General features: G+C 42.7%; 3 protein-coding genes across 11 annotated transcripts; all 3 read left to right on the plus strand.

Annotated features, from left to right (window-relative positions):
• Positions 1-1,912: 1,912 nt before the first annotated feature.
• On the plus strand, positions 1,913-39,406 carry TCEA3 (transcription elongation factor A3). 2 transcript variants are annotated; one of them, XM_055139808.1, is made up of 11 exons: positions 1,913-2,098; positions 9,955-10,017; positions 10,582-10,687; positions 11,156-11,300; positions 16,919-16,981; positions 25,087-25,250; positions 25,409-25,464; positions 29,203-29,358; positions 33,472-33,618; positions 36,253-36,324; positions 39,195-39,406. In XM_055139808.1, exons 1-11 carry the CDS (start codon positions 2,030-2,032, stop codon positions 39,201-39,203), a joined length of 1,050 nt encoding a protein of 349 aa, XP_054995783.1. In that variant the 5' UTR covers positions 1,913-2,029; the 3' UTR covers positions 39,204-39,406. The 2 variants fall into 2 exon arrangements, with proteins under 2 accessions (XP_054995783.1, XP_054995784.1); XM_055139809.1 differs by having other exon boundaries at positions 11,177-11,300.
• Positions 39,407-50,455: 11,049 nt separating this feature from the next.
• On the plus strand, positions 50,456-61,405 carry ZNF436 (zinc finger protein 436). 6 transcript variants are annotated; one of them, XM_004603426.2, is made up of 4 exons: positions 50,456-50,876; positions 52,163-52,255; positions 53,048-53,174; positions 56,939-61,405. In XM_004603426.2, exons 2-4 carry the CDS (start codon positions 52,223-52,225, stop codon positions 58,189-58,191), a joined length of 1,413 nt encoding a protein of 470 aa, XP_004603483.2. In that variant the 5' UTR covers positions 50,456-50,876; positions 52,163-52,222; the 3' UTR covers positions 58,192-61,405. The 6 variants fall into 6 exon arrangements, with proteins under 6 accessions (XP_004603483.2, XP_054996416.1, XP_054996413.1 ...); XM_055140438.1 differs by lacking the exon at positions 50,456-50,876 and adding an exon at positions 51,525-51,548; XM_055140441.1 differs by lacking the exon at positions 52,163-52,255.
• An 11,001-nt stretch (positions 61,406-72,406) lies between these two features.
• Positions 72,407-112,953, plus strand: HNRNPR (heterogeneous nuclear ribonucleoprotein R). Of its 3 annotated transcripts, none has more exons than XM_004603420.3 (11): positions 72,408-72,540; positions 75,779-75,944; positions 78,152-78,270; positions 79,081-79,188; positions 82,548-82,661; positions 93,775-93,951; positions 96,149-96,284; positions 101,643-101,848; positions 108,195-108,344; positions 111,415-111,536; positions 111,667-112,953. In XM_004603420.3, the coding sequence occupies exons 2-11, from the start codon at positions 75,788-75,790 to the stop codon at positions 112,277-112,279; spliced, it is 1,902 nt and encodes a 633-aa protein (XP_004603477.1). In that variant the 5' UTR covers positions 72,408-72,540; positions 75,779-75,787; the 3' UTR covers positions 112,280-112,953. The 3 variants fall into 3 exon arrangements, with proteins under 3 accessions (XP_004603479.1, XP_004603477.1, XP_054994464.1); XM_055138489.1 differs by having other exon boundaries at positions 72,428-72,540; positions 75,776-75,944; XM_004603422.3 differs by lacking the exon at positions 75,779-75,944 and having other exon boundaries at positions 72,407-72,540.
• Positions 112,954-144,179: the final 31,226 nt, after the last annotated feature.

Below are 144,179 nucleotides of genomic sequence, written 5' to 3' on the forward strand. Positions count from 1 at the left end.
TTTTGAATGAATGAGAAACAAGCAAACAAACATGGCCCTTCCTCCCTTGGTCCCAGTTCATACCACAAGGTAAGAGTTTGTTGAATTCACACCATGTTGGCTCTGAGACCCAAGCTGGGATGGGTTTCTCTAAGGTTCTCTCAGGAAAGCCTGGAGAATTCACTGAATACTCCAAGTCACAGCTCCCCCCACTCCCCCTCCCCCCACTGGTGACCACTTTTCATGATTCCCCTTCAGGGAATTCTTCATCTACCAACCCCCAGCCCCAAACCCCAAACTACCACCACAGATTGTTCAGTTAAACCCTCTTGCTGAGGAAGGGTTACCTGATTTATAGAAATTGGTGGTTCCTTGGAGCTTGCCTTAGACACAGCCTACCCAGGTGCAAGCCCTAGTGCCATGATCCCTGACACCCTATATGGTCCTCTGAGCACAGCCAGGAGTAACCTTTAAACATGGAGCCAAGAGTAAGTTCTGAGTATAACTGGTTGTGTCCCCACAAAAAACAATGTTTTGGAGGAGTCCATACCTGATAGTGCTTACGGGTTACCCCTGTCTCTGTGCTCAGGAATTATTCCTGGCAGTGCTCAAAAAACTGTAGGGGATGCTGGGGGTTGAACCCAGGTCAACCACATGCAACACAAATTTCCTACCCACTGTTCTATCTCTCTGGCCCCTGTAGGGATAGAATTCTGTTTCCTCCCTCTACAGAGATGATCTTCCAAGCCCAGTTCCATTGGAGAGGCATATATGGTCTTACCCCAAGAATCCCCTCATGCATCTGGATGGGTATTTTCCAAGTTTTAGTTTAATTAAGTCTCTCCTGGGCTCTCAATACTCAGAATGAGGTCTTTAGGAGCTGCAGCCCCTATGGGCTTTGCAAGGACTTGTTAGAAATGCAAGATCTTAGGGGGCTGGAGAGATAGCACAGCGGGTAGGGCGTTTGCCTTGCACGCGACCAACCCGGGTTCAAATCCCAGCATCCCATATGGTCCCCTGAGCACCGCCAGGAGTAATTCCTGAGTGCAGAGCCAGGAGTAACCCCTGTGCATCGCCAGGTGTGACCCAAAAAGCAAAAAAAAAAAAAAAAAAATGCAAGATCTTAGAGCTGAGAGAGCTCAACTGAGTGCAAGCTTTGCATGTGGTAGGACTGGGTTCAATCCCTGGTACCCCTGCACTGTTGGGAGCAACCCCTAAGCACAGGGCAGGAAAGAGTCACCTCAGTGTGACCCGCCCCCCAAAAAAAGGGGGGGTAAAACAAAACAAACCGGACCAGAGAGACAGTACTGTGGAAGGTGCTTGCCTTATATGTGGCTGACTTGAGCTCGAGCCAACTTGAAATGGATCCTGAGCCCCATCAGGAGTGATGCCGGAGTGCAAAGCCAGGAGTGCAGAGCCTGAGCACCGCCCTGTGCAGACCCAAACAAAGAAGGAAAACTTAAGAAAAGAGAACAAACAGCAGCACAGCAACAAACAGGATCAAACTATGCTCTAGGGTTACAGATGCAAACAGAGGCACAGGGTAGGAAAGAGTTGGATTTAAGGATCAGGAGAGACAGACAGAAAGAGAGAGAGAGAGTGTCAGAGACAGAGAGAGACAGAGACAGAGCAGAGACAGGAGAGATTCGAGGTCACCAAGTTGGCTTCACTTGGACACAGGCACGGAGCGGAGCACGGTGGAACCGCAGAAACCCCGCGCTCCGGGGAGAAGCGCCCCGCTCCGAGGCCCCAGCAGGCGCCCTTCGCCAGGTCCAGCGCGCGCGCTCTGCCAGCCTCGTCGGTGCGCGGGGGCCGGGCAGGCCGGCCGGCCGGGGCAATCTTTGCCCGGGCGAGTCCTTGAAGTCTATATTTAGAGTGGCACCCCTCCCCCACGGCCGGGCGGCGGGCGGGCCGCGAGGGGTGTGCGGGGAGCCCCGCCCCGCCGGGCGAGTGTGTGTCGGTGGGGTGTGGGGCCCCAGCGAGCCGCGCGCCTCCGCCTCTCCGCCGCCTGCCCCGGCGCCCCGCGCCCCGTCGGGCGTCGCTGGCCAACATGGGTCCGGAAGAGGAGCTGCTGCGGATCGCCAAGAAGCTGGAGAAGATGGTGACCAGGAAGAACACGGTGAGGCTGCAGAGTTCGGGTCCCGGAGGCGCGGCGCAGTCCTGCTCCGGAGCGCCGGGGGCGCGTGCTGGCCCCGCGCCCGGGCGGCGCGTGCGGGACACCCAGGCCCGAGGGAGGCGCGGCCCGAGCCGGGCTCCCGGGCCCTCGGGGCTGGCCGGGTTGTGCACGGTGGGCGTGTGCACGACCCGGGGCGGGATTCGCGCTGGCTGGAAGCTCCGGCTCGTGCGCTTCGCTGTCGGGACGTGGAACGTTCAGGAGGGTCCCCGCGGGGAGCTTGGACGGGGCCGCGGGGAGCGAGTGAGGGAGAGACGAGGACCAGGGAAAAGTCTCTCGGAGCCCGCGACTCTCCGAGTGCGCAACGTCCGGGGAGCGCGGGGACGGCGGGGAGGGGACAGAGGGAGGACGAGGGGCACCAAATCCTGGGTGACTCGAGGAGAGGCGATGAAGTTGGACTGAAGAGGGCTGCTAAGCTGTCTAGTGGGGGACAGGAGCGGCAACCCCGCGGGCTGGGATGCCACGAGAGCGGTTGTTTGCAACTTTCCCTTTCCTTGGAGGAGGGTGAGGCCCCGGCAGGGCGGGCGGGGTGGAACAGGTGCGGGCAGCAGGGCGGGGTGAGGAGCCGCGGGAGGCCTGGACTGTGGGGGGAGACCCGGGTGGGGGTGCGGCGGCCTGTGGTCAAGAGAGAGGGCGGACGGGACCCGGATGCTGGGGTGCGTTGGGTTGATGGGTCCCGACTTGGGGCACCCAGAGCCAGGAACCCCAAGCTGCAGGCCCAGGTGAAGTTAATGTTTGACCCTCCCTGCGATCTTTGCCTCAGCCTGGCACCCGCTGGACTATCGAGCCAAAGAAGCTTGGCCTTGTGTCTGCGAGGGCTGGGCCTGGAGGAGAGGGAGGAAGGTAACTGGGGGTGTCCCCGCTCTTGGCTCTGGCCCAGGATCATCCTCCTGCCTCCTTTCATATACTTTCCGGAACAGCAGCTGCGTATCTAGCACTTTCTGTGTGTGACCTTAGGAGTTTGGGGATGGTAGGGAAACCCTGAGGGAGGTGTTGGAGCAGAAGAGATTGTAGGACTATCAGGAAGCGCTAGAGGGGACACTGGGCAGGAGTAAGGAGGCAGCGGCATGCAGTGGAGCCTGCGTGGCAGACATCACGTGCACCAAGTTGGCTTCTCTTGGGCACAGGCGTGGAGCATGGTGGAACCACCCCAGCGCGGAGATGCAGGAACCCCAAGCTGTGCCCTGAGGAAGAGGTCACAGTTGTGTAAAGCCCACAGAGATAGGTACCTCGTAAAACACAGAGCGTGTCAGACCTGCTTTACACAGCTAGAAGAGACAAGGAGAGGGCTCTCCCCTCTCCCCTCCCAGCCGCCCATCCCCATACCAGGGTCCTACAAAATTAGTGAGACAGCCTCGGTCTTGGGACACTTTCCTCACCAGGTGTGGCAGAGCCCAGCCCAGGTCTTCAGAGCTCAATTCCACCAGGTCGGGTTAGATAGTTTTACCCAATTCCCAGCCTGCTCCTTTGCTTAGCAAGGGTCAGGCTAGCGGTTTCTGGGGTGAGCGCAAAAACTGGGGAGACCAGAGAAAAGGAAGGCTGCTTGTTTGGGGAGGGAGATCTGGCTAAGGAGGGATGAACACCTCCCTCCTTTTGATGACCCATAACTCACTGTGGTGCTTCCTTCCCTGGACCCCAATTTTATCTTCTGCCAAATGGGGAGAGGAAATGAGTACCCCGGAGGTGGAAGCGTCTGGGAGTGCACAAAGCTCTGGGAGGGAAGAAGCAAGTTTCAGCACAGGGTCCGTGCAGCGGGGAGCCTCTCTGCAGCCACGTCTACGCCGGGCCCTTGGCAACTTCTGGGTGGGCACAGAGCTCTGGGCTTGCGGCCGAGAAAGGTGGGGCCTGCTCTGGAAGGGAATGTGGGTCCGCCCACTGGTGGTTTGGGAGAGAAGGACACACTTCCTTAATAAGACGGATACTCCACGTTGCAGCTGAGCCGGGTTTCCCTGCCAGTGGCTGGAGTCTCAGTAAGCCAGGGTTTCATTAAATGTTTTGAGCATTTCCCAGCCCAAGCAGCTCTAGACCTACAGTTCAGACACGCGATAAACAGAGCTGCATCGCCAGGCCATACCCAGTAGGTAAACAGTCAGCTACAAATAGCTGCATATGCCACACGGCTACAGACACTGAAATGACACGCACTCTGACGCCTGTAAGACAAACTCAGACCATTCTATTTACTGAAAGATTGAGATGACTCCACATAGGCACACACACATGTGTACACACACACACACACACACACACATTAGCAAACAGCCGTGCTGTTCAACATTCACGAGTAGACACTCTGTGCTTGGAACTGCATGCTCACAGCTCTGCACCTGGGCCAGAGAGACTGCTGGCTGGACCTTGTACAGAGACACACACCTTCACTGCTACAAACAAGTCTCATAGTGTTTCTCTACCACAACCCAATTAGAGCATGCGACACACAGCGGCACACCCTGAGAGGAGTGAGCTGTCAACAGCTTAACACTGATTGCTAAATAGTCAGGAATCTATTAAAGTCTCTCATTCTACACAGCCATTATTTAAATAATTTGATGCTACGCTTCCAATGAAAAGTTAAAAACATAATAGGACCAGGCGAGATAGCTCAAGGACTGAGTGCATGTTTTGCATGTGGGAGCTCAGGTTCTACTCCAGGTATCACACTGTATCCCGGGTACCACCAGGAGCACCGCCAACTATGGCCCCCAAATAGAACAAAACAAAAATGCAGGTCACACTAAAAAAGCATCACTTCCTAATTGTTTTTCTGTCCTCTGTAGCCTAGAGCAGTGCTTTCTTCATGGCCGCCTGTGAGCCCCCAACTTATTTCAAGGGGTCACAGGTGAAAATTACATCAATGGGAGGCCATAGAATGAGATTAGGAGGCCAACTGAAAGGATGAGAGACATGGCAAGAAAGGAAATAAAAGTCAAAGATGGTCTTAGTTGGAAAAAAGATTGAGCAACACAGTGGAGTATTTTGCCTTCCTCATTTGACTTTGGTTTTATTTTTATTTTATTTTATTTTACTTTTTTGCTTTTTGGGTCACACCCAGCAATGCACAGGGGTCACTCCTGGCTCATGCACTCAGGAATCACCCCTGGCGGTGCTCAGGGGACCATATGGGATGCTGGGATTTGAACCTGGGTCGGCCGCGTGCAAGGCAAATGCCCTACCTGCTGTGCTATCACTCCAGCCCCTCCTCATTTGACTTTGGCGTGGTGCCACCAGGTTCTTCCAATGTCCTCATTAGCTCAGTGGTCATATTTTGGGAGCTTGAATTTTGAATACACCATAAGAATTTTCCCCAGAAATTTTCAAACACTACAAATCCTCCATTTCCCCCCCTTGAGAACTGGTTGCTAAACACTGACCAATATAACACTTGCCGAGTCAAGACTTCATGACTGTACATATCCGGGCAGGTCTTGTATGTACCTAAACAGTTTGTATCGGGGTTCAAATCTAAGAGGGCTGAGTTTGAATCCTAGTAACTTTGGACACATCATTTAACCTGTTTCTGAGGTTTCTTTTCTGTAAAAATGGCAACCGTTGGTGGTTATGAGAATGACCCGAGGCTCTGGAAGTAAAATACCTAGAGAGAGCCCGGCACTTCAGATGCTTTCCTAAACCATTCACACTGAGCTGGACTCCCACAGGCTGACCTCACGCCCAGCCCCCTCTGAAAACCTGTGAGCTGAGTTCTCAGGGACACTGCAGCTGACCCAGGGCAGCCTTTGGGATTCGGTCCAGGGGGACTGGCTGGGCGGGTTTGGCAATGGGGCAGGACATGGGGCACACAGGACAGTCAGTTGTTTCTGGCGGTGGCGGCAGGAGGCCAGAGATGGCCGCATGAATGCTAAGGGAGGGCAAAGGCTAAAATGAATCAGGAGTGTTTTGGCAGTCAGCAAATTTTTTTGTGTGTGTGTATTGTTTTTTGGGGGAGGGCATACCCAGCAGTGTTCAGGGATTACTCTGGGATCTGTGCTCAAGGATCACATCTGGCAGTGATCAGGGAACCTTGTGGGATGCTGGGGATCACAGATTGGCCATGTGTAAGGCAAGCGCCCTACACACTATTCTGTCTCTTTGATCAAATCTCCATGCACTAGGAGATTACCTCAGGGCGCAAGAGAACTTTGGGGGGTGATGGCTGTATTGTGATCTTGGCTGTGGAGGCGGTTCAAACCTGTGTACCTAGGTCAGACCTCACCCAGCTGTGGGCTCTGCCATGGGTGGTCTGTCATATACCAGTTATGCGTCACTAAAGCTGTGGGAGGAAGACCCCTAGCACACATGCTGCCGAAACTCCCCTTGTAGCCAGGAAGCCACTTTTTTGGTGGGATATTTTTGTTATTGTTTTGGTTGGTTGGTTGATTTTGCCTTGTGGGCCTTATCCAGCAGGGCTTACTCCTGGCTCTGTGCTCACAGATCACTCCTGGTTGCCAGGGAGTGAACCCAGATCTATTCTGTGCAAGGCTATTCTATTCTATTCTCTTCTCTCTCCAATCCCCCACCCTTTTTGTTTGTTTTTGTTTGAGCGCCACACTGTGCTGAGGGCTTACTCTCTTTTTTCTTTTTTTATTTAATTAAAAATTTTTAATTAAAATTTTTTAATTAGGGGGCTGGAGCATAGCACAGCAGGTCGGGCGTTTGCCTTGCACGCGGCCGACCCGGATTCGATTCCCAGCATCCCATATGGTCCCCTGAGCACCGCCAGAAGTAATTCCTGAGTGCAGAGCTAGGAATAACCCCTGTGCATTGCCAGGTGTAACCCAAAAAGAAAAAGAAAATTTTTTTTGGGCTTTTTTTGGTCACACCCGGTGATGCACAGGGGTCACTCCTGGCTCATGCACTCAGGAATCACCCCTGGCGGTGCTCAGGGAACCATATGGGATGCTGGGATTCGAACCCGGGTCGGCCGCGTGCAAGGCAAACGCCCTACCTGCTGCGCTATCACTCCAGCCCCCGAAAAAAATTTTAACTAATTTCATAAAGTTGTTCACAATAATTTATTACATTCGCTATTTCCACACCAGTCCCACCACCATTACACCTTCCCACCACTATTATTTTGAAGTTTCCACCACCACTCAAGCTTACCCCACAGGCAGATGCAAGATAAGATAATTTATTTTGTACTGCTTGTTATAAATAGTAGAAGATGTCTATAAGGGTCTATCTCACAGTGATTCAACAAAAAAGCAAATATATATATAATGATATTTATATATAATTATATATATATATATATATATATATATATATAATGAGATACTGCGCCACCGCTTTTGCGGCTGTGCACTTCTTGGATTCTAAAAATTAAAATAATTGGGGTCCAGAGCCATCTCTGTAGTGAGATGTTCAGTTTTGAGATTCATTTGTGAGTCTCTGGATCACAGCCCTTATAACACTTAAATGGCACCCACAGGCAGTTTGTGGGCATGACAGCCAGGACCTCAGAAGTGCAGGGAGGTGGGAAGGGATGGCCCAGTCCTGACCCCTTGAGGCCTGACTTTTCAGGTCCTGACTTTTTCAATGGTCCCACGTACCTGGGTTTTTCAGCGGATTTATTCTCTTGTGTGGGGGGCCCAGGACGAGCCTGTGAAGATCAGCCATGAGGGTGGCTGTGATTGATTTCTGGAGGTTTCCAGCTGCCCGGGTTCATCTGGTGCAGGCAGAGTGAGAGGACACTTGCTCCCATCTGAGGTGCCTCTGTGAAATCGCCGTGGTGCACGGTCTGGAATGAGGGCTTAGTCTTAACTCTTTGCTCAGGGATCATTTCTGGCAGTGCTTGGGGCACCATTTGGGTTGCTGGGGATCCAACCCAGGCTGGCCACTGTCCTATTTCTTCAGCTCCTCCTGAGTTTTCAGATCTGCATCTCCTTGTCCTGGTCTCTCACCTCCTTCCACTTTCTGATCTCCTAGGGTACTCAGGGAGCACTGGTTTGCCCTGGGGTCTCAGGGCTTACACCCATCTCTTTGAGCAGAAGGAGAGTATCTGTCTACACAGAAGCTTGGACATGACTGGGGCTGGAGTGATAGCACAGTGAAGAGGGAGTTTGCCTTGCACGCGGCTGACCCGGGTTCGATTCCCAGCATCCCATATGGTCCCCTGGGCACCGTCAAGAGTGATTCCTGAGTGAAAAAAACAGGAGTAATCCTTGAGTATCGCCGGATGTGACCCAAAAAGGAAAAAAAAAAAAAAAAGAAGCTTGGACTTGAATGCTCTGAGCAGCTCCGGGTGGTCCCTACCCACAAGTCCCATCCACAGGTGAATGGATGAGCAACTTGTGCACACACACTAGAAATGGACTCAGCAGGACAAAGGACCCGTTCTAGGCAGCAACATGGGTATATCTCAAAATAATGACTCGGGGCCAAGGAAGCCAGATAGTAAAGCACATTTCAATTCTCTTTGCATAAAAATCCTTCAAAATGTGAACTCTCAGGGCCAGAGCGATAGTACAGCGATGGTACACCTGCCTTGTACACAGCCAACCCAGCTCCGGTCTCTGGCATCCCATATGGCCCCTCAGGCCCCGCCAGGAGTGCAGAGCCAGGAGTAAGTCCTGAGCATGCCGGGTGTGGCTCCCAAACAAACACAAAAATGCAAGCTCACAGCTGGGATATGGCTCGAGTAGGAGAGATGGCTTAAAACCCCAAGTTTATTTGCCAACACTGCATGGCCCCCTAAAGTACCTCCCTGAACACTTTGGGGTGACCCTGATGCCCCCCAAGCACTTCTGGATGTGGTCCCTGTTTTATACTTTTAAAAAGAGTAATAATAGGGGTTGGAGAGATAGCACAGCGGATAGGGCGTTTGCCTTGCACGCGGCCGACCCGGGTTCGATTCCCAGCATCCCATATGGTCCCCTGAACACCGCCAGGAGTGATTCCTGAATGCAAAGCCAGGAGTAGCCCCTGAGCATCGCCAGGTGTGACCCAAAAAGCAAAAAAACAAAAAACAACAAACAACAACAAAGACAGAGTAATAATAAAGGTAAGGTGGGGCCAGAGGAATAGTAGAATGGGTTTAGATGCTTGCCTTGCACGTGGCTGCGCCTGGTTTGATTCCTAGCACTGCATATGGTGCTCTGAGCCCCTCCAGGAATGATGCCTGAGCGCTGCTGGGTGTGGCCCTCGCCCCTATTTTTAAAAAATAAATTAATTAAATTAAGTTCAACTAGAATAAAAGAAAGCAGAACAGTAAGTGGTGGTCTGGGCCTGGGGCTGGGGGCTCAAGGAGAGGTGGGTTACCTCGGGGCACAAGGGAACTTTGGGGAGTGATGGTTGTGTTCTGATCTTGACTGTGGTGGCAGTTCAAACCTGTGTACTTAGGCCAGACCTCACCCAGCCATGGGCTCTGGCACGGACGGTCTGTCATATACCAGTTATGCGTCACTAAAGCTGTGGGAGGAAGACCCCTAGCACACATGCTGCAGACACGCCCCTTGGGAACGTGAGGGCTGCGCAGCACCCCTGCAGTAATCAGAAGCAGGGACGTCACTCATTGTAGAGGAAGAAACTGGGGTGGCAGGGCACACGGGTAGAAGGGGCGGCAGGAGGGGACACTCACACCGGGCGTCCTGGCCGTGGTCAGGCCTGTGGCCTGCTCAGAAGGGACAGGAAAGAGCTGGGGGTGGGGGCTGGGGGGAGAGGACAGCAGGCAGCAGACCCACGGTGCCCCCTCTGTCAGCCTGTATCCCATTGCGAACAGTGTCCTCCCTGCCTCCTATTGCCCTCTTTCCCCCGGGGGCCGCTGCGGAGCCCCCGGCCTCAGCCCTAACTCTGGCCTCCCACAGGAAGGGGCCCTTGACCTTCTGAAGAAGCTTCACAGCTGTCAGATGACCATCCAGCTACTCCAGGTGGGGTGTCCTTGGGGCATCGCAGGGAAGTGGGGGGCCTCTCTGAGGGAGGAGGGGAGGTCTGGATAAGGGGAGAGAACCCCATGGGTGGGATCTGGGAGAAGCTTTGGAGGTGGGGGGCCCCTGAGGTGCTCTGAGGCTGGGGCCTGAGATACTCCCCAACTCGGCGGGTCCCCCTGGGTCTGGGAGAAAGACTGACAGACTTACCATGATATTCCAATTCCCAGATCCTGGAGTGTGGAATCCAAGTGATCAGTGACCCAGAGAAAAGGAAATGCTGCCATGTTTAGATGCCCGCTGTGGTGTCCATGTCCTGCCCCCCCCAAAAAAAAATTTCTAAAGGTGCTTGGTTCAAAAATCAGCACAGCTCCGGAGTCCAGGAAGGGGGGCAGATCCATGGTTCAGTAAGATCAGGATTATCTCAGCCAGGAGTCAGAATTTGGGGTCTGGAAAAGCCGAGGCTAGTGGAAGGGGAAGGGTGAGCCAGGGGTGGTCCTACCAGGTGAAAGCGATCTGTCCCGTGCATCCTTGCCCAGACCAGCCCCTGACCCTCTCACTTTGCAGAAAACCAGGATTGGCGTTGCTGTGAACGGGGTCCGCAAGCACTGCTCAGACAAGGAGGTGGTGTCCTTGGCCAAAGTCCTCATCAAAAACTGGAAGCGGCTGCTGGGTGAGAGGAGGCAAGGTGGAGGGTGGGTTATGTTCTCCTCCTCGCATCTGCTGGGATTCCGCCCAGTTCAGAGCAGGGACTCGGGCATGTTTGTCGAATGACTTAATGACAGATGGCCCCTAGGCCGTGCTAGTGACTGTATAGAGAAGGGTGAGATTTGTAGACACGTGGGCGTGTCCATGTGCCTGTGTATTTATTTCTGTGCTTGTGTTTTTGTATATATAGCACATCTCTCTCTCTCTGTGTTGGTACGACTAGGACAATAGGTTTGCTGTGTCCTTCTGTTCCCTTGCGTGAGTGTGGGCTTGCACACAAAGGTACACATTCTGTATGCATCTGTGTGTTACAAGATGCTGACTGTCATTGTCCCTGCCCTTTGCTTCTTCCTCCCCCGATTCATACTGGGTTCTGTTGAGACAGAGCTGAGTTGAGGAACGAGGGCACCTCCCTTTTCTCCCCCACACCCAGACTCCCCTACATCCCCTAAAGGAGAAAAAGGAGAAGAAAGAGAAAAAGCAAAGAAGAAGGGTCAAGAACTTGAATGTCCAGATTGGAAGCCAGAGGCAGACCTTTCTTCAGCAAGGAAAAAACGAAAGGAAGAGCCAAAAGACAGGTAGGTTTCTGCGACTGACAGGGGTGGGGGGAGGGGGCAGGAAGGGCCACTTTTGCCTTGTCCTGGAGGGTGGCACCCGTTTATATATATAACTTCGTTTACACCCCAAAAGCAGAAGAGGTGGCCCTCTCAGTATCTCCTCTGGTCCTCTTTCTGGGAGCTTCTTTGGCTCAAGCCAAGAAACTCACAAGACCCACTGAGGTTCTGCCTGGTGCTGGTCTCACCTAGAAGCTTGCAGGGACCCAGCTGCAGCCAACCCTCTGTTGGTGGGAACAACTGACTTAGAATTCTCATGTCCTGAACCTTCTAACAGTCTGCAGTCTGCTCCTAGGGATGGAAAGAGAGTACAGTGGGTAGGGCACTAGGGCACTTGCCTTGCTGATGCAGGTTCAATCCCCGGCATTTCATATGGTTCCTCCAAACCCACCAAGAGTGATCCCTGAGTACAGAGCCAGGAGTAACCCTTGAGCACTGCCAGGTTAAGAAAAAAAAAATAAAAGACTGTTTCTAGGATCCCAGTCCAAGATCAGTGGTATAAGGGGCAGCCTAAAACCTGTGCTTTTCCACCCTGTCGTTGTAGTTCCTTCATAGCCTTCCTGTCTAGACGTAATTACCAATCAGGGCTCACTTTCACAGTAAGCAATAGTGCCTGTGACACAGTTGACATTTCTTCTACCTTTGTCAGGGCACTTGGGTGAATGTAACTTACTCGCCCAGAGAGAAGGAAAGGTGTTTTCCCTAGCCCTTTCTCTGACATTCCATTTAGTGATGACCCTGAGGATTGGGACTTTTTCAAGATCGCATGCATCTACTGAGCACAGGACCAGCATCTGTCTCCGCATTACGTCTGTTTCCCCTTGCCCATCATAGCCAGCATCCTCAAAATTACGTGACCTCTGATTGGGCCCAAGTGCCTAATGAGAGAAATAGACAAAGAGCTGTCAGGAGAGGCAGGTAGACAGCTGAGGGGATGGAGCCTGCGCTTACTCGAGCCCTTTGAACCGTGTCCCCAGCCCTCTACGTTCCTTTGCACCCAGTGTATCCTCTTCTAGAAACTCATTTTAGGGATTTCATCAGATTAAAGCATAAAGATGATATGTTCTGTGTGTCACACTTCTCCACTGTCACGTCAGAAATGCACCCCCACCAAGCTCTTCTAATTTAAACCTAAATATCTTTTATTTTCATTGTGTGCTGGAGTCATTCCCAGAGCTTCATCCATGCCAGGCATATGCTCTACCATTCCTATCCCTGTGCCTTATTTATTTATTTTTGAGATTTTTTTTTGTTTTTGTTTTGGGGTTTCACCTGGCAGTGCTCAGCAGCTACTCCTATCTTGGTGATCCTGGCAGTGCCTGGGGGACCATCCTTTGCTCAGGATCGAACCCATACCTCCTGCATGCAAAGTATGGACTCAGCATTTTGTGGGGGGGTATTATAATTTGGGGGGTATACCCAGCAGTGCTTGGTCCCACTCTCATAGCAGTGCTGGTGACCACGCCTAAACCTGGGGTCCCCATATACAGAGTGCATGCTCCAGCTCCTTGAGCCATCTCTGCAGCCCATGAGCCATTTTTATGATTTTAATGTTTTATTTCAGGCACTGGGCTGGAGCGATAGCACAGCGGGTAGGGCATTTGCCTTGTCTGCGGCCGACCCGGGTTTGATTCCTGCACCCCTCTCGGAGAGCTTGGAAAGCTACCGAGAGTATCTCACCCGCATGGCAGAGCCTGGCAAGCTACCCATGGTGTATTCGATATGCCAAAAACAGTAACAACAAGTCTCACAATGGAGACGTTACTGGTGCCTGCTCGAGCAATGGGATGACAGTGATACGTGATACAGTGATTTTAGGCACTGTGGTTTACGATACTGATAATGGTTTCTTGCACAAATCCTTCCAGCACCAGGCCCTCCACCAGTGTCCACTCCCCCCACTGCTGTCCCAGGTGCCCTCCCATCCTGTTCCCCACCACCACCCTGAGCCATTTAAGTGAATGTGTATTATAGACCTATGAAGCAGATACTCTGCAGACAACACTTGGAGCACTGACACTCTAAGAACCGTGACTCTCCTGCACCCAGAGGGAGGGAGTGATGTCCTCCCTGCATAGCTCCCATCTGGGGAGTGTAGAAATAGCTGTTAGTCCACACTTCTGAGGGTTCACAAGGTCAGAAAAGATCCCTTCAAGAGGCACTGCAGGATAGAAGCATAATAGGGAAATTTTATCCAAGTTTTAAAGAAGCTGACTAGGAGGCTGGGAGAATGGCTCAAAGGGGCTGCAGCAAATACTCTGCAGGAGGGAACTGAGTTCAGTCACAAACCCCACACTGGGAGTAGTCCTGAGCACTATTGAGTGTGGCCCCAAACCAACTGTTTTTTTTTTTGCTTACACCTGGCAATGCTCAGGGGTTACTCCTGGCCTCTGCACTCAGGAATTACTCCTGGTGGTGCTTGGGGGACCATATGGGATTCTGGGAATCGAACCCGGGTCAGCTGCCTGCAAGGCAAACTCCCTACCCGCTGTACTATCGCTCCAGCCCCAAAACCAAAAATTTTTAATGAAAGTAGTGGGGCCAGAGAGATAGTAGAGTGGGCCGGGTGCTTGCCTTGCATGCAGCCAAGCTGGGTTAGATCCCTGGCATTCTGTATCCCTGAGCACTGCCAGGAGTGATCCCCAAGTGCAAAGCCAATTGTAAGCCCTGAACCTCACTGGATGTGGCCCCAAAACTGGTAAAAACAATGAAAGAAGCTTGAGGGCTGGAGAAATAGTACAACAGGGAAGGCACTAGCATTGCACATGGCTGACCCGGGTTCTATCGTTGGCACCCTGTATGGTCCCTGAGCCCCACTAGTTGTGACCGTCCTAAAATATAAATAAATACATAAATCTGTATAATAAAGCATGATCCTATTTTTATAAATATTCAATAAGTACATTATGTATATGTAACAGAAAGCTGACAAGAAGGTTAGCGCTAGGACAGATTACTTCTGGGTGGTAGGATTGAAAGGGCATTTTTTATTTCTCTTTTTGAAAATTTATGTCACTGTTTTTTTTCTAATAAGTACAATTTTGAAATAGTAAAAAAGAAACTATTTTTAAAAGCAATGTCATCTGGGGCTGGAGTGATAGCACAGCGGGTAGGGCGTTTGCCTTGCACGTGGCCAACCCAGTTTCGATTCCCAGCATCCCATATGGTCCCCCGAGCACGGCCAGGGGTAATTCCTGAATGCAGAGCCAGAAGTGACCCCTGAGCATCGCTGGGTGTGACCCAAAAAGCTAAAAAAAAAAAAAAAACAAACAAACAACGTCATCTGTGTTGACTTGAGAAGTTTCATATTCCATAGTAAAAAGTTCTATTGTGTAGTATTTATTCTTTCAAATAATCCTGTCTTGCTTTGGAAATCATGACAAATGATTGTGCTTTTAAATAAATAAGGAGACCGGAGCAATAGGACAGTGGATAGGATACTTGCCTTGAACATGGCCTGCCCAGGTCTGACCCCCCAGCGCCTCATATGGTCTTCCCAGCACCACCAGGAGTGATCTCAGAGCACAGAGCTGTGAGTAAGCCATGAGCATCTCTGGGTGGGATGTAAAATTATATTTCAGGGCTGCAGTGATAGCACAGCGGGTAGGGCGTTTGCCTTGCACGCGGCCGACCCGGGTTCGATTCCCAGCATCCCATATGGTCCCCTGAGCACCGCCAGGGGTAATTCCTGAGTGCAGAGCCAGGAGTAACCCCTGTGCATTGCCAGGTGTGACCCAAAAAGCAAAAAAAAAAATAAATAAAATAAAATAAAATAAAATTATATTTCAAAGATGAGGAAATAAGAGGGGTCAGAAGATAGTACTGCAGTTAGAGTTACGCCTAGCATGCTCGAATCCTGGGTCCAATCCCTAGAGCACCCCTGAGCGTGGTCCCGAAGGCCCCCAGCACCACCACAAGGAGGCCTCAGTCATCCAGGGACCGCTGGGCCCACCTGAGTGGCAGAGCATCCTCAGCTCTGTATTGAAGTGCTGCGTAGCTGAGAGTCCTCGGTGGGTCCCTAGGCCTCACAGGCTCCGCCAGGGAGACCACATCCTGCCTCCAAGGAAAATAAAAGAAAATATGAAGAATTCTGAAATCTACTGTATAAACAATAGAGAATATAGACAACTAGCAAAATAACCACCTACATTCCTACTACCCCAAACAATCACTCTTTTTAAAAAAATTATTATCTTGTATTTGGGGGCTACAGGGGGTGTTAGACCACGACTGACAACACTCCAGCATTACTCCTATCTCTACACTAAGGAGTGACTCTTGGCAGCACGCAAGAAACCATATGGGATGCTAGGGATCAAACCTGGGTCGGCCGCATGCAAAGCAAGTGCCTTACCTACTGTACTGTCTCTAAACCCCAAAACAATCACTCTTAATATTGTTGTATATTCTTGCACTCTTAATACTGTGTTATATTCTTAATATTGTGGTGTAAATTTTATTTCAGCTCTCTTTGACTTACTTTTTTTGTTTGTTTGTTTGCTTTTCGGGTCATACCCAGCGATGCACAGGGGTTACTCTTGGCTCTACACTCAGGAATTACTCCTGGCGGTGCTGGGGGACCATATGGGATGCTGGGAATCGAACCTGGGTCAGCTGCGTGCAAGGCAAACGCCCTACCCCCTGTGCTATCGCTTCAGCCCCCACTCTTTGACTTACTTTTATAACTATCAATTTTGTAGTCTTAAAAACAATTTTTTGTTTGTTTTATGGACTACAACTGGCACTACTCAGGGCTTACTCCTGACTCTGCACTCAGGGACCACTCCTGGAAGGACTGGGGGACCATATAGAGTTCTGGGGATCGATCCCAGCTTGCATGCAGCGCAAGCTCCCTACCCACTGTACTATCTCTCTGGCCCCTCATTTGCCATTTTAATGGAGCTTCTCCATCTGCACAGCCCATGTGCTTTTCCTATTTTTCTCCTAAAACGGCCTCAGAGTAGGCTAAATCTAGTCTTCTCCATCTTCCCATGAGAAATTCAGCAATCTTGGGAATTTCAGCCTTTGTGAACTCACTAGCTAGGCCTGCCAACCACAAGGGGAGGGGCTTGCTGAAATGAATTTTCAATAACCAAGAGCGGTCGACACAACACAGAGAACATACCTGGCACAAGTTAAGGTTCTGTCTCTCATGTTGCTTCATTTGGCGGTAGGTGGGGGTGAGCAGCCCTCACTGTCGAGAGCCCCTCCAACAGCTATGGTCCCTGTGAGTCCCTCCTTCCCTCCCTCCCTCCCTTCTTCCCTTTCCTCCCTTCCTCCCTCCCTCCCTCCCTCCCCCCTCCCTCCCCCTTCCTTCCTTCCTTCCTTCCTTCCTTCCATCCTTCCTTCCTTCCTTCCTTCCTTCCTTCCTTCCTTCCTTCCTTCCTGTTGTTTGTTTTGGTTTTGGGGCCACATTTGGTGATACACGGGGGTTCTTCCGAGCTCTGCACTCAGAAATCACTCCTGGAAGTGCTCAGGGGACTGTATGGAGTTCTGGGGATCAAACACAGGTCAGCCACATGCAAGGCAAGTGCCCTGCCGCTGTGCTATCTCTCCAATCCCTTCTATATTTTTTCTTTCAGGAGAGACTCGGTGGATTCCAAGTCTTCAGCTACCTCCTCTCCAAGGAGGCCATCAGTGGAAAGGTAAAGGAAACCCTGGTCAGCCGTGTCCCTCTCTCTGCTTTCATGGACAGGCCCAGAGCAGGGAAAAGGGGGAAACCTCATGCAATATGAGAGCATAAGATGGGAAGTTGCAAAAGGTGAAGAGTAAGAGATGGAAACCATGAGAAGCAGCTGGTCTTCCAGATTTGAGAACCTACATGTAAACCTGACGAGACCCCTGACTCAGAGGTGTGACTCCCAAGCTGTCGCCTCTCAATGTTGGGGAACATTCTTGAGATAAAGTTGAAATTAGTGAGGACAAAGGTCACTAGGACCTGTCCCGGAAGTGGATCTTCGGGTTTGTGTGGAACTGGAACTACCCCAAAGTAGCAGACACATTGGTTGTTCATTCACCAAATATTCCTTGAGTGCTCCTCTGTGCCAGGAGCTGTTCTCGCTATCAGGATTTGTAGCAAACAAAAGAAACCCAAATCCTGAACTCATGAGGCCTATATATTTTTGTTTTTGTTTTCATTTTTGCTTTTTGGGTCACACCCAGTGATGCACAGGGGTCACTCCTGGCTCTGCACTCAGGAATTACCCCTGGTGGTGCTTAGGGAACCATATGGGATGCTGGGAATCGAACCTGGGTGGGCCGCGTGCAAGGCAAACGCCCTACCTGCTGTGCTATCACCCCAGCCCCCAAGGCCTATTTTTTAAAATATAAATTTATTATGCTGTTAGTTCAGTTCTCATCCACCTTGACTGAAGAAAGAGGTGACAGCTACCTGGGTCACCAATGTGCCACTCTTGCTTGGCCCATCTTCATCCTCCACTGCATCTTCTGGACAGGCACACATGGAGAGGCACTGGATGTTCTTGATTATTCTGATCCAGACAGCTCTGTGGAGCCTGGCATCCAGATGCACATCTGGAGTATCCAGCTCTGCTTGGCAAATTTCTGGATCTCTCTGGGTGCCCATCATTCATGCTTCTTGAAGCCCACTCCATGGATTCACTTGTGACTATTGATAGTGTATTCTCAGGTCACATCCTCATTGCTGGCAGAATGACCCTTTTCTCACCATCCTTGTTACCAGGAAGCCTTTGCCAGGCACAGGTGAAAAGGAAAGAGTTGAGCATATTCTGTGTTCTTTGTTGTTGTTGTTTGGCCACACCCAGCACTGCTGTGGGACTACGCCTGACTCAGTGCTCAGGGATACTCCAAGTAGTGCTCAGGGGACCAGGTGGTGCTGGGGATTGAACATGGAGCTCCCACATGCAACTCCAGTCTTTGCTCTATCTCCCTCACAGTCCTATTTTTAAATGGAGAAGCCAGACAAAGCATGTAATAAATTGTGCAATGGGTCAGAAGGTAACCTGTGGACTGGGCACACATCTGGCTGCGGCGCAGTGTTCAAAACCATGCACGCATACTGGTGGTGTGATGGTGGAGACTTTTGAATGTTGGTGACAAAGTCATACAGTATATTTTCTAAGACACTGCAGAGCAAACAAAACCTATTTGTATCCTTCCCGTTTGCAACCTCTAAGCCCAGGCAGAAACTTAAACTACTAACCTCTGCCTTAGGAGAACTAGCCACTCGTATGGAGAAGCAGAGATGCCTCGTTTGGGAAGCTAAAACACACAATTGGGAGCATAGTACTCGGCTCGGTGTGACCCGAGGATTAAGGGAGGCTTGATGGAAGAGGGTGTGCATGCTGAGAACTGCCGGTTGAGTAAAAGTCTGCCTAATACAGACAAGCCAAGAGAGGGCATCCCAGACAGAGGGAATGAGATGTACAAAGGCGTGGCGTTCTGAGTGAGCACGGGGCTCCGGAGCAATAGCGACAGAACAGAAAATGCGCCTCTGCTATGGGAAAGGCTGCCCTTAGGACCCAGCAGTGGGAATTGGTTGGCGGGTTTTCCCAGAGCTATTTGGGCTTTCTTGGTGATGCAGTTACTGAAATGGCCTCGAGGTGGCGCGCTGGAGCAGCGAACCGGACCTCCGAGCCCCTCTGTGTTCGCCGGTGCCCGCACGTCTCGCGAACAGAAATGAGCTGTTGATAAAGCCACCCCACCCCCACCCCCGCCGAAGGCGCCTTCTCTGCAGTTTGGTGCAGTTCCTAACTGTGTGCATTGAAAGCAAAATGAGCGTGGCTGCCTGAAATGCCACCCAGACACGAATTCCAGCCCGCCAGCGGGCTTCTGGCCAGAAGGAGGGGCCAGGGTGGGGAGCTCCCGGCCAGAAAGGTGGGGGGCGAAGGCAGAGCTGCTGCAGCAAGCAGCCTCATTTCGCCCAGTAAGGAGACTCTGGGAAGCTGCCTTTTAGAGACAGTCAGATGCCCTAAAAAGAATTAGGAAGCAAGGTTTGTGATCTGACTGCAGTTTGCTAGCAGGATAGTTACGACGCCTCTCCAGAGCACTGTGAGGAGGACCATGGGAGGTAGGGAAATGCTGACCCCTCTTCCTAATCCATATAAATGCTTGGCCAATGCAGGGTGCTCAGGCAGAATGCTCACGCTGGATGTGGAAATGTCTGTGAATGGTCGGCTCATTTTTTGCTGGAATTCTCCCTCGTGCTTTCACCTTTTTAAGCAACCCCATAAATTAATCGCTTAGACGGAGGCAACTAGAGTTTATGAAAAGCTCCCCAGGTCAGGTGGCGACAGGCATCTATGTCGGGCTTTGAACCCAGGAGTCTGGCTCGGGAGTCTGAATCCTGAAAAAGCAGACGACCCCAATGAAGACCTTCCCCACATGAAGCCTGTTGTTGCTGTTGTTTGTTGTTACGCCTCCTTCCAAGCCACACACCGCAGGGGCCCCACTGGCAACTCCCTCTAGTGAGTCCTTGACACCAAGGGTGGTGGCTGAGGTACATAGTGAGCCAGGCTGAATATCAGCTATAGGAGATGGGGGTTGGGGGGGGCGATCCAGGTCGTGGGAGCTAACACGAGACTTCCCTGTCTTAAGCCGAGCGCAGGGACACAGAAAAATCTCTTTGAAGGAGGAATAGCATTCAGGAATAGCATAAGTCGGCACTGACATTCTTGCTCCTGCCCTATAATTTCTGGCTGAACTCCTTCACGCATTTGGTTTTGTTTGTTTGCTTTGGGGTCACCCCCAGCTGTGCTCAGGCACAATATCTGGTTTCTTGGTGTGTGGGGGGTGAGGGTGAGGGGGTGTCATCCCTGGTGGTACACAGAAGAGCATGTGGTACCTGGGAGAAACCCAGGCTTCCTGCATTCAAAGCACCTGTTCCAGTGCTCCCAAGTTCCCCTTGAATACTTCTTCTTCTTCTTCTTCTTCTTATTATTATTATTTTACTTTTTGGGTCACACCGGCGATGCACAGGCGTCACTCCTGGCTCTGCACTCAGGAATCACCCCTGGCAGTGCTCAGGGGACCATATGGGATGCTGGGAATCGAACTGGGGTCGGCCGTGTGCAAGGCAAACGCCCTACCCGCTGTGCTATTTCTCCAGCCCCTCCCCTTGAATACTTCTTGTCAGCTCCCTAAACCCATGCTATATCCATGCACCCAACACAGGTTCATCAAGGGCCCACCTAGAGCAGCACCTGGAGTCCCAGGTGCTGAAAGACAGTGGGAAACCAGTCAATAGGCCCCTGGACTGGAGAGGGAAGCTGGCAATGTTTATCAACACAAACAAGCTAATTATAGACTTGCTCAAGCATTCATGAATGAAAGAGTTCTGGTCACGTGCTAGAAAGTGGCAGGACAGGGACCTTGGCATAGGTGGTGGACAGGAAAAGCCTTTGTGGAGATGTGACATTTGAGCAGAGGCCTGGCAGGCAGCAAAGAATCAGGAACAGAAAAATCTCTTTGAAGGAGGAATAGCATTCAGGAGGAGGACCACGTTGGTGCAAAGGCACTGTGGCAAGAAGGCTGGGCCTGTGTACAGGACAGAAAGGAGCAGCGGAGGAGGGGGTTTCTGGGAATTGTGAAGAGAGTATGGCATGAGGTTAGATCAGAGGGAAGGCAGGGACAGATGTGGATGGGCTGGAGGTCATGGTTTTGAGTTGGACTTCATGCTAAAGTTGGTCAGGAGCACAGGAGGGATGGGGCAGCTGCCATGTTTGAAAGGGCCATCTGGCTGCGCAAGGGCAAATGCACTGCCAGGGGGTGAGAGGAGGCAAAAAGAGCAGGGCAAGAGCTTGGGGCTATTGTGGCTGTGTCTGCCCACGAGCTGAGCCACTGTTGGGCATGGGGAAATTCCTGCTAGCTGCAGGCTGCCCCTTTGACTCTCACCTGAGGCTCTAGAACATCTGAGACTCAGACATTCTCCTGTTCCCAGCCTTCTTTGACTCGTGTCTCTTCCCTCCTACTGAGCTCTGAGTCCCTAGACTTTAGAGTTCCTGTCCCTTCTGCCAGGTTGTCCGTGGCTCCCCAGGTAGAATCCAGGGTAAGTGGGTCTTGCACAGTGAGGCTCAAACTGCAGCAATGAATAAATACAAGGTATCACTTGTCTTCCTGTTGATCTTTGATTTGCTCAAACGGGCACCAGTAACGTCTCCATTCAGCCCTGTCGTGTGCTAGTGTAGCCCAATGATATCTGCTCGCTCCAGGAACAGGAAGAGCCTCAAACCGTTTATTCAGGGTTTTGACAAAGAAGTCTGACCATCTCGTTGGTGGGCAGCCACACGGTCTTTTGAGGTCCCGTGGAATTCAATCGGTAACAAAAGTCCCCATGGTCCAAGGTAGGTGAGGTGATCCAAGGACAGGCCAAACGGGGACAGGCTGAGAGGGTGGACCACTCGACAGAATGAAGGCGGTGGGGATGATCCTGTTATTCCTGGTCTTCAAGATGGGAAGCCTGTGGTACCCCACCAATTTCAGTCAAACAACTCCTTGGGTCTGAAATACTCTGTCAAAATCTCAGCAGGCCTGCCAGGCTGTGGCCCGCACAGCTCCAAAAGGTATCCCGGGGACCATGCAGACGGTGCCCCCGGAGCCAGGAAATGTAGCAGCCAGCTCCGTGTGATGAGATGCTGCAGCAGAGCGGGAGCAGCTGCTGAGTTTGTTTTTTTTCTTAGGAGGCCGGAGAGGTTGGTTTTGTAAGTCCTGGTGGGTTACTGAAAGAGAGAATCAAGGAACCAAGAGGTGAAGGTGGAGACCATCTTGTCTGCCTGGTACCCCTAGTGTAGAAATAGCTCTGAAATGATAGGGTTGCGCAGTGCCCGCTCTCATCAGCCAGAGCAGGCCAGAGGGTAATTCCTGAGTGCAGGGCCAGGAAGCCAGCCCCGAGCACCAAAAACAAATACAAGGGGCTGGAGCGATAGCACAGTGAGTAGAGCATTTGCCTTGCACGAGGCCGACCCGGGTTCGAGTCCCAGCATCCCATATGGTCCTCTGAGCACTGCCAGGGGTGATTCGTGAGTGCAGAGCCGGGAGTAACCCCTGTGCATCACCAGGTGTGACCCAAAAAGCAAAAAAAAAAAAAATACAAGCAGACCAGAGGGGCCAGAGTGGGAGTCGGGAGGGTAAGGCAAGGATAATTCCTCTCTAACTGACCCTGATCCTCATCCCTGACATCCCATATGGTTCCCTGAGCACCTCCAGGAATCATTCCTGAGCAGGAGTCAGCCCTGAGCACCAGTGGGTCATGGTCCCCAAAACGAAACAACAGCAGACTGGTTACTCAGACTGGTTCTCAGCGTTGTGGAGAGGATTAAGTGGCACACTGGTGGCAAATGCTGACCTTTGTTCCTGTCATTTGTAAGCCCCAGATACTGGCCAGAACCATTTCTTTCTTCTCTCTTTTTAAAAATTTTTATTAAAGATCCATGATTTATAAAGTCACTGATAGTTGAGTTTTAGGCACACAATAATTCAACACCAATTCTTCCAACAGTGTCACCTTCTGTCCACTATTGTTCCCAAATTCCCTCCCCCTCCCCCCCATCAATTTCACAGGTACTTTACGAAGTTTCAGTGGTTGATGTTTAGGTCTCACGTTTTTAGTTTTGTTGGATCTATGTTTTGAATATATGGCTATACCCAGCTTATCACCCTTCCACATGTATTTTTTACACTGAAGCTTGGGCTGGAGCAATTGCACACTGTGTAGGGCGTTTGCCTTGCATGCAGCTGACCCAGGTTTGAGTCCTCCGTCCCTCTCGGAGAGCCCGGCAAGCTACTGAGAGTATCCCACCTGCAAGACAGAGCCTGGCAAGCTACCCATGGCGTATTCGATATGCCAAAAACAGTATCAACAAGTCTCACAATGGAGACGTTACTGGTGCCTGCTCGAGCAAATGAATGAACAACAGGACAACAGTGCGACAGTGCTACCCATCACTCACATGACTGTTACAACTGAAGCCCTGATGCCTGCAGAACATTTCCTTGCCCCCCTCCAGCTCTCTCACCCTTGCGCTACAGCCGTTCTGAGCTCCTTGACGTTGCCCACATGAACCAGGGTTTTTGTCACGTCTGTGTATTTCTGCTAATCTTTCATTGCTTCTTTCCTTCTCTGAGTGACCACCTCCTACTTACACCTTTGGCTAGACTTTTTGGGCTCAATAAGATTCTCTTTCTTAGGGTCTGGAACCATAGTACAGTGAGTAGGGCACTTGCCTTGCATGCAGCTGACCCGGGTTCAATCCCTGGCAACCTCTATAGTCCTCTGAGCACTGCCAGGAGTAATTCTTGAGTGTAGAGCTAGGAGTAACCCCTAAGCATTGCCAGGTGTGGCCCCAACATCCACCCCCTCAATTTTTCTTTCTTTCTTTTTTTTTGGCTTTGGGGTCATACCAGTGTTGCTCAGGGGTTACCCCTAGCTCTGAACTCAGGAATTACTCCTGGCGGTGCTTGGGGCACCATATAAGATGTCAGGGATTGAACCCAGGTGGGCTGCATGCAGGCAAATGCCCTACCCACTGTTGTACTATTGCTCCAGCCCCCTTTTAAATTCTTAATTTAAAATTTTTATTTTTTGGTGGGGGCTCATACCCAGCAGTGCTCAGGGTTTACTCCTATCTTTGTGTTCAGAAATCACTCCTGACAGTGCTTGGGGGATCGTATGAGATGCTGGGCATTATCTGGTTGGTTTCATGCAAGACAAATGCCCTTCCCATTGTACTGTTGTTCTAGCCCCTAATTTTTCTGTGGTGAGGGGCACACCTGGTAGTGCTCAGGGCTTAATCCTGGCTCTGCACTCAAGGTTCAGTCCTGGTAGAGCTCAGGAGACCAATAGGGTATACCCAGGTTGGCCGTGTACAAGGAAAAATTTGTTGCTGTTGTTTTGGGGCCATACCCAGCTGTGTTCAGGCTTTGTTCTGGCTCTGTGCTCAGGGATCATTTCTGGCAGGGCTCCAGGAACATGTGGGGTGTTGAGGATTGAACCCAGGTCAGCCATGTGCAAGTCAAGCACCCTACCTGCTGTACTATCTCTCTGGCCCCCACCAGAGGTCTGTGAACTAGTTCTTGGATGGGTGCTGATTTCCAGGCATAAAAAAGGTTGAACACTCTAATTTAGAGTCAAGATTCTTCAACTAGACTAAATTATGGGTTGCAACCCAATACAGATTTGTGTAACTTTTAGAAATGTTGCTTTAAAATAAACAATTTATGTTTTATTATTAGTAGATGTTTGATTTATATGCCTATTTATATACCTATATATCTGGGGTCACATAAACATTTCTGGGATTAAATGAGTGGCTTGGGGCTGGAACAATAATACCGATGGCATGATGCTTGCCTTGCACACAGCCAATTCTGGTTTGATTCCCACATATGGTCCAAATCCTATCAGGAATGATCCCTGAGCCCAGAACCAGGAGTAAACCCTGAACACCACTGGGTTTCTCCTCATGGGGAAAAAAGTAGGGGGGTGGCTTGTGGAAAAAGTTTAAGAAGCCCTGGTTTACAGAATAGATATCTAATTCCAACTGCATGGGTTTCGATTCTAGCTCTCTTGGTTTCTAAGTCTGTGACCTGAGTCATCTTATTTTAAGTGTGTCTGTCTCTAAAATTCACTAAAATATGCAGCTCTCAATGGGGATAAGAGTCAAACCACATCATTGAGTTGCTGGGAGAGTTAAATGCAAACATCTAGTATGATGCTCAAGAAATGATTGATTTGCTTAATGTCACACTGTTTATTGCTGACTGTCATTCTCAGATCAACCAGCAGCAAATCGAAAGCAGAGAGCCCCAAAACACCCAGCAGCCCCTTAACCCCTACCTTTGCCCCCTCCATCTGCCTCCTGGCACCATGCTATCTCACCGGGGATTCTGTCCGGGACAAGTGCGTGGAGATGCTCTCAGCAGCCCTAAAGGCAGACGGTAAGAGGGTTGTAAGAGGGTGTGGACCAGACTGGGCGGGGTGGGGCAGAGGAAGTGCTTCCTAAAGTCAGGGCACTACCATCTTTCCCTGTCCTGGGAGTTGTATGGGACACCATGGCTCCATGGGCTGATGTCTCTGTTTTCTGAATCTCTTTTAGATGACTACAAGGACTATGGGGTCAACTGTGACAAGATGGCATCAGAAATCGAAGATCATATCCTTGAGCCATGTCAGGGCTATGAGGGTCTGCACTGCCTAAGGAACCCAGGAGGGTGGAGGAGCAAAGATTCGGGATAGCTCTCTGGGGACCCAAGGGCCAGGACTCTTTCCTCTGCTAACACTGATGAGTCCCGCACCTGCCAGTCTCCAGTTATACGGTTTGGGAGCTGCACATCATTCACTGTTGAAAACAGTCCCCAAGCCGGGCTCCCCGATACACCCCACTTTCACAGGGAAGATTAAGTAACCTCGGGGAGGTTCATTGACTTGCCCAAGTTCACACAGTAAAGAGAAATGGCAGAGTTAAGAGGGCTTTTTCTTTTGGTTTGTTTTGAACCACACCCGGCAATGCTCAGGGGTTACTCCTGGCTCTGTATGTACTCAAGGAATTACTCCTGGCAGTGCTTGGGGCATCATATGGGATTCTGGAGATCGAACCTGGGTCCGCTGCATGCAAGGCAAGTACAAGGCTATACTTTTTCTCCAGCCCAAGGGGTGGGGACAATGCGGGGGCGGGGGGTGGTGGTGTTGAACCTAAAATGATGATTCTGGAAGCAAAGGGCTCTGTGACCAGGCACAACAGACCATGTCATACCAAGCGTGGACTGTGTTGTCATGTAGCCTTGCTCCTGCTAGCTTCCCCCTTCTTCTGTCCTATCCTGTTTTTTTTTCTTTTTGGGTCACGCCCAGTGATGCTCAGGGGTTACTCCTGGCTTTGCACTCAGGAATTGCTCCTGGCAGTGCTTGGGGGACCATATGGGATGCCGGGGATCGAACCCAGGTCGGCCGCGTGCAAGGCAAATGCCCTACCTGCTGTGCTATCGCTCCGGCCCCTGTCCTATCCTGTTTTGGATTCTCTGCCAGGCTCCTCTGCACTGTGAGAGGCAGTTGACCCGCTTACCACTCTCTGTTCTGGGAGCCATTCTGCAGAGGGGGGCACAGGTGCAGGACCGTGGGTGTCCGAGCTGAACTGAAAGCCTTGGTCTTTGGATGCCACAGCCTGCGCTCATTTCCCATCTCCCACTCTCTAAATGGGGGTCTGGGGAGACAGAGGAGGCCACCACCTGTATTTTATGGGCCCTCAGCACCAAAAGCTTTTTGTATTAGAGAACAAGAAATCCTTCCCCACTGCGCCCCACTAAATGACTGAGTGTGTGGAATGTCTTTTCCAGGAAGACAAAGCTTTGCATGTCAAAGAGATGTGGAGGGGGCACAAAGAATCCTCTGGTCCAAGCATCATGCTGAGATCTAATTGGGCTTTTTTTGTGGCCTCCCAGGCTCTTCCTAAGGAACTCAACGGACTCTGTTGGGAGGGTCAGGAAAACTTGCCCCCATCTCCTGCCCAAGGCCCACCCTCTCAGCCGCCAGCACCTCTCCTGGGCATTGCTTTCACCATCATTTCATTATTAACCAACACATGTTGCTTATGAGTAACGTTATTAACGCCTCACCAAGTACATTTTCTTCATCTCAGTTGATTCAAGAACATAGGTGTCAGAGTGGTCCTGAGTTGTCTTTGCTTTCTCCAGAAAATTCCTTCTAAGAGGTCCTTTCTACCTTCCTGCACGTCCCACTCCCCGTGGCTTGACTGGCCTTTGAAGGGGAAGAAATCAAAGGCACCTACATCAGCCGTTTTGCTCTTTGTTCTCCGATAGAGCGAACTCAGGCGAGCATAAGTTGATGGGCGGGGAGGGTCTGTGTCCTAAAGAGCCCTTGTCCTGCTCTGACAGGATGACCCTGGACTCATGTGCGGCGGTGGGGCTCCTGGGGGCTTTTCTGAGAAGTCGAGGACGCCCAGGTCTGTGTCCCACCTTGTCCTCCCCTGTGATCTCAGGAAACAGGAGACAGTTTCAGGAAGAGGCTGTTAGAAGTGTGGTGGGCCCTGTTGTCTCCCCCGATCTAACTGGAACACTCCTCTAGGAATCCCGGACACAATTGTTTGGTTGGCTTTTTGGTTTGTTTCTGGGCCACACCCGGTGGTTCCGCTGGGGGTAGGATGGGTGGTGTTCATGTGGTGCTGGGAAGCACAGAGGATCACTGTGGCTTTAAAGACATTGCAGTGGAAGGGGGAGGCGAGTTAGAGCAATAGCACAGTGGGTAGGGGGTTTGCCTTGCACTCGGCTGACCTGGGTTTGATTCCCAGCATCCCATACAGTCCCCTGAGCACCTCCAGGAGTAATTCCTAAGTGAAGAGCCAGAAGTAACCCCTGTGCATCGCTGGATGTGACTCCCCTCACCCCCCAAAAAAAGACATTGCAGTGGGCCAGAAATAGTACAGCAGTCTCAGGTTCATGGCAGTCCCAGGTTCGATTCCTGGCACCACATACAGTTTCCTGAGCCAGGAGTGACCCCTCAACACAGAGCCAGGAGTAAGCCCCAAAACAAAAACAAAACAAAAAAATAGGAAGCAAATCAAATGCATTATAGTGTATTTGTTGTCTACCATATATATATACATATATATGCATATATATATTTTGTACAGCAAGTTAGAATCATGTAACAAGGAAAATAAATAGCCTCCCCTTTCCTCCTCCCCTCCTGGCAAGTCAGCCCTTTCTATTTGCCTGTGTTCCCTGCAGACTCTTTCTTGTACACGTTTTTTCCCAGCAAAGGCTTCATCTTCCTGATTCTGCTTGGCTCCGGGAGACCAAGAAAATGCAGCTGCGTTCCCCTAGCGCCTGGGGAGGCTGGAGAAGGGAGGAGGGGTGGAGGCCAGGGAGGCCTGGCCGGGATGGTGTCTAGACAGAGAGCTCTCTGTGGTCGGTGGCCCAGCGACTTCCTGCTGGGAGAGTGGAGAGAGCATTACCGTTAGGAGGGGGGCTGGCTTCCAGCCCTGGCTCTGCCAGGAATTTGCTCTGTGACCTTGAGCAAAGGCCCGCACCCTCAGCTTCCTCATCTGTTAATGAGAGACAGCATCAAATCCCAAGGTGATTTTCATGAGAGGGTAATAGGTCTTGCAGGAGAAAAGGTGGGAAGGACTGCAATCTCTTAGAAACACCAGATTAAACAAGTGCAAAAGCTTGTTTATTGTAATGCTCCTTAGAGCCTATGTGGCTTGTAATTTTAGCCTTTTAAAAAAATTTTTTTGGCAACTAGATGTACAAGTTCCAGTAGCCTCCATCCAGACTAGAAATTTTCTTTATTACCATCACTTTTTTTTTTTTGAGGAGGGTGCCTACCCTCCTAGAGTGCCTAGCGTAACTCCCGGATCAGTACTCGGGGTCATTCCTGGAAGAACTTTGGGGACCCTGTGGTGCTGGGGATTGACCTGGGTCTCTTCTACCTGCAAAGCCTGTGCTCAGCCCTTTGAGTCCTCTCTCTGGTCTGGCCACTGTCATCCTATCAGGCCCTAAATGCTAGGCACAACCATTAGCACCTTAAGGCTTAGCTCCCTGAGTCCCTAGGGTTATCCTACATATCATAAATAGGGAAACTGAAATAAAGAGAGATCATCAGACTCACCGGAAGTCAGCTGAGACAAAGCTGGCATGCCTGTTTCTGGGGTCCCTGCCACCCAAGTACTCACGGTGAGCTGACATCACCACGGAGGCTGGTTGCTGCTGCATAGCTGACCCCCAGATACCCATGAGAGTCCTGCCTGGAGGTCGGGCCACAAAGGCTCCCGACCCCTGTACAAGTCTAAAGAAGGAAGAGATGGCTCTAGGGCTCCTCGGGCTTCGGGATGAAGCTCCCCACTTGCAAGTGACAGCCTGGCCCTTGACCGAATCACATATCTACCAGGAACTCAAGAGCACGGACATGAAGTACCGGAACCGGGTGCGCAGCCGCATCAGCAACCTCAAGGACCCCAGGAACCCCGGCCTGAGGCGCAACGTGCTCCGTGGTGCCATCTCTGCTGGGGTCATTGCCAAGATGACAGCCGAGGTAAAGGGGGAAGGGCAGGACCAGGACAGGCCTGGAGCAGGGTGAGGTGGGGGCAGGCCTGGCCCAGCCCGGTGCTCTAAGCCTGAGAATCTCAGTGAAGGGAGCCAGGCCGCTTCTTAGCCAGACCCTCTTCAAGCAGCTGAGGAGTGAACACGGCTGACAGGCACTTGGCGTTGGACTAAACACACAGTAGGTGTATGGTCCAATTTTAATGATCTAGACCAACTGAGACAGAAACGTTTATTCCCATTTTACAGATAGGGAAATGGGTTGGGAGGGAAGTAGACACTCGGTTGAAGGATCTGGTGTTGGAATGGTGCATGCTGGGGTCAGGAACTACGCTTTGCAGGGTGGTACTTTGCAGTACTCGGGTGGCAGCTGGTTTGCTCAGACACACAGCTAGCACATGTCAAGCCAGGATGAGAACTATCTATCCAAGGAGCATTCTCTCCTCACTGCTCTGATCTCTGCCTCCCTATCCTGCCTAGCCTGCCAGTCCTATATAGCCCATTACTCAGCTCTGCCCCCAAACCAGATTGGTGACTCTTCCACCCCACCTCATCTCAGTTCAAGATGGAGAAAATTACAATTGTGAACACAGAGAGTTCAGATCTATGATTCATGTGCAATTTTGTGGTTTTGCTTTTGGGGAGGGCGGGTGGGGGGAGGTCACACCTGGCAATGCTCAGGGGTTACTCCTGGCTTTGCACTCGGTAATTATTCTTGGTGGTGCTCTGGGGGCCATATGGGATACCAGGAATCTAACCCAGGTTGACTGCATGAAAGGCATATGCCCTGCCCATTGGACTATCACTCCAGTCCCTGATGTGCAATTTTTGCTCTCACAGTGGTGTGAAGGCAGAATTCTCTAGACGCTATAATTTGAGTTTTGAATGTTGGCCTCTTCCTGGGCTTGTGATCTATGCCCAGACCTCTTTCGGGATGCCCGGCAGCAGCAGCATCGAGCCACACCTCTCTGTCAGCCTCATGGCATGAGAGTTTACCATGGTTTTCTCAGTGTTCTGTGTTGCCAGTATTTTTTGGCCTCTTGACATGTCTCCAAAAGTGCCCATCTGTGTCTCAGATACTCAAATGTTTTAAAATTGTTCTTGGGGGACCTAGAGAGATAGAACAGCAGGTAGGGCACTTGCCTTGCACATGGCCAACCTGGATTCAATCCTTAGCATCCCTATGATCCCAAGGTAAGCTGGACCAGATTGGAACAGAGCGTGGCATCTAGATTAGGACAAAGACAGACCCCAGAAGTCTCATAAGAGCAGCTGGCCAATCCAGAGACATGGATGAATTCTGGCCCCATACCTCAAGACTATTCCCTACAACAAGCCATAGAATGAGGTTATCAGTCCAGACTCAAGAAGAGGCTCACCAGAACAAGGGAGCAAGCCAGGGACTTAGCAGTCCTCTACAGGGAATGCCAGGGCAGGCTGTTGGGCCCCAAAAATACCTCCCACCCCAACCCGGGACCATGTTCAAGAAAACAAATGCAGAAGATACAGGGGATCTCTCCATAAATAAAGGATTTCTTTTTTGCTTTTTGGGTCACACCTGGCAATGCACATTCCTGGTGTGCACAGATCTGAACTCTCTGTGTTCACAATTGTAATTTTCTCCATCACATTCCTGGCTCATGCACCCAGGAATTATCCCTGGTGGTGCTCAAGGGACCATATGGGATGCTGGGATTCAAACCCGGGTCGGCCACGTGCAAGGCAAACGCCCTACCCGCTGTGCTATCACTCCAGCCCCCTAAATAAAGGATTTTTTCTTCCATAAGAAAATAATGGCTTAGGCTTGTGCTGGCAGTTCTGCTTGGCTCAGAGAACAGGGAGCTCCCATAGAAAGAACCTGGCACTCGGAGCTGTGTGCACGGGTGCCTCTGTCTCTGCATATTCTTTGTACTTCCTTTCCCTTTCTTTTCTCTTATTTTTCTTTCTTTTTTTTTGGTTTTTGGGCCACACCTTTCAATGCTTAGGGGTTACTTCTGGCTCTGCACTCAGGAATCACTCCTGACAGTGCTTGGGGAATCATATGGGGTACCAGGATCAAACCTGGTCAGCAGCATGCAAGGCAAGCACCCTACCTACTGTACTACCACTGTACTGCCAACACTCTCTTCTTCTTCTTCTTCTTCTTCTTCTTCTTCTTCTTCTTCTTCTTATTATTATTATTATTATTATTATTATTATTATTATTATTATTATTATTATTATTTGGTCTTTTGGGCCACACTCAGTGGTACCCAGGACTTACTTCTGTCTCTATACTCAGGAATCACTCCTGGCAGGCTCAGGGGACCATTTGAGGTGCTAAGAATCGAACATGGGTTAGCTGTGTGCACAGCAAACACCTTACCTGCTATACTCTTCGCCCCTACATTTTGTTTTCTGGTGTTTTTGTTTGTTTGTTTTTTGCCAAACCCAGTGATGCTGCAGAGCAGTTTTTGGCTCTGTGCTCAAGGGACCATGTGTGTTACAGTAAACCAAACCAGGGTTGGGCTAAAGGCAAAGCAAGCACCTTATCTGCTAGACTACAACTCTGGTCTTCCAATACATTTGAATTAGCAAATGTATTCAAATCTGGAAAACTCCTACAAATTGATGTCAATGGTCTTTGCTTATATGGCTTTGCTTTTACTTAGTTTTGTATATTCCTCTGTCACTGATTAGGATCTAGCCCTTGAATTTAAGACAGAGCAGCAGTATAGTACAACATAAAGTACAACCACAAAACTATCTTAAGCTGGGGCTGGAGAGACAGTACAGGGGTTAAGGCACTTCCCTTGTAACCTGCTGGCCTGAGATCAATCCTTGACAACACATATGATCCCCCATAAACACTGCCAGGAGTGACTCCTGAGCATAGAACCACGAGTAAGCCCTGAACACCACTAGTTGTGAACCAAAATCATAAAAATAACTTGGGGGCAAGTAAAAATTATATTCCTACAGAGCTGGTACAGAAGGTAAGGCCTTGCACAAAGTTAACTCAGTCTGATTCCTGGAAGTGAGCTCAGGTTCCCTGGGCACTGCTAGGAGTAATCCTTAAAGTGAAGAGCCAGGAGCTGAGCATCACCAGGTGTGGACACAAAACAAAACAACACAAAAGTGATATTCCTGGGCTTTTACCTTGAAATGTTGAATTCATGGAATCTGTGATTTATCAAGAAGCCCCAGTGGCCTGATGCGGTTGTGAGCAGCTCGTTAACATCACTTGACCTTTGTGTCTACTCTGTTCTTCATGACTTAAGGAGTCAGGATAGAGAGCAACAGTGAAAATGCTGATCCAGAACCAGATGCGCATTTTAATATGAGATTCCGCTCCTTTCCTTGACACCAACCCTAACTAGGATTACTTTTATTGGAGTGTTTTACCCTCTGTTCTGCTCTGGCAGAGGTTTAAGGGAAATGAGTAGAGAAGGAAAGAACCTAGATAACACAGAGGTGAGCATCCAGTGAGCTGATGAAAACTGAGACCAACGTGTTCTGTGCCACACCCACAGGTAAGCAGTGAGTTATATGCACCCATGAGCTTCAAGTCCTGCTTGGGTGGAAGAAGCAGCTGAGAGCCATGGATAGTTGAGCCCAAGGTTCCCTCTTGGCATAATGCGCTGAGCACATGGCAGTGTGATCACAGTTGGAACAGGCCTTGGATCTGTCCTGACAGGAAGAATAAGGGGACCAGCAAAGATCAGGTGGTAGCTGGGAATCTCAGCTCAAGCAGGAAGGTTCAGATAGGTACCCAAGGTGCTGACTGACCAAGTGAGTTGCAGATCTGAGGAAATGTACAAACAAGTGTGGATTCTGGGGTGGAGATTATTTGCTTTCTGCTTTCCTGTATGTGCCTGATTGCATGTGGCAGAGTCAGAACCCCACCCCAGATTTGACTTTGGACTCACATAAAGATGGACTGGAGACACATTATGTGCCACCCTTTTCCAGCAGGGGCAGAGCCAGGGTCCAGGTCTTTCTCCAGGATCTTGTATTTGTGCATCCAACATACTTCTCTCGTTTCCGGTCAGGCACTTGGAGACCAAGTGTGGGCCAGGACCCCTGGAGCTCCCTAGCTCTGAAAGGTACATTTATTTCTCTCCAGGAAATGGCCAGTGATGAACTGAGGGAATTGAGGAATGCCATGACTCAAGAGGCCATCCGTGAGCACCAGATGGCCAAGACGGGCGGTACCACCACTGACCTCTTCCAGTGCAATAAATGCAAGAAGAAGAACTGCACCTATAACCAGGTCTGGGGGGAAGCAGGGAGAGCATGGGAGGGAAAGAGAAGGTATTCCCAATGCAGGGAGTATCAGAAAGAGTGTAGGGAACATCCAGGAAGAGACTATGGGCTAAATAAAGCTTCAGGCTGCAGAGAGAAGGGTACATCTTGGTATCCCCAATTGCTATACTGTGGCCTCTTGAAATGTTCTCCTGCATGCCACATCACCCAGGTTTGTGTCTGTGAGCAGTGACCAGTGTGTTCTGACCTGCCCACAAAGCAACTACAAGAGAAACAGACTCACAGGGCTCAGATGGCCAGAAGAAAACTTCCAGTATCAATCTAGGCTCTCTCATTTCACACACAGGGAAATTTACATTCCGACAAGGGTCAGACTTTGAAGGTTATGCCCAACATGGCAAAGGGTCATTACAGCAATGATGTCCAGATCTTGCTGCCTACAATACAGACAGCTTAGTTAAGAGAGGGATTTGTCCCAAGGTCTACGACTGAAGTCTGACCTTTGCTCCACTGAGGGGAGCCTTGGGAAGCTGGGGAAGCCCTTCTTCTGAAAGACTTAAAACCAGAGAATAGGAGCAGGGGAGATAGTACAGCAGGAAGAACGCTTGCCTTGCAGGCAGCAGACCTGGATTTCAATTCCCAGCACACCATAGCACTGTCGCGCTGTTGTCCCATTGTTCATCGATTTGCTCGAGCGGGCACCAGTAACATCTCCATTGTGAGATTTGTTATTACTGTTTTTGGCATATCGAATACGCCAGGGTAGCTTGCCAGGCTCTGCTGTGCAGGCAAGCTACTCTCGGTAGCTTGCCTGCTCTTCGAGAGGGATGGAAGAATCGAACCCAAGTCGGCCACGTGTAAGGCAAATGCCCTACCTGCTGTGCTATGGTCCCATATTCTTGGATTCTAGTTGGCATTCAGTACATTCTTGAATCTCTTTATTTGGCCATCTATTTGGTAAGAGGGAGTTATCAAGAGCCTTACTCATAGTCGGTTCATGGCCACACAGAGGACACTCGGCCTGGCATCCAGCAGAATGGCCTTGGAGAACGCCTCTGTGAGAGGTGGGCGTGTTGTTGCTCTCTTCTGCTCTCTGCCAAGCATATTTCCATGCGGTGTGCTTCCTGGTATTCTCCCTCAGGTGTCTGTATCTCCGGGGACAAAGTTCTCCCAAGCTTGTCCTCCTGGCTGGCTGGGTTCATTCCTTGGCCGGGGACACCCTCCTGCACCACAGCCTCCCAGATACCATCCTTCATAGCTGAATGTCAGCACAGTAACTTGCTATATGTCAGGGACAATCTAGGGCTTGCCATAGAAAATCAGAACAATTATTGGATCCGGAAGTGCCAGGGGTTGTGTGTGTGTTGGTATACCCAAATGGTTTGGTTAAGGAGACGATAAATCAGAAGGCATAAATATTGAAATAGCTCCAATGCTCTTAGAATCTCTCTTCCTCTCTGGGCTCAGTTATCCCACCTGTGAAATAAGCAGTGAAGCTGGGGAGACTTCTCAAAGGGCAGGGTGCAGACTTGCCATGAGGAGATCTGGGTTTATTCCTGCTATCACATGATCCCAGGAGTGACCCTTGAGCACTGAGTGGGAGTAGCCCCTGAGCAATGCCAAATGTTGCCCCCAAACAAATAATAAATGGGGCTGGAGAGTTAAACAGCAGGTAGGGTCCTTGTCTTGCATGTGGCTACCTGGGTTCAATCCCTGGCATCCTATATGGTCCCTGAGCATGGCCAGCAGTAATTCCTGAATGTAGAGCCAGGAATGACCCCTGAACATTGCTGGGTGTGGCCAAAAACCAAAACAGCAACAACAACCCCCCTTCCAAATAACAAAAAATAAAGAAATAAATAAGTAGTGAACTAAATGACTTTTCTAAATTGTTTTGGGGCCAGACCTACAGGTGCTTAGGGCTTAATCCCAGCTCTGTGCTCAGGAATCACACCTAGTTGGCTCGCAGTCCATATGTGGTTCTGGGATCGAACTAGGTCAGCCACGTGCAAGACAAGCAAGCACCTTTCCCACTGTACTATCTCTGCGGCCCAAGCTATGTGAGCTCTAAGGGTGCTTCCAGCTCATGTGAGTCCTCAACCAGGGAGGCCCATTCAAATAGACTGTGCTGTGGTGAGTCAGGGTGTACTTCCTATAGGAGATGAGTCTTGGGGCAAGAGAAGAGAGATCAATTCAGGACCAGAAACAAGAGTGAAAATGCACATGGGGGGCTGGATCGATAGCATGGCGGGTAGAGCGTTTGCCTTGCACGCGGCTGACCTGGGTTCGATTCCCAGCATCCCATATGGTCCCCTGAGCACCACCAGAGGTAATTCCTGAGTGCAGAGCCAGGAGTAACCCTTGAGCATCACTGGGTGTGATCCAAAAAGAAAAAAAAAAAGAGGAAAGTGCACATGGGTCAGATTAAGCCAGTGAGAAACTAGGATTGAGCAGATGGGCCTGTAAGAGGTCATGACCTATTAGGAAGTTCTTACTGATAGAATTGCCAGAGTGAGGCTGGAATAATGTGCTGAGCCCTGGAATGTAGGATTCAGATCTGTTCCTGAAGGCGGTGGGAGCAATGGCAGTGCCTAGGGTAGTGGAGTGACTCACGATGCGCCCCTTCCTCACTCTCTCTCAGGTGCAGACACGTAGTGCTGATGAGCCCATGACTACCTTTGTCTTATGCAATGAATGCGGCAACCGCTGGAAGGTCTGTATGCATGGATCTCTCTGTGTCTCTCTCTGTGTCTCTGTGTCTGCCTGTCTGTCTGTGTGTCTGTCTCTCTCTCTCTCTCTTCTTCTCCTCCCCACCATGGATGCTGCCCACAGAAGGAGCAATATAACCACAGCACAGAAGGGGCCACATGCATGGGGCAGGTCTTGCCAGCCTAGACAATGTGGATGTGCAGAGCTGGAGATAGTGGCGGCTGGTAGGGAGGTGGGGAGAGTGCACGGCATGTTTTCATTTTGGAGGGCACCTAGCTGGGGTGACAGCTGCAGCCCACATTCGATCACCAACAGGCGAGTTTGTCATCTGAGTACAGACAGAATGAGCCTCCTGAGATCCACTGAGGGAAGGAAAAACAATGGTGCTCTGCATTTGGGCCACACCTCATTGCAAAGTGCTTTCACAGATGCCATTTCCTTTGAATTGCCAGAATGTCACATCACAGCCAGACATGAGAGAAAGGGTGAGTCCTGTCAGTGGAGCATTTACACACACACACACACACACACACACACACACACACACATACACACACCACACCACAATGCTCCCAGGCCATTTTCCCTCCCTAAGATAGTCCTGGAAGTGTTCCATTCTCCAAGACTGTCATCCTGACTCCATCAGCCCCCACAAAGGCAGGACTCGTGATTTTCAGGCATGGGAGCTAAGCCAAGACTCCTACCTTCCAACCTTATCTTCTAAAAGAAGTGAGAGCAATCTCATGGTTACTGTCACATTTAGTGCCATCTGATTGTTCAGGCCTAGGTGACTGTGTGTCCCAGGCAGGCTGCTGGTTTCCAGAAATTCCCAGGTACTTAGTAATGAGCCCAGGACTGGGAGTCAAGAGTCGGGATGTCAGGTCGTCACTGCCCTACTCGCTGTGTGTGACCCTGGGCAAAAGACTAATGATAACTCATGCCTTTTCCCCATGGTTGACGTGAAGTTTACTATATTTGCACATAAACTTTGCCAACAACTGTAAGGAATGTTCATGTAAGATATAACTCTTTTTTCCTTTTTTTAAAAAAAATTTTTCTTTTTGGGTCACACCCCACAATGCACAGGGGTTACTCCTGGCTCATGCATTCAGAAATCACTCCTGGCAGTGCTCTGGGGACCATATAGGATGCTAGGAGTCGAACCCAGGTCAGCCGCGACAACAAAGCAAGACAAACACCCTACCTGCTGTGCTATCACTCCAGCCCCAAAATATAACTCTTGAAAAGAAAAAAGAGATACCCTAATACTTAACCAGCATAAAGTCACAGTTATGACTCTGTAAGACAATGCTCCAAATTCTTCCTTTCTGTTTTTCTTTCTTTCTTTCTTTCTTTCTTTCTTTCTTTCTTTCTTTCTTTCTTTCTTTCTTTCTTTCTTTCTTTCTTTCTTTCTTTCTTTCTTTCTTTCTTTTTTTTCTGCCTTTTGGGGCACACCTGGCAATGCTCAGGGCTTAATCCTGGCTCTGCACTCTGGAATTACTCCTGACGGTGTTTGGGGGGCCATACGGGATGTGGGGGATTGAACCTGGTTGGCTCCATGGAGGGTAAATGCCCTACCCGCTGTACTATCACTCTGGCCCCAATGCTCCAAATTCTTGATTGACTTTCCTACAGTCTTACCAAGGGTTTCAAGAGCCACAGCCTCTCAGACCTGCCCCACGTTTAAAGGAAAAGCCAGATGGTTAGATGTTTTCCATGTTCACTTATTGAGTACTTAGAGATGGGGCCAGTGCTTCAGAGTAATGTTTCTCAACCAATAGCCATGCAGCTGCCCGTAGGTCCCCAGGGTATTCCAAAGAACCACAGGTGAAAAAACTAGTGGGAGCACATCATGAGACTAGGGGTCTGATTGGTAGGACAGGAAATCCACAGGAAGGAAAAAAGGTTGGAAGGAGACTACAGTTGGAAAAAGGTTCAGAAATACTGGTTTAGAACATCAGGTTCAAAGCCAAGCTTTTACTACTTACAAAGTAAGCTAGATAAGTGACCCAAACTCTCTAAGATGGGATTTCCTCATTTCTAAAATGGGGGCATCGATTTCCAGCTCCAAAGCTATTCCAAGGATTAGAGAAGAGAGTGCACATTAAGCATTAACAGGGCCTCTGATAGTGCTCATCTGGCATCTTTGCTAAATTGGGAAAAGAAAACCTCTCCTGCTTCCAGGTAGACACACTCTTACCCCAGGGAGAGAGCTTGGCAAACAGCGCATGGCTGGGTGTACATGTTAGTGCCAGGGATATGATTCTGTGGGAAAACCTTGCATATAGAAGATGTAACTTACATATAGAAGACCTAACTTCAATTCCTGGAAACACACACACACACACACACACACACACACTCACACACAGAGCGATTATACATGCTTATACTTCTAGACCCAGAGTAAGTGCTAAATACATAGCAGCTCTCTTTCTCTTTACTGCTGGAGAAAGGACATTCTGCTCCAGATCCAGCTCCTCTTCCCTCTTTTATACTGAATGCAGAGGCAGGGCCCACTTGAGGTGGTGACTATCTGACTGACATTTTCAGTTAGGCTCATTGCCTTCCAGGAACCCTAAAATCCAAGCGAGCACTTAGTAATACAATGTTAGTTTTACCATGACTTAAAAACCAACCACAGGCCCAATGTCAAATTTCATTTCTTTCCCGAGAACCTTCTCCCACTGGCCAGCCTTGTACAGGTGAGTGATGTGTCATTCAAGAGCGCACAGCTACGTGAAAGTAGGCAGCACCTTGTGGTCTGTGGTGTTCCAGACCCCACCTTCTGTGTTCTTTTCTCCACCCCGAACCCCTGCCTCTTCAGTCACACAGAGAAAACTCTGAAATATTGTTGCCCTTTTGGTTTTACAGTTCTGCTGATAGAACTGCCAGCCAGAATCTCAGCAAACATGAGGAGGAAGAATAAAGGAGGAAGTACTAAGCCATCCTAACTGGAGAAACAAAATAAAATTTAAAATGAAGAAAACGGCTGAACTCTGAATGGGGTAGGAGGAACTGGAGGGAGAATTCTTTTGAAAATGAACTATCAGTTGTTAATGACAAATGGCTAACAGGGAAGCTAATTTGGGCAGACTGCTAATGTCTGAGTTGACTAACCTCTTATAGGGGCACGGAGACCAGGACCTCCTAGCTGAGTTCTCTCTTTGTTTATTTTTGGTTTGGGGACCACACCTAGTGATGCTTAGGGGTTACTCCTGGCTCTGCACTCAGGATTTACTCCTGTCAGTGCATGGGAGACCATTGGGATGCCGAGGATAGAAGCCAGGTCACTCACATGCAAAGCAAGTACCCTCCCCACTGTACTATTTCTCTGGCCCCAGAGGTACTGTCTTTTATAGTCACTGGCAGATATTTGCTTTGATCCCGTCCCTTACACTGCAACCTCTCAGACTTTTATATTTTGAACCAAAAATATCAGGCTGACACAGATTTCACCCCATGCCTCCCCAGAGGCATATGTGTGGAATAGTAGATGTGTGGTTTGGCTTCAGCAGGTGGGACTTTCATGCCATGTGGCAAGATTTCTTTCCTATCTCTCACCTCTTTCCAAACTCTCTGCTGTTCCCTGTTCATGGCTGGCTTCAGAGGCCTTTGAGGAGTTCAGACCTGGTCCCTTGGAATAGGGAATAAACTGTGAGCTATGAGCTCTAGCTTTCTGGGGGAAGAGAACAGTGGTACCTACTGAAGTTCAGGACGTTGAGAGGCCTTGATTGTTAAAACATGCCCAGGCCTTGACATTGCAGAACTTACAGTTCCATCTGTGGCACAGGTTTCTGAGGGAGTCTGCCAGGCACAAGAGGCCTTGGGTGACTCTCCAGTGATGGCATCATTGGAGACTAACCATCACGGGATGGCATGACTAGCTTTGATTTTTTGTTTTGTTTTTGGGTCACACAAGGTGGTACTCGGGGCTTACTACTGACAGTGTTCAGGGATCACTCCTGGCAGGACTTGGGGGACCATTTGTGGGAATCAAACCCAAGTAGGCTGTGTGCAAGGATAGTGCCTTACCTGCCTTATACTCTGTGCTCTCTCTCTCTCTCTGGCCCTTGGATAGATTTTTAAGCTGATAGGAATTTTAGGCAAAGCTGGAATCTACTGGAAACTTTTGGAGCATGTCTGGAGGGTCTGTCTGGTTCTTTGTTTCTTTTTTTCTGTGTGAGAAGTAAACAGATTTTATTTAGAGGTTTTTTGAGGGAAGGAGGAAGGCATAAGTGGGAGTGAGAAGAGTAAGAGTAACGCGCTCAAGAGAGAACGTGGGCTTCTCCAAGGGTGGAGAGAGCCCCTACACACATCTGAGCTTTAGACACAAAATCATGAAAGTACACATCTCAAGAGGGGAGATGCGGGCGACACATGTGCTCAGACACCTCATGTGCTTGGCCATGTGGGTACGAACAACACATGGGCTCAGGCAGCATATGCGCCCTGGTTCTTTGTTTCTGACGGAGTCTCTTAGACTCAGTTTCACAAAAAGGCTGACATGATAAGAGCTTGGACAAGTCACGTAACCTCTCAAAGCCATAGTTTTACTGGTCAAGAGTGGGAGTGGCCCTAGTGCCTACTTAATGGGGTGATTGTTCAGAGGCTGCTGTGTTTCCGTCTGCTGCTGTTCACCCTGAGGAAAGCTTTTATGGTAAATTCAGACACAGATTCCTAATACACTTTTGGCATTTACTGTGGAACTTGCTATTGCCTTCCTCCTTCCACCAGCCAAGTGCTGCAATCCTGTGGATATGGCCGGTAAAAAACAGACATTGGGGGCTGGAGCGATAGCACAGTGGGTAGGGCATTTGCCTTGCATGAGGCTGACCCAAGTTTGATTCCCAGCATCCCATAGGGTCCCTGAGCACCGCCAGGAGTTAATTCCTGAGTGCATGAGCCAGGAGTAACCCCTGTGCATCGCCGGGTGTGACCCAAAAAGCCAACCCCTCCAAAAAAAAACCCAGACAATTGGCATCATCTTCCGTTTTTTTCACCAGACAGATCTGAAGGGCTAGAGGGCTGAGAAGAGAACACAGGGATTAGGGCATATGCCTTGCACACAGCCAATCCCAGTTCCATACCCAGCACTTCGTGGGACCTTGGAGGCGCCCAAGTACCACCGGAGCAGATCTAGAGCTCCCCAGCACCAAAGGGCCACCAAGCACCACCTCTTGGGCCCTAGGGCCGAACTGCTGGCTCAGTAGGCCAAACATTGCCAGGAGTGGTCCCCTGACCACTGCTTAGGAGACCTCCCCGCAAAAGGATAGAAGTTCCTCTCAAGATATAAGACACACAGCTTATCAATGGCAGAACCAGGAGCAAAACCCAATCCTCTGCTTCTTGTCATTGTGCTGGATGCTATGAGAGATTCAGAACTATGCACAATGCTCATCACCTAACTTCCATGAATTCCAAACCTGGTACGGATAAAAAGCAGAGGCGCAGACTTCCACACCAGACAGGACGTGATCAATGCTCCATCTGCAGTACAAATGTAACACCCTGTTGCTTGGATACCCAGGTGCTTCTTAAACTTAAGATGGATGGGAATTCTCTGGGAGTTGTGTTAAAATACAGATGCTTATCTAGTGGTTCTGGGATGAGGCCTGAGATTTTATATTTCTAACAAGCTCTTGGCTGCTGGTCCACAGGCTATGCTTTTGAATATGAAATATTTAAACAGCCAGAGAGGGGCTGAAATGATACTACATCAGGCAGGGCACTTGATTTGCACATGGCTGACCTGGGTTCAATTCCCAACATCTCATATGGTCCCCCGAACACTGCTAGGAGTTTTTCTGAGTGCAGAGGCAGAAATACTCCTGAGCATTTCTGGGTGTGAGCCCCCTCCAAAATTAAAAAAAAAAAGCCAGAAAGTTTGATAATTCTCTGCATTACTATCCCCCCCACCATCCAAAGGCTGAGAAACCATAGCAACCACTGTCATATAATGTCAATAAATGGGATTTAATAAATAAATTGGGATTTTATACAGGTAGCCCCCTAAGGCAATTTCACAGTCTAAGTATCCATTGTGTTCCCAGTGACACAGGGACTCACTCACAGCATAGGAAAAATTGCAAAACTGAATCTCCACCTTCAATAACCTTACTGTTTGCAAAGGAGATGAGTCAGATTAAACAGCAAAAGAACAAGTCGGCTCTAGTCCACACATCTCCGCATCTACACTCACAAAAGGACACAGATTGTATTCATCACCAGGCAGCAATACCCTCCCAACTGTGCTTCTTGGGTCCTCTCTGGACTCACTCCAATTCCTGCTATTTCTTTGCCCTCTAGGACAGGCATTCATAATGGAAAATCTGATCATGTTACTGCCCTTCCCTTCACCATCTTCATTTAAAAACCTCTCGTTTCCCCCCTTTACTCTTAGCAGGGCCTATAGGGCCTTCAGGGCTGGCCTCAGTCTCACTCCTCTACTTTGTGCCCCAGTCACATTGGCTGAGCCGCACTCCTCCTTGTCATACAGCCTGCACGTAGTGTTAGCTAAAATGTGGTTTGACTCTGTCTCCTTTGTATTTTTTTTTTTGCTTTATTTGGAGGCAGGGGGGAGATGTCACACCCGGTGGTGCTCAGGGGTTACTCCTGGCTCTGCACTCAGGAATTACTCCTGGCCGTGCTCCCTGGTCCCATACGGGATGCTGGGGATCAAACCCAGGTCAGCCACATGCAAGGCAAACGCCCTACCCATTGTAGTAACACTCCAGCCTCCTCTTCCTCCATATTAATGGTGAGTGGCAAGAGACTATTTAGTGACCCAGGAAGGGTTCTGGGGAGAGATGATTGTTACCTTACAAGAGGAAAAAGACAAGGTTACGTGAGTTCAGAGACAGGTAACATGCTTGAGATGGAGGAAGGGTCTTCCAGAATCTTATGATCAAAAGACTTTGAAAACAAAAGTACAGGGGGCTGGAGTGATAGTACAGCAGGTAGGGTGCTTGTCTTGCAATTGGTTAACATGGATTTGATCCTGGCTGCCTCCTGAGCCCCACCAGGAGTAATCTCTAAGTGAAGACTCAGGAGTAAGTAAGCAATGAGCACTGCTGGGTGTAGCCCCCAAACAGAACAAAAATAAAATCCAGACAAGCACATTAAAAAACCCGTGAACAATTATGAAGACATGTCCAAAGGTAACAGGAACCTAAAATACTGTCTCACATGGGAATTCTTAGCGGTCTTATATGGATTATCAAATTTCTTTTTTTTTTAAATTTTATCATTTTTAAAAATTTGATTACAAAATTTGTAATTGAATCATAGTGAAATATACAATTAAAAAGATGTCCATAATTGGGTTTCAGTCCTATAATATTCCAACACCTGTCCTTCACCAGTGTATATTTCCTGCCACCAATGTCCCCAGCTTCCCTCAAGCCCCTCCCGCCAACCCACCACCTTTATGGCAGGCACAGGGATATACCTGATAATCTTTCAGTATCTGTACTTCTTTCTTTTTTTTTTTTTTTTTTTTGCGTCACACCAGGTGATGCACAGGGGTTACTCCTGGCTCTGCACTCAGGAATCACTCCTAGCGGTGCTCAGGGAACCATATGGGATGCTGGGAATCGAACCCGGGTTGGCCGCGTGCAAGGCAAGCGCCCTACCCGCTGTGCTATTGCTCCAGCCCCCAGTATCTGTACTTCTGTGCTGCAAATTATATTGCCCAAAAGGAAAGGAAGAGAGAGAGAGGAGAGAGAGAGGGAGAGAGCAAGAGTGAGAGAGACAAAAGGGGGGAGAGAGAGCGGGGGGGGGAGAGAGAGAGAGAGAGAGATGGAGGGGGACAGGAATATCAAATCTCTTTCTTTAGCCCTGAGTGTTTTGTATAGTCAGGGCTTACTCCTGGCTCTACACTCAGGGATCATGCCTGGCAGACTCAGGGAACCATATGTGGTGCCTGGGATCAAACCTGGGTTGGCTGTGTACAAGGCAAACACTGTACTAAGTCTCTGGCTCCAAGGTTTTCCTTTTTTAACTCAAAACTGAAAAAATGTCTTTATGGACATATCCTCCAAGAATTCCTCTGGTTCTTTCAACGTAACCTGAAAATTAAACTCACATTGTTTCTTAAGTTCTTTCTTCTGTCTTTTTTACTTGTCAAACGTTCCATTACTTAGAACCATCTTTGACCCTTCCCCTTACCGTCTTCACTTTACCAGCTACTGATTCTCTAGGCTCTCCCTCATCTCACCCTTTTCTCAATTGCTGTCAAGATCAACAATGTCTTTCAGGTTTTCTTTTCCCTAGGACAGAGAAGGTCTTCCTCTGGTCTCCTAATTCAAAGCACTACCTATCATAGCTTCCCTCTGTGGTTCTGAATATCACCCCTCTCTCCATCCCTACACCTGCAAATCGACTTAAGAGGATTTCCAGAAGCTAGCAAATAAAATTAGACACTTTGACTTTCAAAGCTCCCCTGATCTGCCTATCTTTGGGTGGGAGAGATAGTAGAGAGAGTAAGGTATTTGTTTTGCACTTAGCCTACTCGAGTTAGATCCCTGGCACCACATATGACCTCCAAACACCACCAGGAATTATTCCTGAGTCAGAGAGTCAGTAACCCCTGAGCACTGCTGGGTGAGGATCAAAACTCACAAAACCCAAACCATTTGTTTTTTGATGGTTTTTCTCTTCTACCTCTGCTATTCCTTAGAGTCCAGCCTAAGATATTTGTCCTGGTTTCAAAAATCTAACAGATAGGGCTGGAGTGATAGCACAGCGGGTAGGGCGTTTGCCTTGCACGCAGCCAACCCGGGTTCGATTCCCAGCATTCCATATGGTCCCCCAGCACCGCCAGGAGTAATTCCTGAGTGAAGAGCCAGGAGTAACCCCTGAGCATCGCCAGGTGTGACCCGAAAAGCAAAAAAAAAAAAAAAAAAAAAAAAAATCTAACAGATCAAGGCCAAAGTGATACTACAGGGTGTAGGGTATTTGCCTTGCGTGCAGACCCAGGTTGGATCTCCAGCACCCTTTACTTATGGTCCCTTCATCCCACCAGGAGTGATCCCTGAGCACAGAACCAGGGGTAAGCCCTGAGCGTGCACGCGCGTGAGTGCCCCCCCCACACACAAATAAAACAAAAATAAAAGCAAACCCAGTAGCCCTTCCCACTACATATTCTGATCCCTCTCTCAGTCCATCTCTTGCCCATTTTTCAAGCCTCACCACAATTGCTCATATTCTGGGCCAGAGCGATAGTACAGCAGGCAGGGCTTTTGCCTTGCACGTGGCTGACCTGGGTTTGATCCCTGGCACCCCATGTGGTCCCCTGAGCACTGCCAGGAGTGATTCCTGAGTGCAGAGCCAGGAGTAACTTCTGAGCATCGCTGGGTGTGACCTAAAAAGGAAAAAAAAAAGCTCATATTCTTTGATCACCTGGCCACAAGAGATGGTTTGTCAACTCCACAGTGCTCTACCATGATAATGATTTATTTGCATGACAGTGCATATTATGTGACTTCCCCATACTTTTTTTTTAGTTTTTTCTTTTCTTGTTTTTTTCTTTCCCTTTCCTTTCTCCCTCCCTCCTTGCTTCTCTCTGTTCAGACCTTTTATTCTTGGGCCACACTCAGCAGTGACAGGATTTACTCTTTGCTCTGTGCTCAGGGATCACTCCTGGTGTGCTTGGGGAATCATATGTGGTGACAAGGACCCAACTGGTGTTGGCAATATATAAGGATAGCGCCTTAACTCCTGTATTATGTCTCTGGCCCTGATCTAGTTTTTCATCTGTAGAATGGTGGTATTCATAGCACCTATTTTAGAGAGTTATAGTGGGAAATCATTAGGTACATGCCTGACACAAAATAAGAATAATGTGAACTGTTATTTCTATGGGTATAGGGGAATACTTTACATGGTGTCAACTAACCCTCAGATCATACTTGAGGTTCATATAATTATACTTTTGAAATTATAATACATATACATGCATAAAACATACAATTTACCATCTTAGCCACATTTAAATGTAAATAGAATTCATTTACATTGTTGTTCAATCTCAGAACTCTTTCATCTTGCAGAACAGAACCTCTATCCCTATTAAACAATGCACCATCCCCAGACCGTGGCAAGCACAAGCCTACTTTTCTCTGTGAATGATATTACACTTTTTGCAGATGGCGAAAACCAGAGTTCAGAGTAATTTGCTTCTCTGAGGCAGGCTCTAGGTTTGAACCCAGGCTCCCATTTGGATACTGCGCCACTGTGCTATATGGCTCTAGAGCACCTGTGATGAATGTTCCCTCCCTCACAATAATGCTGGCCATGGGATGCCCATGGACCTCTGAGGGTTTGTTTTTATCTTTGTTTGTTTGTTTTTTAGCTATTCTCCCATTTCAGCCTCCCTGCAACCAGACAGTCATCGTGAGGGTGGCGTTCCTATCTCTCACATAGAGTCTGATGCAGAATAGGGACATAATAAACATGTTCCGTAAATGAGGGTGGATGAGTTGATGCTTTTAAGTAGGCAAAACAATAATCAATACGTTTGTTGTACATTTTTAATGCAACTGTTTATATTTTTAAGAAGTGTTGATTCTCTCAGGAGAAAACCAGCTGAAATCCAGGAGGCACAGAGAGCCTTGCAATCCTCCCCTCTCCCTCTCCCCCTGCAGAGTCAATCTGCTCTTCTCACCCCATGGCCAGCCCTCCGGCTGCCCCCCATCGGCACCTCATCTCATCGCTAGCTTTGCTGATTCACAGCCAAGGCAGAGACAAAACAGGCCAGGCCAGTGAGGGGACATAGGGGACTGTCCCTGCTCTTTCTCCCCCTGCCATCCACCCACACTCTTCCCTCTAGTCATACCTAATCCTGGCCATTCTGGGAAAGCTCTGTCCTTTCACGCCTACGTGACTTCACACATGCTGTTCTTGAAGACTGGAATGCTTTCCCTCCCCTCTTTGTCCACCTCCAGAACTCCTACAGCCTGTGCAAGCCAGCTCAGATGTCACCTCCTCTATGAAGCCTCCTTCCCTGACCCACAAGTCCACCTCCTTCCTGGCTCAAACTAGCTCCCCGTATACTATAGCACTTGGGCTGCAATGGTTGTCAGCAAGTCACAGTACCTCCATGTCCCCAATATCTTGTGCTGATGAGGCTTCAGACTCTGCTCCGAGCAGGGGTCAAGAGAAGCCTGAGATATTTCGACTTTGTTTAATGGTCCATGTATAGATGAAAATGAAGAGATAACAAAACAAGATAATAAATATTGAGGACAATTTTAATTGTTTTGCAGTGCCAGAGTCAAGGCAGGTGCTCTATTATGAGCTCCACCCAAGGCTTATGTACAGTTGTTTATTTTTTAATTTTAGGATGCACCTGGCAATACTCAGGGATTATTCCCCATCTCAGTACTCAGCAGGGTTCTGGAGACCATGTGGAGCCAGGGACTGAACCTGGGGCTCTTGCATGCAAATCATATGCACTAGCCTGTATAGTTATTCCCTGTCCCCACACTACAAGGCTGTTAAGTTTTGAGGTCCACACCTCGTGATGCTCAGAGGTTACTCCTGGCTCTGTGCTCAGAAATTAATCCTGGAGATACTTGGGGAACCAGATGGGGTACCAGGGATCAAACCCAGGTTGGCCGAGTACAAGGCAAACACTCTAGCCACTATATTATTTCGCTGGCCCATAGCTTTTAACTTTTTTTTCAGTGTTGACCCATTACTAGCAGTGCTCTGTGCTCAAGAGTTAACTCCTGATGTCTGGGACATATGCCTTATCAGGGATAGAACTGGGGTCAGCTGCATACAAGTGTCTTAATTCCCATACACTTGTTTCAACCTCCTAAGTCTTAGTTTTAAATCTTTAATGAATGTTTCTCATACAAGAATTACAACATCGGGGCCAGAGCAAGCATATGCCTTGCACGCGGCCAACCTTCATTCAATTCCTGGCATCCTGTATGGTCCCTGAGTCCCGCCAAGGAGTGATCCCTGAGTGCAGAGTCAGGGGAAACCCCTGAGCATTGCCAGGTGTGGCCCCAAAACAAAACAAAACAAAAAGAATTACAGCACAATTGTTCTGTTGACAAAAAGAATTTATAAAAATATAATAATTTATAGCGTTCCACAGGCACGGTAGCCTATTAATAAAAAAGCAAGTTTAAGGATATATAAGGAGAGGATCAGAGAGGGAGAGTACAGCAACTTAGGTACTTGTCTTCCATGCGGTCAATCTAGGTTTAATCACTGCCAGGAGTGATCACTGCACACAGAGACAGTAATAAGCCCTCAGCAGCACTGGATGTGTACCCACCTCCCCAGTAAAAAAGAATATCTAAGGAGGGTTTCTGATTGTTCGGTGGCTCTGATATATCCTGCCCTATTTGGAGAGAATATACCTTGTATATGTTGGCCCTGGGTTGCATCATCCACTTTGAAAAAAAAAAAACCAACCATACAAAACCACAAAAGCCTAAATTGGAAGCTGCGGCCAAATGGCTCATTCTCCTAACTCTTTCCCAGGTCATGGTTTCCACTGCTGCCTCTACACACAGTAGATAGGTGCTCATTGCTGAATGATGGGGGCAAAGACAGCTTTCCGAGCCGGTTATTGAAAACCCACATATGCGAAGTATTCCTGGGAAACAATGGAGTCCTGAACAATGGGGCAGGAAGCTACCTCCCCCTCCAGTGACCCCACTCCTTAGAGTCAGCTGCAGGCTGTAACAGGAAGCCCCTCACCCACTGTCTTTCCTCCCCTGCTCCCCTACTCCCCTACCACCCAGGAGGCATCAAATGCAGTCATGCTTTCCATCCACTCGGCCTTTACTCTTCTCCACCTGCTGGAGGGTCCAAAGTGAAGAAAGAGAAAAGCACAAACTCACAGGAGGCAGGCCTAAGGAATGAAAGAAACAGCAGACAACAAAGAAGGAACTACAACAATAGAGCAAGGGGGTTGTGAGTAAAGCCTAAGAAAGCTTGCAAAGCAATCTGTCAGAGTAGGGATGAAAAGGGAGCCCTGCTGGGCAGAGGGGCTCAGGCACTCAGCTCACCTTAGACCTAGTTAGATGCCGGCAAGTCTGTACTCTATCTCAGAGGTTTCCTTGAATTTGAGGCCCTAACTTTCTGAGCAAATACCTCTGCTCTGCTGGGCTCAATATACTATTCGCTTGGAGCTGCCAAACTGGCCCAACTTCAGTTCCCTCTGGATTTACAGCAGAAACTTTATTAGAGGATAAGGTCACCAGCAGATCATCACAGCGGTAGAGCCACTCTGCATTCGTAGGTTTTCTGGGCCAGAAGAAATATCCACAGTCCTTTCTGGGAATCTGCCCTGCTGCCATTAAAGGTAATAATAATAATAACAGCTATCATCTCAGTGCTCATTCTGTGTGGAGTGCTTTTTATTGGGGGATGGTGGCATGTGTCACTTCCAGTGGTGGTCAGGGGTCAGTCCTGGCCCTGCTCAGGGGATGGTGCCATGCTGGGGAATCAAACCCAGGCCTGCCTGTTGGGTTATCTCCCTAGTCAATAGAGAGTTTAAATCATTTCGCTTAGTACTCAGCACTACCTGAGGTTGTGGCTCCGTTTTACAGAAAGACAAATCAGTCCAGAGAGCTAAAATGACTTTCCAAAGAAAACATAGCCTGGACTCTGACCCAAGTCTGATCTGATGTTCTTTCACTGCTTCCTGAAGGCCCTACGTGATTCCACATTTTGGCGGCACTTGTATCAGTTTTAGAGGGGGTGAGATAGTAAAATTAGTAGTATCTAAAGAATCCTCACAAGGGACAAGAGTGGGACAGGGAGAGTCTGCCTTATGGCTACACAGGATCCTAGCTCTTTTTAAGAACTTGAGTAATTTAACCATAAATAACCTGGCACTTGGAACAGGACACTCAATAATAAAAACAGGGCCTGAAGTCATTAAAAAAAATTTTTTTTCCCCAAGCCACTCAGTGGGTAAGATGTATCTGCAAAACAAAAGAAAAGCCCCTTTCCCAGCCTAGCAGAGAAGTCTCCTGTACAGTTAGAGACAACAGGCTTCTGGGCACGTCGCCAAGGTTCTGGGGATATTTATAACTTGAAGAGGGTGGGAGTCCCTAATAAGCTGCTATATTCTTTTTCCATCACTTCCCTCTCCAAGGCTACGGCGAGCTCAGAGCTCTTCCCCACGCAGAATGCCTGCTCGTCCGAGGGCTCGGCTTCCATTGTCTGATTTTCTCACCGTGGCTGGGGAAAGGGAAGATTTCAAGGGCTTCCTTCAGAACTCCCGTTGAATGCAGCTCTAGCTGCTGATGGTGTTTCTTGGCTAGCTGCTGTGGTCTGAGGATCTGCTATGCGTCTGTGGTTTCTCGGAGCTGCCGGAGAGTCTGAGGTTGGGGGAATCAGAGTCTTTGGGATCCGCCCACGATCTCTGAGCTTCGCCTGCAATGCTACCTGCGGGGCTGCGATGCCCGGGACTTGCCAGTGATCTCTAGAACCTTTCCAGACACCAGAAGGCTCAGACAACTCTGCCTGAGGATTGGAATCTATTTGAGGTCTCTCCTATCTAGTGGATCTCACTTGGGCCAGGAGGTAAGTCTGTTCGTTCGCAACTGGGGATTTTCTACTTCCTACCTTCGTCTCGTCCTGGTGCTAACATCCTTAGAACCCGCCTTGCCAACATCCCGAGGACTCGGCTCAGGCCCTCGGGGACTGGCCAGGAACCCTTTCAGCACACAGCCCTCGGGGCTGATAAGGACAGTTCTCTATAGCGCTGGAGTCTGGCTTTCTCTTCTTTACAGGTCCTACCCTCCACCCTCGCTTCTGATGTTTAATCTTCACGAGTTGGGCTTCCCAAACCATGCTGGGCGACACGTAACCCGCCTTCCAAGTGGTGCCCTCTTTTAGAAAGAAACAAGAGACCGTAAACTCTTAGAGGGTTAATAGCGCTGAAGCCGGGGCGGTCTCGGGGCCCCGCAGCTAGCACACTGGCAAGCCGCCGGGCCTCCTGGGAGTTGTAGTCCATTTAACAGGCCGCTGAAGCCGCAGGTGCTACTGGGACATGTAGTCCGTGGGCGGAGCCTAAAGTTCCAGCGCGGCAGCGAAGCCTCCCCTGGGGAGTGGGCGGCAGCCGCTTTCCTCTCAGGCCGACGGTGTGAAATAAGGGCTAATCTCAGTGGAACTCAACATAGGTCAGAGCCTGGATTAGTTCCACGCTGCCGTTCAAGTCCGATTCAAGCTCCTAGGGGCGTCACGAGAAGTATGGTAAACTTCCTAGCTTAATCGGATGGTGAGCTGCAAGAGAAGAAAGCGGGAACTACTCCGCTCTGGCTAGGAAGACGGGCAGTGTTCTTCACCCTTTTGTTCTTTTCCCTCCTTGGCTTTTGGCCTCTGAGTGGCCTTTTGTACGCCGGTGTGGAACTGCAACTCCCAGCCGGCTAAGGGAGTGTGCGCAGGCGTGCTAGAGAGCCCAGCCACGCTCAAGAGGCGGGTCTAGTGTTCGGCCTCTGATGGGCAGAGCGTTTGTCGGGCCTCGCTCGCTGATTGGCGGAGGCAGCTGCCGGAAAGGGCCCGCTCTGGAGATGGTAGAGCGGAGGCGTTCTGTGGGCTGGGCTGGGAACCTCCTCCCCGAGGCAGCGTCGGCGTGACCCCCGGCCCGTGAGGGACGGTGCCAGGGGGCTGTAGTAGTAAACTCCGACATAGTCTCCACCCCGTGGTGGCAGAGACACAGAGGGCGGGTTGCGTTCTAGGGCCCGGAGGACAGTGACCCGGCTCGGGTCCAGGGCCCTCCCCACCCGCCCGGCGGTCAGAACACCAGCCCTGGGGAGTGGGCAGGGCCTGCGTTCGGTGCCTCACGCCCTGCTTTTCGCCTCCTTTAGCGCTGTCTGTTAGCTGCTTTTCCTGCTCTCTCTCCTGGGAGACGAAGCCTTGAGCCCGAGATGGCAGCCACCCTGCTCATGGCTGGGTCCCAGGTAAGCCGGGGGTAGATTCTCGGACCTCGCCTCTGCTTACCCACCTCGTCCGGGCGTTTCTGTCCTCTGCAAATCCTTGTGGGAGATTGCGTGAGATTAGCAATTTACTCGCTTCTGTCTGCTGATTCCGGGAGCCTGGTACTAGACCAGCATAGTCAAAACCAAACATTGATGGAACACTTGCTGCATGTGTCTAATTCTTGGGGAGACAAAAGATGGATGAAACGGGCCCTCTCTGCCTGCTCTGAATCTGTAAGGAGATAGATGCATCTGGTTAACAGTGATACAACACGAGAAGAGCTACCACTCCCCCTCCACCCCCCTTTTCGTATAAAGTGCTATAATGTGAGGACCAAGAAAGGGGAGTGATTAATTCTGAAAGATCAAGGGAGGACTAGGGAGGAGCAGAGGGTTGGAAGGCACAGAATTGTTGGTGCTGAAACAAAGCCTTAAGGAATAGAAGGACTGCACCAGTCTTAGGAAAAAACAATCATTGTGAGTAAAGGTATGGAGTGATGTAAGTGCTAAATATATCCTGAGAAAAGAAGGGCTAGGATGTTTCCCAGAGTATGGAAGGGATGTCTCTGTGTTTATTCAGTCAGATAATTTAGCTCCAAAGTTGCTCGCTTCTTTCCCATATTGCTTTACCTGTTTTATTTCTCCTTTGGATTATACAGATTGGACTTACATTTTGCGTCCTTCGTGTTTCCAGACACGTCTCTAATTTTTAAGAAGAAGGAGTGGTACGACCCTCTTCCGTAGTATTAATGAGGAAGCATTGTGTGATTTCAGGCACCGGTGACATTTGAAGATATGGCCATGTACCTCACCAGGGAAGAATGGAGACCTCTAGACCCTACACAAAGAGACCTTTACAGGGATGTTATGCAGGAGAATTATGGAAATGTTGTCTCATTAGGTAAGTAAGGAATCTCTGTGTTTCTCCATCCCACAATTTTGAGACTGTGTCAAAAATGTTTAGCTCTTTCAACACAACTTAGTTGTGTGATTTCCAAAGCACTTAATTGGGTATTGGCGTGAGTTGAGTCCTTCAGGCAAATCCTTGAGTGTGGGAACATCAGGATCACATTGTTTAAAAAGAATTTTTCTGCACATTTTAGGAGTCTGGTTTCTTGTATCCTGAGTCATTTGCCATTCTCTAGCCTGTTTGTACAGATCACTGACCAAACAGGTCTGACATAATGGTGCTTGCCAGGATATAAATGCTTCTGTAAATGATGCCTTTACTAGAAGATGAGGGGGTTCTGACCCAGGTTCATGAAAAGGCAAAAAGCTACTTTTCTGTATTTGTTTTGGCTTTAGAACTCTAGTTTTGCCTCAGGTCCTTGATTTACCTGAAGTAGATGTTTGTCTTAGAGATGTTTCAGTCATTCATAGATTTTGAGTATGTCAGATGTTATTCTAGGAGAATCCTGATCTAAATGAGATCACAAATTATCTTACAAAAGGTAGCTAATTTATTTTATGGCCTTCAAATCTGTCTTCTATCTTAGTATCGACTGAATTAAAATGAACAAGCTAGGGGTCAGAGCAATAGTACAGCAGGTTGATGTTTTCCTTGCATGCGGTCAACCAGGATTCAATTTCCAGCATCCCATTATGGTCCCCCAAACACTGCCAGGAATAATTCCTGAGTATGGAACCAGGAGTAATCCCTGAGCATTGCCGGTGTGACCAAAAAAGCAAAAATAGAAACTAAAATGAACAAGCTGTTCTTGTATTGTACAGTATTTTGATTCACATTGTCACCTGTTAAAACTTAACAAACCTTATATATGGTTTACTAGATCATTGATTATTTATCAGAGTTAATCCTTTACCTTTTTTCCCCTGCTTTTGATTGTTCATTCAGGTGTTATTCAGGGTTTACTTCTGACTCTGAGCTTAGGAATCATGCCTATTGGTGCTCAGGGGACCACATGGAATGGTGGGATTGAACCTGGGTCTACTGCCTACAAGATAAATGCCCTACCTGATGTACTATTTTTCTGGCCTCGGAATTCCTTCTTAACTTGATTATGTGAATTTGTAAATATCTCAGATATTTACAGATATTTTCCTAATACCCTTAGTATTAGGAAAATAACTAAAAGTGAAGTTAACTACTTATATTTCTTTCAGTCTATAATTCAGATATTCCACTCTGAGTGACAGAAACGTGAAATTAGAATCTTACATCTACTTTTTATTGTCTACTTCAAGGAGCACTTATGAAAAAGATGAAAGGATGGGGGTCGGAGAGATAATACCACTGGTAAGGCACTTGCCTTGCACACATGTGACTCCAGTTCTATTCCTGGAACCCCCTATAGTTTCTCAAGCCCACCAGAAGTGATCCCTGAGCACAGAGCCAGGAGTAAGTCCTGAGCACTACTGGGTGTGATCCCACCCCCCCACAAAAAAAGAAAAAAAAAGATGAAAGGATGGAAACATCAGCATAGTAATAATATTATTTATACAAATATTTTAAAAAGTAATACAGTCATTCTTTATTTTCTTATTTTTGGACCACAATCTGTGGTACACACTTTTTTTTTTTTTTAATTGTGTGCTCCAGCGGTAGGGCTTTTGCCTTACACGCAGCCGATCCGGGTTCGATTCCTCCGCCCCTCTTGGAGAGCCCAGCAAGCTACTGAGAGTATTTGACCTGCATGGCAGAGCCTGGCAAGCTACCTGTGGCGTATTCAATATGCCAAAAACAGTAACAAGTCTCACAATGGAAACGTTACTGGTGCCCACTCCAGCAAATCGATGAGCAACGGGATGATAGTGACAGTGACAGTTATAGTGTGCTCCTGGCAGTTGTTAGAGGACCATATTCAGTTCCAAGGATTTAACCGGGATCATCTGTTTGCAAGGCAAGCACCTGAACCCCTGTACTATCTCTCTGGTCCATCACTGTCACTGTCACTGTCATCCCGTTGCTCATCGATTTGCTGGAGCGAGCACCAGTAACATCTCTATTATGAGACTTGTTACTGTTTTTGACATATTGAATACACCACGGGTAGCTTGCCAGGCTCTGCCGTGCAGGCGAGATACTCTCAGTAGCTTGCCAGGCTCTTCAAGAGGGGCAGAGGAATCGAATTCAGGTCAGCCTCGTGCAAGGCAAACACCCTACCTGCTGTGCTATTGCTCCAGCCCTCTCTGGTCCATAAAATTATTATTAAGGAGTGGGTTGAATAATGTTTACAGGACATGTATATGTGTATACGTGGTTCTGGAGATTGAGCCCAGAAAGAATATCATACGTCCAAAGCATGCATTCTATCTTGGAGCTACATGCTCAGTCCTTGAAAGTCTTCTTTACCTCAAGACTTATTTTAGTTTGTTTTTGAACCACACCCTGTGATTCTCAGGGATTATTCTTGCCTCTTTGCTCAGGGGACTCATGTGGTGCCAGGGATCTAATCCTAGTCAGCTGCGCATAAGGCAAGCACTTTACCTGCTTTACTATATTTCTGGTCCTACTTAAGGCTCTTAAGAACCTTTATATGTTGTGAATTTCTAAGAAGATGATGTTACTTACAAAAAATACCATTATAAAATTTTTATTCATGGACCTTTTGTCACCTCTTTTTGAGAGCATGGGGCTGGAGCGATAGCACAGCAGGTAGGGCGTTTGCCTTGCATGCAGCCAACTCGGGTTCGATTCCTCCGCCCCCTCGAAGAGCCCGGCAAGCTACCGAGAGTATCTGGCCTGAATGACAGAGCCTGGCAAGCTACCCGTGGCATATTCGATATGCCAAAAACAGTAACAAGTCTCACAATAGAGACGTTACTGGTGCCCACTCGAGCAAATCAATGAGCAACAGGATGACAGTGACAGTGACTAAGAAACACAACTTAGAAAAAGCAGGACATGGTAGGAAGTTTGTTGCAGATAGTGTTGCATATTTTTATTTTTAAGACTGCACTTAATAAGAATATTTCAGACAAGCATTTTTGTTTGTTTTATTTTGGGGGGTTCACAGCAGAGCCTGGCAAGCTACCCGTGGCATATTCAGTATGCCAAAAACAGTAACAATAAGTCTCACAATGTAGACGTTACTGGTGTCCGCTCGAGCAAATCGATGAACAACAGGATGACAGTGCTACAGACAGTGACAGTGCTTATTTTGAGGCCATATCAGGATGTGCTTCAGGAGTTAAATAAGTCTGGTTAAGTACTTGAGGGGGTGGGAGATCATTCCAGAGGTGCTTGGGGGAATGTGTTCCTGGGGATGCAACCCAGACCTCCTAAATATGTGTGTGTGGTGTGTGTGTGTACTAACTGTAAAGCTAGAGCAAAGCCTTTTTTATAAGATAGAGGTATGTTTGTTCCACTCTTTACTACTATGGCTTTTTGCACGCTATTTCACTTCTCTGGGTCTTGGTTTTCTGATTCATAAAGTGGAAATAATCACAGCACCTAACTTTCAGGGTACCTGGAGTAATTTATGTAAAAAACTTTAGCACTCTGTGTGCTGGAGAGATAGTCCAAAGGGCTGAGTGTATGCTTCGCTTAGAGGAGACTTGGGTTTGCTCTCCAGCATCACATGGTTCCTGGAGCACTGTCAGGAGTGACCCCGGATGATGGTTCCAAAACAACAACACAATATGTGGCTTATGTTAATTTTACATCATTCTAGTATGATTATCATTATTTACCTTTTTTTACAGATTTTGAAATCAGGAGTGAGAATGATGTAAATCCAAAGCAAGAGCTTAGTGAAGATGTAGAATTTGGGAGTACATCTGAAAGGCCTGTTGGCAATACTGAGGAAAGCCCTGAAAGTGAAGAAACCTTTGAAAACAGGGCTAGAACTGAAAGACAATGGGGAGATTTAACAGCAGAAGAGTGGGTAAGCTATCCTCTCCAGCAAGTTACTGATCTGCTTGTCCACAAAGAAGTCCACACAGGCATTCGGTATCATATATGTTCTCACTGTGGAAAGGCTTTCAGTCAGATCTCGGACCTTAATCGACATCAGAAAACCCACACTGGAGATAGACCCTATAAGTGTTATGAATGTGGAAAGGGTTTCAGTCGAAGCTCACACCTTATTCAGCATCAGAGAACACACACTGGGGAAAGACCCTATGATTGTAATGAATGTGGGAAAAGTTTTGGAAGGAGCTCTCACCTCATTCAGCACCAGACAATTCACACTGGAGAAAAGCCTCATAAATGTAATGAGTGTGGAAAAAGTTTCTGCCGGCTCTCTCACCTAATCCAGCATCAAAGGACCCACAGTGGGGAGAAACCCTATGAGTGTGAGGAATGTGGGAAAAGCTTCAGCCGGAGCTCTCACCTAGCTCAGCATCAAAGGACACATACCGGTGAAAAACCTTACGAGTGTAATGAATGTGGCAGAGGTTTCAGTGAGAGATCTGATCTCATCAAACATTATCGAGTTCATACTGGTGAGAGGCCCTACAAGTGTGATGAGTGTGGGAAGAATTTCAGTCAAAACTCTGACCTTGTGCGCCATCGCAGAGCCCACACAGGAGAAAAGCCATATCACTGTAATGAGTGTGGGGAGAATTTTAGCCGCATCTCACACTTAGTTCAGCACCAGAGAACTCACACTGGGGAAAAGCCATATGAATGTAATGCTTGTGGGAAAAGCTTTAGCCGGAGCTCTCATCTCATAACACACCAGAAAATTCACACTGGAGAGAAACCCTATGAGTGCAATGAGTGTTGGAGAAGCTTTGGTGAAAGATCAGATCTAATTAAACACCAGAGAACCCATACTGGAGAGAAACCCTATGAATGTGTGCAGTGTGGAAAAGGTTTCACCCAAAGCTCCAACCTCATCACACATCAACGAGTTCATACGGGAGAGAAACCTTATGAATGTACTGAGTGTGAGAAGAGTTTCAGCCGAAGTTCAGCTCTTATTAAACATAAGAGAGTTCACACAGACTAAATCCTTATAAGGATGATGACTGGGAAATGATTCCTTTGAAGGTACAATTTTATTTGATATCAAAAAACTATTTTGAAATTGAGCTGCTTTTACATACTGAGTTTCCTGGTTGTGTGCCAAGGTTTAAATCATCAAAGAAAAGAAGCCATTTGAAGTTCTAACCCACAGCTTTGGAAATGGTATCCCCACTTCTAACAAGTGATTTTTATTATTCAGTATTGACAAATTACTTCATCAAAATCAACTTGTTTTGTAACTGGAAATCTGAAGACCGGGCAATAAATGCTAATAAATGCTCTGGCTAGAAATGAAGTAAACCCTTCAAAATTGTTTCTCTCATCCTTGCCCAAAGAACTTTCCTAGGGAAATTGTTCAAATGTAATAGGATGGTCAAAGCTGTTTTCCAGAGACTTCCTGAATTGCTACACCTATTCACTCTCTATAGTACTGGGTGCATACATCTCCTTCAGAGAGCTTTTTCCTTGAAATGCTCATGCACCTGTATCTTTATATCTTTCTGAGAGCAGGAGTCTGCACAGTGAAGGCAATGATCATAACTTTTCTCATTGTTTCTAATTACACTTTTAATGCTTGAATCTTTGTAAAAGCTATCTGAAGACACAAATTGGATGGAAAAATGAGACACAGGCTCGGGGACCATGGACTCATCAACAAGATGATCATCTCTTTAGCAAGAGATGCCCACTGTATTAATTGAAAGTTATTGATTTTCTTTGGAGATTACTGTAGGGAAGTAACTCCAAGGAATGATAGGACCATAAGTGATAGTAGAGTGTAAGAAGTGAGTGAAATTGACCACTCAGGGAAGGAAGCTCAGAGTCCCTTCCCAAGGAAAACGGGTCATTTCGGTGTTATTTCCCCTTACCTGTTGCAAAGACCAGTTCTCCCTATACTGCTAACTCTAGGATTTGATAAGGGCCACATCCCAGTGTTTATCTTAGCTTCCATAAGAGCATGTGTATGTACAGTAAAATGTGTATTCCTGTGGCTTTTCTAATAGGTATTGAATTCACACTCAATTAGCATGTTCCTGGTTGATGTTGATCATGTGACAATTATAGACATAACTCCAATGGGAGTAATGTCATTTTTTTCATTCTTTATGGAAAAAAAACAACACTAGTGTACGCTCTCCTTTAAGATCTGTCTTTATACAAAACTACATGTTTATTGTATCAGTCAATTGTGGGAGATAATGTCTGGACAAATAGTTTGATTGTCCTGTTCTCAGACTGAATTATCTTCTTTTTGCCTAGCCACAAGGAATTAATAAACCTAAATAGGAATGTATTTCCATCTTCCAGCCTACAATAAGAGGTGACCCAATTTAAGCTCAATAGTGTCAATTCTTTTTCTCTTAACCTAAATTAAGACATACCCCAAATTGTTTTGTTTAAGAGTGTGGGCGTAGAGTGGGAGGGAATTTATGCCCAGGAAATGGGATTGGAGTAAGAATTTTTGAGAGTATCTCAAGTTATTTCTACTGTACTTTATTGTGACAGTTGTAACATTTAAAAAGTACTTGTGCTATAGCTCTTTTGGATTTAGTATTATGGGAACCAGTGATCTCTCCTGGTGCACTATAATACTTGTGATCCACAACTATGTGGGACTTCATCCTTTACAAATGATACAACCTCAGAAGTTACAAAATGAAAAAATCATTCCACTAAGGAGATTTTTCTGTGTTGCCACTCCTACTTAAAAACAAACAAGCAGGGAGCATATTTTTTCTTTCCATATGAAATCTAGAAGATTATGAATATTCATATTTTAATTGTTGAAGTTTCAAGTTCTCGGTAACTAAACTCAAAACATTACTTTTCCTGCATCAGTGTTGTTGCTGATGGTTTTAATGAATATCAGATTTCTTCTTTCTCCCTCATCCCCTGTGAGACATCTGCTTTGGCGTGGCCATAGAAGACTGTATCTCTGTGACGTAACTACATTCCTCCCTGTCTTTTTTTCCCTATTCTCCTGCCCCACCCCCAACGTGTTTCTGCTGCTTCTTTTTGGCTCCTAAGTGCTCCAGCTATGTTTATTTACATGTACACTCCACTGGGAAATTGAAAGGGCAAGCACCGGACCAGCTCTTTATTTTCTCTGCCAACTGCTGCCCATTGGCTGTGTTGAACTTTGTGTAGAAGTTGTGCATTAGACTCTCTCGCTAATGGATTGTGCATGCCCTTTACTTCCAAGTTTTTGGCTGCTTCTGCACAATACCCTTAACACTTTGTGCCTGTTTTCTATGGTTGTAGAGAGTGAGTGAACAAGTAAGTGCATCAAGCAGTTTTCCTTATTATCTTGGTCACAATCATAGTGTCTATCTCCATCTGTATTAATCTAACTATATTCTACAATTAAAAGCATACTTTCAAAAGCAAAAAACTGGGAATTATTTAGTAATCCACCACCAATTCATAAAGTGACTTTTCTTCAGATTCATTAAAATTGAGCATAATTGTAAAAACTTTGATGTACTTGTTCAGGATGTTGTTCACACATTGATGAGTACTCTAAGTATAGCCTTATTTGAAAACGATGCAGAAACTTGGTCACTTTTCCGTGAAAATTAGGCTGGTGGCAAAGCAATAGAAATATAAACGACATATAGTAGTGAATACCTTTGAAAAAGAGAAAAATGAGAGAAACTTTTGTGCTTTAAAGAGAGATTTTTGGGTATCTGTTAAGAATGCTAAAATAATTTCTACTGAACCTGTGTTGGGATTCCAAAACAGAATCTTTTTCTCTTAGAATAGAGGACTATATTAATTCCACAGCTGCCAAAGGCTGTGCAATTACCCTGGCGTGGTTACAATTTTCATATTCGATTTGCTCAAGTGGGCACCAGTAATGTCTCCATTGTGAGATTTGTTACTGTTTTTGGCATATCGAAATATGCCATGGGTAGCTTGCCAGGCTCTGCTGTGCAGGCAAGATATCCTCAGTAGCTTGCCAGGCTCTCCAAGAGGGACGGAGGAATCGAACCCAGGTTGGCCACGTGCAAGGCAAACACCTTACCCACTGTGCTATCACTCCAGTCCTATGTTTATATTTATATTTATACAATGATATTAATGTAGTCAATACTACCCAACTTTATACTTAAAACATTAAAAGGGTAAAGTTTTATGTGTGCTTTTAATTATAGGTAAAAAGAATGAAATAACAATAAAATGTCTTTTATATCTAGCACATGGAATATCTGTAATTGAAAATAAAATTTCTTTCCCTCAGGCAGATAATAAAGCTTTACAATCAGTACCCAGAATCCAGAAAGATAGCAGAGGGATTATGTAATGATTCATTTATTTATTTTGGTTTTGGGGACACACCAGCAGTGTTTAGGGCCTATGCTGTGCTAAGGGATAATTTATAGTGGTGCTTGGGGGACCATTTGGGGTGCTAAGGATTGAACTTGGTCAGCAGCATACAAGGCATACAATTTTTATATTACTTAAGAGTAATTTTCTCTTATAGAAACTTGTAATTTTTTAAATGGAGTGCTGCTCTAGACAGGTAGATATGAAAGTGCTTTAAACTAGGAAGATTTACAGGACTGTAATTGACCCTCTAGCTAAACTTGAAAAAGAAGAGATTTTATCAAAACATATGTATTTGTATGTGTATATACACACATATATATACACATTATATACCATATATGTGTGTGTGTGTTTGTTTAAACAATAGAATTTCAATGTGCAGAGCCAGTATTTGAAACCAATGTCTCACATGTGAGGCATATTTACTACCATTGAGCCATATTCTTGATCAGTCAAAGCATTTTTCAATTTTTTTTTTTTTTTTTTTTTGCATCACACTTGGCTTAGGAATTACTCCTGGCAGTGGCAGTGCTCGGGGGACCATATGGGAAACCAGGGATTGAACCTGGGTCAGCCTCTATCACTCAGCCCCTTCTAAACTATTTCTGTTTGCTCAACATTTCACCATTTCTGTAAAGAAAGTCAAGTAAATTATCAGTTCGCCTAGGTAAAGGTAGCTCAGTACCTCCCCGCTGAGAGTATCTGATATGTTAATATTACCCATTATTATTATTATGGACCTATTTTCCTTCAGTGTGAGCTGTTCTCTGTTTACTAGCAGATGGTTAAGGGATCAGCTTCCAGCCCATTTAAATCCCACTGACTTCCCTGAAAAGATAATATGTTAAGTGAGTCCTTTGTGTTTCAAATCTTTATTTTTTAAATGTTAGCATTTGTTAGAAAAGGTGTTCTTATACCCCGGGAGAAATGAGCTCTTTGAAGGGTTGGTTAGATACCTATCTCTGCAGTGGAGTAGCAGTCTTGTGCCTCGGTTATTTATAGATGACTTAAAGATTAAAAGGTTATTAGTGAAAAGCAATTGAGAAACAAAACTAATAGAAGAAAATTACCCTGTAATGAGCTAAAATGGTTTCATGGTTAATCCTATTGTATTATATGTTTTCTTCATGTTCCAAATTAATATAATTGAATAATAGGATGAATGGAGAACAAAGGTGGTTTTGTTTTTCCTTCTGAGAGAAATTGACTATGTTAAAATCTGATTGATTTTAACACAGTTCCAGCAGCTGCTTTGTTGACTTCTACATTTGAAATTGTCAGGGTGCACCTTAAATCAAATCTTAAACTGAATTAACTTCTTTCTTTGACTACATTCCACTTGTCTTCTCCTTTTCTAAATCAGTCATTGTCTAGTTATCTAAGCTAGAAACCTACATATTTGACAACTGATCCTTAATTCAGCCTTCCCAAATCAATTATTTTTTGAAGTCACCCAGTCATGACCATACCTTCCCCTAAATCTCAAATTCACCTACCTAGTTCTCTCTACTGCCAACACTTTATATGACCTTGGGTAAGCTATTTAACTTTTCTCTCCTTGAATATCCTTGAATATCGTGTCAATAAACTTCAGACAATTAGACTGCCCTCAAAGAATTGTAAGGATTAAATGAAATGATGGAATTCAAAAGCTGTAGTTACACAGATCATTAACATGCATCTTGCTTACTGAAACATTCTCCAAATGAGTCACTGGTGTTTTTTTTCTTTTTGGGTCACACCTGGCGATGCACGGGGGTTACTCCTGGCTTTGCACTCAGGAATTACTCCTCGTGGTGCCCAGGGGACCATATGGGATGCTGGGAATTGAACCTGGGTCAGCCGCATGCAAGGCAACTGCCCTACCCGCTGTGCTATCGCTCCAGCCCCCGAGTCACTGCTTTTCAGTTTTCAACCCTTCCTTTGATGTTTTCCCTTGCTGCAGTTAGAATGATCTTATTGAACAGACCAATACGATCATTTTTGATCTTTCTTAATGCTTTTCTGTATAAAACCTTATGCTTCCTATTGCCTTCATCAGATCAGATAGATTCCTTCAGTATAACATGTAGGTCACCTATGATCTGGCTTCTGCTGCCCTCCTCTGCTTCAATTTTCTGCTTTCATCCAAACTGTGTCTCTTTCTCTTCAGTTCTTTTGGACAATTCCTTATCCCCTAAGTCTCATACTTAAATTGTTTTAAGAACATTTTTCTGACTCCACCTAGGTCAGCTGTTCCTTTTTAGTGTCCCCTGGGATTTTCCTAGTCTGAACACTTTATCCCTGTGTTGCAATTCCCTATTTACTTTTTCTCCATTAGACTTTGATACCCTTGAGAAGTCCTGTGTGTATTTCTCACCATTGTATCTTTAGCCCCTAGCAAATATTTGTCTTAGAGTAAGCAGGCAACAAATATTTCTTGAATGAGAGGAGTCTGTTCAATATTTATTCTCTTTATCAGGATTGGAGATTTCATTTCTGATTTTTCACTACAGCTACTCATAAAAGAACTGTAAACGGTTGACCAGAGCAATAGTAGTACAGCAGGTAAGGCACTTGCCTTGCATGCATTTGACTCAGGTTCTATTCCTGGCATCCTATATGGTCTCCTGAATACCATCAGGAGTAATTCCTAAGTGCAGAGCCAGGAATAATCTCTGAGCACTGCCAGAAAACTGCTAGAAAATGGGATTTTCCTGCATGCAAGGTACAATATCTCTGTTCCTATCATTTGTATCTCAAACAGAGAGAAATAAAGTAGACAAAACAGTTAAATAAAAAAAAAAAACTAGAAATTCTGCCACTGTGACTTGGGACCTTAGAGAAAGAAAGCTCCTTGAGTTCATGTGACCATCTAAGATACTACTCCCCTAACCACAAATATGGGATAAACCATTGGGAGTATCCAAATTCATTAGATTTCTTTTGCAAATCTAATGAAAATTTTGTTTTGTTTTGTTTTGTTCTGGGGCCACACCCGGTGATGCTCAGGGGTTACTTCTGCTCTACACTCAGGAATAACTCTTGGTGTTCTTTGGGGGACCATATGGGATGCCAGGAATTGAACTCAGCTCAGCCACATGCAAGTCAAACACCATGACTGCTCTTCTACAACTCCGGCTCCTCTAATGAAAATTTCAGATCCTTTGTTCTTACTGAGTTTTAAGAGATCCTTAAATATTTTGACATTTTATCAGATACGTGATATGCAACATTTCTCCCAGTATTTGACTTGTCTTAATTCTTAGTGGTATCTTTCAAGAGCCAAAATTTAAGATTTTGATACATTTAAATTCTCTGCCTGTCTGTCTGTTTCTCTCTCTCTCCCTTTCTCCCTCTCTCTCTCTTTCTCTCTCTTTTGTGGATGGGTGGCAACACCCAGTGATACTCAGGGGCTACTTCTTGTCTGTTGTTCAGGAGTCACTCCTGTGAATCCTCAGGGGATTAGATATGGTGCTGGCGATTGAATCTGGGCCTCCATGTTGACCATACAAAGCATATTCTCTAACCTATTGAGCTATTTCTCTGGATCTATGAATTTCAGTTTTATGAAATGGATTTTTACTCAAGACATTCCTTTTCTAAATCTTTAATAGTGCTTTGTTTTGGGGCTGGAGCGATAGCACAGCGGGTAGGGCATTTGCCTTGCACGCGGCCGACCCGGATTCGATTCCCAGCATCCCATATGGTCCCCTGAGCACTGCCAGGGATAATTCCTGAGTGCAGAGCCAGGAGTAACCCCTGTGCAGAGCCAGGTATGACCCAAAAAGCAAAAAAAAAAAATAGTGCTTTGTTTTAAAGTTTCTATTTGTTATAGTTTGTTTTTGAGATATACCTGTACTCTGACCTCTGCTCTTAGAATTTGCTCCTATTGGTGTTAACGGGACCATGCAGTGTTGAGGATACAACCTGGGCTTCACACAGCAAAGTATGTGCTTATTATCTCTCCAGTCCTCACTGATAGCTGTTGAGTCATAAAACTTAAATCTTTGAGGCCAGAGAGATATAGTAGTGGGTAGGGTGCTTGCCTTGCATGTGGCTCACCTGGTTTAATCCCCAACATGCTTTGAACTTTACCAGGAGTGTCCTTGTAGGCACAGAGCTGGGAGTAAGTGTTGAACACTGCTTGATGTGCCTCACTACCATCCAACAAAGACTGTCACTGTCACTGTCATCCCGTTGCTCATCGATTTGTTCGAGCGGGCACCAGTAATGTCTCTCATTGAGAGACTTATTGTTACTGTTTTTGGCATATCCAATATGCATGGGTAGCTTGCCAGGCTCTGCCCTGCGGGATCCATATTCTCAGTAGCTTGCCGGGCTCTCAGAGAGGGGTGGAGGAATTGAACACGGGTTGGCTGCGTGAAAGGCGAAAGCCCAACTGCTGTGCTATCGCTTCAGCCCCCAACAAAAACTAATCAAAAAAATTTTAATCTTTGGTTTTTAGGTAGAGGAGGGAAGAACCATGCTTTTTGAACTTCATTTTTATTTATAAAATTCTACTGGATTTTGGATTTTGGGTTTTAGCCCAGTACTGCCATTAGACTGGGGTCTCCTCTCTAAACCCAAGCTCCTCCCTTTTTTAAAAAGTAAAACAATTTATTTGAAAACTTTTAGAAAGGAAGAAAGGGGGATGGAGCAATAGCACAGTGGGTAGGGTGTTTGCCTTGCACTCGGCCAACCCGGGTTCGATTCCCAGCATCCCATATGGTCAGTCCCCTGAGCACCACCAGGGGTAATTCCTGAGTGCAGAGCCAGGAGCAACCCCTGCGCATCGCCGGGTGTGATCCAAAAAGAAAAAAAAAAGAAGGAAAAGAAAGGAAGAGGGGAGAGAAACATGCTTAAGAGAGAATGTGAGTTTCTCCAAGGGCAGAGAGAGTCCCTACATATATCCCAGCATTAGATATAAAAGTATGAAAGTACACATCTCAAGAGGGGAGATGTGGGTACAAGCAGCATATGGGCTTGGGCAACATATATGCAGCCCTATCCTTATAAACTATTTACTATTGCTATTATATTTGGGTTTTGTTTTATGGTTTTTTTTTTTTTGCCACACCTGGTAGTGCTTGAGGGTTACTCTTAACTGCACTCATAGATCACTCATGGCAGACTTGGTGAACCATATGGAGTGCTGGGCATCAAATCTGGGTCAGCCATATGCAAGGCAAGTGTCTTACTTGCTGTACTATCTCTCTAGCCTCTTCTGGTTCTTGAGCCTTGTTCTTAGCAGCAGAGACCCTGAGTTCATTTCAAGCACTGCACTGGTCCCCAAAGCATTGGTTGGGTATAGCCTTGATAGCTCCCAAGCTCCACTGGCCTAGTCCTGGTAGTCTTTGGCACATCTGGGCTTGTACGCAGAAACTTTAAGCCTTCACAACTGAACTCATTGTCATGGGGAATGGTGCTTGGGTCCCTTGTACACTACTTGGGAGCCCTCAAGCCCTACTCACTCCCAGAAAAAAAAAGTCTAATCACAGGGCTAAGAACACAGCATATTTCAGATGTATAAACTAAATAGCAAAGATGTCTAGAGAGATTCTATATTTCAAACTTTGAGAATGGAAAATCAGGGGCCTAAGAGATAGTACAGCGCATAAGGCATTTGCTTTGCACATGGCCAACTTGGGTTTGATCACTAGAATCCCATTTTGTCCCTGTAAACACCACCAAAAGTGATTTCTGAGCACAGAGCCAGAATAAGTCCTGTGCATAGCTGGTTATGACCTAAAAACCAAAAAGAAAAAAACTGCTGGATTTCGCCTAGGGAAATCTTAAAATAATTTAAACTCACTGGACCAGGTATTATATTCAACAGTTTCCTAGAATTTGATTTCTGAAATTAAGCAACTGCTGCCTTGCTAGTTAGTTCTTTAAATGGCCGTAGAGTTCATTATTAGTAGATGGGTGCCCCCAAGGACCTTATGGCAAGTTATCAGGGAATCCTACTGTTGCCAAGTGGAAGGTTGTGTTCAATTCTTCCAAAAGATCGAAGACTCACCACTTCTAAATTGGATTTAACAATCCTAATTATACTTGAAAGTTGCTTCCTGCTTTCTTGAATTTGGAGCAATAGAAGGTTGGGAAGGAGAACACACTTTGCTATCTGCTATCTTTTTCACCTTGTTTCAAAATCCTTCAAATCCAAGAACAGAATTCATAAAAAAAAAGTTCAAAATATTCAGAATCAGAGACAATAAATATCAGGTATGGAAATATGGCAGACTTAAAAACAAGTATTTGGGGCCAGGAAAATAGCTCAAGTGGTAGAGAACATGCCTAGCACAAACAATCCCAGCATTACATGACCCTCACCCTGCTCTGCTTGGCGTGGCTTCTCAGTACTGTGACCCTAGAGGAGCCCCTAGAAAGAAAAAATTAAATGGATGTTGATTAATTTTGATTCATTGCTTCTGGCTGCGTAGCATGATGATTAAACATTTTTAGATTTGTTTTTGTTTGGGAGCCACACCCATCAGTGCTCAGGGCTTGCCTCTGGCTCTGAACTCAGGAATCATGCTCAGGGGTCCATGTGCAGTGCCTGGATTGACCCTGGGTCGGCCACATGCAAGGCAAGGGCCTTACCTCCTGTACTATCTCTCCAACCTCTAGACTTGGGTTTAATTAGAATTTGAGTCCTGCCTCTGACTTGGAACTTGGTTTCTTTATCTTCAAAAGGGAAATAGTATCTTTTCGCACATGTTTCATGTACCCATGAGACGGCCAGAGAGATAGTACAGGGTTAAAGAACTTGCCTTGCATGCAGTTGATGCTAGTTTGGTTCAGGCACTGTACATGAACCCCCAAGCACCATCAGAAGTGATGCCTAAGCATAGAGCCAGGAGTAAGCCCTGAGCACATGTGTGTGGTTTTCCCCAAATGCACAACTACATGTATCATTGTAAGCACTGATTGAGACAACATAGGAAGTGCTTAGTAAATATTAGGTTGTACTATGATGTCTATATAGGTATGATCTTTGTGAGACATTTTTATTTATTTATTTATTTTTGGTGGGGCTACAGTCTGTTGTGCTCAGGGATTACTCCTGGCTCTGCTCAGGGGTCACTCATAGTGGGACTTGGGGAACAATATTGAGTGTTGGGGACCAAACCTTGGTTGGTCGTGTGCAAGGCAAATGCCTTGCTTGCTTTACTTTCTCTCTGGCTCCATTTTGTGGGACATTCTCTTTCCTAAGAAATTTACACAAAGGACTGTTGCTGCCCAATGTTAAAACGTTATGAGGCTCCCAGGTTTGATTCCCAGCATCCCATATGGTTCCCTGAGTACTGCCAGGATTAATTCCTGAGTGCATGAGCCAGGAGTAACCCGTGTCAAGCCGGGTGTGACCCAAAAAGGAAAAAAAAAAAGCAACTTATGAGTCCTTATAGTTAGGACAAAATCTCATCATGAAACCAATTTGCAGACCACGTAAGGAAAGTATTCTCATTATTCATAGTTTGCTTTGGATCCTAAATTTTATTTTCTAATTCATCCTTAAAATTGACTATGCTGCTTTTGTTTTGTGTTTTAGTCATAGCTAGCTGTGATCAGGGCACACTACTGGCTTGATGTTCAGGGGTAGCTGCTGGCTCAGGGGACCAGGTGTTGCTGTGGAACCTGAACCTCTGGCATGCGAAGCATGTGCACTAGCCCCCTGAGCTATCTCCCGCTTCCCCTCACCTCCATAATGATTTTTTTGTTTGTTTATTTTTGACTGGAGCAATAGCACAGCAGGTGGGGCATTTGCCTTGCAGGCGGCCAACCCGGGTTCATTCAATTCCTCCGTCCCTCTCGGAGAGCCTGGCGTGCTACCGAGAGTATCCCACCCACACGGCAGAGCCTGGCAAGCTACCCGTGGCGTATTCGATATGCCAAAAACAGTAACAAACAAGTCTCATAATGGAGACGTTACTGGTGCCCGCTCGAGCAAATCGATGAACAATGGGACAACAGTGACAGTTTATTTTGGGGCCATACCCAGCAGTGCTAGGGCTTACTCCTGACTCTGTGTTCAAGAGCTGCTCCTGGTGGGGCTCAGGGGACCATATGTGATGCTGGGAATCAGACCCTGGTTGGCTGTGTACAAGGCAAAAAACCTTCCACACTACAGTGGTGCTTGCCATGCATATGGTCACCCGGGTTCTATCCCTTGCACCACGCATGGTCACCCACGCTTGCTAGGAGTAAGCACCGAGCACAGCCAGGAATGTGTGCTAAAAATAAAGAATCTGCCAACACTATGGATTTTGAAAAGTAGTTTATTTCAGTACCTTTGTAGTCACACAAACTGTTCTGGTTTTGAGCAAATGTTTTAACTTGAAACTTTTCTCCTCAGTAAAGTGAGATAATTCTCCTGACAGATAACAGGGATGAAAATGACTGATGTAAAACATTTGACACACATTAAGAGCTCAATGAACAGCAATCAGTGATTATTATTTCACACATTGTGCCACTAAGATGGAAATAAACTTATTTTCCATTTTAAAATAGCTTTGATGAATTCAAGAATAAGAAATCTCAATCAATCAAGGATAATCTTCAATATAAAACTATAATAAAAATGATAACACAGATATTGTGGTAAGTTGACTATCAGCTTTGTCAGATGTGTGTCTGACTTTATGCTTTGGTGCTCAGGGTTTACTCCTTGCTCTATGCTTAGGAATCACTCCAATGGTGCTGGATCTGAAGTAGGCTCAGCTGTATGCAAAGCAAGCCTCTTAACTCTTGTGCTGTCTCTCCAGCTCTGACTTATTAAATATGTGTGTATATATATGTATATATATACACACACACACAAAAAAAGATTTTAGTGGCGTTTGAGGATTCAGCCCAGGGTCTCACATATGTAAAATAAGCAGCCTACCACCGAGCTACATTCCCAGTACTTTATTTTAAAAAAGAGCCCTAGGTGATATAGGTGAAGGTTAAACAATTTTCATTTCTGTTCACATCTTCATTGGAGCATCACCAGTTTGGCAAGTGCCTCAAAATAATGAAAATTATTTGATTAAATAAAGAGTGTCATTTGACAATGGGATAATTCAAAGTAGAGTGGATTTTCAAATAAAGCTGAGTAGAGGACTCTTGGCGTTTGATTAGCAGCAGGTATTGGCTCTCAGTGTTCTTTCAAGTAATATTCAACATGGTCTTTCTTCGTTTTCCATTTTCTCTTTGCTTCTTTCTATATAGTTTCCTGTTTTTCTTTCTCTTGCTTGTGTGTCTCTATTTAGCTTGAGTCGCTTATCCTTGTTAATGACAATCACAGCATTTTGTCTTTTTTTTTCTTTTTGGGTCACACCTGGCAATGCACAGGGGTTACTCCTGGCTCTGCACTCATGAATCACCCATGGCAGTGCTCAGAGGACCATATGGGATGCTGGGAATCGAACCCGGGTTGGCCGCGTGCAAGGCAAACGCCCTACCCGCTGTACTATTGCTCCAGCCCCAACAATCACAGCATTTTGAAGAGACTGAATTGATCATATGCTGTTTGCAGTCTGAATGTTTCTTTTGGCTACAAGCAAGACGATGATTAATCTAAGAACCCTGCTAGAAGGGTCTATTTATTTATTTATTTGGTTGTTGGGTCATATTCCCTGCTGTGCTCAGGGATCACTTCTGGTGGGCTAGGAGGACCGAACGGTGTACTAAGGATCGAACCTGGGTTGACTGCGTGCAAGGCATGCATTTTATCCACTTGTACTCTTTCCGACCCTAGATTCCAGCAAATTTGTAAATTTCCATCCCATAATACAGGCTATAAATTCACATTGACACTGAGGTCAGTACTGGGCATATCGTGGGTTTTCAATAATTAAATTTTGGTTAGTAGTTTCTGGGAAATTCAAATGAAATTCGAGCATTATGTAGAAATCTTGCGAACCATAGTTGAGCATTTTCCACTCTCTAAGAGGGGCGGTTAATGTTAGGGTAGGAGGAAATAAGGGCGGTCTCTAAAGAGAAGAGCTTGAGGTTGTGCGAAGATTTGGTTTAGAGCACAGGGAATAGATCAAAAGCAATGGAGAGTTTAGGGATAATGCGAACTAGTTTCCTTTGGGAGTTGGCCCTTTTCTGACCCAGGTCTTTTGGCTTCAGAAATGCAGATATCTCCCCAGTTTACTTTATGGCAGGTAATTAGTTAGAAACCCTGTGGGAAACAGATCCTCGCTCTATCATTTGTAGGTAACGTTGCTCTCATGTCTATTTTAGCGATTTCCCCCACCTTTTAGGCTGCCCTCTACGAAGGGTGCCAGGGTCGTGGACGGGCAGTTTCCCACTTCTTCGAAGAGGTTATTTTCTACACGAAACCCTCCAGCCAAACGACGTATTCCATCACCCATAAATCGTGCTCTAACTAGAGCCCAATACCCTAAGAGAGGCTGGACCGCGTGGCGGTGGGCGTGTCTGGGGCGAACGCCAGCGCGAGGGGGCGTCAGGGGCGCTACGGCGCCGGCGAATGCGGGCGGAAAGGCCACCGCGGAGCGCCACCGGCGCGGACAGTGCCGGGCGGGGCTCCGGAGGCGGCCACGCGCCGCGAGGCCTAGGTTCTCTGCTTTGCGAAGGTGGCAGGGGAGCGAGAGGGAGTCCAGGCCTCTCAGGGCCTTGCGCCCGGTGGCCTTGCCTCTGACTAGGGGTTTCACTACAGACCCCTTTGTGTTCCTGCCCCCGCCCCGGAGGCGCCCCAGCCGGTGGCGCTGAGCTCCTTCATTGGCTCAGCCGTCGGCCTCATCGATTGGCTCTCGAGTCCTCCGGCTTGGTGCGCATCTTCGCGCTGCTATTGGTCACCTGAGCTGTCTCTCCGACCGCCGCGCAAGGTGATTGCTCGGCATCTCGGAGTCCCTGGAAGCAGTTCCGGGAAACCCCGCGTGCTGCCGGGATCGCTTCTCTGTCCATGAGGGGGGGGAGGGGGTGGCGCGCGCGCCATTTCTAGTCGTTTTCAAAGCGCCTCGCGCTGATTCTCACGGGCCCGGCCGCCGGCCCCTGCTCTGCCCTGGTGAGTCTCGCGCGGGCCCGTGGGGGGTGGGGCCGGGAGCCCCGATCCGACCCGACTCAGCCCGTGCTCGTCGCCTGGTTCCCCAGTTTTGTTTTTGCTCCGAGGCCCAGGGCTGGGGGCGGGGGATGGGCTGGGGGCGGCTTCGGTCTCGTCCGGCCGTGCGGCAGCTGCGGGCCTAGCCCCGCCGAGGCGCCTCCTCGCCAGAACTCACCTTCCTCCCGCCCCTCCGACCCCTCGGCCCGGAGTCCCACCCGCCGGGTGCTGCCCGCGAGGGTTGCCGGAGTCGGCCGTGCTTTTTCCCGCCTCCGCCCGCCGCTCCACGCGGCTGGGCCCAGCCGGCGGCCTTGAAGCGCTCGCGGCCCCGTCGCTTCTCCCTGGGCACAGGGCTCCGGTGTCGGCCCGCCGGAGCGACGAGGGGGACGTGTTGATGAACGGGACGGCCCTGCCGGGGTGGGGTGGGCCGGGGGCGGGATGCAAACCCCACCGTTCCCCGAGCCGGGAGAAAACTTTTGTTGTGAGCACGGAGCCGAAAGGCCGAGTTGCGAGGGAGGGCCCCCCACCCCCCCCGCCCCGCATTCTGCATGCTGCGAGCCGAGATTTGAAGGAAAAAATGACTACTAGAGGCCACGAAACTTAGGCTTGCAAGCGGCGCCTGCGATACCGAATTCTGCGCGTGTCATTGGCGCACTGAGTTGGAAAGATGATTCTTTTTCTAATACGGCTGGAACCGTTTTCTGCTAAACGCTGAAACTTTATAAAGCCAGGGGGTTCTTGCAAAGGTTCTTCCACAATACCTATGTGAGATTTTTTAAATTTTTTTTTTTTTTTTTTTGCTGTCCTCGAGGCTGGATTGGTGCCTCATGAGTCAGTCGTAGGATAAGGGCTTGGCGCTCCTCTGCCGTGAGATAACCGTTAGTTTTCATTTCGTTGGTTCTTTTAAAGCCCGTCTCTTTACACGGAGAGTTTGCATTGCAGGTATTTAGAGAAAAAAGTCAGGGATGAACCACTGCTGACTTTCCAAATATCCCGGCAGCCCTTTTGAATCTTAAGTTTCTAGCTTTTAAATTTTTTATTTATTATTCTTTTTATGCAAAAATGTTTAGATCAAATGCCTTCAGTCGTTACTAGTACATTTGCTGCATCCAGAAATATGGTTTGGCCTTGTGGCATTGTGTTGAATTGGTGAACGAGTTTTAAATGTCTCCTAATATTAAAGTTACTTAAAAAACGAGGACCTTACTTTCGAGTTGAAGAGAGTTGTGTCGTCGTCCCCGCCTCACCCCCCCCACGCCCCCAAGGTTTTATTTTCTGGTCTGGTTCACTTTTTTTGTTTTGTTAAAAGTTTACAGACTTCAATTTCAAAATCAACATGTAGAAAACCTGTACATTGAAATGGGAGTCATAAATATTTCTATCGTGTGCTCAGTACACAATTTGTCTTTGCTTTATACATAAAAAAAGAAACTTTTACAGGCGTTCTTTGAACTTTTAAGTGAAAAATTTGCTTCCGTTCTGTGACTTATAGTATTCCCAGTTGCAATGCTGTGAGGGTCTTGTGATAACTGAGAACCTTTGAGTTCTGAGGAATTTATAATGGTGTATGGGGGGTGGGGGAGCCTGGGAAAGCAGAGCTGTGTTCACCAGATTTTGGACTTCAGGCTGCATCTTTATATAGTTAGGTTGTATTAATCAGTAAATGTTCTTCTTTGTAAGTTTCTTGATTACAAGTGTGCCAGTTTGGAAGGTTTCTTTTTTCCCCATTTCATCATAATTTGAGGCTTACCTTGAGAGACCTGTGTCCACTCAGAGTTTACCAGTTTGTGTTTGTGTAGACATTACTGAGTTGTAAAGTGATTTGTAATCTCAAGAAGACATGCTATTATTTATCTCATTTCAGACAGAATAACACTTTCTGTACTATCTTCTCTTCCTAATCTTACCTCTTTCCTTTGGGTTGTCTTCCTTTTTCATAAACTTCTGCTAAATCTCGGTGGACTTTGAGGTGAAAGTTGTTTTTAAGTCAAAACTGCGTATTATTAGTGCATTTGCACAATGTTTGATAAGTAATCTGGAAGTATGGCTATTTTAGGGATTCTAGTACTTTTTAAGGAAACTCGGATTTTTCTTGATAGCTAATAGGTATTTCAGTTTCATCCCCCAAGTCAGACTTTTTCTTGAGATCTGCCTTCATAGCCTTTTCCCCCAGTGTATGTCGCAGTTTCTTTTTTCTCCTGTCTTTTATCTTCATCACATTGTAACTTTACCACAGACAAATGTACTTTAAGTCCCCAGTCTTTTGAGGCAGTATAGAAACTGACCTTGCATAATTTTATTAATCTCTTTAGGGAGTTGGTCCATTTCAGTGTTACATACAAATTGAACATACAAAATGATTTTAGGTTAATCTGAGAATTATAATGTAAATTTATCCTAATTAGGTAATGTTTTGTTAAAACTATTTGGAATTAGTTAGCTGTCCATTCTTGTTTTTACAGCTTTTATTTTACTGATTTGAAAAATTCAATAATGTACCCTTGATTTTTTTTTTTTTTTTTAAGAAGCAACTTCAACTGTAGCTCACTTTTGATTTTATGTGGACTTAGAATTAATTGTTTAGCTTTCAAACGTTTTGGTCATTTTTTCTTTTAAATCTGAATGGGAATAGCAAATTAACTTTAGAACAAATATTAATGTCAAGTTGTGTTTTGTTTTATGTGAAGTGGAGAAAACCCAAACCACCAACATGTTGATCTAGAGATAACAGGGCATTTTATTTTACATCTGCATTGACTCCGAAGCAGAGCTAGGAAATATTGGAAGTCCTTATACCTTAACTAAGTGGTCTGTGGGTGTTCACTGTCTTTAAACCAAACTTTTAAGTGTATAAAGATTGAGAGCTGAGGGTCTTTTAGGATTTTGTGGTGATTTGTTGATATGCTCTCCAGGAAACAACTGCTGCTTTTGTTAATCAGCAATTCTACCTGTAGTAAATTTTCAAACCTTTAACTTTGCATAGTGTACATGAAGTTTCTTAAAGATCTAATGCTTCAATGTACATTTTTAATGGTTTTACAGGATTATAATTGCAAATTTAGATTAGTTACATCACAAAAGGCATAAGATATTTTGATAGAGGTTATTAGCATGTATACAAGTTAGTTTAGATAAATCATGCATTGTCCTACAAACTAGTTATTTCTGGCTTAATGTAATATAGCTCCTGAATTTTTTCCAGCAGCATAATAAAATGGCTAATCAGGTGAATGGTAATGCGGTACAGTTAAAAGAAGAGGAAGAACCAATGGATACTTCCAGTGTAACTCACACAGAACACTACAAGACACTGATAGAGGCAGGCCTCCCACAGAAGGTGGCAGAAAGACTTGATGAAATATTTCAGACAGGTATAATATGCATTTCTTGTTTCTGACTGGTTATGAAAGTGAGGGCAAACCACTTTGAATTTTATAGATTTTTAAGGTTAAATAATACTTAACCGTTTCTGATCTATGCAGAGCAATGTTTGTTTACTTTCCCTTCATTGAGGGCATATTGGGTTTGTCTTTTGATATTCTTATTTCATTATTTTGATGCCTTCTTAGTGTTGAATATGCAGTTGTAGTTGTTTTAGAACAGTATATCAATTTGTCTTAGATTTATCACCAATTAAAATGTATGTTTCAGCATACCAAATTTTACATATTTTTCTTAATCTAAATCAGTTGTCATTTTGCTTTTACTTTTCTACTTTTAGCTTCTTAAAGTGATTGTTAAATCAGCTTAGGTCTGATTAGGTGGCATAATAAGAGGACTAGGTAGACTGTATTGTCTGAAACGATAATAAATGTCAAGACTCCTTGAGAGTTGTGGCCTGTCTAGTTTCTATTAGATGGAAATCCACATCTCTCAGTAATTTGGAAGTGTTTGGTTTGTAAACAGCTGCTTTTTTTTTTTTTTAATCTAGAAGTCCCATGGTCAAGTGCTTAAGCAAATTTGAACATCTTAAAATGGTTGGTTGTAAGTGGTTTGAAGTTTTAAAGAAGGGAGAGAAATATTTACCCTTAGGGAATGTTGCTCATAAATAAATGTGTTCTCCCCTTTGGGGCCATAGATGGAAACTTTCTTCCTCCGTGCTTTGTGTGCTATCCAGATTGGGAGAGAGTATTGAATTGTCTCACAAATGTGTGTTAAGTATAGTAGTAACAAATACCTGGTTTTTTGGTCCTTAAAAAGATTATAAACCTGAGAAACAGGATAATTTTAGATATTACAATGATTTCTAAAAATGACTCCTGGGTGATGGTCTCATTTGAAAATCATTCCTCAGGAACTTTCTGTGACATTCTGCCATAGAGACTTGGCAGTGATCTGCCTAGAGATGCTCTCTTAGAGAGTGCTTTGTTATTGATAAGAAGCTGATGGTTTGGGTGTAGGCTTGGTTTGACAGAATGGATTGATGGGTGTCCTAAGTTGTGACTTTGGGTGGTGGATGGACTATTCAAGTAAGGAAAATCAAATTATTTAGACATGCTCATTTTGAGCTTTTAAAACAAATCATGAGAACATTTAAAAGTAACTTTGCAAGTGGCATTACATTTACTAAATTTACTGTATGGAATAAAAGTTCTTTTGGGTTTTATCAAAATGTATCACTTTTTGATGTTAGTTCATATGGATCTGGGGGTTTTAATCTGCCAAATGTTTCCATTTTACATTAAATCAATTCTGAAATATTCCTAATATTGAGAAATATATAAACTTAACAAATTAAAAACTTGGTAGGTGTTCTGTGTGCAATTATATATACTACAACATTATGAAATGTGATGTATATATTTTCTGTGTAGTTTATTAAGTCCCATAGTAAAGTCCTTAATGCCATGAGAAAAAGTCATGTCATTGTTGACAGTATTGAAATGCCACAGCATGGTGTAATCTTACACCTCAGTAGAATAAAAAAAAAAATGCCTTAAAATACAACTTTCAGAATTGATTAATCAAGCTGCATTTGAATTTGTAGAAGAGTTTAAAATTATGCCTTTCCACATTCTGACTGCAGCAAAGTAGATGCTCAGATGCATTTCAGTTTATTCTTGGTGATAATAGGGTTAAAAATAAGCCTTTGACACTTTGGGGGGAGTAGAAACAAATATACTAAGTAAAAGTTGTTTTCTAAAACTTTCCCTTACCTCTTGATTGGTTAGGAACAACTGCAACAGTCCATGTAGCTTGGAGATTGATCCTTGGGATATATAAATTTGTTATATTAATGCTTAATCTGTAGTGTACACTTCAGATTTAATTTTCCAGATTTTTGGGAGTGGGAAATGGGGTTAGGATTTTTTCTTTTTTCTTTTTTTTTCCTTTCTTCTTTTTTTTTAGATGGATATGGGGATTGAAATTTATGCTTATAAGTGTTGATATTTTTTATTTTCTTATTATATTCTTTAGTTTTCTGTATAGTTATTTGTATAGCTTCCTAGATGCATATTACTGAAACGAAGTTTGTTAGTGATAGTACTGAATGTGATAATTTCTAGTTAAACATCTAGCACAGTTTAAATTATCCCTTTTGTTGCAATAATGTTACCCCTTTTCGATTTAATTTTAGGATTGGTAGCTTATGTCGATCTTGATGAAAGAGCAATTGATGCTCTCAGGGAGTTTAATGAAGAAGGAGCTCTGTCTGTACTACAACAGTTCAAGGAAAGTGACTTATCACATGTTCAGGTAAGGCCATTACTCAAAAATGGCTTTGAACAAATGAACTGAAATTAATTTTCTGTTAACTTTTTTCTTATGGAGATGTATTTTTGTTTGTGATTACCTTTATTTCTTTAAAAAATTAGTTTGAAGGGGAAAAATCTACTTTATGGCAAAGAGTTTTCAGAAGCACAAGTATAAAGTAAGTCTCCCCACATTTCTTTGTGTGTAAATAAGTTATTTTAAAAAATTAAAGTCAAGATTTGTTGGTTGTATAGGTTTTTGTGAGTTTCAATTATTTAGATTTTTAAACATTCTTGGGTTTTCTGATTCTGTTTTATTATGTTGGTGGGAATAATGGAGGTGGGAGGAATAGTGCCAGAATATCTGACAAAGATAGTTAAGATGCATTTAAAAATCAACAAATGGTAGATTGTTTTGCCAGTGTAGACGGTAAGCTCCTTGAAGTCTTTGCTGACTTTTCTACTTACTGTCTTCTTCAGTCTTTGGCATATAGCAGTCACTATTTGTTGAGGGAATAAATGAGTAAATAAGTTACTAAAATTTTGGGGCTGGAGCAGTAGTACAGCGGGTAGGGCGTTTGCCTTGCACGTGGCCAACTCGGGTTCGATTCCCCGCATCCCATATTGTCCCCCAAGCACTGCCAAGAGTAATTCCTGAGTGCAGAGCCAGTAGTAACCTCTGAGCATAGCCGGGTGTAACCCAAAAAGCCAAAACAAAAATAAAATTTACTAAAATTTTGGTCTTCTGAAATTTGAATTTACCCTTCAGTGGTTTGTGATGATTCTTTTTAATTAAATTTCTTGCCTGTTGTAGAACAAAAGTGCATTTTTATGTGGAGTTATGAAGACCTACAGGCAAAGGGAGAAACAGGGGAGCAAGGTGCAAGAGTCCACAAAAGGACCAGATGAAGCAAAGATTAAGGTAAAACTTGACTTAGATGTAAATAAAAATGATATTGAAGTTCTTGGCAGATTTTCCTGAAAAAGCTTATCTAATCTACTTATCTAATCTACCCTTTTTTGAATTGGTGTTTACAGGATCAAGAATATGGCTCAGTGTAAAAGTGCCTTTCTTTCAAGCATGAATGAGACCTGGGTTTGGCCCCCCGCACTGAGGGAGAAAAACAGGATAAAACTATAGATTAGTATTTAGATGAAAAATAACTTAAGGGAAATTACAGAAGAACTTTTGGTGCAGAAATTTTTTTGTAACAAATACTTGTATATACTTGTATATTTGGTAAAAGGACCCAATTTAGACTCCCTAATTTCTTGCTCTATTATAGTATGTCTATTGACTTAATGACACTATGACACTTCTGATAATTGTTTCCTGGATTGATCTCTCATGTCTCTTGGTTCTTTTTTTTTTTTTTTTTTTGCTTTTTGGGTCACACCTAGTGATGCTCTGGGGTTACTACTGTCTGTTCACTCAGAAATTGCTCCTGGCAGTTCTTGGGGGACCATATGGGATGCTGTGGATTAAACCCGGGTCAGCCGCATGCAAGGCAAATGCCCTACCTGCTGTAGTATTGCTCCGGTTCAATTATTTCTCAATTATTTCTTGTTACATTTTTTCCCCTCTTTTGGTAAACATCTCGGTAAACATCTCTTTATACCTTCTTTCCAATCTTTCAATTTTATTCACCTCATTTTTAAAATTTGTAAATGAGAATAATAGTAGTCTGCTTCATAGTGGGGCATAAGGATCAAAAAAACATTTGTTTATAATGCCTAGAGATAGTAAGAATGTGTAACTGAATTACTATTATTACTATATAGTTCCAGATGGTATAGGTTTTTTTTTTGTTTTTTGTTTTTGTTTTTTGGGTCACACCTGGAGATGCACAGGGGTTACTCCTGGCTCTGCACTCAGGAATCACCCCCTGGCGGTGCTCAGGGGACCATATGGGATGCTGGGATTTGAACCCGGGTCGGCCGAGTGCAAGGCAAACGCCCTACCTGCTATGCTATCGCTCCAGCGCCGGTATAGATATTTTTAATTTTAATTTTTGCCATGTCAGAATTGAACCCAGCACCTCACATAGCAAGACAGGTGCTTTCCCACTGAGCTATATCCTCCGGCCCCATTTTTTATTGTTGGTTTTAGGGGAGTGGTGGGTGGGTGGGGTTTGGGCCACACCTAGTGGTGTTCAGGGCTTACTCCTGGCTCTAAACTCAGGGATCACTGCTGGTGGGATATGGGAAACTGTATGAAGTGCCAGGACTTGAACCGTGTGCAAGGCAAATGCCCTATTCTTTCTGGCCTTTTTTTTTTTTCTTGCTTTTTTTTTTTTTTTTTGGGTGGTCACATCTGGCGATGCTCAGGCTCTGCACTCAGGAATTACTCCTGGTGGTGCTTGGGGGACCAGATGGGATGCTGGGAATCGAATCCGGGTCAGCCTCATGCAAGGCAAATGCCTACCCTCTGTGCTGTCACTCCAGCCCCTGGCCTGTTTGTTTTAATGAATTGGGTCCCAGAATCCAAGTGATTCTTGGCCAACCATACCAGTAGCTCACTGCTAGGACCTGAAGATGCAGTGCTATTCATGCCCTGCATTGCTGGTAACCGCAGGGTGACACTCAGTGCTGGTTGGTTGGGAATCATGTGCTGCTTGGAATTGCCAGTATGTGAGTTGGCCTAACCCCTATAGTTCCTAGCCCCTGATAATGAGGTTTGGGGGTTTTTATTTTTGAGCCACAACTGACTGTATTCAAGGCTTACTCCTGACTTTGTGTTTCGGGATCACTTCTGGTGATGCTCAGGGAACCATGTGTGAGTGCAGGGATCAAACTTAGTAACTGGCTGTATGCAAGGCAAGCACCTTAACCACTGTACTATTCTCTCCAGACTTCATAATGAGTTTTAATGAATTACAGAAAATCTGATTCCTTGGTTAAATGGATATTGATGTTTTGCTAGTGATAAGACTAATTTGAAATAGTTCCTGGAATTGAACCAGAGTCAGTAGCATGCAAGGTAAGCACCGTAGTCTCTGTACTACCTCTCTGATTCCCAAATTTCTCTTCTTTTTTGGGCCATACCAGTTGGTCCTTACGGCTTACTAACTGTTCTCCTGACTCTGCTTTCAGGGATTACTCTTGGCCATGTTTAGGGCACCATATGCAGTGCCAGGGATTCAGCAGGGGTCAGTGGCATGCAAGGCAAGGATCATACCCCTGTACTGTCTCTCCAGTTTTATGAAAAGAAATAAAGAGGCCAGAGAGATAGTATAGCAGTTAAATTGCTTGCCTTGCATGTGGCTTACCTGGGTTTGATCCCTGGCTCTACATATGGTCCCCCAGGTATAGTCAGGAGTAAGTAGCCCTCAGTACTTCTAGGTGTGGCCCAAAAAATGAAAATTAAAAAAGAAAAGAAATACAGATTGCAGTTTTTTCATAGAAAGCCCCTTTGTTCTTTTTTGTTTGTTCTGCATTGCTGAAAATTGAACCCAGAGTCTCACACTTGAAAGGCAGGCGCTCTGCCACTGACCCATACCTGGCCTTTGTGTCTTTTTTCTTCTATGAAATGGCATAATCCTGTTCACACATTTTTGATAATTATGTAAAAGTTTTAGAATAGATATTTTTAAAATTCACTAGTAATTGAATAGGCCTAGAGCTAGCTTTATATTCTTAAATATATGTATACTATATCTGCACTCAGGAATTACTCCTAGAAGTGCTCGGGGACCATATGAGATGCCTGGGATTGAATCTGGGCTGGCCTCGGACACGGCAGGCACCCAACTTGTTTTACTATCTCTCCAGCTTCTGAAGTATGATGACTTTTATTGATAAAAATAAACTTATTTTATGTCTGGAGAGCTTTTATTTGAAAAGAATTACTGGCTTTCGTACAGTATATAAAGGAAACAAGAAAGGAAAGCAATCTAATTGAGGTAGAAGGGTACGAAATGGGAAATGGTGAGTATGTAGACAGATGAAGGAGCCTTGGGGTCAGCATATGTCAGACTTTGACAATTTCTTGCATCTTTTTTTCTATTGTCATTGATAGCTAAAGAATTTTGCATGCTTAGCTAATTTGCCTACTACTCCTTTAATTCATTGTAGGAAATGGATAATAAAATTAGGTGGGAGCAACTTATGTGAGAGGTATCTGTGAATTTCGTATAACTTCAGATATTTTGGGAACCTTTTGGAAAACATATATATTTTGGAAAACAAAATATGTAATCTCAGATATTTGGGGGACCTTTTGGAAAATATATATAGTGCGTGTTACTATTAAGATGTAAATAGATTTTCAATTATTTTTAGGCCTTGCTTGAGAGGACTGGTTATACTCTGGATGTAACCACAGGACAGAGGAAGTATGGTGGTCCTCCACCAGATAGTGTGTACTCTGGTGTGCAGCCTGGAATTGGAACAGAAGTAAGTATTTAGCTATTTGTCAAAAATTTCCCAACTTGTAAACTATATTTTCTGTAAACTGGGCTTTTGGGAGGAAGGATTGGGCTTTTGAGCCAACCTAGGCAGTGGTTGGTAATCACTCCAAGCTGTGCTCAAGGGACTGCACTGTTGGTAATCAAAATCTGACCGCCATATGCAAGATTACACTTAGCCCTTTGTTGTTGTTGTTCTGTTTTATTTTGGTTTGGGGCCATACCTGGTGGTGAATCAGGTACCTGAGTCAGCTACTATTATACATTATTTAATGTTATATAACTAGTACCTTTAAGGAGAGGAGGTAGGTGCTGGGGATCAAACCAGAGCCTTATACATGGGAAATACATGCTCTACCATTGTACTTTATCCGACCCCTGTATTGTATAATTATTGTTCAAGTTGGAATTGGAACTCAGCCATCACAGGAACATCAGTTTTTCTTGGGAACAGATGTCACTGAAACATATTTAAATGCATATTTTGCTCCCTTTTCCCCCCTGTGCCCTCATCTTAGCACTTTTCCTCACCATCCTATATCTTTATTAGGAGATGGAGGGTCCTCAATGGTTTTCAACTTATAGATCATTTGCTGCCAGGGATAAAACCTGCGCAAAGCATGTACTTTGGACCATCTTTCTGGCCTGCCATTCTTCATCTTCAGTGTACTCTTTAGTGTGATCTTCATATCTACATTTTTTAAATATATTTACTCTTTTTGTTTGTTCACTTTTTTTCGGTTTTATTTTGGGGCCATACCTAAACAGTACTTAGCATTCTTTTTTTTTTTTCCCTCCGTTTTTGCTTTTTGGGTCACACCCAGTGATGCTCAGGGGTTACTCCTAGCTCTGCACTCAGTAATTATTCCTGGCGGTGCTGGGAGGACCTATGGGATGCCGGCTATTGAACCTGGGTCAGCCATGTGCAAGACAAACACCTACCCGTTGTACTATTGCTCCAGCTCAGTACTTAGCATTTCTCCTGGGTCTATGCTCAAGGATCTTGGGGCCATAAGGGATGCTGGGGATTGAACCCAGATCAGCTTCGTATTTGTTTTGGTCCACACCCAGTGCTGCTTAGGAGCTGGTCATTCCTGACTCTGCAGTCAGGAATCACTTCCGGCTGTGCTCAGGGAACCATATGGGATACTGGGGATCAGACCTATGTCTGCTTCGTGTGTGGCAAGTGCCTTAACTGCTGTACTATTTCTGACTTCATACTTTTTAAACAGTACAGAATTAAGTTAAGCTTATTTACTTGAACTCCAGCAAATGTGTTTTTTTACAGTAGTTTAAAATTTTGTTTTTAGCATTCTTTGTTTTTTTCTGTTAAATGCTTACAAAAATGAATAAAAATGGAATTGTTCTTTATCTTTTTCTTGTTTTGAGGCACTCTGAAGACTTCCAGCTTGCAGATATATTCATTTATATATACATATATATTTTAATTGCATCACTGTGGGATAGTTACAAAGATTTTGTAATTGAGTTCAGTGATACAATGATCTGACACCTATCCTTCCACCGAATGTGCCTTTCCCACCACCAGTCTACAGTATCCCTCCTGCCACCCCCATTCCATCCCACCCCCTGCCTCTGTGGCAGGCACTTTCCTTCTTACTCTACCTTTGGACGTTATGGTTTACTATAATACAGATACTGAGAGGCCATCATGTTTTGTCTTTTGTCTACTTTTAGCACACATCTTCCATCCTGAGTTATCCCTCCAACTATCATTGACATAGTGGTCCCTTGAGAGGAATTATTTGAAAAGATAGTAGTATATCTTTCAGTGCGTGAAAATCCCTCTTAGTATTTACCAGTTTACTTTAATCATAGTCTTATTTTCAGCTAGTTATGCAGTTCTTGTAGATAAGAATTAAAATAACACCTTTTACTTACTTATTTTTGCTTTATGGGTCATACTCAGCAATGTTCAGGGGTTACTCCTAGCTCTGCACTCCCTAATTACGTCTGGCGATGCTCAGGGGACCATATGGAATGCCAGGGATCAAACCTGGTTCAGCCATGTGCAAAACAAATTCCCTACCCACTGAACTACCACTCTGGCCCCAAAATAGCATCTTTTAAACAGGGCTTAGTAGAACCTGGATATATTCATACTACAGATTATAATTTTACAATTGAAGATTGAGCTCTGTTAGCCCATTGGAAGTTTGATCTTTGCTTTATTGTTTATCTAAACTAGGAGTTTACTAGTATTCTTAAGATTTAACTGGAGGCATTTGAACAGTTTATTAATTTTTTTTTCTTTTTGGGTCACACCTGGTGATGCACAGGGGTCACTCCTGGCTCATGCACTCAGGAATTACTCCTGACGGTGCTCAGAGGAACATATAAGATGCTAGGAATCGAACCCGGATCGTCCGAGTGCAAGGCAAACATCCTACCCGCTGTGCTATTGCTCCAGCCCCAATGTTTTTGTTTTTTGAGGGCCACATCTTGCTGCATTCAGGATCTACTCCTGGCTCAGAGTCACTTCTGGTGGTACTTGGGCTGTTTTGGACCCAGGATTGCAGCATGCAAAGGATGTTCTCCAGCCTTCTAAATTTAATTTTTTTAATGGTAGGGCCACTTCTGGCTTCGGCTGGTAGTGCTGAAGTAGGCAGACACCAGGGTCACACTTGACTGTGTTGTGTATAGGGTCATTCAGTGCTTTGAAACAAACCTAGGCTTTGCACATACAAATCATGCTTTACTACTTGATCTATATCTCATCTCATTTGAACAACTATCCTGTTTAATTGTAAATATTTAATTAGAAACATAGTTGGTATGCTAATTCTAAAGATTCATTTTTTAATTCTTTTTTTGTTTTTGTAGCTGTTTTTTTTTTTTTTTTCCATTTTGGATCACACCTGGCGATGCAAGGTAGTTACTCCTGGGTCATGCATTCAGGAATTACTCCTGGCGGTGCTCAGGGGACCATATGGGATGTTGGGAATCGAACCCGGGTTGGCTGCGTGTAAGGCAAATGCCCTACTTGCTGTGCTATAACTCTAGCCCATATTTTTTAATTCTTTAAAAGAGAAAATAATGAATTTTCCTTTCCATTAGATATTACAGCAAATTACTTAAATTTCTGTGTAAAGGAGCCAGAGAATAGTATAGTGGCATTTGCCTTCCACTTAGCCAATTACTGGGTTGTTCCCTGGCCTCCCATATGATCACAAGAGTCCAGTAGGAGTGCTTCTTCAGTATAGAGCCAGGAATAACTATTGAGCATCACTGGGTATGGCTCCCTAACAGACACAATTTCTGAGTTCACCAGTTTGTCATTCCTGCCTATTTCTTACAGTAAATTCGAATATAAATACCTGGATTTTCCCCATAAAATTAGGCTTTATGAAATTTGACTAATACTGTTGAAAATTGAAGTTTTGAAAAATCAGTAAAATAAGAGGTTTTTAACATATGGGTTGCTGATAATATTTAATAAATAAATTGGCTTTTGGAGGAGGGAGACCTTCCCAGCAGTACTTGGGGCTTGGGGGCTGTTCCAGGCAGTTTGTGGCTCGACTATGTGGGTTAGTGGTTTTGCTGCTTAGGCTCAGCAGTACTGGGGGCCATGAAGGTCATCCCCATCAATGCTAAGTGGCCATATGGTACTGGGAAAAGATTTTTGCACCTGTGCATGCAAGCCTTATACTCTGGTTCTTTGAGCTATCCTTGGCCCTGTTAAATTAATTGGGATTAATTGGCGTCTTTTCTACAAGGTTTAGGTTTTTATATTGTTAACAGTATCTAAAACTTTTTAGATCATGTGGCTGGGGAAATAAGTGCTCAAGAGTACATCTGTGCACACAGAAAATTCAAGGTCAATAGCCACCCAACACCACATGCATTCAGTCCCTAGCACCATCAGGGATGTCCCTCTATTTGGGGGCTGGGGGTTTAGGTAATACCCAGGGTTATTAAGCTATTCCTGGCTCTGTGCCATTCTGTAGAATGTAAGACAAGCAGCGGTTTACCTCTATTTCTTTGGCTCAAGACTGAAGTTTTATCTTTGGTTAATATCTATAAATTAACTTTATAAATAAGCATTCATTGACATTTTTTTGCTAAGCATTTTCCTGAGATGACTATATAAGAATAATTATTTTGAAATGTTATATTTTAGTTTATCTTGACTCTTTGTTTCTATGATAGATGTAATAGCCATGGAGATCATGGCTGTATAATAAACTTGTTTAAAGAGCAAAGCACCAAGTCTTGTGGATGTATTAAAAGGAAATGGTAGCCTCATCTAATTCTTTTGCTTACTAATTAATGAAAGTGTTATAGAATTAATGTATTTAACAGAGACCTAAAAGTATACTTTGTAGTATCTGAATTGAATTACTCTTGAGAAAAAAATGCTGAGTTTGTGAATAGCAAATGAGCTGGATAATGGAGAAATCTGTTGGAAGGAAGACAATTGAGCCATCTGCTTGCTTCTGTTGATTTCCTCTGAACCTCTGAGGATTTCCTTTATTACTGTTGAAGTAGTATATGGATAGATAGTAGATTGCCAAGACTTCTTAGCGTTGATGCTTAGTGAGTAAAGAATTGTTGAGTGAGAAAGAAATGAAGAGAGGGAGAATGAAAGAAAAAGTTGTTACTGTATTGACTACATTGTTAGTTTTTTTTTTTTTTTTTTTTGCTTTCTGGGTCACACCCATAGGGGTTACTCCTGGCTCTGCACTCAGGAATTACTCCTGGCAGTGCTCAGGGGACCATATGGGATGCTGGAAATCAAACCCAGGTCAGCCTCGTGCAAGGCAAATGCCCTACCGGCTGTGCTATTGCTGCAGCCCCACATTGTGTTTAGTTTTAAAGTTCCAGGATTAGCTATAGATGACTATTCTAAACAGCTTATGTAAAGCTAGAATGACCCAGGTAGGGATCAACAGGTTATTAAAAGGAACAAACTTCTATTTCATTTGAGTGAATTAAAAATGAGTTTAATGGAGAGTATCATGCTAAGTGAAATGAGTCAGAAAGAGAGGGATAGACATAGAGGGACTGCACTCATTTGTGGAGTGTAGGGTAGCATCACATGAGGCTGACACCGAAGGACAGTAGATACAAGGGCCGGGGGATTGCCCCATAGCTGGAAGACTGCCTTGTGAGCGGAGGGGAGAAGGCAGATGGAATAGAGAAGGAATCACTAAGAAAATGATGGCTGGAGGAACCAGTTGGGATGGGAGATGCATGCCGAGAGCAGATGATAGACCAGGCATAATGACCTCTCAGTGTCTGTGTTGCAAGCCATAATGCCCAAAAGTAGAGAGTCAGTATGGGGAATATTGTCTGCCATAGAGGCAGGGGGAGGGTGGGAAAGGGTGGGGGTACACTGGGATATTGGTGGTGAGGAATGTGCAGTGGTGGAGGGATGGGTGTTTGATCATTGTGAGATTGTAACCCAAACATGAAAGCTTGTATCTATCTCACGGTGATTCAGTAAAATTTAAAAAAGTTTTTTAAAAAAGATGGGGTTGGGGCTGGAGAGATAGCACAGCGGGTAGGGTGTTTGCCTTGCACGCGGCCGACCCGGGTTCAAATCCCAGCATCCCATATGGTCCCCTGAGCACTGCCAGGAGTAATTCCTGAGTGCAGAGCCAGGAGTAACCTCTGAGCATCGCCAGGTGTGACCCAAAAAGCAAAAAAAAAAAAAAAAAAAAAAAGATGGGGTTATGAGGGAAAGGATGGCTTCAAAGTCTAATCTGAGTATCTAGAAGGATTAAGTTGCCATATGAAATGAGAAAGGCTGTAGAGAAGAACAAACCAGCAGAATTGAAGTTCTAGACGTGTTTTAGTTAGATGTCTCTGAGTTATGTTCTATATGTGTTATAATTCAGATGTCTATAACTCATTTGTAACAGTATTTTCTTTCCCCAAAATCAGAGTAATAGAACTGGTGACTTAGCAGTTGCTTATATGATGCTGTAGTTTAGGGGAGAGTTCTGACTGGAGATTTTCTTTCTGTTTTGTTTTTGGGTCATACCTAGTTATGCTCAGGACTTCTGGCTCACGTGCTCAGAGATCATTCCTGGCATGGCTCAGAGGACTGTATGAGGTGCTGGGATTGAACCTGGGTTAGGCAGTGTGCAAGGCAAGTGCCTTACCTTCTCTGCTATCTTTCCAGCCCTAAATGGTATTTAAAAATGGTTTAGATGTGGTCATGAAGGAAGCATAGATCTAGCTAGAAAACTATGACCCTAAAATTTAATTTTTAGAGTTTGGGAAGAAGTAGAAAGCAAAGAAGACTGAGAAGAAAGAGCCAATGAGATAAGAGAAACAACAGGGATGTAGTAGTATTCCAAAAGCGATGTGGCCGAAAATTCCCCCAAAAAGAGGCTCACCAAAGTCAAAAAATAAAAGCTTTGAATACAGGCTTACTTATTTTATTTGTGTAGCTATTATTTTTATTTCCTTTTTTTTGTTTGTTTTTTTTGTTGTGACTTTTGGGCCACACCCAGTTGTGCCTAGGGTTTAATCCTGGTCCCCTGCTCAGGGATTATCCTTGGTCAGGCTCAGGGATCACATGTATTTGCTGAGAATTGAATCCAGGTCAGCTGTGTGCAAGGCAAGTGATGTTCTATCTTGCTATACTTGATCTATTATCTCTCTGATCCTGTCGAAAAATCTTTTCCTAAATTTTTGTAACCCTCCACTAACTCATGTTCTTACTTCAGTTACTTCTTCAGCCTTTCCATGGTGATTTTTCATCCACATATTAGTGTGTGTTAACTACCTATTCTTGATTGTATTCTTCCCTTTTCTTTTATTAGGTGCCAGGGTCCAAAACCAGGGTCTCATACTCTGGAAACACACACTCTATTACTGAGATTCATCCCCATGTAATATTCAGGTTTTAAAATCACACCTATTTCCAAAGCTTATCACTATAGTTTTTTCTCACAACTGCACCCCAAGGTCTAATTCTGTGTTTTCAGTCACACATTAAACATTTCCTCTTAATAGGTAAAATTATATTTCAAATCACCAAATCTTTTTTTTTTGGATGTAGGTATAGTGATAAGGGTGACCCATTCAGAATACTACTAAGTGATTATTAGTGCAAAATAAAATCATTCTAGTTTATTATTTTCCATAATATTTTCTAAATAATCTATGGTAAATATATTACACGTTTGTAATAATGTTTAATTTAAAAAGTTTTTATTTTACTTTTTGGGTCACACCCAGCAATGCTCAGGGGTTCCTCCTGGCTCTGCATTCAAGGAATCACTCCTGGTAGTGCTCGGGGTACCATATGGGATGCCAGGGATCAAACCCGGGTCGGCAGTGTGCAAGGCAAACACCCTGTCTGCTGTGATATCACTCCAGCTCCAATAGTGTTTTCTTTTTCCAAAAATTAGAGTATCTAAAATCTACCTAGTCATCTGGCTTCTCCTATTTCTTCAGTAGAACTGTTTTTTCCCCTGTTCTCTTTACCCCCAAGATTAATTAAATTATTTTTATAAATAAAAGTCAGATATATATTTTTTGTTTGTTTGTTTTTTGTTTTGCTTTTTGGGTCACACCTGGCAATGCACAGGGGTTACTCCTGGCTTTTACTCGCCAGGGGTGACTTGGGAATCGAACCTGGGTCTGCCGCGTGCAAGGCAAATGTCCCACCCGCTGTACTATTGCTCCAGCCCCAAGATATTTTATTTTTTAATTTTTAAAATTGTACTTATTTATTTTGCTTTTTGGGTCACACCTGGTGATGCACAGGGGTTACCCTGGCTCTGCACTCAGGAATTACTCCTGGCGGTGCTCAGGGGACCATATGGGATGCTGGGAATCAAACCTGGGCCGACCGCATGCAAGGCAAACACTCTACCTGCTCTGCTATGTCTCCAGCCCCAAAAGTCTCAGATATTTTAATCCCTTTGGTTCCCCTGCATATCCAGTTAATGATTTTAAGTATTGGCTTGAAGTTCCTCCTGTGTTTAATGCCTCACTCATATACACAATTGGTCCCTTTTCTCCTATTCATAGAACTTGTCCAAGGGGCTGGAGAGATAGTATAGTGGTTAGAGCTCTTGTCTTGCATGTGGCCAACCCTGATTTGATCCCTGATCCCCTATGGTACCCTGCGCACCACCATCAGGCATATTTCCTGATTGTAGAGTTAGGAGTAATCTTGCGCTTTATAATCCCACCAACGGCCAATATCCAGAGACTATAAGACCAAGCTTTGCAGCCTCGAGACATCTAATAGACATATTCTCCCTCTTGGGGAACCTGACAAGCTAACAAGAGTCTATTGCCTGCAGGGGAGAGCCTTGCAAGCTCCCCATGGTGCATTCATATCCCAAATACAGTAAAAGATATATACATACCTCTCGGAGAGCCTGGCAAGCTACCGAGAGTATCCCACCCACACGGCAGAGCCTGGCAGGCTACCCATGGCATATTCGATATGCCAAAAACAGTAACAATAGGTCTCATTCCCCTGATCATGAAAGAGTCTCCAATTGTTGGGAAAGACGAGTAAGGAGAGGCTGCTAAAATCTCAGGGCTGAGTGTAATAGAGATGTTACTGGTGCCAGCTCTAGTAAATTGACGAACAACGGGATGACAGTGATGCAGTGATACAGAGCCAGGGCGTGGACCAAAAACCAAAACCAAAGCAACAAAAATCCCTTGTCCAAACCTCTCATTAGATGATAGTTATATGTACCTTGGGTTCATAAACTGTCCATTTTTTAAAGTTCTAGAAATAAAATCAGCATTATTGAAATCTAGGCATCATAAAAGCATGTATAAGGCTTATTTTCTGATAAAAAGTAAAAAAAAAAATCAAAGGTTTGATTAGAGAAGCTCAAAGGGATAAGCACATGCTTTGTATTCATGTGGCCTGGGTTTGTTTCATGGCACCATTTGGTTTCCCCCAGCACAGAACCAGGAGTACCCCCTTTGCATTGTCAGGTGTGGTCTTAAAATATAGCAGGTTTAAAAGATAGTATTTTATTTAGGAAAGTCTTCCTGAGAAGGTAAATTTGAAATGAGACATGAAAGAAAATTAAGTAAAACTGAGGAATGAGCATTTCAGATTAGCACTGCACTGTCTATAGCACTGTCATCCTGTTGTTGATTGATTTGCTCGAGTGGGCACCAGTAACAACTCCATTGTGAGACTTGTTGCTACTGTTTTTTGGCATATTGAATGCGCCACGGATAGCTTGTTAGGCTCTTCTATGTGGGCGGGATACTCTGGTAGCTTGCCGGGCTCTCCGAGAGGGACGGAGAAATCAAACCCGGATCGGCTGCGTGCAAGGCCAACACCCTACCCTTTGTCCTATCACTCCAGTTCATCTCGGTCCATTTCGAACTAAGGAAATAAGAAAGACTGAAATATACTTGACATTTTTAAGAACAGCTAATAGACCAATGACTGGAACAGAAAATCCGTATGGGAGAAAATGGAAAGAAGCAACAAAGTCAGATGGTTTAACATTGTAAAGGATTTATTTTGTTTTGGGGCCAGATCCAGTGATACTCCTGGCTCTGCGCTCAGAGATACCCCTTGTGGGATCAGGGTTACTATATGAGGTGCTGGGGGTTAAATTCATTTGGCAGCATGCAAGGCAAGCCCTCTATCTCTTTACTGTCACTTCGGCCGCTCTACAGTTAGGAGCTTGAGTTTTGTTCTAAAAGTATTGGGAAGACATAGAGAGTTTTGACAATTTGGTTGTGGGAATATACGAAGACAGGAAGGAACCAGTGGCAAGGAAAGGAAAATAGGCAAAATAAGGCTAAAGAGCAAAGGTTTACAGTGATTTCTGGGAAAGGGTGAGGGGGAGTGGGTTTTTATTTATTACGGTTAAGGACTTAGCCTTGGAAAGAAAGTAAATCGTTTAGGGATAAAAGAAAAAAGTGAAAATAAATACAGAGCGAAAGTTTTACAACGAAGAGTAAAGGTGATGAGAAAACCAGTAACTTTCTCTTATCTGTTTAGGAAGAGATAGGCAGAAGACATCTGGAAACTAAGGAAAATAGTTGTTTTTGTTTGAAGTGACATCCAAGCAGTGATCAGGGGTGTTACTTGTGGGGTCCCCAAGCACCCTTCTGGTGGTAACTGGGACCAGGCAATGCCAGAAATTGAATCTTTTCTCCTGCATGCAAAGCATGTGTTCCAGCATAAAGCATATGGAGAAACCTTTATCGAGTTGGGATTGGCTTCTTTGGACCAATGTACTAATTAAATCTTATTAGATTGTACGGTCTTCCCTATATAGCCTGGGTGATCTTGAAGTTCAATGAATTTATGGTTAAGAAAACCAAAATCATTAAATCAATTGTTCAGTTATAAAATACAGACATCATATTTCTGTGACTGTACATCCATGTACATAAAAACCTGTGGACTGTGGATTTTCTTTCCTTTTTTTTTTGCTTTTTTTTGGGGGGGGGGGGGGTCACACCCGGTGATGCACAGGGTTTACTCCTGGCTCTGCACTCAGGAATTACTCCTGGCCGTGCTCAGGGGACCATATGGGATGCTGGGATTTGAACCCGGGTCGGCCGCGTGCAAGGCAAATGCCCTACCCGCTGTGCTATCACTCCAGCCCCACCTCCTTTTTTTTTTTTGGACGGTGCTCAGGGCTTAACTCTTAGCACAGGGGTCACTCCTGGTTGAGTCTTGGAGGGAGTATATGGTGAGCAGGAAATCAAACCTGGTTTGACTGCTTGTCAGGCAAGTGCTGTACTGTTGCTCATTTTGAAATTCTGTTTTTGTGAGAAAAATTGCAAGAATACAAAATTTAGAGTTAATATAGATTATAAATATAGTCAGTTTTCATTTTTCATATGGATTATTTTTCTTTGTTGATGACTCTAAGGTCATTAAAATTAGGGTAGCCTTCCCCAAATTAAAATTACCCCCATTTGCCCATAACCATCTCTGTGGTCTCCTGACACTGTTAACAAAAGGATTGAAGGGATTAATGCTCAGCAATTGAGTGCTTACCTTACTTGTGTTGTGTGAGGCCCTGAGTTCCATCCCAGCACTGCAAAAACGGAAAATAAATTGTAACTGAAATAAAATTCTTATGTGAGGATCCTAATAACTGAGATTTTTATTTCAGGTCTTTGTAGGTAAAATACCAAGAGATTTATATGAGGATGAATTGGTGCCCCTGTTTGAGAAGGCTGGTCCTATTTGGGATCTACGTCTTATGATGGATCCACTATCTGGTCAAAACAGAGGGTATGCATTTATTACCTTTTGTGGAAAAGAAGCTGCACAGGAAGCTGTTAAACTGGTATGTGATCAATGAAAATCCCCTGTTGAGCATATTATATGAGAAAATTGCCTCAATATCAAAATGTTTGTAGTTAATGTTTTATTTACTTTTATTTCTACTTTGAATGCTTTAGTATTAATGGGGTTGCTATGTGGCCTTTGAATTATTTTTTCTCATTGTAAAAGTAAATAAAAATAATCTGTGAATAAATGAACATAGCCCAGAAAATAATGTATTAAAGAAAGTCTCCGATAATTTTTAGAATTCACTAGATTAATTAGTATCATAAGTTTTATTTGAATATTTGGAGCCTGCAGTTCTTATTTAAAAATAAAAAGCTTGTCAGTTCTTGCTGTTAAACATCAGGAGAGAGTGCTTAAAAGTGTAGTAAAAAACTAGGATGTTTTCAGGGGAACATAATGGGTAACATTGACTCTCTTTCGGACACAGTACAGGAACTGGTTGTTCATCTGTTGTTTCATTTTTGTCATAGCCTAGTCATATAATTTATATATTTTCTAAGTTACTGTTCTTTTCTATCTTTGTTTCCAGGCTCTTCGGTCCCCTCTGACTTGACTCTTTTCTGTTTTTCTACTATTTTATAACCAGTCTTCTAGTAATTTCCTTCCTGTAGGACCTTTTATCTTTTATACTCAAATTGTAGTTTTATTAGTGATAGTAGTGGCAACAGCAGTAACAAACTTCTGGAAATTAAATATATCTTTATTCTCAAGATACAACCATCTCAGTAACTTATAATGTCCTTGTTTTGGCATATTCTTTTGCCAGCTATCTAAAGGGCTCACTTTGTCTAGTTGTAGTTTTTCTCTAGATGAGTGACCTCATTTCCTAAAGCTTTTGGCTTTATTAGTTAGCTGGAAATTAATTCCCGCTCTAGTTTGACTCAGGTTTTAGTTTTATTATGGGGTTCTTTCAGTCTGTATAATGTTGAGAAATTTTCTAGACTTTATTTCCTCAATTTTGACAATATAAGAGATTTTAATTTTTTTTTTCTTTTTTGGGTCACACCCGGTGATGCACAGGGGTTATTCCTGGCTCATGCACTCAGGAATTACTCCTGTGGGTACTCAGGGGACCATATGGAATACTGGGAATCGAACCTGGGTTGACCGCATTTTTTGCAAGGCAAACACTATGCTGTTGTTCCAGCCCCAAGAGATTTTAATTTTTCATTATCAAATATTTTATAAATTTGGGTATTGCTATAAAGTATAAGACACTGAGGTTTGTCAGGGAAATTATCACCAGAGTGGGGTTTTTGTTTTGTTTTGTTTTCCTTTTGGTCACACCCCGTGATGCTCAGGGTTTACTCCTGGCTTTGCACTCAGGAATTCCTCCTGGTGGTGCTCAGTGGACCGTTTGGGTTGAACCCAGGTTGGCCATGTGCAAAGCAAATGCCTTACCTTCTGTACTCTTGCTCTGCCCCAACCACCATTGTGTTCTAATTAAACCATTTTTTATTTCTATCATACAAATTTGAAAGTATTGTCTTTGATTTGCAGTTTAAATTTTTGCTTGATTATTTAGAATTTATACTTTGTGTAGAATGCAAAATTCTATGTTTATTTTGGATTGATTTAATGTATTTTGTTACTCTTCATGTATTGTTAATTTCGCTTGTGATTTATTTGTATCTAATTTCCTCTTCAAGGATCCTGAATTATCAGTATTGATTACTTTTTCTGAAATTCTCTGGGGGAAAAATCCTTCAGACAAATAAAATGTTAATATGAAATAAGATCTTTTTAAAAATAAAGTAATTGTCATTTATATATGGAGGATCAACAAATCAAACTAAAATGAGAGATTGTAGCAGTGAAATTTAAAAATACAACATTAGGGCAAACAAGGGCACTTGGTAAGTTCATGAAGTAGGGATTATTGTATTTTATTTTATTTTATTTTATTTTTTTTTTTGCTCTTTGGGTCACACCTGGCGATGCACAGGGGTTACTCCTGGCTCTGCACTCAGGAATTACCCCTGGCTGTGCTCAGGGGACCATATGGGATGCTGGGATTTGAACCCGGGTCGGCCGCGTGCAAGGCAAACGCCCTACCCGCTGTGCTATCTCTCCAGCCCCGATTATTGTATTTTAATATCAAAATTTAATGATTGTTGAAATATTTTAGAGTAAGTTCAGTTTTCCTGAGTTTGGGGTGGTCGTGGGGTATCTGGCTTTTTTCTTCCTTGCAGTGTGACAGCTATGAGATTCGTCCTGGTAAACACCTTGGAGTGTGTATTTCTGTGGCAAACAACAGGCTTTTTGTTGGCTCAATTCCGAAGAATAAGACTAAAGAAAATATTCTGGAAGAATTCAGTAAAGTTACAGGTAAAACAAAAATGTATTTAGAGTAGTCTTGAGAAATCTTGTGGCACTATTGATAAGTGCACCCAAAAAAAAAAAAAGGCATGTTTTAAGAATTAACATCTCCATTTTCAATTTTACGCATAATTGTTACAGATTTTATGCCAAACTTTTTGCAAAAGAGTGGAATGTGGTCATTATGTAAAGCTTTTTTAAAAAATTGATACTTCTTTAAGATGGTTAACAGTTATTCATTGGTGATTTTATGGTGAAATAGGGTAAATTGCCTCCTTTAACTTTATGTTGGTTTGAAGTAAATTCCTTCATACACTCAGTTTATTGGTATATCCTATTCATTGCTTCTTTGCCTTAATTGAGCCTTGACTTTTGCCAGAGCCTTTACCTTGCACAGCCCTCAAGTAAAGGCATTTTCTCATTGATATTCAGTATGCTTGAGAACAAAGGGAATAAGAATTCATACCATCCTATGATCTTGTCTAATCAGTTTTCAGAATTCCAATTCAAACTTCATAAAGTTGATTGAGAAGTAATTTTTGGTGCTAGAAACTGAATTCAAAGCCTCAAATGCACAAGGCATTCACTCTGCCACTGAACTGTATCCCTAGTGCTTCCTCAATTCATTTTTAAAATGCTGATGGGTATCTACTAATGTAAGCTGCCATTTAAAATTCCCTGGATCAGGGGCCAGAGAGATAGTATAGCAGGTAGGGTGCTTGCCTTTCATGTGGCCAACTCAGGTTCAATCCCAGCACCACATAGAATCTCCTGTGTCCCACCAGGAGTAAGCTCCAAGTACCACTGCCACTGGGTGTGGCCCTTGATCACCCCCTTCATCACCGCCCCCCCAACACCCACACACAACACAGGGCCCCATGCTTCCCCCCAAAAAAACCCAAAATACTGCTTTGGGTAGGAAATGTAACTCAGTAATAGAGGGTGTGTTTTGCATGGCTGAGGCCCGGGTTCTGTTCCTCACACTGAGATTTCTTTTCCTCAGAAAAATTAAAATGCAAAAAAAAAAAAAAAAAGCCATTACTTTTCATCATGACTTCTCATTCACACTGTTCCCCAGAACCACACAGACTACTCTTATCTAGACTTTCTAGACTTGATATCCTTTCCCCTTCCTTGAAACATGTTTTGCTTTCAGTCTTTCGTTTATTGGAGATTGCATATGGTTAACAGTCTCATCTGTCTGAAATTGATTCTTAGAACCTTTTATATCTATGAAACATCTGATACCCCAGCCTCCTTATCTTTTGATCACCTCATCTTTATTCTTTTGTTTCAGTCTCCTAAAACCTAAATCATATATTCTAAATCTTGGCATCAGAACTTCTTCCCAGTCTAAATTTTGACTCTTAATAACCTATTTTATAACCATTGTTACTATCAGTAATAATTGTTTTAATCAGATAATCTTCATGGCATAGTTCCTTGACCCTATTACCTTTTTATCACATATAAACTCCTTTCTGATTTTATAACCATTTATTTACTTCTTCAGCAAGTATTTCCCAGTATCTGTTAAGCGCTGGCATTGTTCTGTGTACTAGGATACAATGGTGGATAAGAGCCATTCTCTGCCTTTATTTTCTGACAAAGGAGATAAAACCCTTCCCCCCAAAATTAAAATGTTTAAGATATTTTACACATGTGGTAGGTGGTATACACTTAGAAATAAAGGATGCTTTACTAGAGAATAGCAATCATCCTTATTGTAGTGTTTTTAAAATAATTTGAATAAGGTAATATTTCAACCAAGACATGAAGGATGTAGTATACAGAGACCAAAGAGCTGTTTGGTACAGTACATGCTTAAACTCCAAAGCAAAAAAAAAAACAAACTTGTATTAAAGTCATAGAAAAGGCTAGTGTTATTCACTTTGGAAGGTTGAATTAGGGATAGACTATAAGAGGTGAGGTAAGCAGGGCTTTTATTGCTCATGTAAGGAATAGTTTGAATTTTATTGCATGTATAATAATATATTTGAAGCTTTAAAGCAGGAAATGACATTTTTAATATGCATAGGATATTTGTTGTACTGGCATATTTTATAATGGCTTATGGGGTTTAAGACTAGAAATTAGGAATGGCCAGACACCACACGAGGTTGTCTTCACTGGGCAAATCGGAGGGGGGGCAGGTGAGTTTCCCTCTCCGCTCCAACAGAACAGCCAAAAACCTCCAGAACGCAATCGTCACCATTCTCACGGCTGCTCTCCACAGACTTGGATGAGCCTCACCCATGAGTGAATCTGCAAAGAAACCCAGGTATGCAGAACCCGTGACTGAAATCTCCAAGCTCACTTGGAGCGGGATTGGGCTTCTTCCTCCCATTTCCTGAGTTTACCAGTAGCTTTGCAGTCACAACCACAAACTGCCCCTGGATCCATATAATCTCATCAATGGTCATGATCCAGAGACTCAGAAATAAAGCTCCCAGAAGAGAGTGATACAGGTTTCACCCATGAGTGTATCTGCTGTATAATTGTATTCTAAATTTTAGAATTCCTGGAGCACATAGCCTCATTCACAGCCATGCAACCTCTCATACTCTACACCACTGATGTACCAAGAGTAGCACACAGCATTTGATGGGGCTTAACATACATGTTAGTAATTTTTTATACAAGGGCTTAAGGGCTCAGGATGAAATACAACAATCTTCACACACTTTCCTCTAAGGAAACTTCATTGGACCATTTATAGCAGATTGTTCATAACAAGCTGTACAAAATTAATTGTTTCGGTTCTGCTTTGGGGAGACACGGTTTGGGATTTGGGTGGAAACATTCGAAACATGGTGGTGAAAAGGTACAATAGTGGTGGAATTGGTATTTGAATATTAAATGTAATGAATTGTGAGCAACTTTATAAAAGTAAAATTAAATTTAAAGAAGAAATTAATTAGTTGATTGTTATAGTAATTTAGGTAGGAGATTGTGCACTAGGGTTATAGAAGTGGAGATGAAAAATAAATTGATGGGTGTGGAATTGGATAGGAGATGAAGGAAGAAAATGATGAAGGAATCCGTTTCTCACATGAGAACTGGAAATGTATAATACTGTATATTAAGTAGGAAAGTCTAGAGAAGATAGTGCATTTTTGAACATGTTTAATTTGAAATGTCTGAGTCTGGGCCAGAATTAATAGCATTATTATTTTGGAGGGTGGGGGTAATGGCAACTCTTGAACACAGAGTAGTACTGCTTTTGGCAGTACTACTAGGCCTGGGGTCTTGCAGTTGTAAGGCTTCAGCTTCAGCCCCTTGAGCTATCTCTGCCTATTTTTAAAATTTTTACTTTATTTAAATTTTTTAAAATTAATTTTTATTAAAAACTGATTTACAAAGTTGTTCATTGTATAGTTGTTTCAGGCATTGAGTATTCCAACACCACCTGTGTGACCTTTCCTCCACCATTCCTCCCAATCCCAACCTGCCCCCTCAGGCATATAACAAATTAACTTTATACAGCTTATTCCAACAAAACTTGAGAACTGGCAAATAGAATGATGAGAAAATAAATCAATGAGAACTAATTAGTGGTTACTATATGATTTTTACCTATATTACTCTATGTAAATAAGAAAATTAAAACCATTTAATGCAATATAACAATGCCTATTCTCATTCACACATATATGTTTTCAATTCTGGAATCTAAAGTATATTACATTAAATTTATTTCATACTTGGATCTTGTTATGGTAATAATCATGTCTCACTTGTCATTAATAAAACTTTAAAGCAATTCTGTGTTAATATATTTTGGAGTTTACATGGAATAGGTAAGGCCTGTATATGTAAATTTTCCCCTTACACTTTATATATAAATGCTGTAGTTTTAAAAGGTGTTTGTGATGATTTGTTACAAGCATTCAGTATTCCAACACCAGTCCCACCACCGTTAAACCTTCCTCCCACCGTTATCGCCAATTTTCCCCCCACCACTTAAGACTATCATCCCCATCCTTTGAGCTATCTCTGGCTCCTCTAAGCATTCCCTTTTTTGTGGTGCCAGGGATTAAACCCAGGGACTGCCGTATACAACATTGGTATTCTGTCACTAAACTGTCATTCTGTCATTCCTGGCTCCCTGTGATCATCTTTGTTTTGGGGCCACTCTCAGGAGCTGTCATACCTTACTCCTGGCTCTATGCTCAGGGGTCACTCTTGTCTTTGCTTGGGTAACTACCTGATGCTGGGGATTGAACCCAGGTTAGCCATATGCAAGGCAAATGCCCTACCTGTCTCTCTTTTTTAATGCTGTCTCATTCTTTCTTTTCTTTATCTTTTTTGTATGGGGTGCACCTGGAAGTGGTTGAGGGCTTTTTCTGGTGATGCTTGTGCAGACAATTGTACAGTACCATTGATCAAATCAGGGCTTCTGCATGCACAGCACACACTTTGAATTATGTCCCCACTCTCCCTTTCTCTCTCCCTCCCTCCTTTCTTTCCAAATTTTTGGCCACACCCATCAGTGCTTAGGGACCTCTTCTAGCTCAATGCTTGGGGAGAGTTCCTAGTGATGTTCAAGGAACCATATAGGGCCAGCAGTGAAACCCAGCCTCCTGCAGACACAGCTTGCACTCCAGCCCATTGCTCTATCTGATCTGGGAATAACCCAAATCGTTTGTTCTTTGTGGGGTGGAGTTGGGGAAGGGGTCTACACCTGGCAGTGCTCAGAACTTAATCCTGGCTCTGTACTCAGGGAACACTTCTCGTGGGACTTGGGGTACCGTATTGGATGTGGGGACTAAACATGGGTCGGCCGTGTGCAAGACAAGCACCCTCCCTGTTGTATCCACTCCTGCCCCCAGCCCAGATCATTCTTAAGTATATAGTTAGTATTTTAAAAGTAGGAGCTAGTGCTGTTTAAAAATAATCTGTATAGAAAGATGAGATCATTAATATAAGCATATAACTAACGTAGGGACTATATGTGTTTAATAGAGATTTTTATTCTTGGTGAAACCGTAAAACTAGATTCATGGAAGATTTTAGAACTTGATTATTGAATTTTCTTATGGATTTGTATTAATAGTTTTGTTTTTCATTTCCTTGGCACTATTTTCTAAGTTTATGTTCTGTTAACTAAACCATAGATTTAATATACGGTGGTTGGACTTGTTCATGATGTATCTTCAGGATTTCTAAAATTAAAAAGGAATATAAAATGCTATTACAACTGCCATATCTAATAATGTTGATTTAATTGCCTGCTAGGTAATTAGTGAATCATTTTGAGACTGTTTCAGTTATTTTTTTGCTCTATGGCAAATGGATTTAGATTGCCTAGTTGCTGGATTTGTGGTGGATGCTTTTGGCTTATATATCTGGCTGTTGGTTTAACAGAGGGTTTGGTGGACGTTATTCTCTATCATCAACCCGATGACAAAAAGAAGAATCGGGGGTTCTGCTTCCTTGAATATGAGGATCACAAGTCAGCAGCACAAGCCAGACGCCGGCTGATGAGTGGAAAAGTTAAAGTATGGGGAAATGTAGTTACAGTTGAATGGGCTGACCCTGTGGAAGAACCAGATCCAGAAGTCATGGCTAAGGTAAATGCAGTTATTTGGGATGAGGGTATTGTTATTATTTAAATTTTTGTACTCAGAATAAAGCTCTTTTTTTTTAAGTTTTATAATATAAATACAAACTGTGGCTCTTGATCTTATTGTTTAGACCAGGACTTGGTTTAACACCAAACTTAAAAGTCCGTCTGGTTACCCAGATATTTATGTTAGCTATCTCTTTTCCTTATTAAATGTGCAAGGGGAGCTAAAATGAAATTCTTTTTATTATATATTTCTAAATACAGCATTTATTGTAGGTAGTACAGGCATTATGAGGAATGTAGATTTTTTTTTAATGGTAGAAAAGACAAGTAATGTTTTGGAGATTATGAGTTATAATTGATGTTGATCATGTTTTGACTTTTTTTTTTTTACATGATCCTAAATTTTATTTTAATGTATAGTTTTTTAAAGTTCTTTCTTGAGCCAAGCCTGGTGATGCTCAGAGTTTACTTCTGCCTTTGTACCTCAGGTATTATGGGGTTCAGGGAACTATATGCAGTACTGGGTATCTAATTTGGGTCAGCTGCATGTAAGGCAAGCACCCTACCTGCTAGACTATCTGTCCAGTCCTCAACGTATAGCTTATTTTTGTCTTTTAAAGTTGTTGTTCCTAATAATTAAATTCCTTTTGTGATTGTTCCCATAAAGAAAGGCAAAGGGTTATCATATTCATTGTAACATGTTAGTGGCAAAACGTACTTGGAATTTGTATTGCCTGGATTTTTGCCTGATAAATGGTGGTACGAAGAATCCTGATTCCTAGGCTTTCCTGGGTTATTCCTAGGATTGAAGAGACACACCAGCAGTTTCCACTGCTGTTATGAGTATTTTGGTATGTGTTTTTTTCGTTCAGGAAGATAGCAACTCTGGGAAATGAAAATTTGTGGTGAGATTTTTCTGGACAAAGGAGTCTCCCTTAAGCTTTTATTTTTTTATTTTTTTTGCTTTTTGGGTCACACCTGGCGATGCAGAGGGGTCACTCCTGGCTCTGCACTCAGGAATCACCCCTGGCGATGCTCAGGGGACCATATGGGATGCTGGGAATCAAACCCGGGTCGGCCTCGTGCAAGGCAAACGTCCTACCCGCTGTGCTATTCCTGTAGCCCCCTCCCTTAAGCTTTTATTGCAGAAAGAAGTTCTTCCTCTGATTAGTTTGGAGGAGAGCACTGATTTATACCAATTTGATGAAAGTTTTTGTAGACAGAGACATCTTCGATGGTCATTGTTGCCACTGCTGCTATTTGTGTTTCTTACCATTTGGCACCTTAAGTAATAGTGCTCCACTTTGTACTGAAGTATAATATAATTTCAGCAACGGTAGCCATTTCTGTCACATTTTTGCTAATTATTAAAAGTGATTTAATTATATTATTTTTATTTTATAAAAAATGCAAACTACTAATATGCTGGTACCAAAGACCATTGAAAAAGCTAAGAGAAGCTCTCAGATGTGCTATATGAAAACTTTCTCAGCCCTTGAGTAGATGGATGTTAAAAGGGACTGAGATTTTAAATAGCCCTGTTTTTCTCCAGTTCTTTCTTTGGGAGGAGGGTGCACCCTGCAGTGCTCAGGGACCATGCAGTGCCAAGGATTGAACCAGGAGCTTCTGCTTGCAAAGCATGCACTCAGATCATTGAGTTCTCTCAGGCCATTGTTCTTTTTTAGCTTGATTTTAATTCTGCTTGTTTCCTTTAATACAGTTACATTTGGTCAGATCACTAAATTTGAATTTTATCTTTGTGATAAATATTTTTGTTTTTGGGGTCCATACCTGGTTTTGTACTCTGGACCCACACCTGGCTCTCTGCTGGGGAATTACGTGCTATGTGGGATTCAAACTACGGTTGGGGTCACATCCACGTGCTAGGCAAGTGCCTTAACCTTTGTACTTTTTTTTCTGGTCCCTGCATAAATATTTTAAGATTTCTTACAACTTTGAATTTACCTTATAGAAAAGATACTGGGATAGTTTTCCCCCTGAACCATATTACTGGCTGTCCCATTATTATTTTTTTCTATAAAACATTTTAAAATACCGGGGCTGGAGCGATAGCACAGCGGGTAGGGCGTTTGCCTTGCACATGGCCGACCCGGGTTCGAATCCCAGCATCCCATATGGTCCCCTGATCACCGCCAGGGGTGATTCCTGAGTACATGAGCCAGGAATAACCCCTGTGCATCACCGGGTGTGGCCCAAAAAGCAAAAAAAAAAAAAAAAAAAAAACATTTTAAAATACCATTATAATATACTGCCAGTTGTGGCTTTAGCCCTCTGCCCCCAAATAAGAATAACTAAAAATAACATTTTGTATCTATTAAACATTATAGCAAAGGTAATAAGTTTCTTTTTGGGGAGTGGTGGTCCACACCCATTGGTGCTCAGGACTTACTCCTGGCTCCGCACTAGGGCTTGATCACTCTTTTTTTTGTCACACCCGGCAATGCATAGGGGTTACTCCTGGCTCTGCACTCAGGTACTACCCCTGGCGGTGCTCAGGGGATCATATGGGATGCTGGGAATCGAACCCGGGTTGGCCGTGTGCAAGGCAAAAGCCCTACCCGCTGTGCTGTTGCTCCAGCCCTAGGGCTTGATCACTCTTGATGGGCTCCAGTGACAATATGGGGTACCAGGAATCAAATTCAGGTCGGCCATATTTGAGGAAGGCAAGCACCTTATGTGTTGTACTATCTCTCCAGCCCTTGTAATAAGCTTTTTAAGAATCTAAAATCATTAGTAATTTGCTTGCAGCCAAATATCTCTGCTAACCTTTCAGATTGAAATTCACCCAAAACTTGTTGTTTTTGGCAATTCCCTGTGATCCTCAAGGTCTATTCCTGGTGTGGTGCTTGAGGACTATACAGTGCTGGGGATAGAACTGTAGGCCTCTGCATGCAAAACGCTTGCACAAATCTATTGTTAGCTCTTAGACTTGTTTTAAAATTGGAATGGGGTGGGAGTATTATAGCCAGTAGAATAAAGCTGCTTTTACTTCAGTCTGTCGGTTTTGTAGTTCATGAAAGGTTTATTTATTTATGCATGCTTGCATGCTCTGCCAGAGAGATAATCACCATAAGCAAGGAATGTGCTTTTCCTTTGAGCTATATATCCCTGACCTTTATTAAGGTTTTTTGCTAAGTTGCGTCCATATTCAGATCAACCAGATCATAACAGCCTATCTTTTTAATTCTTTGGGGGAATGGTTGAGGCCATACCCAGTAATGCTTAGGAGCTTTTTATGACTCTGTGCTTAGGACTATCAGTTCTGGCAGTGCTTTGGGACCATATGTGGTATCAGGGATAATACTGGGGTCAGTGGGACACAAGGCCCTACCATTCTGTACTATCCAGTCCACTAACTCTTTCTTAGTAGATCTTTTTTCCTATTGAATATTTTCTTTTTTCTTTTCTGTTTGTTTTGTTTTGGGGCCATATCTCACAAAGCTCAGGGATTATTATTGGCTTTGTAGTCAGGAATAGTCTTGTCAGTGCTCAGGGGACCATATGGGATGGCGGGGATTGAACTCCAGTTGGTTGTGTGCAGAGCAAGGTGCCCTAACTACTAATACGTTAAAACTTATGGTTTGTTTAATATATATGCATATATATGCTTTATTTTATTATATATCTTATATAAATATGCATATACTTATATCTTATAAGAATATGTTATATTCTTATTTTCCGGGGGGGCCTCAAATGTGGCGGTGCTTGGGGCTTACTATTATCTCTGTGGTTAGGGATCACTCCTAGTTGAACTTAGGGGAGACCATTATGGTGCCAGGGATTGAACCTGGATAGGCCACATACAAGGCAAGCACACTGGCATGTATTACTGCTCCAGCCCCTACTTTCCTTTTTAAGTAGGTGTTCTCTCTTGAACATGTATCTCTTTCTGTCTTCTGCTCTTTGTCCCAAACCCATATTCTCTTTTGAGCATGTCTTCCTCTTTCTCTCTCTTTCCTTCAGATGTCTAAATTTCTTTCAACACAAATTATTTTTAAAACATTGTAACTGAGAAAAGAGTGCTAAGTTTTTTATTTTTCAGCAGTGCTTGGAGACCATATAGTGCCGAGGATCAAAATCATGCTAGTTATTTGTGCCACCACTTTGAGTCTTCTTTCCAGCTCCCAGTATGTTATGTATTTTCTTATTTCAAAAATCAAAATAGGCATGCGGTGTGGGTCGGAGGGATGGGTTTGGGCCACACCTACTGTGCTTATGCATTACTTCTGACCCTGAACTTAGGGGTCACTCTTGTCAGTGCTCAGGGTGATTCCAGATATCAAACTGGGAATGACCATGTGCAAAGTAAGCATCATAACCTCTATACTAGTTCTCTGGCCTCAAAATTATATCTAAAGGTATAGGGGGAAAATTCCACTTCTCCTAAACCCCATCTTTCCTTTATATGCATTCAGTTTCAGTAATCTGTGGTTTATTCTTTTAGTGATTCCTTAGACAAATATATAGGTTTCCTTTCTTTGTCTGCTCTTATGAATGGTTATTGATAACCTATCGCATTTACTAATCTATTTTTATTTTTTCATTAGTCTGCCAATTTATGTACCATTTTATATAAATGTTGTCAATTAAGCTATGAGGCAGTTCTTGACTATAAGAAAGATTTTAACTTTGACTTTAAGTTGGAACTCTCTTTGAGATGTAAATGGAGAGAATGTCTTACATTATCTTGACAATCTCCATATTTGTTCTTTTTTTGTTTGTTTTTGGACTACACCTGGCAGTGCTTAGGGGTTACTGCTAGGGAATCATATGTAGCGATGGAGATCAAACCCATTTAGCCTCATGCAAGGCACCACCCTACCCACTACTATTGCTCTGGCTCTCGGTCCTTACTTTTTGTGGATTCAGTCAGTTGGATATTGGATAATTTCTTATGTCATTACAGTACTATAATGCATAAACTATGTTATATCTGCTGATATAGGTACAGATAAATTTATACTAAAAGATTTTTAGGGATAGAATTGTGCTTTTTGTTTTGTTTTGTTTTTTGTTTTTTGCGTCACACCCAGCGAGGCACAGGGGTTATTCTTGGCTCTGCACTCAGGAATTACCCCTGGCATATAGGATGCTGGGAATCGAACCCGGGTCGGCTGCATGCAAGGCAAACCCTACCCGCTGTGCTATTGCTTCAGCCTCAGAATTGTGCATTTTTAATGATACAGTTAAATGCCAAATTCTCATGTACAGATGGTCTACAGTTTTATTCTCTTAGCAGTCACTAAAATATGAGAGAACTGTTTTCCTTATCCTTACCAAAATAGAGAATGGATTTTGTCTGTTGTATAATCACATCTTAATGCTGTTAAGATTTGCTTCTTTCACTTTATGTGGGTTTAAATTTCTAGTGTTATAAGGACCAGTTGTATTTACTTTTGTTAAATATGTATTATGAATTCTGCCTGTCTTTGATCTGTTTTTTCTATTGTGCTTTTTCTTGTCTTCTGGACAGTTCTGACATTAAAAATAAAAAAGAAGAAGAAATTTATATAAATGGTGGTAGAGATAGGGAGTCCATACCCAGCAGTGTTCAGGAGTTGCTCCTGGCTCTGCACTCAGGAATCACTTCTGGTAGTGCTGGAGGGACCATATAGTGTGCTAGGGACGAATCCAGGTTGGCCATGTGCAAGGCAAGATCTTACTGCTGTATTGTCTCTCTGGCTCCCTAAAAAATGGAAATCTTTGAAATACAAAATACTTATGGCATTACTTATTGTCTCTCTGGCTTCCTAAAAAATGGAAATCTTTGAAATACAAAATACTTATGGCTTTACTTATGGCTCTTTTTTTGCCATTTACAAGTCATTTTAATATTTGAAGATACCCTTTATGTTTTTTAAAACATTCATGTCATATCTCTCACACCAACATTTTATATAGAAGAATTGTCCTTTTTTTCTCTTCTAGTTTATCCCAGTAAATGTTTGTTTCTTTCTATTAAAACTTTTCATCTGTTTGTATGTTATGAGGTGTGAGTGCAACTTTTATTTTTATCCAAGTTAATAACAGTGTTACATTTTGTTATTTAGGTAGAGGCCAGTCTTTAAATTTTGTTCCTGTTTTTTTCTCCTGGCTATTCTTGTTTATTTTTCTTTTCATCTTACTTTTTTCTTCATGTTATTTTATGAGCTTTAGAATCTGCTTATGCAGTTACTCCAGAGGGTGGGAGGGATAATTTTTTTAGGGGGGATAAGAGGAAAAAAGAAAAACTACCTGTGCCACTAAGGTGGAAAAAATGCTTTAATAAAGCCTGAAACTAAAATTAAGTAAACAGTGACAGTGTCGTATATTTCTTTTATTAGGTTAAAGTTTTATTTGTGAGAAACTTGGCTACTACCGTTACAGAAGAAATATTGGAAAAGTCATTTTCTGAATTTGGAAAACTTGAAAGAGTGAAGAAGTTGAAAGATTATGCATTTGTGCATTTTGAAGACAGAGGAGCAGCAGTTAAGGTAGACATACTGAAATTTTGCTTAATGATGTTTGAGTTTTGTTGTTAAAAGTTGCCAAACATATAACAGGCTTTAAAACCTTAATTAGAATTGATTTTCAGCTTTTTTGCCAACTTTGTACATAGAACTATTAATATCTCTGGAGTGGTGGTAGTGTAATAGGAAAGATTTCATGTTTCAAAGCTTGCATTTGTGATTTTAAGCAAGTTAATTCTTAACTTTGGTGAACCTAAGTTTTGATTGCATGTTTCTTGAAAATATTACTAAGTCTAGTAATTATCTCCTATGAATAAATAGGAAACAAATACATTTAATAGTGATCTTGTGGCCTTAGTTTTTAGACCTTATGTCTAAAGAAACTGAACAGTGTACATGAATATGCATATAATACAGTATATTAATTTTAATAGGTGTATTCTGAGGAAATGGCTTTCTGTAGGTTTCCCTTTACTCACTTTAGAATGCTGGCAGTGTTTTGCCAGTTTTTTTTTTGGGGGGGGGTCACACCCGGCGATGCTCAGGGGTTACTCCTGGATTTACACTCAGGAATTATTCCTGGTGGTGCTCAGGGGACCATATGGGATGCTGGGAATTGAACCCAGGTCGGCCGAGTGCAACCTGGGCCCTACCCACTGTGCTATTGCTCCAGCCCTAATCTACCATTTTTTAAAAAACTAAATTGTTTTTGGTCCTCTCTCCTTAGATGTAAAAAAATGATGTTAATAAAAACTTGCTTAAAAATAATTGGGAAGAGGGATCCAAAATCAGTGAATGATTCAGCTTTTTTGTTTTTTCTTTACACATTCTGTTGGTATAGTACTCTGATTTAGTATTTCTCATTTCTTACCCAGGGTACTACTTTAAAATGTGTTTTGAAGAATCTTTTACTTGATTAGATTTATTAGTTTGCTTTTTGATAAAAGTTAATTATTGAATATAGTTTATGAAATTGACAGCTCGAGATTTTGTCACAAATATTATGAAACATAAAAACTATATTTTCAAAGTATTTCTTTTTATTCAGTGTTATTAAGTTGTTCCTGATAGAAAATTATTATAAAAATTGTAGGATAGGTTGTCAAAGATATTTGTGAAGATTTCTAGCTCAGCAACTAGAATTCATATTCACCAGGACAGTTAGAGTTGATAATTTATTCTTACATTTGGATGCTTCTATAAGACTCATTTACAGTCAATGAGAATGACTCACTTGTATTAAGTAGCCCAAAACTCAGGCGTATGGTGGGAAATTGGCTTCTTGAGCAATGTTTTTAACCTTTTTCTCACCATGGCTCTTCCTCGCCTCAGTTGTCCCCTTTGGAAGATCCTGGGCGCCCAAAGAATATGTCCCCCATTTAAGAAATAGCTAACTAGATTACTGATTACTAGATTACTAGATACATGTAAATTGCTGCATGTCCTATATAGTTCATCTAACTGTATTTGTCCCAGGGAAATAGACTGTATTAGGGAAACAAAAGCTATTGGTGAGGATGTGATACTCTATTATTAGGTCACTTGAACATTGAAGTGTGGCAGAGACTGTTAGATGAAAGAAGAATGTCAAGAACTAGTATCGAATTCTTTGATTACTGTTTTTTTATATGTTACTTCTTTTTTTTTTCTTTTTTCTTTTTTATTCTTTTATAGAATCACCATGTGGAAAGTTACAAAGCTTTCAGGTTTAAGTCTCAGTTATACAGTGCTTGAACACCCATCCCTTCACCAGTGCACATATTCCACCACCAAGAATCACAGTATACCTCCCCCCCTGATTACTGTTTTTTCAAGTTATACTTAAGTTATTGGTTCCCACCATATTTGCATTCTTTTTCAACTGTTCCGGCAACAGTCCTTGGCTTTCTTGAAAATCATCTTGTTGAATTTCAGTGATAAACCTAATTGATGTTTCAAATCAAAGTTTTTATGAAGAAAGACCTACATATATATGCCACATGCTTATATGAAACTTTGTCTCCTAAAAAGCTTAAGTAATTTTCGTTTTGTTTTGCTTTCTGGCCATACCCAGAGGGTTGTTACTCTGGCTCTATGCTAAGGGATCAGCACGGGTTGGCCACGAGATTTTGTTTGGTTTCTGTTAATGGCATTTTTCACAAGTACAGATTTGCTTCTTTGATGTAGCTAGGCCTTGAGGAGTTCCTTGGAATTAGGAGTAGCATTAGGCAACTCTGGCAGCTCCTTTATACCTTTTTGGTAAAGGAGTATTGAGGAAGTCTAGGCACCACTCTCTGCCTTTGATGGTTCAGTTCTTGGATCTGGTATTGTGGATTCATTAGAACCACATCTAGGGCTGGGGCCTAACAGAATGCCAGGATTCCCTGAAGCCCTTTTGATTATTTTTTAGGCCATACTCAGCTTTGCTTAGGGCTTACTCCTGGCTCAGCACTTAGAGATCATTTGTGATGGGGTCCTGGGGGCCATTTGTGGTGCTGGGGGATCAAATCTGGGACGGGCTCTTTTGCAAGACAAGCACCTTACCTCTGGCATTGTACTATGTCTGTACTCTCTCCAGCCTGTATTTTGGGGCTATTCCCACATTCACATTTCCAGTGGTGGTCAGGCTCCTACAGTGCTGGGGATTTCTTGAGCTATGTTACTGACCCATTCTTCACCTTTTTGTGGGGGGTGAGAGTGGGTGTGTTCTGGACCACATGTCAGTGGCCTTGCTCATGAGATTTTCTGACTCACTGGTGCTGAGGGGGAGTATATGCAGTACAGGGGATCAAACTTGGATCAGCAGCCTGCAGCTTCCTGCAAGTCAAATGGTTTACTCCCTACTATCATCCCCTACTATCATCTTCCTGTCTCTCAAGTGTTTCTTCTTCCCTCCTTTTTCAAATATAAAATTGTTTGGGATTTGTTCACAGTGGATAGGATCAAAAGAAACAAGTACTTTAACTTTATTTTCATATGTACTCTCTGGCAAATTGATCTTTTGCAAGTGAAAGTAGTTATGAAGTAAATAATTTGTTGAGTGTATGAAATAGCACAAACATTTTTATTTTTATAGTACCATTACTTGTAAAATATATTTTCTAATTTTTTATAGGCCATGGATGAAATGAATGGTAAAGAAATAGAAGGGGAAGAAATTGAAATAGTTTTAGCCAAGCCACCAGACAAGAAAAGGAAAGAGCGCCAAGCTGCTAGACAGGCCTCCAGAAGCACTGCGTGAGTCTGCATTTTATTAGTGCATCTTTGAAAGAGAATAACTTAATAATGGAAATTAGATTAATATGCAGAGTCAGAAAAATATTGAGTAAACTAATTTGTTTTTTTCTTTTCTCCCTTCTCCTGCTAGCTATGAAGATTATTACTATCACCCTCCTCCTCGAATGCCACCTCCAATTAGAGGTCGGGGTCGTGGTGGGGGAAGAGGTGGATATGGCTACCCTCCAGATTACTATGGCTATGAAGATTATTATGATGATTATTATGGTTATGATTATCACGACTATCGTGGAGGCTATGAAGATCCCTACTACGGCTATGATGATGGCTATGCAGTAAGAGGAAGAGGAGGAGGAAGGGGAGGGCGAGGTGCTCCACCACCACCAAGGGGGCGGGGAGCACCACCTCCAAGAGGTAGAGCTGGTTATTCACAGAGGGGGGCACCTTTGGGACCGCCAAGAGGCTCTAGGGGTGGCAGAGGGGGTCCTGCACAACAGCAGAGAGGCCGTGGTTCCCGTGGAGCTCGGGGCAATCGTGGGGGCAATGTAGGAGGCAAGAGAAAGGCAGATGGGTACAACCAACCTGATTCCAAGCGTCGTCAGACCAATAACCAACAGAACTGGGGTTCCCAACCCATCGCTCAGCAGCCGCTTCAACAAGGTGGTGACTATTCTGGTAACTATGGTTACAATAATGACAACCAGGAATTTTATCAGGATACTTATGGGCAACAGTGGAAATAGACAAGTGAGGGCTTGAAAATGATATTGGCAAGATCGATTGGCTCTAGATCTACATTCTTCACACACAACAAACAATTGGCTTAACTGTTTCATCTTTAAGTAGCAATTTCCTGCCATTTGTATTGGGCTGAAGAAATCACTATTGTATATATACTCAAGTCTTTTTATTTTTTTTCCTCTTTTCGTAAATGCTCTTGGACATTATTGGGCTTGCAGAGTTCCCTTATTCTGAGGTTACCATGCTTTTATTGTTTCAAGCTTCATTTTAGCTTCAAAACAAACTGAGCACACTGTTAAATCATGATTTTGCAGAACCTTTGGTTTTGAACAGTTTCATTTTTTGGATTTGGATAGATACATAGGAGTATGGAGTATGCTGTAAATAAAAATACAAGCTAGTGCTTTGTCTTAGTAGTTTTAAGAAATTGAAGCAAACAAATTTAAGTTTTCTTGTATTGAAAATAACATGATTGTATGTTTTGCATTCCTAGAAGTAGGTTAACTGTGTTTTTAAATTGTTATAACTTCACACCTTTTTGAAATTTGCCCTACAAAATTTGTTTGGCTTAAACGTCAAAGCCGTGACAATTTGTTCTTTGATGTGATTGTATTTCCAATTTCTTGTTCATGTAAGATTTCAATAAAACTCAAAAATCTATTCAAAACATTACCTATTTCAAATTCAATTGTGTCCTAAAACATTACTTTATTCGTAATTCTTGCAAGAAATATTGTTTTCAAACTATAACTGCCTATGTGAGTGATCAAATTCATGCAAAATTTCTTGTCTATTCCAATATGTATTGTGGATATCAGACTGAGGATTAGTCTAAATTTTAATATTTATTCCAAATAACACTTCATTGGTGGTATTTTCTCATAGTCTCTGAATTTGAAATTTTATCTTTTTTTATTATTATTATAAAAACAGGTTCAAAGACTTTTGAACATTCTTGCAGGCATTTGGATAATTTGTGTTAAATAATTTGGGGTTCGGGAAGCAGACTGCAATTTATTTGACCCACATTCTTTCTATAAAGGGTTATTGACTGAAGACCTCTTTTGCTGCAAAAGTGAATGTATATTACAGGAAAAAATGTTACTGCTGTGGCGTCAATTGCACTGCGGACTAAACTTCAGTTTTAGCATACGTGATTGTGACTACCACTTGTGATTGATAGAGGAATCCAACCTCCTACTGCTATGTAAATTTTCTTTGCAAAACACTCATGCCTTAAAAAGAGGCATGAGAATATCTAGTGGTCATACTTCTGACTGTGTTAATCCCTCATTTTTTTTTTTTTGTAACTATCCTAGTGGCTAAAGTTTTTGTTGGCCCAGTTATATCATCTATTTCCCTGTTCCCCTTACAAACTGATTTATTGTAATAATGATTTTTACTTGAAAATAAAAGGAACAAAATCTAAAGTGTAAAGTACAAAAAGTCTGGATTACCTTCAAATTACCATAAAAACTTTTATTTTATTCTTTGGTGGGTCTAAAGCATTTTTAAATTACAAAAATAAGCCATTGGAGAATAATTAAAATGAACACATCTTTATTTTGTGTTTTGTTCCTGTTTGGTGTCTTTTTTTTAAGCCAGCAACATTAAATTTCAAAATCTTAAGCCATTTAATTTCTTGTGAGTTTGGTTAGATCAGATTATGTATTTGGTTTCTTGACTACTTGTTGGATTTTATCTAAGAAAAATGACTATTTGTTGATAAAAGTCACTATTACACAGTTCAGTTAACAACCTTATTCCTTTTATGTTTTTGAAAATTGACAAAGGATAGTTTTAAGTTAACATGGGTATCTATTTGATAAAGCTTAGACCCAGCTTTTCTTATGCCCGTGTATTCAAATAAAGACACCAAACAGTCTTCAAATGCTGCTTCAAAATTTAAAAAACATTATTTAATGCTCACTATAAATCTAAAATAGACAAATAAAACCCTAACTTTCTGGAAAGGAAAAAGGGTTTACAAATAAAATTTAAATTTTATTTCTTTAAAATTAGATATTGCCCAACTACAAAATTATCACAGAGAAATTTAAGAATGAAAATGAAATGTTTCTGAGGACAGGGATATATGTGCTCAGTGGTAGAGTACATACTTCACACGTATGAAGTCCTGGGTTCAAACCCTAGTGCAAAGAAAAAGTGATTTTCAAAAAGTAATTTATTGTGCTTTCCCTCCATATGCTCATCCTAAAATTGCAAACCCTAGTAAAACTAAGAATGAAACAGTGAAGGATTCCATGTAAAAATTCTTTAATTGCAAACTATATTTTATTCTCACCAATTGAAAACATCTATAGAGATAATCCCTTTAATATAGAGGCTCATTTTTTTTATTGGTTTTTTTGCTATTTAACCAAAAACCATAACTTAAAGTCACTATACAAAGAACATTTCCCTTCTTGAAGTCCGGTGAACTATTACTATAGCAGCATTCACAAAGAATGAACTTAGATCAACCTTTCCAGAAATAAATATGAAAGCCTGATACATCAATTTGAAAAATGTCAGTTCATGGAGATCTTTTATATCAGATTCATATTATATATATATTATTTTAAAAACAAGCACAAATTACGAGTTTTGGAAAATTTGATTTCCTGATCTGCCATTTTTTTCCTTCTCCAAGATTCATAGTTTTATGAGTCTGCTATAGTAATGTATGTTAGAAAATATATTTGCTTTATATTGAGGTAGATATCTTTGTAGGGACCATTTTGAGATGAATATAAATATACTTCCCTTTTATGGAATGCTAATTTTTATTTGATCACTCATTTATAGCAGTTCATTAAATGTATTTATTTGATGGTGTTTTTAATTTTTTAAAAGCAAAAAGTTCTAATAAGTTGCCAGATTTCTAATAAATTCAAGTTTATTTGTTCAGTTGATAAGAAATTGAGTTACTATGGTTCTGTAGTTAGGTTTTTTTTAACAAGAGAGCAAGCAGCATGATTTTTTCCCCCCAATTTTCTTAGTTACTGAGGTTATTCTGCATAAGAAAGCCCAATGCTTTCTGTATTAGATAATTTTTCTCATTTGACTTTAAAATCTGACTCAGGAGGTGGACCCTCTTTTTCAAACAGCAAGCATTTAAATAAGTATTTTAAATTCTTAAAGAAAGGACATAAAATTCCATCCCTAGCATAAAACCATATAATATTCTTGAAACTCATTACATCATTTGCCTCCTGCCCATTTGGATAATCATACCTATGTTCTATTAATTGTGTATTATTTGTAAAACCAAACCCTTCCAGTAAATACTTGCTATAAGGCTCTTATTTATCAAATATAAAATTATCTAGAAATATTGAAACCTTCTGTTTTGATTTTGCAAAGATTTTTATTGTACTGAGCTCTCCAGTATTCTTAAAATGAACTGCATGTGAAAAAATACTGTTAGTGTTGTTATTTATTATATAGAGTTGCAAATGAATAAAAAATAAAGCCTTATAGAAAGAGTTCACTGGATTTACAAGTGTGTTTATGTTTCTCTAAAAATGGGAGCTTCTGTTAACTTAGTTATCTGTAAGCCAGTGATTTGAGTGACTGGAGAATCTAAAATGATAAATCCACAAACCAGGCTTGTTTACTTTTGTGTTAGACATTATTCATGAACTTTTATTTTTTAAAAGCATATACCAAGCTTTTAAACTACTGCATATTTTTGTATTGGTCAATAATTTAATGTAAATACTTAATTTGAAGCATTTAATAATAGTTTTTCTTAAATTTTTTTTTCATTTTTAGTATATATATGTGTGTGTGTATGTTTTATTTAGAGGTTACCAGAAGCTCTTTTTTTTTTTTTAGTTTTGTTTTGTTTTTAAATCATTTTCAGATGTTATCCAGAAATCTGCAAGTATTCTTTTCCTGTTTTAACTCCTTCCTTTTATCACCTGACTATCAGGGAAGCGAGGTTGAGGCTGCCCTGACCTGACATGTCATGATGTCGACTTGCTAGGTGGGGTTCGCTGGGGACGATAACCAGTGGAATTGTTGGTAAGAACTTTTTTTTTTCCTATTTTTTTTTTATCATTAGTGTGGGGCATTAAGTATGGGAGGAATGCCCATATCCTATAAATGGGCACTTATGTTGGCCTTGAAGAAAAATAAGACTTCAATATTAAATAATTCTGTTCTTAATAGGAACATATAATAAGTACTTCATAGTTACTTAAATTAGTAGAACATCAGGAAAGGTCTGTAAGAAAATGCTGAAAAATCATCTTATTTTAAGTTACAAGATAAGACTTTCAGTAAGTTGTCTTTACTAAAATAAAGTCTCTCACTTTATTTTACTTTGATTTCAGTCCCTCTAGAATCATTGTATTTACATGTTGGCTGGATTGGCAGCAATACATCTTAAGAGATGTTTATTGCACAACAAAACGAATGAAGATAAGGTTTTTGTACAGTGTAGGTTTTTTTTTTCCCCATATTCAGTGCTTAGGGATCACTCCTGGTGGTGTTCAGGGTACTATATAGGGTGCTGGAGATTGAAGCTGGGTCAGCCACATGCATGGCAAGTGCACTGCTTATTGTACTTTCTCTCTGGTTCTGGAAAAGAGGGTATTGTTTAAGGGGGTAAGAGGTGGGGTGTGGAGCACCCAGCAGTGCTTCAGGGCCTAATCCTGACTCTGTTCTTTGGCTTTACTCCAGAAGTTCTCAGGGACCATATGGTCATGGGGATCAAACCTGGTCTTTGTGGCCAAGAATGGAGGATTTAAACATTAGAAAAAAACTTTTTTTAAATCTTCCAAAAGAAAAATACTCTTTAGGGTTAGAGAGATGGCTCAAGTATCTGATGGCTCAAAGATAGTATGTGGGAGCCCTGGGATTTTGAACCCTTGTATCACAGAGTTCCCTGAGCACTGCCAGGAGTGGCTTATAATCACCTTATAGATAACAGCCCCCACGTATTGCTGGATGTACCCTCCGCTCCCCTCCCAATCTCAACATTATACAATTTTAAGGTTTTTAGTACCTGAATTGATCCCCTTCATCCATATGGTCCCTTCAGCCTTCCAGGAGTGATTCCTAAGTGCAGAGCTATAGAAGTAAGCCCTGAGCATTGCTAAAGTTGTTAGCAGTTTGGCAGATTAGCTGTGCTTGATTAAAAAATATATTTGGCCTGCATGTTTTGCATTCAGGAGATTTGGATTTGATCCCCAGCACCACATGGTTCATGGAACACTGAGCCAGGAATAGCCAAAACAAAACAATGAAGATAGGTTTGATATGAGAGAATTACTTAGTTGAAATATTAGGACCTTGATAATGACAAATAGCAGCCTCTTGCATAGGTAGAAGTAAGATCCATTTTTAGATAATTTTTAGATAATTGCTAGAGAGTAAAATAGCTCATATGAGTGAATTTCATGGTTTGTAAAGTATAAGTTAAGGAGATTAAATTTAATACACATTTCTGACTATGCCATATAAAAAGATTGTAGCATAAGTAATATAAGCATTTATAAAAAGCAGTCGTGGATTTTCATGCCTGAAGAACCTCTTCAGATATCTTTCAATATCTTTTTGGTAGGATGTATTAGTCTAGAAAGAAACTCTTGGTGTAAAACAAGCATGTATTGGCTGTCATGAATATAAACCATTGTCTATTAAACTGCAGTGATTACGTCTTTTATCAAAGTACAGTTTTTTCAGATGTGTTATGAATGTGTGGATAGTAGAAATGATCAGGATATGGGACTTTTAAGACTGCACTTAGGGCTAGGGAGCTAGCTCACAGGGTTGGAGTGCATGCTTTGCATGTGGAGACCTGGGTACAAGCTCTGGCACTGATAGGTCCTCTGAGCACTACATCAGGAGTAGCCCCTGAGCACCTGTGACCCAAACCACTACCCCACCAACCCTACAGTTTTTAACTTAAAAAATAAAACTTGCATTTAATGTGCTTCTTGGGATGTTTTACAGTAAGCAATAAGAGCACTCAAAAGTATTTTTTAAGGAGTTCATGTAAGTTAAGGAACGTTCAGTGCAACTTTGTTAACTCCTATACATTTCGGATCAAAACACATTTCATGGAACCAAAGAGGAGGACATGTGGAGGGAAATTTTAATTTCTCACATGCAAATAAGGGCTTTTATTTTATATGCAATTTTCTCTAGTTCTTATAACATTGCTTATCTTGTTTTCTCACTTCGATGATTGGAACCGAAGAAACTTTTGTAGCTTGTTTAGTAACATAGGTAGAATTATACAGTAATCATATTATATTTAGTATCATGTTTATTTCTATAGCTAAAAATTTCTGCAAGCATTACATTGCTGATAAGCATACTTTAATATTAGACTACTCAAGTAGGACCATTTTCAAGAACATTTAATCATTTAATAAAAACGCTCTGGTACAGTGTTCAGGTACCATAACTGTATATATTTGTACAATGTTAAATATTTTTAATAAAATCTAACATGTTAAAAATGTTGTGTTGGTGATTTTGGGTGGGGTGTTAATGGGCTCTTGCATAAAACATTTAATAAGTCTAATTGAGATATTACAATAAAAGGGAGTTCCTGTTTTTAAATTGTGTGCTAGATATTGCCCACCTATTTACGGGAGGGTAGTGTAAGAAGGTGATAGTGAAAATAAGACAACTGGGCTGGGGATGTGGCTCAATGGTAGCCTTGCATATGAGGTCCTGAGTTAGATCACTGGCACTGGAAAAAAATAAAGAGGAACTGAAACTTAAAGGGGTATCTAAATTTGTCAGGAAGTAGCTTTCTTAACATTGGAAATAATCTTAGAAACCTTACTTAGATGAGCAAAGGGACACACTTGTACCGTGGTTGGTTTTTTTTTTTTTTTTTTTTTTTATGCTTTCAGTAGGTTTATTTGCCATTGACCTGTTCTCTCAGAAGAAAGGGATTATTGAGGAAGATTTAGGTGCATCAGAGCCTTCTCTAGGGGGCTGGAGCAATAGTACATCAGGTAGGATGCTTGCCTTGCATGCAGCTGCCCCAGGTTCAATCCTCAGTATATCGTATGGTCCTCCGAATCATGCCAAAAGTGATCCCTCAGCACAGAGCCAGGAGTAAACCCTGGGCATTGCTGGGTCTGGTCCAAAACCAAAAAACAATCAAAATAGAATACTTCTGCAGTAAGTAGCATATAGAAAAATTTCATAAGGTAAGCTTTCAAATTATTTCTGTTTTCCTTCTGATTATATTCTTTTGAAGATAACCCCAATTCAGGTTTTCTTGTGACTTCTTTTCCTTGCGTAGTGTTTAGTTTTTTTGTTGTAAAAAAATTGTTTCCTAAGCGTAAAATATAACATGCTTGTTTTTTTGCAGATTATTATTAATAATAAGATTTAGAAGGAAGGTGATAGGAAACTATAAACAAATTTTCAACTAGTAGAGTTACACCTTATTTATTTATTTATTTATTTATTTATTTATTTATTCATTTGGGGGCACACCTGTTGGTGTGTTCAGGGCCTACTTCTAGCTCTGTGCTCAGGGATTATTTCTGGCAGTCTCAGGGGACCATATATGGTGTGAGGATCAAACCCAGGTTGGCCACTGTGTGCAAGGCAAGCACCATACTCGTCATGTCACTTTGGCCTGCCTTCTTTTGAATGAAGATTGTTAAATATGAGCTGTGGAAAAGAAAAAGTAATTATCTTATTGTTTTAAGATTAGAAGACAAAAAACTAGGGCTAAGGAATATTTTACTAGTAAGATATCTGAATCTGGGCACTTATAGAATGCTGGCAGTGCTCTTGGAATACTTACTGAATTGTATATTGTTTTCCAGAAATAAAGGAAAGGTTGCATTTAACCGTCACTTCAGTTTATACTCTAATTAGTGTTATTTTAGAGCCCTAAGTTTATATGGATTTTTTTTTAAAGGCAGATTTTATTATTTTAATAGCATTTACAATCTAGTTATGCTCTTAAAACAGCATAGGGTTTAATGAATAAAATTCTGATCCAGGGCTAGGAAGTCAGCTCACAGGGTTATTAGTACCTCCATGCTGGAGGCTTGGTCTTGGCACCATATGGTTCTCTGAGCACTACCTTTAGAACCTCCTGCTCACCGTGTCTGGAATAGCCCCTGATAAATCACTACGTGAACAAACAAAAAAAAAATTCTGGTTTGAATAATCATGATGTTCAGTATTGTCAAGTATAGTGGCACTGATAAAGGAATTTGGTATTCAAGTACATAAAGGGGAAAGTAATTTCTTTTTTTTTGCTTTTTGGGTCACACCCAGGGATGCGCATGGGTTACTTCTGGCTCTGCACTCAGGAATTACTCCAGCAGTGCTCAGAGGACCATATGGGATGCTGGGAATCGAACCCAGGTCCGCCGTGTGCAAGGCAAATGCCCTACCGCTGTGCTATCACTCCAGCCCGGAAAGTAATTTCTTAAATGTTGCATTATTGAAGATCTTATACTGAGCTCTTTTTAGTATACAGAAACATTCTTAGATATTTATATATCTTGAGGAGTGGGGTGATAAATTTTCTATTTCAGCCAAGCACTTTAAATATGCCAATTTTAGTTGCGTAGGGTTTTGTTCTTTGTGTTTTTCTTTTCCGCGCTAAGCGGTATTCAGGCCTTACTCCTGGCTCTGCACTCAGGGATCACTTCTGATGGTGCTCAGGGGACCACGGGGTACCAGGGATTAAACCCTGGTCTCTTGTGTGCAAGGAGAATACCCTATCGGCTGTACTGTTGTTCCAGCCCATGTTAATTTTATTTTTTTAAGGGTCAACCCCTTTGTAGGGGTCAGGACCCGGCTATTCTGAATCAGCAGTGCTTAGGGTTTTAAGTAGATAAAGCAGGTTAGTATGTTTTTAAATATATTCATAAAAATATGTGCAAAATCCTGCTTTTGTTTGAACCGATTATAATGCTTCTATTGTATTTTGCTTAAAAGTAGTGTCTGAATTGATTTGGTGACGACTTATGTTTACTCTACAAAGTTATGGTATGAGTAGATTATCCATAGTTAGCATTTGTTTTTCATACTGAGGCTTTTTTGTGTTTTCTATTAAGAAGTAGGACTATATCAGATTAATCACTATTAAACATAATCTGTGTAGATAGAGTTTGTATGGAAAACTATTTGAGCTATTTTATTACAGCCAGTAATCAAAACTAAATTTTAAAGAGTGATTTTTTAAGTGTAGTAAGATTTTCTGGGTTTTTAGAATCTTTTTTCAGGTGTTGGAATCAAGTATTTAAAGCATATATTTTAGTAATGAACCACATCCTCAGCTGCTATAGTTATTTTGCTTTTCAAAACATGAAAAAAGATAATATGTTAACACATACAAAAATAATTTTGTAAGACCTGGTGATTAATTTTCTAATTAAGCAATTTAGATCATAATTTACCATTCAGTAATTTTTACACTTTTATATAGGTGGTAATCCCTGGGGATTGTGCTAAAAATGTGTTTTCTGGGAACCAGACAAATAGTACAGTAGTTAAGTTGCTTGCCTTGCATGTCATTGGCCCTGGTTTGAAGCCTGAATACCACCAGAAATAAACCCTCAGCACTGATAGATGTAGCCTGACCACTCCCTACCTACACAAATACATATTCTGGGCAGACAGGTAAGCTAGAAAGGCTGGAGCACGTGCTTTCCATATTGGAAGCACCTTGGAGTCCTGGAACACCACTGGTAGTGACCACCAAGCATCATGCTTGCGATAACCAGCCCCCAAGCACTAGGTGTTTGGCCCCCAAACAAAACAATATGCAGTATATATACTATGTGGTATGTGTAATATACTTGCAATTCACTAGATTTGAGATAAGACAAAAGTCTGCTTTTTGTTTTTTTTTTTGTTGTTGTTGTTGTTTCTGGGGCCACACCCTGTGATATTCAGGGGTTGCTTTTGGCTCTATACTCAGCAATTACTCCTGCTGGTGCTTGTGGGAACATATGGGATGCTGGGGATCGAACCCAGCTTGGCCACATGCAAGGCAAGCAGTACAATTGACTGACCCCTTATGCTCTTTTTAGGGTGGCAGGGGCACACCTGGTGGTAGTCAGGGCTTATTCCTGTGTTTGTACTCGCGGATCACACCTGACGTAGCTGGGGGAACCATACCAGGTGTCTGGGATTGAACCCATTTTGTCTGTGTGCAAAGCAATGCTCTGCCCACTGTGCTATGTCTCCAGTCCATGAGTCTGCATTTCTGATAAGTGCCTAAGTGATGCCAGTGTCCCTGAACTAAACTTTGGGTAGGAAATTAGCAGTGGCAGTGGCAGTGACGGTGCTGGAGGCATCTGAAGACCTCAGTAGAGAGGATACCATCAACATTTTATAATGACTTTGCGGGATCCAGTTGATTTCTTGAGAGATTAGATTTAAAAACTATGTCCATCATAAATGTTTTAATATTTTAGAATACCAGGAGAAAATTAGGAACTTTGTCTATAAGAAGATAAAATGAGTTAAGAAAAACAGGCTCTAATAGTTTTAAAGAATTGGTAGAAAGTATGGGCTGGAGCAATAGCACAGTGGGTAGGGCGTTTGGCTTGCACGTGACCAACCCAGGTTCGATTCCCAGCATCCCATGTGGTCCCCTGAGCACCGCCAGGAGTAATTCCTGAGTTGCAGAGCCATGAGTAACCCCTGTGCCTTGCCAGGTGTGACCCAAAAAGCAAAAAAAAAAAAAAAATGGTAGAAAGTAATAGTAACACTGCTCTGTAGCACTGTCATCCCATTGTTCATCGATTTACTCGAGTGGGCACCAGTAACATCTCCACTGTGATGAGACTTGTTACTGTCTTTGGCATATTGAATACACGACTGGTAGCTTGCCAGGCTCTGCTGTGTGGGCAGGATACTCTCGGTAGCTTGTCAGGCTCTCCAAGAGGGACAGAGGAATCAAATCCAGGTTGGCTTCATGCAAGGCAAATGCCCCACCTGCTGTGCTCTCGACCAGAAAATAATAGTAGAATAAATAAAAAAGACCAAGTTGCTGAGCAAATGCCATTTTGTGTTTTTTTTTCAGGGAGTTTTAAAAAAATCTCTTAGTTTAGTGAGGAAGGATGAGTTAACATTCTTTCATTAGATCACTATCTTTTTGATAGTGAATAGTTAAGACAGCCAATCAAGAAAATAATTAAAGCCACTTTAAAAAAGTTATAGATTAGGGTCAGCTGATAGGAAATGATATGAAAGAGTAGAAGTGTTCATTTTCCATATAAAGGACTAGGAAGTTCGTTCCTGATACTGATTTTCAACCCAGACTTTGAAAAATAAATACATATGAAGTAATGAAAAATGTTCTACTGTTTATTTTTTTATACCAAACTTTTTGTTTTGGGGCCACTCCTCAGAGTGCTCAGATCTTACCCCTGATTCTGCACTCAGATCATTTCTGGTGGTGCTCAGAGGACCATATAGGGTGCCAGGGACCAACCCTGGGTTGGGTGCATGCAAAGCAAATGGACCCTAACCACTGTACTATCCCTCCAACCTCACTAAACATTTTTATGGTAAGTTAACAATGCCTGCTATTGTTGGGAATCATTTCCTATGTATCCTATAATTGGTCCTCTAAAGTAGGTAGTATTCTCTCTACTTCATAAGCACAGAGATTGAGATGAAATAATTTCTTCTGTAAAGCTAGGGCTTATTAACTTATAAAGTGTCAATGCCTTCTTATTTCTTGAGAGGGGACCTTCCCAGTCTGTGGGGCGGGGGTGGGAGGGAATTAGTTCTAGTGACTGAACTCAGGACTTGTGTCTGTTAGGCATGTGCTCTTGCCACATCTCCAGTTAGCAGAGCCCTCTTAGATCCTTCAGACTTGTCTGCTCGACTCCAAACTACAAGATTAGAAAACCTAATAACTTAAGTTTGGATTAAATTGTTAATATTTTTTAACTTAAAATTTTTGTTGTGCCTGACATAATCGAATTTGAATTTAAGGTAAAAAAATTTTTCCTACATTAAAGTGGATTACTTGAAGCTGTGTGCTTGTGTGTATTCATGTTGGTCGTTGTCGTTTGTTTTTGTTTTCATCATTCAAAAAATTTAGGCAAAATTACTGGATTTTGGTCTTGAAGAAAGCTGAATTTTTCTTAAACAAATTTACACTAATTAGAAGAAGAAAACCGTTTTCCAGATAACAAAATATTTAACTTTGTTTTTTTCCTTTTTTGTGTCACACCCAGCGGTGCTCAGGGCTTACTCCTGGCTCTGCACTCAGGAATTACTCCTGGTGATGCTTTAGGGGACTAGAGGGGATGCCGGGGATTGAACCCAGGTCGTTGGTGTGCAAGGCAAACACCCTACCTGCTGTACTATTGCTCCAGCCCCAAAATTTAACTTTTTTTCCCAATATGTTTTATTCACAAAACCAAATCTTTATTTCTGAGTTCTGGGAATACTAGCTTTTACATTTGAAAAGTATATATAAAACTTTCTATCATCTAACATTTTATTTCAGCTCTTCTATAGTTTTCAAGAACATATGGTGGAAGAGTTGGAAGACCTTCACTTATCAGACATGTTTGTTTTTTGTGTGCTTGGTTCAAGATACAGAATTACACATAAAAGAGGCCAGTATACTCAGCCCTCAATAAGTGTTATGGAAAACTTCTCTTTTGCCCTCTTTCAGAAAATATTTATCTTTCCTGATAAAGTTGGTTTTAAAACACCTCCTTTGATTTTTGGACCACACCCAGTCATGCTCAGGTATTACTCCTGGCTCTGCACTTCAGGAATCAATCCTAGTAGTGTTTGGTGGACTTGATTATATGCTGGGAACTGAACCTGGGTTGGCTGTGTGCAGACAAGCACCTTAACCTCTGTACTATCTCTCCTGCCCCACCTCTCAATAAAATTATAATGGCTTTATATATTAAGAAGAATATGTTTTCCCTACATATATTTTTGTTGGGGGGCAGGGTAGGGGACAGCATTCAATTGTGTTCAGGGCTTACTTCTGACTCTGTTCTGGGATCATTCCTGGCAGTCCTTAGGGGATCGTATGTGGTACAAGTATACCGGCTTCATGGCAAGGAAAGCATCCATTATACTATCATTCCGGCCCTTCTTTAGTATTTCATGAAAGTATGAGCCATATGAAATAATAGGTCAGCAAAAATCAGTATTTTTGTTCAAATCCTATTTCTTTCTCTTTTTTTAAATATTTTGAATGAGTGGTACACACCTGGCCTTGCTCGGTGGCTATTCCTGGTTCTTTGGAGGAGTAACCACTGGAAGTGCTTGGGCTAAATAGGTTTGGAATTTGAACCCAGGTCATGTAAGGCAAGTGACCTTAAGCCCTGTCTCTGGTTACTATTAATTTCTTGGTTTTTTGTTTTGTTTTTTTTCCTCTTTGGGTCTTCACCCGGCGATGCACAGTTGTTACTCCTAGCTTTGCATTCAGGAATTACTCCTGGCGGTGCTCAGGGAACCATATGGGATGCTGGGAATCGAACCCGGGTCGGCCGCTTGCAAGGCAAACGCCTTACCCGCTGTGCTACCGCTCCAGCCCCGAGTAGTTCATTTCTTAAAATGGTTATTTTAGAATAGAATTAAGGAACTTTAATATTCCCTAGTCATGAGTGTAATGACACTAACACTGTAATATTAGGAGAAATTGGAGGCTTAATATTTATCATACTATCAAAACTACTTTGAGCTTGGGACTGATCCATTGATCTCTCAGAAAACTAGCTGTCTTTAAATTTCTCACTTTTAGTTTTTGATATAGACTAGCAAGGAGGTCCTATTTTGTCTTTGTTTTGGGGTCCTATCTGGTGGTTTTCAGAGCTTATTCCTGGCTCTGCAAGGATGACTCCTGGCAGTGCTCAGGGGACCATATGAGGTGGCAGGGATCATACCCAGATTGGTCACCCTGCTGTACTATCTATTTGGCCCCCAGAAGACTATCTTAAGGAGATATTAATAAGATCTGATCATTATTTTCTAAACAGTCACTAAAACTGCTCTTAGAATAAATAACATTTGTGTCAGTTTTTTGTTGCCATACATTATAAATGAGAAGTTGGTCAAAACAGTGAACAGAGCTTTTAAATTTCAGCCAAAGATTTCTTTTTATATAGTATCTTTGAACAAAGAAGTTTGAGAAATTATACTCAGTGATGCTGCTTACCAATAACGTTTGAAAAAAATAAAATCTAAGTAAACCTAAATTGAGGCCTTAATGCTATAGTGATACTAAATTTAGTTTATTTTTTGGTTTTTGGGCCTCACTGGAAGTGCTCAGGGGTTATTCTGGCTCTGTGCTCAGGATCACTCCTGGCAGTCTCAGAGCGAGGACCATGTTGGGGATCAGTCCTGGGTCAGCTGGGTACAGGGCAAGTGCCCTACCCACCACTGTCGCTCTGGCCCCAGAGAAGGAGATCCTTAAATGGATTCATCTTGTACATCCTCAGCCAAAGTATATATCAGCTAAAAGTTATTTATTGAAAAGATTAAATCTAATTTTTACATACTTAACATTGATCTTCTTCATTCATTTCCAACTGTTGAATGTTCTAAGAAACCAGATTTTAGAGAAGTTACAGGAGGCAATAATTTGTAAATAATAGTTATTAAATTTTCCAGAAATACTGTGAACAGTCTGAGAGGTATTCTTTGCTCCTAGTATTTATCTTGTAATTGGAATATATGAATAATGTGTTTGATTTAGATTACTTTGGAAAGCACAGATGATTATAAAATGTCTTGAGGTTTTAAGCTGAGAATCCTCAGGATGTTATCAAAGTAACTTGATTTTAAGAATATTTACTTATGCAGTTCAAATTTTAATTAAAGGAAATGTAAAATTGGCTATTAAGAATTTTAGAGATAGATATTCTAATTTTTTCTCCACTTTTCCTTTAAGTGAGAAATTTGTGGTCAAAGTTGAATGAGCAGTTCTTTGAAATTTCCCTTTCTGCAACTCCAGTCTCCCAGTAAACATGTGCAAATGTTCTTTGTTCAAATGGAAGTTAATTATTAAAACTTTTATCCATTCCCTGTCATTCCTAAGATTTCTTATGAGGTTAGGTTGTTTGCTACTTTATTATGTTTTAGGAACTGACTAATGCCTGATAACACATTTTTATATACATTAAGAGTACATTTGACAGAAATTATTGCTCAAGTGATTTAGAAAGAAAAGAGATGCCAGAAGCTCCTTTTTTGAAAAAGGAAAAAAGTCGTCTGAGAACTAAATGTCTTACAAGAATACATGTGACTATCCTGCCTTTACATTGGCTTTTGAATTATTTTTCACCCATGAAAAACTTCGTGTGTGTGTGTTGAGGATATGGAAGATATGGTCTACCAATTATTTGATCTGCAAGAGAACTAATGTTAGCACATTGAATTGATAATTGTTAGACTTATTACTAACCCTGTAAAGTGAAGTGAGAAACAGATGAAGATATTTTGGCTCAATGGCTCCTTCACTAGGAGTGGCTGATTTGAACATGGGTAAGTGATTTAGAGTTCACATTTTAACTACCACTGCATACTGCCTTCTCGATCTCTTTTGCTTTGTGTTTTTATGGGTAAATGTTATTATACTTCTTTGAAATATTGAATAACTTGGGATACTATTCACTAGTTGGTTAGGCTATTGGTTTCTGCAATCAAGCCAAGGACTAGTTTTGTAGAAATCAGAGCCTAAGAATTATTTTGTGTGACAGTAAGACCTTTATGTGACCATAAGAATTTTCTGTCTGGTAGTCTCTGAATAAATCAGAAACATCACTTCCATAAATAAATGTATAATCAGTATGATCCCTTATTAACTGAATCTTGAACCAACTTACAAGTTCTTTGAGACTTTTGTCTCAAGTTTACAGAGACATCTTATGATTTAAAATTTAATTTTACCAGGTTGAAAAGATCTCTTAGAATGTTTTAGGATTTAGGATTTGTTTTAAATTGCTTAAAAAGAAGCCAGATGTGCTATTTTATCTGCAGCTATTATCGTTTTACATGAAATTCAAATTTATTATTTTAACTTTTTTTTTTTTCCAGATTGGAGTTCTTACTCTTTGAAGGTAAAAGCTACTTTTTTTTTTTCTTTTTTTTTTTTTTGCTAAACATTTCTTAGTTGCCCTATTTCGTATCTTCTGACTTTCCCCTCCTCATGTCTTTGAATTAACTACTGGAAATTCATGAGGTTTGTCAGGTGCATACATAACCATGCTTTTGTGTTGTTGGTTATCTTTTTTTTAAAAAAAATATCTTTCTGATTAACCCCAATTGTTGTGTTTGTTTTTGTATGTTTTATGCATCATTATTTCCGCTTTACTTATAATATTTGCCTCAGACAAGGGTCATAGAATATAAATAGAGCAGAATTAAAACTTCCTAATAGTTTTCCACTTAACCTGATTTTTTTTTGGGGGGTGGGGCGGGAAGAAATCTATACGTAGACGTAAAGTTGAATGACAGACTAGTTGCCTATTTGGAAAAGTCTGTTCTCTCTTAGTAGCCTATGAGTGAATATTTTATATCTATATGTTATATTTGTATATTTATCACAGCATGATGGTTTTATTTACACATAATGTGAGATTCTTTCTGTGTTTCCTTAACATTTATATTGACTGACACTGGCTTGTAAGAGTATAAATGTTTTCTGTTTTGTTTTATTTTATTTTATTTTGGGGCCTGGAGATTCTCAGGGGTTACTCCTGGCTCTGCGCTCAGGGATTCACTCCTGGTGGGCTCAGGGGACCATATGGGATGCCAAGGATCAGACCCAGGTTGGCCGCATGCAAGGCAGTCACCCTATTCACTCTACTGTCTCTTGGCTCCCTGTTTTATCTGTTTTATGGATGTGGTGTTAGTCACACTACACTGGTCACCAAAGTGACATTATTCCTCCACCACATTCCTCAGACTCATTTAGAGTCTAAGGATTTGTATTGATTGGATATTGTATCTTCCCTTGTTTTCTCTGTATAGTACACATAAATGGCATCTGTCTTCTTTGATTTCTGTGAAAAAGGGTCTTAATTATAGATCATTTTTGTTTTTCTTCAGTCAAAGCTATTCTAATAATGGAAGCAGTGATTTTTCAGACCATTTAGTTCTCCTTTTTTCTTGTGGTCATTATTATTTTGTTATGTTTGACACAACTGAGTAAACCTCAACATTTTTCCAGCTTTTATTGGCTTTATGATCCACATATCTGTGTGTATTTCCTTGTCCCCATTAATGGTCTCTGTCCATATCTATTCCTCTTTAGGGATTTCAACCACTGTTACATGTTATGTCTTCTCAAATCATATATCTAATTATGATCTTTTACCCTCTTATCTCATATGTACCTTTAGGTCACATAGAACTTATTTTCATTGAAAAATAATTAGAACAGCATGTGTTCACTTATTTAGTGAGTACATATGTTCCTGGAATTCTGCTGGCACTGGAAATTCAGAGGGGTATTACTATGAAGAGAATAAAACCTTATTGGCAAAACTATCAAAGAATTAGGTATTTTGGGAGCATCTCTTGATTCTATAGACTACAGTCTTTAGCAGTTCTTCCATTGGGTGTTCTGACAATCAAATGTTGTATACCCTTCTGGGATGTCTTTTTCTTAATATATCTAATAATTTATTCGCTTGGCAGTTTTTAATCTTGTACGAAAATGTATAGGAAAAATGCACAGATCAACCATAGGAACTAGCATCTGTACTTTAGAAATTCACTTGATTATAAAACTTGTATTAAAAGATTGCCAAAGTGTACTTTTGGGTTGTATTTATTTTTGTCAAACCCGTCTGTCCTCAGGGTCAATCCTACCAGGGCTCAGAGGGCAATAGACAGTACCAGAGTCAAACTGGGATTAGCTCTGTTCAAGACAAGTGTCACAACTAAATCTGTACGATCTCTGGCTCCTTATTATTATTTTAATTTTTATTGTAATAGTTTAGGTAATAATAGTATTGGAACTGATGTTCTGTTGAAAAAATCACAGGGAGAAAAGTTATTTTCAGTCTTGTAATACATCCCCACTCCTAATTTAGGACCTGCAAATTAAGAAGCAGTATATGTGCAATACAACCTGCCTAATATCTTACTGTCCTGTTTCTGCTACATAATTGCCATATTATTGTACAAATACCAGCCTTGCCATTATATGATGGTGTCAGGCATTTCTTGAGGCATTCGTGTACTTTTCTAGCAAACCTTTTTTTTTTTCCCTTGGCAAATTTTTTATCTGGCAAACCTTTCCTTGTAAATATTTTTTTGTTCATTTTTGTTTTGGAGCCATATCCACTAGTGCTCAAGGCTTATTCCTGGCTGTGCTCAGGGATCACATCTGACCTAGAAGACCACATGGGTGCCAGGGATCAAACCTGGGTCAGATTCATACAAGGCAAAATACCTGCTGCACTATATCTCTGGCCTCTTCATTTTCATCTTTTATTCCTTTATTCCTTTTCTCAGTCTGTTTTTAACTAGTGTTAACTTTAGGAAAGTCATACTGCCTTTTTTCTTTCTAGCAATTGCTTTGGAGATAACTTTTCTAAGCGACAAGAATTGGAATGTGATGCTATTCAAGAAGTAACAGGACTATGTGGCTACACTCTAGAATTCTTTATATACAGGATTATTTCTAAACTTAAAGGAGTGCTTGGAATTATTTAAGTCTCAGTTTGACAGATATTTACTGAACTTTATGTAGCAGCTGTAGATAACAAAATCTGCATGTAGAAAGTATAAAAGAGTTGAAATTACGATTCAGATGTCAGAGTTCGGTAAGGTTTTGAGACTAAATCTAATATCACAAAAGGAACTTAAGATTTTCTGCTCTTAACCATTGCAGCACAACTTTCTTGCTTCACAGATTTCAAAGCATCTCAACTTCTTGAAAGCATACTGACTGAACTCTAGAAAATCAACACAGCTGAACTTTCCTTCCCTAAAATATTGTGCAGGTTGATACATTGATTTTTCACATGCTGTAGTGTTTTTAAAAAGAAGAGATACTTTAGGTTATTATATAGTTTATGTCTATATTGTTGTATTAATTATGGTATGGGTAAATTATTTGTTTCTTTAATCATGGTGATAAACTCCCTCATCCGAGTCTGTTGTATCTCCCTCCTTATGACATCTTTTTTCTAGCTGTTTCTTCCTGGGGAAATAGCGGTACAAAAAAAAAAAAAAGCTGCTTCGGGGCTGTAACGAAAGTACAGCAGGTGAACTGCTTGCCTTGCAAGTAGCTGACCTGGGTTTGATCTCAGGCATCCCATATGGTTCCCAAGCCCCAGCAGCCCACCAGGAGTGAGCCCTAACCACTGGGTGCGACTCAAAAACAAAAAACAAAAGTTTCTTGATATTTCTACCTTTGGCTTAATGTTTAGTTCACTCCCTTCCCTGCATTATTTAACAGTAACTTCTATTTATTTAGTTGTAACTGTGTGCAAGACACATGAAGCTAGGTGCTATATTAATTATCTTTGGTATTAACAGTAACCCTTATTGGACAGTTCAGTTGTTGATTTGATGGCAGTAGTAGTATTTAACAGTAATAGGTAATCCGTTATAGTCCAGTTTGACTCATTTAAATCAAGGCCAAGAAATATTAAGTGGCCTAACCAGAGTTACACAACGGATTTGTGAGCGAGTAAGTCTTAGAAATAAGAACTTCCTTTCTACTTTACTTCATTTTTACCTCACTCCAGAAGTGTATATGGAGTGCTGTAGAGCTAGACACAAAGAAGTTTCTAAGGTGAGACTTATGGTGGAGAGCTTTGATTTGTAGGTTTTTTTTAAAGTTCCCTATATTAACAAGTTTTATGGTGGTGTTTCCCAGCATCGTATTCACATCTCCTGTTTCTTGTCTGTTTCTTGATAAATACAGAAGTTTTAGTTTTAGTTTTATAGAAGAGAGAAATGAAAGACAACATTATACTTCTGTGTGTAGCCTGATGGCTCTGGCTATTCCAAAGGCAGACTTAAACATTCAGTTCAGTTCAATTTAGGATGCAGACACACACTTCATGTTAGGCATAGTGCCCTCCATCTTCTAAAATCAGTAGTATTAATTGTTGCTAGAAAAAAAGTGGTGTACTACTTTATATTTGGTTCAGCTGCTCCTATATAAGTTAGCATTTTAAAGAATTTATCACAAGCTAATCTGGAAGTATTAAAGTACACTGTCAAAATATGGACTTGAAAAAAATTCATCCATTCAGGAAGCATCCCTATTGCTCCTTTAAAAATATAAAATGCCAATAAAAAGTATATAAAGGATAGGTGCTTTTTTATGGATTTGTTTTTTGTTTTGCTTTTTGGGTCACACCCAGCAATGCTCAGGGTCAACTCCTGGCTCTGCAATCAGGAATTACTCCTAGCGGTGCTCAGGGGACCATATGGGATGCAGGAGATTGAACCAGGGTTGGTCGTGTGTAAGGCAAGCGTCCTACCTATTGTGCTATTGCTCCAGCCCCTTGGATAGGTGTTTAGTGCTAAATGCTAGTAGCACTTGTCCAGTGCTTATTCTGTGTCAAGGACTGCTTGAATTGTTTTTCAGGTGTTCTTAATCTTCACAGATGATGATCTTTACAGATGATAACATTCAGATGCAGGAACTTTTTGTAGTGGAACCATGGTTTTACTACCAAATAGTTGTTCTGTTGCAGAGTAGAACCCCAGAGTATTGTGTGTGTGTGTGTGTGTGTGTGTGTGTGTGTGTGTGTGTATGTGTGTATTGTGAGACTTGTTACTGTTTTGGCATGTCGAATATGCCACGGGTAGCTTGCCAGGCTCTCACCGTGCAGGCAGGATTCTCTCAGTAGCTTGCCCGGCTCTCTGAGAGGGACGGAGGAATTGAACCTGGGTCAGCCGCGTGTAAGGCAAACGCCCTATCCACTATGCTATCACCAGTCCACAAGTCTCACAATGGAGATGTTACTGGTGCCCGCTCAGCCAAATCGATGAACAACAGGACGACAGTGCTACAGTGTGTGTATGTGTGTATACACACATACACACTATATACATAGATTTGCTGCTTTCTATTCCCCCCTTTAACTTCCCTATACTCCACCATGTTATTTTTTCCCCTTACTATTTAAGTTTTGCCTTATCTATTTTTAATTACTTTTAATTTTTTAGTAAAGAAAGATAGTTTTTATTGAACAAAACTTAGATATCTGTGAGAAGAGAGAAAGAGGAAGTATGTGTTCAAGAGAGAACATGAGTTTATCCAGAGTGGAAAAAGCAAGCAAGCAAGCAAGCAAAGATACATAGAGACTAGCAAGTGAGGTACGTGTTCAATGTAGAACATAGACTTAAAGAGCAAGCCTAAAAATTAATTTTAAAGGGATTTAAGCATCCTAAAGTGCAAAACAAAACCATGGAAACATAGGGGTTTTGAAAATTAAGATGAAAGAACTTTAAAATTGTACTTCATTGACCTATGTCTTGTCTTTATTTTTTATTCAGGGACTGAGGAGTGTAGCTCAGTAGTAGAGCACATACTTGACATGTATGAGGCCTCTACATGTGATTTGATCCCTAGCACCAAACAAGAAATTTTTATTTCAGTTATCTTATTTAGAGGCAGGGTTTTTAAAGGGTTTTCTATTAGCTTAGAATACATTTTAGATTTTCCACATTTCTCCTGAATATTAAGAGATGGTGTTTGGTAAGTAGTACACTTTGTTGGGTTTTTGGCTTGTTTTTGGGCTTCACTCTGTTGTGCTCAGGGCCTACTCCTGACTTTGCAGTCAGGGATCACTCCTGGTGGTACTTGAGGGACTATTTTGAATACTAGAGACTAAATCTGGGTTGACTTCATTCAAGGTAAGTACTTTACCCCTGAACTATATCTTCGGTCCCAAGTAATATGATTTGATATGTATATCTGAAGGTTTTTTTATTCTTTGGGGGGGAGGGTCACACCTGGGATGCTCAGAGGTTACTCCTGGCTTTGCACTCAGGAATTACTCCTGGTGGTGCTGGGGGACATGGGATGCTCAGGATTGAACACGGGTTGCTTCATGCAAGGCAAATGTTCTATCCGCTGTGTTATTGCTCCAGCCCTGGTTTTTTATTATGAGAATGAGCTTCCTTTTAAAAAAATTTTTTATTTAATCAAATTTTTTGATTAATCTTTATTAATGACCTTTTCCCCTAATGATTGTATTTATAGTACTAATTTTAAATCCTAGTTAATTTTAATTTTGATCTTTTTTTCCACTAGCATGTATTGGAGAGCTCAAACTTGAAGAAGGACATAGGTAAAAAAGTAAAATATGGAAAACTTTCTAACATAGGGTTATAAAATCATCTTTTTTTGTACACATAGTCAGATTCAGTCTGAAGATGATTTATAAAGACTTTAAATGTGGTTTAGAGCTTATCAGAACAATTAATGGTTACTTCAGTTCACTTTTATTTTTGTTTAGAGTATTGTTTCTCTTCAATAAGATGAAAAAGGTAGTCTCACTGTTAAGGAATTTGTTATTTCAAGGTATTCAAAATTTTTGTGAATTTTTAATTACTATTTTTTAAAGTGAATAGCAAATAGTAATCTAAAACAGTTAATGATTTATCAGAATCAGATTTTAATAGCTACTTTGTCCCAAATACTTGTTGTATTTTTCTAGAACCCTTACTGGATTTAAGTCATATATCATGTCTTACATATCTGAGCCAGATGTACAAAGGTGAACCCTGCATGTTCTTTTAAATTCTTTTCTCTGACTAAAAGTTGTTGAAGGAGAAAAAACAAAACCAAACAGAGCCTTGAAAGTAGTGGTATATTCCTTTAGCTACTTAACAGGGTTTGTTTGTTTGTGTTTTTTGGGGGGCCACCCATGGCAGTGCTCAGGGGTTACATCTGACTCTGCACTCAGGAAACACTTCTGGTGGTGCTCAGGGGCCCATATGGGATGCCAGGGGTTGAACCCAGGTTGTCTGCATGCCAAACAAGCACCTTACCTGCTGTACTTATCTCTCCAGCCCCAGGTACTTCTCAGTTTTAAAACATCATCCTTAATTTTAATACAAAATATGCTGTGAGACATTTAAATGTTTTAGTGATCCCAGAATTACACTAATCTCCTCTTAAAATTAAAATCCCCCTCACCCCCACCCCTATTTGGGAGCTACACATTAGGGCTACTTCCAGCTCAGATGTTGTTTCTGGTGGTGTTTAGAGAACCAACCCTGTGGTTCCAGGGATCAAACCTGGGGCTTCTCCGTGCAAGGTTTGTGCTCCAGGCCATTGAGCTACCTTCTTAGCCCGCAAATTCAGTATTTGCTAGATTTACTTGGAGTTACCTAAAGTTTGCTTAAACTTCATTTATGTGGAGTTATTGATTTCCTAATGATGGACTGAAATGAACTAAGTTCTTCAAAGTCAATGAGTGCATGATTTTCTACATATGCATAAGATATGTTCTCTGTATTTCTTTTCTGTTAATCTTGATAGTTGAATATTTAAGAACAGACTATTCCAGGGCTGGAGAGATAGTACAGTGGGCAGGACACTTGCCTTGCACACAGCTAACCTAGGTTTGCCCTGACATCCCATATGGTCCCCCAAGCTTGCCAGGAGTAACCCTGAGCACCACTGGATGTGGTCTCACTACCACTCCACCCACCCTCCTCCCCCAAGAAAAAAACACAAAAAAGCAGGCTTACAATCTAGGAATGGTTGAAGACAGTATATCAAGACTATTTTAGGTCTCATTTATAATTTTGAATCTACCATTGAAGGATCCACTTTTGGGGGTGTTTGGGGGCTCATCATACCCAGTGGTGCTCAGGCTTATTTCTGGTTCTGTATTCAGAGATGAGTCATGATGCCCAGGGACCATGTGTGATGGTGCGGATTGAACCCAGGTAGGCTGTGTGCAAGGCAAGTCCCCTAACTATTGTGTTATCTTTCTGACCAAGGAAGAATCGACTTTTTAATAAAAGTAGTGGAGAAGAAAGGTGCTGGTAGAATAGTGTCTTTACAGTTAATTTGCCAGGTAATCTGTATGGTATATAAAAATTGTATGCATATTTGAAGGATTTTACAAAATTTGACCATTGCATTTTTCTTTTAAGAACAAAATCTCAGATGTAATTTTTCCTCCAATTTTTAATTTTATTTATTTATTTATTTATTTATTTATTTTTGCTCTATTTGGCTGTGCTTAGGAGCTGTTCTCTGCCCAGTACTTGAGGACCATCTGGTACCAGGGATCTAGTTCTGGCTTCTTGCATGTGATTCAGCCCATTGAGCGATCTCTGCCAGTTTCCTGTGACTTGAGTTTGAACCCTCGTATGGCATTTCCCTCCCTCCTAACCCCCATGCACAAAGATATGAAGTTCTGGAGCTATCTGAGCACAACCAGGTGTGATTTCTGATGGTATCTGGGATCACAGGGCCTGAGAAGCTCTGCATCCTTAGGGCCTGCCACTGAACTGTCTAGCTAGATTGGCTGAGTATCCCTTGGAGTAGCTTCCAAGTTTCCTGACTCTCCTTGGAATCCAAAAGTGTAACTGTGTCTCATTGTGATTCAGTTTAAAAAAGAAAAAGAAAAAATGGTTATCTGAAAGTACAGTCTAAATTGGAAAGGAAGATTTGAATTAATAGAGCCATGTATGGTGATATGTATTAGAACTCCTTAGTTACTATTTCCATGTAAGAAGAGGAAAGCTCAGTAATTAACTAATTGGTGATTAAAATATAGTGACACATTAAGAATTTTTCTCAGAAGTTTGGGTTCTAAATGTATAGTCTTTCATTCATGAATGTCTAGCAGTGTCATTCACTATCCCCACACACTTAGGGGAAGAAAGATGGACTCACCATTCTGGAAAGTAACCTCCACTCACTTTGTCCCAAATGACCCTAATTTCTAAGTTTCACTTCCAGAACCACAGGCAAAAAGAAATGACAGAGGATAACAAATTAGATAAGCTTGCAGTCCCTTTCATTTTTTCCTGAGGGTGATTATATTGTGGGAGAGTCACATCTGGCAGTGCTCAAGGACCATATCTGGTGCTGAGAATTGCTGGGTCAGCCGCATGTAAGCCCCAAGGGTGATAATTTTTGTGAAAAGTTATAATTACTTTGTATTTGCTAGTAGTTTTGACATCAACTGTTCTCTCCTCTCCTCCTCCCCCATGCAGATTTCCAGGTACCTAAGCTCAGTGTCTTCAAAGAAAATCGGGGGGTGGGTTATTACCCTAAATGTTGGGAGAAAAAGAGAATGCAGGAAGAATTCTTTCAAAAAAAGAAGACAGAGGACTGAAGAGATAGTACAGCAGGCAGGCAGGGTGCTTGCCTTGCATGCCACTGACCCTGATTCTATCTCTGAAATCCTATATGGTCTCCCAAGCACTGCCAGGAATAACTGAGTGCAGAGCCAGGAGCAGCTGCTACGCATGGCCAGCCCTAAAAACAAAACTGAAGAAGAAAAAGAAATTTGAAGGTTGCAGGGGATTGAGTCAGGGTATGATAATTAATATTTTTTTCTTTTTGGGTCACATCCGGCGATGCACAGGAGTTACTCCTGGCTCATGCACTCAGGAATTACTCCTGGCAGTGCTGGGGAGACCACATGGAATGCTGGGGATCGAACCCAGGTCGGCCACATGCAAGGCAAACGCCATACACGCTGTACTATTGCTCCAGCCCCTATACTTATTTTCTTTTTCGTTCCTGTTCTCTTGATAAAATTAGCATTTAACAAGTACTCTTAAAATTATACTTTAAAACATTTTATAACCTGAGGCCATACAAATCTCCATTTTGTGGGAACAGTTTATGCTGGACTTTTTGTTGCTGCTATGCCCAGAATATTTCCAAATTATGAGAAGTCTCATTAAATTTTTTGTGCTAGTGTTAACAAAGTTAAATCATACAGATTTAGTTTTGCTCTTAACTTGTTCTTGAATTGAGAACTAAATCAAGAGAACTGAAAGGGAATATTTGCACAAAGTCTGCAACTATATTAAAATGTATTGGTTATAGCTAGAGAGATAGTACATTGGGTAGGGCACTTGCCTTGCATATGGCCAACCCAGATTCTATCCCCAACATCCCATATGGTCCCCGAACACTGTCAGGAGTGATTCTGAATGCAGAACCAGGAGTAAGTCCTGAGCACTGCCGGTGTCACCAGTTCTGCCTCCAAATATATTTTAAGGCAGGTTTTGAGTTTAACATAGTAACAGGATACTAATTTTTATGTTTGAAATGAGTATGTTTTTAATGTGTATTTTAAATTGTAGCTGGATTTGATATGTATAGCTAGAAAAATAATTATTATGCGATCATAAAGCACGTGGTTCTTGATTATGTGTGCCATTATAGAAGAGCACAAATAGCTCGAAGCTATTTGAAGAAACTAACTGTATAGTATATGTGCATTAGTTTGATATCCTTGAAATTTATTTCAGGCGATAAAAATATGAAAACGTGCTAGGACACTCTACTTTTTCTTCTGATCAGCTTTTTATAAACGAGGAATAAAGAGAAAAAACTCTTCAGTTACAACGTTTATTCTCTTCAGTTGGTATTTTGGGACAGGTATAATGATTGCACTCCTGAGTTTCCATCCTCATCCCCCTTGACCCAGTAGATCAATTGAGTTGTGATTAAATCTATTAAACTATACTAGAGGGTTTGAAATACAGCAGTGCTTAGTAGTACAGGTATCACCTCTGAGTTTGAAGATAATCATGTAAATTCACAATGCAAGACTGAAAAATCTGCTTCAAAATATAAACCTTAAAAATTATTATTGGTTGTTAAAACAAAAACTTAATACAAATTAGGGTTACCTGAGAACAAAAGTCTTAATTGCTACCTCCTGTCTTATAATTTAGCAGGTCTAATCTAGTGTGCACCTCAACTCTGCAACTCGGTACTTTATTATTATTATTTTTTTTTTTTGCTTTTTGGGTCACACCTGGCAATGCACAGGGGTTACTCCTGGCTCTGCACTCAGGAATTACCCCTGGCCATGCTCAGGGGACCATATGGGATGCTGGGATTTGAACCCGGGTCGGCCGCGTGCAAGGCAAAAGCCCTACCCGCTGTGCTATCTCTCCAGCCCCCTCGGTACTTTATTTTTACCATATTTTCAGATATCTGTTCAACATAGGTTAAACATAACTTAGATTTAACTAGGCTAACTTGATTAACTTTGAGCAGTATTGCTTTGAAAAGGAACTATGATTTTGTTACCACTTTGTGTTATTTAACTACAAACTAAAAAAGCATTGAACCCACCGTTTATAGCTCTGTGTTGTTCCCATCCAACCATTTTACTTAATTTCTCTGTTTTTCTTTGGTAATCCTAAATTACTTTTTATTTTAGTTGAGTTTTGCTTTTGGTTATAAAGTGAGAGTAGGGAGGCCAAAGGTTGGGTGTTTGTCTTGCGGCTGACCTGGGTTCGATCCCCAGCATCCCATATGGACCCCCAAGCACCACCATGAGTGATTCCTGAGTGCAGGAGTAACCCCTGAGTATTTATTACCAGGTATGACCCACAAGCACTCCCCCCAACCCCTCCCCCCCAAAAAAAAGAAACTGAGAGCACATAATTTGAATCTTTCTTGCTCTTTACTACTCTTTGCTATAGCATCAGACACTATAGTTGGTATGTCTGGTTTGCATTCATGAATTTTTCTTTTCTGGGATGGAAGGATATAGGGTCCAATGTGTATTGTTTAATTGGAAGTATAAGCAAATTTAGTACCGTTCCTTTGAATCCCTAACCTGATATTTTTATGTTCCTTACACTTTTGGAATGGCAGCCCCAAGAAGGAAATTATGGACAAAAAAAGAAGGGTATTTTGACCATACTGTGAAGATTTTTTCCCCTAAAAATAAACTTCTAGTCCACATGTATTATTTTTTTTTTTTAAAAAAAGATTCTGACCATGTTTATCATTCATGAGTTAGTATTCTGACCAAATCCCTAGAGATAGTTTTATATGCTGACTTTTGTTTGCCTTTCTAGCTGCTAAGATAAATAATGATTGTTGCAAAGTGCACATTTTTAAAGTCTTCAGTGCGGGATGCTGAGCCATTGATGGAATGAACACATTAAGAAGATTGTGGCATTTGGATTCCAAGATCATTCAGCAAGCATAACTGTAATATGTGGTCAGATGGTCAGACTCCTTTGACATACCGATAACTTTTGCTCCCATTTCCCAAAAGTTGTCAGCCTGAGTCTCCTTATCTAGCTTCTAGCTACTCTTTTTCATTCCCAAAGTATTAGTCTAGTTTTGTCAGTTTGGGATATGAGAGGATGTTGAAATATCAGTGTATGAATGAGTATTGCAGGCCTATTTGATAATTTCCTTTGGGGTGGGGTAGGCACACAGTGGTGCTCAGGATTCTTCAATCATTCTTGGCAAGCTCGGAGAGCCATATGGAATGCCACGGATCAAACCTCGGTCAGTTGTTGCAAAGAAAGCACCTTTAGCCCTTTACTTTCTCCCACCCCCACAAAAAGAACTTTGTTTACTGGCTACTTGAAGTATAGAAAGTTTAGTTTTCAGTTTGTGATTTTTCAAAGCACCTGGAGTTTTCAAAGTAAATTCTGTCACATACTTAAGAATGCAGTTAAATGAAATAATCCTTATCTATTCATTTAAAAATAGTACTACTGGGGCTGGAGTGATGGCACAGCGGGTAGGGCATTTGCCTTGCATGCGGTTGACCCGGGTTCGATTCCCATATGGTCCTCCAGAACTGCCAGGAGTAATTCCTGAGTGTAGAGCCAGGAGTAAGCCCTGTGCATCACTGGGTGTGACCCGAAAAGCCAAAAAAAAAAAATAGTACTACTAATGATGATCAGAGTGTACTTCTTTTTTTCTGGTTTAAGTGGTATGTAAGTATAATGTTTTACCCTTTTTTATTTTGCTCTCTCTGGTGATTCTGGGAACCATGTGTGGTTCCAGGTTTGAACCGGGGTGAGGCAGTTGCAAGACAAGTGCTTTACCCTTTCCACTATACTCTCTCCCATCAGAAATATTTAAAATTAACCAGCAAACTCAAAAGTCACTTAGAACAGTTTGCCAACTTGAGTCTTTTTATTAGAATTCTATTTTCTTAACCCATTTATGTGACATAATAAGTCAAGGAATTGCATCTATTTTCCACTCAACATTGTTGAAAGGAACAAACGGTTTTAAGCAATAGAAAGCTCTAATACCTTTAGCTTGACTAAGAATGAATTTCATTAAGGAATAGTACAGTTACTTGTTTCCACATACTTTAAGGTTGATTCATCCCTGTTACTAGACTTAAAACCATACCCATATCATTTAATTTGTGTCCTTCCCTATTTACTGTGTCTGACCCTCAAGATTTCGTGACTGATGCTGAATGGAAGCCAACCAATGCAGAAATTTTGGGGAAAAATGAATCTGAAGAATGCAAAGGGAAATAGGAATTCATTTCTAGCTTTTCCAAGCTTGCTTTGTCAAATGTCAACTTTACTACAGTCAGAGGAAAAGAACTAAGTTCATGGAAATTACCAACTAAGCCTTACTAATATATTTTTATAAATATACTGAAAAGGTAAGTAAGTTGTCTTTTGAAGGAAGACCCTGTTATGTGTGTTAAAATTGTTAAATATTAGTAAAGGTGGACAGCTTCTTTACTCTGAACTTCTAAAATCTTGCCTACACTTACTGTACTTCTCAAAATTATGGAGAAGGTGAATTGTTTGACCCATAAAAAGACTTCTGCAGTTAAGCTGAAACCTAGGCATAAAAAGTATTTATTTTGTGCTCAAATTCTTTAAAAAAAGAAAAAAGCTTGAGTTTAATTTACCACTTTCTGTAGAAAGACTATAAATGCTTTCCTACATTCCTACCAGAACTTTATTTAACTGCATATAGTAAAATAAGTTGAAAAATACGAGTTTTTCTGAGTCTCAATATCTACCTATTTGGGTTTGGTAGATAATTTTTTAAGTAATGGAGTTAAGTTGTACTACGTTTATTATGTACCTATGTGATAAGCATTGAGCTGTGCCCTGGACTATAATAGATGGTCTAACACACATCATGTCCTCAAGTTAATTTTTATTAATATAATACAGGTGAAATTCTAGATTAGGGAATATGTAATAAAATTAGCCTAAATTCCATTTACTGATCAGCCATCTGCTCACCAGCCCTATTAATCTCAATATGACAACTTCTATTAAAAAACCTGGTATGTGTGTGTGTATGTGTATGTAAAATATTTCCTAGATGCTAGGTACTATTCTAAGTATTCTCCCTCCATATATATATGTACAGTAAATGAGATAGGTGGTATTATTAAGGTCTATTTTCTGGTCAGTACGGTAGAGAAGTTAATTTGTCCCGGATGTGATCCAGGATCAGTATTTGAAGCTAGCAAGCTAATTGCAGAGCTTGTACTTTCCTTCCTTACTCCCCCTTCCCCCGCCCCAGCTTGTACTCCGTACAATATACAGAATTTTTAATACGGGTTTGATATTTTGTGCAGTACCTGGCTATAAATGCCCATAAATATACCACATTCTGGGCCAAAGCATAGTACAGCATTTAGGCATTTGTCTTGCATGCGGCCAACCAGGGTTTGATCCCCAGCACCCCCTATGGTCCACTGAGCCCGCTGGAAATGATCTCTGAGGCAAGAGCCAGGAGTAAGCCCTGAGCACTGTTGGGTGGGGCCCAAAAACCAAGTCAAAACAGATCCAAATTCTTAATAAAAGTTACTGTGTTTAAGAAGGAAGGTTTCTGGTAGCGTATAATTATAGATACAATAGTAAATCCTTAGAGAATTAGTTTCTTCAGTACCTGACTTCAAGGCAGTGATTTCACATGATATCTTTCCCCACTCAACAGAATGAGTTTGTGTGTGTGTGTGTGTGTGTGCTCGCGCGCGCGTGTGTGCACTCTCATTTTAAAGATCAGGACACAAGCTGAGGTTACCATGGTTATACTTTCTGTTCAGTACATACTGTCCTTTGGGTCCATCCTGTTTTTGAAATGTGGACATTTTTCTTCAACCATTAATTACGGATGCTGAGACTTTACTTTTTTTAATCTCTTAAAAAAAGAATAGGCTCTATGCAGAAGTAAAATAAAACTGCTCTGGAAGCTCAAGTAAGGTAGGTAATTTTCTTCCTGTCGTATGCATAATTTATTTCATACTTCTGCACCTCTGGCCCTTATTGTTTAATACTTCTGTAAATTCTAATTTACCTTTAATAAACTGTTTTCTGAAGTGAGTGGGTTTTTTTGGTCTCATTTTCTATTTGGTTGGTTGTCTTCTTTGTTCATCTTTTTTATATTATTGCCACCCCCTTCAAAACTGGTCATTTGAAAATTACCTACTGTGAATGTAATCTTGAGGATTAAAAGGTACAGACAGTAGGCCTTTACCGGCACAGTGCAGGTGACACCCAGAACTAAAACTTCGCAGAATTTTGATGGGGATATCAGATGTCATAAAGCCAGTGTGAAAAGTAGTTGTGACTGTGATTAAAAAAATAAATCTATGCTGATGAAATCAAGTTCATATCTGTAAGTAATGAAAGTAATTGAAGAAACAATTCTAAAACCATAATTCTTTTAGATCGTTGCATTTCAGATCTTTATGAATCAGTCAGCAGCGAAATCTTATAAACCCATATTTTGATGTAATAGGTCTGAGATCAGTCTAAATATAAGCCTCTCTGTCCTCTTTAAAAGTTTATTGAAATGGAATTCACTTTAACACCTTAAAAGTTTAATGGGTTGGCGGAGGTGGTACACCTGACATTCCCCAGTGTTCCCAGGGGTGCTGGGGTCAGGGGAGCCATTGGTGCCAGGAATCTAATCTAGGGCTCTTGTAAGTACTCCAACTCTGAGCCATCTCCTCTGCCCCTCAGCGTTTTTTGTTT

Source organism: Sorex araneus, chromosome 5 (genome assembly GCF_027595985.1).
Source record: "Sorex araneus isolate mSorAra2 chromosome 5, mSorAra2.pri, whole genome shotgun sequence".
NCBI lineage: Eukaryota > Metazoa > Chordata > Mammalia > Eulipotyphla > Soricidae > Sorex > Sorex araneus.

Bases quoted from the DNA above. Each gene is read 5' to 3' on its own strand.
- TCEA3 (XM_055139808.1), top strand. From the start codon at position 2,030: ATGGGTCCGGAAGAGGAGCTGCTGCGGATCGCCAAGAAGCTGGAGAAG. The intron at 11,301-16,918 runs GTAGGTTTCTGC...TTTTTCTTTCAG, and splicing joins AAGGAAGAGCCAAAAGACAG to GAGAGACTCGGTGGATTCCA. The intron at 25,465-29,202 runs CATATCCTTGAG...TTGACCGAATCA, and splicing joins TGGCATCAGAAATCGAAGAT to CATATCTACCAGGAACTCAA.
- ZNF436 (XM_055140438.1), top strand. The intron at 52,256-53,047 runs GTAAGCCGGGGG...GTGTGATTTCAG, and splicing joins TGCTCATGGCTGGGTCCCAG to GCACCGGTGACATTTGAAGA. The intron at 53,175-56,938 runs GTAAGTAAGGAA...CTTTTTTTACAG, and splicing joins TGGAAATGTTGTCTCATTAG to ATTTTGAAATCAGGAGTGAG.
- HNRNPR (XM_004603420.3), top strand. From the start codon at position 75,788: ATGGCTAATCAGGTGAATGGTAATGCGGTACAGTTAAAAGAAGAGGAA. The intron at 78,271-79,080 runs GTAAGGCCATTA...TGCCTGTTGTAG, and splicing joins GTGACTTATCACATGTTCAG to AACAAAAGTGCATTTTTATG. The intron at 96,285-101,642 runs GTAAAACAAAAA...TTGGTTTAACAG, and splicing joins AGAATTCAGTAAAGTTACAG to AGGGTTTGGTGGACGTTATT.